Below are 144,179 nucleotides of genomic sequence, written 5' to 3' on the forward strand. Positions count from 1 at the left end.
TTAAGTATAATTTCAGTAAATGAGTTGAACTGTTATACAGCTATTAAAAGAATATGTTTAAAGAATATTTAATGACATGGTAAAATGTCCAAAATATAAATCATGGCAAAAAGAATACAACATAGAACTGTACACAATACACATGATAATTTCAAGTTTATAAATATCTGAATATACATAAATCTAAGATAGATACCTATATAGATATAGATAAATTAAAATTGATTAGAATGTTAACCACAATTATCTCTAATATTGGGAATGCATATATAGGTGACAAATATTTTTGTTCTCTGATTTTTGGTATTGTCCCAATTTTCTGTAATGAACATGTGGTAGTTTTATAATCATGAAAAATATGTTATTTTAGTATTTTATAAATAAACCAAAATATTGACAAAGCTTTATTCATGTCTAGATTCTATAAAGTTAACATAGCTTTGGTAGTAAACCTGGCAAAGTTAGAACAAGAAAGCAAACCCATAGACCAATTTGTCCCCAGTTGGTATTCCACAGAACTTTGTCCCTAGATATCCCAGAAAAAAAGAGTTTCATTTCTAAATAAATATAAATAGCTTAATAAATGTATAACAGCTTAATGAAAACAGAATTTACTATAACCAAGTACATACATTCCTCCAATGTAAGAAGTTAAAATCTAGAAATCTACTGGATCACTAAGAAAGAAAACAGAAAAAGTTCAATAAGATGCTTCACCCATTCCAGATTTTATATATTTGGGTACACTAAGAAATAAAAAGATATTTCCTTAACCTGATAAATATTATATCAATTTTAAATCAATAATATCATTCTTGATAGTTTCTTTAAAAAAAAAATCAGTAGCATTCCTTCAGACTAGCAATGACCAGTCAGAAAATGTAATGAAAACACACACACACACACACACACACACACACACACTATTTTAGTTGGGAAAAAAGCAGGATATAAATAGGATTTATACCCTTGAAGCCAAACCCTCACATAATCACAGTGTTTGCATACCCAAGTTTGGGTTTGACCTCTTCAGCCCTGCTGCACCTGCCATTGGAAGTGCATCAGTCACATTGGTAGGTTGCACCATTTCTAAGGGATGTTTTTTAGTTAATCCACGTGGGTATCTAACTTAGTGAGGATGTTAATTTTTCTATCCTTAAGCAAATCAAAACATAGAGGTTTGGGGTTTTGTTTTGTTTTGTTTTGTTTTGGGCAACAGCAGAGATTGAGGGCAGAGGATACCTTCTAGATAAAGAGGGTTACTATGAACATGGATTGACCATTACTAGACCAGACATGGAGACCCTAGAGTGTGATGGGTTCGGGGAAGAACTTGCAGTTAACTTAAGGGTTGTGGGTGGGTTGAGAAAACAGGCTTCCCTTACATCCAAGGGTCTGTTTGAGTCTCCTGCCTTTCAGAACACACAAGTCTAGGTCAGCTTCCAGCCCCTCTGGGACTTGCTGACCTAGTATTCAGGCCCTGGTTTAAAGGGATGAGGGTAGAGCAGCTGGCTAGCTCAAGATGAATGGATGGGTTCGGAGGCTTCCCCTGCCCCAAGCTCTGCTGAGGCAGACCCCTAGTGTCTTCAGGATCTGGGAGCTTTCTCCAGTAATGGCCAGCCTAAACCTGACTTGCCCAGGGTCACATGCCTAAAATCCAGGCCCTGAATCTGAGGGAATGGGGGCCTGGGAAGAAGCTAGCGAGAGGAAAATGAGTGATTTGGAGGCTCCCATGCCCCCAGGCTCTGGCAGTACCATCATCAGTAACTTCTATAAGCCAAGGAGTGTCTGAGAGTGCCTCCCCAAGAGTGTCCCAGCCTGAGCCTGGACCAAAAAAAGTGTCAAGACTTTTTTTGTTGTTTTTGGATCTTGCTTTAAAATAGATTGTTTTTCTTCCCTTAGAAGGATGTTAGATTATTTTTTTTTCTTTCTTCAAAACACCTTATTTGAATTTCTAAATGGGATTTAAAGAGAGACAGACAGACAGAGAAAGAGACTGCAGATTTAGGGTAGAGAGACTATTTATTTGAGAGACTAGGAGAAAAATGACCCATAAAACTTTTTTAAGTTAATGTAAAAAGTGTGATCACTTGAGAATTCTATAAAATAAAATAGATGAAATCTTTCCAGAAACGTGTTGCTTAGCATAAATGCTTACTTCTGTTAGACGGCAGCTGTAGGAATCTCCAAGTAAAGATGGCAGAAGGAGGCCAGATCACAAAATTCCCTTCCATCAATATGTAATGAAATTAAAGAAAGGTGTAAGAGCTCAAAAGAAATATTTCTTATCATACAGCAAAGAAGGAATGGGGGCACAACGTCATTTCATAAACTTCTGAAAGTGAATATAATTTAATAATAAATGCATGGGCCTTGCTATATACCAGGCTCTCTTCTAGCCATGTCTTATATAAAAATGGGTATTTGAAGCCAGCTTCCAGATCCTGCCTCTACAAAAAATTAGGTTTTGGTTCATCCTAGAATAATGTTTAAACACTACCCTCACTCATGTTGCTAACAGCCCCAGCAGAGGCTGAGAAATTGTACTGAGGGAAGAAGGCGAGTGTATAAAATGCTAAGAATTCTCACTGCTATCATCCAGTCCTGAGACAGTGGAATGACATGGTGAGTAGCCCTGGAAAAAGTCAGAGTACAATCTTTCAGGTGTAGAAACTTCTCTCTACCTCCATCATGGTCTTGGCAGAGAACAGGGAAACCTGCAGCACTCATGGTTTCCCAGGGTTCAAAAGTATCATGCCATGAGTAGAGGACACACCCAGCCCAGTGGAGAAAACCCTGGTGCAGAACACTTAACATTATTTCAGATGTTCTTGTTGTAGAGAAACATTTACCTGAGCAATTCTTCATCTTCTTTGTTTAATTCAAGTTAGCTTAAAAGTAATACTGTCGGGCTTCCCTGGTGGCGCAGTGGTTGGGAGTCCGCCTGCCGATGCAGGGGACATGGGTTCGTGCCCCTGTCCGGGAAGATACCACATGCCGCGGAGCGGCTGGGTCCGTGAGCCATGGCCACTGAGCCTGCGTGTCCAGAGCCTGTGCTCCACAACGGGAGAAGCCACAGCAGTGAGAGGCCCGCGTACTGCAAAAAAAAAAAAAAAAAAAAAGTAATACTGTCATGGAATGAACGTGTCCCCCAGAATTCATATGTTGAAATCTTAAACGCTAATGTGATGGAGGTCATTAGCTCATGAGGTTGAAGCCCTCAAAAATGGGATTAGTGCCCTAGCAAGTGGATGAAGAAATCTGAGCTCTCTTTCTCTGCCATGTGAGAACATCAAGAAGACACCATCTATGAACCAGGAAGAGCGTTCTTGCCCGACACCAAATCTGCTGGCAACTTGATCTTGGATTTCCCAGCCTCCAGTACTGTAAGAAATAAATATTTCTTGTTTAATTCACCCAGTCTATATTTTTGTTGTAACAGCCCAAACTATCTAAGACAGATACCTTTTAAATTAAATAGTATGTACAGTATGGTCCTCTTTATGTTTTTCCTTTTCTCCCCATCTATTTATGCATTGTATTGCTTTCATAAAAATGAGGAAGTCATTATCCTAAAAAAAAAAGAGATAGCACTTAACTTTTCTTTTTAAAAAAATTCTCCAGCTTAATCAGTCTTCCTCCAGTTTCCTCCTGTCCTCCCACTGTTCCTAATTTGATTATATTTATTTCTCAGTGAAGTTCCTACTTAAGACTGAGCAAACTTGATTTCCAAACACAAAATATTCCAAGCTTGAGCTTTAAAAATTTTCTTCTTTGCGTTGGTGTTTGTAATAATTCCATTTTAAACATCTATTTTAGTCCCTATAAAAGTCCACAGGGAGGGACGTATGAGGAGATGAGGAAAGAAATGGGGAGAGAAGGAAGCAACCATAAAGACTCTCCTGTAGCAGATTCCCTTGAGGTTTTATCCCAGACTAGGGTGAAGAGTTAACAATCAGTGTACTGAAATCTCCCCCTTCCACACTGGAAGTCCGTTTGCTGTACAACATAGATCTCTAATGGGTGGTGAGGAGAAAAAAAGCACGAGGAACCACGTGGAGTAAGGCCTGTCCTGAGTTCACCCTTCGCTTCTGTGAATAAAGAGGAGCCCCTGCGAGGGGCTTGTATTCAGGAGTTAACAGGAGTGACCAGCAGCAGAGCCATGTAGAGGCTGGGAGCAGTGCGGGGGGCACGGGGGGGTGTACATAGTGCTGGTCAGCAAGTTCCAAGTGAATAACCCAGGAGAAGGTGGGGGTGTATTAGAGTTCTCCAGAGAAACAGAACCAACAGGATAGATGGATGAATAGATAGATAGACAGGGAGAGATTTATTGATGTTATCAGGAATTGGCTCCCACAGTTATGGAGGCTGGCAAGTCTCAAAATCTGCAGGGATTGTCTGCAAGCTGCAGGCCCAGGAAAGCAGATGGTGTAACTCCAGTCTGAAGGTCAACAGGCACAACACTCAGGAAGAACCCATGGTTCAGCTGGAGTTTGCAGGCAGGACAAAAGGCCACGTCCCAGTTTGAAGGCAGGAAGAATTCCCTCTTACTCAGGGGAGGGTCAGCCTTTGTGTTCATAGCACGACCTCTGCTCCCTTCTCCCATACCTCCTTTCCTCGAAACCCCGGCATGTCATGAGTCCCCTCACTTCCCTGCAAAGTCTGATCTCCCTCAGAGCTACCCTACCAGGCCTGACCTGGGATTGGAGGGCAGACAATGGGGTTCACTTCTCAGAGGTTTCCAGAAGTGAGCAACCCGGCAACCCAGGCACAGAGGGGTAGTTTCTGACTACAAAGTCCTTTGAAGGTGAAGGGAAAAGCCAATGTTTGTGCAGTTGAGTGGGGCATCCTGGGGGACCGGGTGGATGCAGGTGGGTGTCGAGGGATTGCAGACTGAGTGTTGCTAAAAGACCCGGGTTCCTTGGCCTTGAGCTCTCTCTCTCGTTCTCTCCGCCAAGACAGCTGCGTTTCTCTCTTGCCATATCCCTCCTCCTCTCAAAAACTGACAGTCAGAAGGCAAGCACATGCCTGCCCGCCCACACTCTCTTCCCAGACAGCAGTAGAGCCCACCATTTTCAGCTGGGGTTGTTTTTGCTGTGCAACTGGTCACAGAGTTCCAGAGCTAAAACATCTCCTCCAGGTTCCACCTTTATCAAAAAAGGAATACTGAAACACAGGCAGCAGAAAGGGTGAGCACAGGTGGACATGCAGCATGCCCTTGACATTCAGATGTCTAATTAGGCTCCAGTGGTTTCAGTACAAAATCCCTGAGGATCACCAGCCCAGTCCTTTAGGTCCTTTAGGCTTTGCTGGGAGAGAGAGAGAGAGAGAGAGAGAGAGAGAGAGAGAGAGAGAGAGAGAGAGAGAGAGAGAGTGTGTGTGTGTGTGTGTGTGTGTGTGTGTGTGTGTGTGTGTGTGTGTGTTGGGGGCTGGCAGGAGACAAGGCCAGCGCAGCCTGTGAACCTCCTCCAGCCTGCAAACACAAGCAAACACAAGCAGACTACGTGGACTTCAGCCAGCAAATTCCCTGCCAGTGGGGACAGCTCCTCTCCTCCCCCTGCTGCCTCCCCCCACCCCCGGACCCCTCGCCCCTCCTCCTCTGACGTCACCGACATGCTCTTTGCAGACTGGCTCTGGGCCTGGGGAGGAGAGTCTGGCCTTGGGGCGGGCCTGGAGAAGAAAGGAGGGAGAGAGGAGACCACGAAGACTGGGAACTTGCCTGACAGCCCCTGGGAGTTTAGAACGTCCTTCTCACACATGTCACATGTGTGTCAACAACTCTGAGAAGCAGCAGACTTTTCAGCAGCAGTAGAACAACGCAAGTGCTCTGGTGAGAAGATGTTCTACCCACAACACTTCCTACCTGTAAAAAACTAAATTATCTGGGGGACAAAGATGAACAATGTAAAAGGGACAAGAGGAACAGAAAGACCGAAGGAAATGAGCATAAAAAGGGCAGTAGATTTAGAACTGAGGGAGGCCTGCTGGGTCCAGGACACAAAGGAACTAACAGGTCAAACTCACCCAGAAACAAATGAAAGAGGAGAAGCAGAGAATGGGATGTGATGACAGAAACAGAGATCCAAGGGATGAGACTGTTGGCTTTGCAGATGGAGCAAGGGGCCCAAGCCAAAGAATTCGGGCAGCCTCTTGAAGCCGGAGAAGGCAAGGAAATGGATTCTCCCCTAGAGCCTCCAGAAGGAACTGGGAGCCCTGCCTACACCCTGATGTACCCCGTGAGATGCTCACTCGCTGGACTTCTGACCCACAGAGCTGCAAGACAGCAAATGTGATGTTTCAAGGCACCAAGTTCGTGGTCCTTTGTCAGGGCACCCATAGAAAGGAATGCACTCCCCAGCTGGTAAGCAGATGTGGCAGTGGCTTCAGGGTCCAGGCTTTCAACAGCTACACCTTTTTGTCTCTCCCTCATGCCCAATATCTGTCACCTATTTGTTGGTCAGCAAAAAATTTTAACACCTTCCTGTTTTATTTGGTTTATAGAACAATACATGTGATATTTTTTAAAAATTCAGTGGTTATGAAGTATCAATAGCCAACTTCTTCATTCTTAGCCCTTCGCCCTATATAAGCACCGTGAGATTGTCTTCTCTTATATAAGCATGTAACCATACCATCCATTTTAAGGCAACTTCATTCTTTTAATTCAAAATATGTCTAGGACCCATAGACTTAACTCGTCCTTGGAAATAATTGTGCATTATACTATATGAAAATATATTATTATTTTCAACCGTTCACTTGTTCATAGTCTGACAGATTTCTTTTTCGACAAATGGCCCTCCTGCACTCCCAGCACAGGGGCTGGGGTCTGCATCCTGGATTTAAGGCGGATTTAAGGCTGCATCTTCGTGCAAAAACTGACACAAAGCGGGGCCTCTGCAATTGGGGCGGCCGGCCAGGCTCCGCCCCCACCAGCGCGGCCACCAGTCAGATCCCGGAACCGCCCCCCTCTTAGCCACCCCCAAGCCCCGTCCTTTCTACGTCCCAGTCCTCAGTCAGCCGCCCGGTCCCTTTTCGCCTGAGGAACTCCTGCCCCTTGAGAACCACCGCCGCCCCCGCCTAGCTGGTGTTCTTTGCCCCCAACCCGCGCTGCAGGTAATAGCGGGGCTAAGGGTGAGTGTGGGCCCGCTATGGGTTCTGGACAGGAGAGGCCTGGCGATGACACAGGCCACGGTCCGGAGCGCGGGTGGCCGGGCGGGGAGACGGGCGACGTGGGCGATGCGGATGCCCGGGACGTGCGTTTGTGTGGGGTCCGGGAGGCGTGAGGGCTGCCGTGGGGCCTCTGCGGTACCCAAGGGGAGGCAGCAGGTGAGTGCCACAGAGGATGGCTTGCTGTTTATTTCTCGGCTCCTTGTCTGGTGTCTCCCTGCAGCTCCATCTCTGTTCCCTTCTTGCTTCGTTGTTACTCACCCTTGCTGGTCTGGAGGCGCGGGACCCCCTGTTTTCTTGTGCTTTTTTGTGCTCCGCTGGGAGCCGTCGAGATTTCAGCTGAAAGGAACCGTGGAGGCGATGTCATTTCACCTCCCAGGGACTTGCTCTTGAATTCTTTGGGGATGGCTTGCTTCTGCAGGGCGCGCAAGGTGAAAGTGCTTTCCTCCCCAAGTGCTCTACGCGCCCTCAGGCTCTGAGTGTGTCTGCGGTGGGGGAGGGAGGGGCAAGGTGCGGGAGAGTGGGTGCGGGGCGTCGGGCGGACTCTTCAGAATGCAGTGCCTTTGGCCTGAGGCAGTCAGGGTTGGATTGAACAGTTCCCAGGTAAACAGACCCGAGCTGGCCACTGACTTGGCTCAACCTGAAATGGAGGGAGAAGGCCTTATGTATAGGAGAAAAAAATTTACGAATCAGTTAATCATGGAAACTTCTTGGAGGACGTGCAGGTCTAACTAGACATAAAGGACAGAACGTATGGCTAGCTGACCATCCATCCATCCATCCATCCTTCTGTACCCCAAAATATTTATTTGTGAATTGACTTCACTGCAGTACTTTGCTTTCTTTTTTCCTTTGGTTTGATTTTTTTTTTAATTTATTAATAAAAGGTATATACACTAATAAAGTGAGTGCCTGACCATCTCCTAGGTCAAGAAGTAGGACATAGCAGTACCCTAGAAGCCCCTTTGTATCCTAGGTCCTGCTCATCCTTCTCCCTTCCCTGAGAGATAACATCTATCCTGATTTTTTGTATTAATCATGCCTTTGCTTTCCTTTATAATTTTACCATTTGTGTGTATATTCCAAAAACATATATATGTGTTGGCCTTCCCTATTTTTTACTTTAGTATTAATGGCATTGCACCATACGTATTCTTAAGTTTTTGAAGTTCACGCCAGTTGATGATTCCTTCATTTTCACTGTTTATGGCTTGAGTCTACTATAATTCATTCATTCTACATTTGTTAGTTGTTGCTCCTTTGGGGTTTATATTAGTTATCTATTGCTGTGTAACAAATTACCCCAACACTTAGCAGCTTAAAACAAAACCAACAAACAAAAAGCGTATTATCTCACAGTTTCAGTGGGTCAAGAATCCAGGAGGAGCTTTGCTGGGAGCTGACTCAGTGTCTTTCTCAGGCGCTAAGCAAGGTATTGGCTAGGGCTACAGTCATTTCAAGGCTGGGTGGAGGCAACCCCTTTCAGGCTCACTCACATGACTGTTGGCAGGCCTCTTGGCCTCACTGGCTTTGGTTGGCCTCACTTCTTTGCCACATGGGCCTCTGTATAAGATCAGCATGGCAGCTTGCTTCCACCAGAGTGAAGGCTTCCAGAGATAGAGAAAGACGAAAGCCAGAGACTTTTTGTAACTTAATCTCAAAAGTGACATCCCATCATTTTTGCCATCTTCTGTTCATTAGAAGTGAGTCACTAGTTCCAGTCCACACTCAAAGGAAGGGGGTTAAACAAGACCATGAATATCTAGAGGCAGCGATTATTGGGGGCCATTTTAAAGGCTGCCTACTACCTGGGATATTAACAAATAATGTCCTCTAACTATCTTGTACATGCCTTCTGGTTCACGTGCACCCATTCACTCTGGTTCCTTGGAGTGTACACCTAGGTGTAGAATACTGGGTTTTAAGATTTGTGTATGTTCAACTCTCTTAGGTTATTGCTAAACTGTTTCCAAAGTGTTGAGCCAGTTTGCACTCTCTCCAGCAACAGATGAGAGTTCCTGTTTTTACATATACCTGTCACAATTTGGTATTATCAAACTTCATTTTTAGCCAGTCGAGCAGGCATGAAATAGCATTCAGTTTTGATTCTGATTAACATTTCTCTGATAACTAATGAAACTGACCATATTTTCATATAACGATGAGCTATTTTCCTTTCTGTCTGAGAAATTCTGCTTCCTCTCTTTCATTCATTTTCAGGTTGTGTTGTTTGTATTTTTCGTATTGTCTATTGGAATGCTTTCTTTACATAACCTGGATGCTAGTCAATCCCTAGTTAACCACATATGCTGCAAATATCTGCTTTCACTTTGGTGCTTAGCTTTTCTTTCTCCATATGTCTGCCTATCTCTGCCAATGAATTAAGTTCTGAATTTTAATTTCACTTTTACTATACTTTCCTCTAAAAGTTTTTAAAGTTTTGTATTTGGCAATGTCTTAATCCACCTGGAAGTTTCTTGTTATACTATTTACTCCATATGAATAATCAACTGTCCTAGCACCAGTGATCTGCATGAATCAAGTTTTTCATATGTGCATGAATTTGTTTTAAGCTCCCTACTCTCTCTGAGTATCTATTTGTCTAACTCTACATCAATACAAAATTGTTTTTAACTACTATAGTTTTATAATAAGTCTTTAAATCTGGTAGGAAAGATTTTCCCACCTCTTCATTCTAATTCAAGAGTTTTTTTTAGCAATTCTTGGACCTTTGATCTTCCATATAAATATTTAAATAAACTTTTGTCAAATTCTTCAAAACAGGAAACAAACAAGCAAAGAAACAAACTTGCTGGAATTTTTATTGATACTGAATTAATTCTATGTATCAATTTTGGGAGAAATGGTCTCTTCAAGGTGAATTTTTCCATCTGTGAACTTGGTATATAATGCCATTTATTTAGCTTACCATTAATATTTTTTAATGTTTTGTAATGTTTTATAGTATCTTTCATTGTTTTCCTTTTGCTCGTTTCTGTTGACTTTATTTCTAAGTACATTATATTCTTATTGCTATTGTAAATGTTTTTTTATAAAAAATTATATTTTGTAGCTTATTGTTTGTTGCTGGTGTATAGAAATCCAATTGTCTTTTATATATTGATTATATATCAAACTTGATAAGCTCCATTAATAATTCTAAATTACCTATAGAGTCAGATTTGCTAAAAAGCCAGTTATATCATCTGAAAATAATGACAGTTTTGTTTCTTCCTTTCTAATCTTTACACTTTTAATTTCCTTTTCCTGTCTTACTGCATTGGCTAGGAACCCCAGCATAATGTTAAATAAAAGTAGGGAGGGGTGTCTTGTTTTATCCTTAAGATAATAAAGAAAAAGATTTCACTATATCAACTTTAAATATTGCATTCATGATGGTTATTTTGTAAATGCTTTGTCCCATGATAAGAAAATTCAGTTCTTCTTTTGGTAAGCACTTTTATTATGAGTAAATGTTTCATTGAATGCTTCTCCTATAGCTATTGATTTTCTCATATGATTTTTTTCTTTAAGTATGTTAATGTGGTGAAGTTTAGTTTATTCAAAGTAATATTAAATCGACTTTACATTCCTGGAATAAACTCTCTATGATAAATATCTAATAACTTTTAGATATAGATATAAGGATAAGCATTAAATATTTGTATCTATATATGTGAATTAAGATTGGCCTGTAAATATTCTTTATGGTACTAACCTTATCTGTCATTAATATCATTTCATAAAATAAGATGAGTAGTATTCTCACTGTTGCTATTCTCTGGAAGAATTTGTGCAAGATTGGAATTATCTGGTCAAATATTACTTTAAATCACCAGCACAACACTCAGGGTTTAGAGTTTAGTTTGTCAGAGGATATTAAACCTGTTGGTCCAATTATTTTAAAGATTATAGGACTATTTAGGTTTTCTTATGGAATCAGTTTTCATAAATTGCATTTTCCAAGATATTTAACCAAAATTAATGGAACAAACTTGTTCACAATATTCTCTCATTATCCGTTTAAACATTTTCTATTATTATGACCCCCTTTTCATTACTAATGTGTGTATATTTTCTTTCTCATTTTGGCTTGATTAATTTTGCCAGAACTTGGACTACTTTGTTAACTCTTTCTCACACACACACACACACAAACTGTTCGTTTTCTTCATTATTATTTATTATATTACTTCTTTCTGCTTTCTTAGAATTTTTCTGTTATTTCTTTTCTAAGCTCTTAAGGTATATGCTTAACTCATTAATTTTGAGCTATCATTCTTACATAAGCTCTTCAGGCTATAAATTTGTGTCACTGCTCTTTAGCTTTATCTCACAAGATTTGATATGAATATTTTGCTATCATACTTTAAATATTTATCATTTCTATTATGGTTTCTTGTTTGAGCCATGAAATTTTAAGAAATGTGTATTTGAATTTCCAGTCACTCCATAAAGAATATTTTATTATCTTCTAGTAAATGTTGCCTAGCTAATTTATAATTAATTCAGAGAATTATGATACCAATTCCTTTGGATTATTGAATCTAGCTTTACATCCTAGCACATTGTCAGTTTTGTGTGCTTGAAAATAATGTGTAGTCTCTAATTATATAATGTCCTGTATATACCTTTAAAACAAGTGTGTTAATTATGAAATCCAGAGCTGCCATATCTTCACCAATTTTTTTTTTTTTTTTTTTTTTTTTTTTTTGCGGTATGCGGGCCTCTCACTATTGTGGCCTCTCCCGTTGCGGAGCACAGGCTCCGGACGCGCAGGCGCAGCGGCCATGGCTCACGGGCGCAGCAGCTCCGCGGCATGTGGGATCTTCCCGGACCGGGGCACGAACCCGTGTCCCCTGCATCAGCAGGCGGACTCTCAACCACTGCGCCACCAGGGAAGCCCTTCACCAATTTTTATCAGCTTAAATTATCAATACAAAAATAGATACATTAAAATCTCTCACTATGATGGTGAATTTTGAAATTTCTCATTGTAGATCTGTTTATTTTTACTTTATATATTTTGAGGCAATGCTATTAGGGAATTGGAATAAATTGAAAATTTTATAATGTAGGGATATAAAATATTATGGCTAAAATAAAATAAAATATTAATGCTTTTGTTTTGAATTCTTAATGTATTCATATATCATCAAATCAAGAGTTTCTTGATTGGTGTTTACCTCATTTATCATTCTTTAATCCTTTCACTTTAAATCTTTCTAAATCTGTGTTTTAAATATATATGTTGAATTTTGTCAAAAGCTTTTCTGCATCTATTGAGATGATTATATGGTTTTTATTTTTCAATTAGTTAATGTGGTGTATCACACTGATTGATTTGTGGATATTGAAAAATCATTGCATCCCTGGGATAAATCCCACTTGATCATGGTGTATTATCCTTTTAATGTATTCTTGGATTTGATCTGCTAGTATTTTGTTGAGGATTTTTACATCTATGTTCATCAGTGATATTGGCCTGTAATTTTCTTTTTTTGTGGCACCTTTGTCTGGTTTTGGTATCAGGGTAATGGTGGCCTCATAGAATGAGTTTAGGAGTGTTCCTTCCTCTGCAATTTTTTGGAAGAGTTTCAGAAGCATAGGTGTTAACAATTCTTTAAATGTTTGATAGAATTTGCCAAAAGCTTTTGACAAAATTCAACACCAATTTATGATGAAAACTCTCCAGAAAGTGGGCATAGAGGGAACATACCTCAACATAATAAAGCCCATATATGACAAACCTACAGCCAACATCATACTCAGTGGTGAAAAGCTGAAAGCATTTCCTCTAAGATCAGAAACCAGGCAAGGATGTCCACTCTCACCACTTTTACTCAACATAGCTTAGGAAGTCCTAGCCACAGCAGTCAGAGAAGAAAAAGAAATAAAAAGGAATCCAAATTGGAAAAGAAGTAAAACTGTCACTGTTTGCAGATGACATGATACTATACCTAGAAAATCCTAAAGAAGTTACCAGAAAACTACGAGAGCTCATCAATGAATTTGGTAATGTTGCAGGATACAAAATTAATATACAGAAATGTGTTGCATTTCTATACACTAACAATGAAAGGCCAGAAAGAGAAATTAAAGAAACAATCCCATTTACCATCTCATCAAAAAGAATAAAATACCTAGGGATAAACCTACCTAAGGATGCAAGAGACCTGTACTCTAAAAACTATAAGACCCTGATGAAAGAAATTGAAGCTAACACAAACAGATGAAAAGATATACCATGTTCTTGGATTGGAAGAATCAATGTTGTCAAAATGACTGTACTACCCAAGGCAATCTACAGATTCAATGCAATCCCTATCAAATTACCAATGGCATTTTTTACAGAACTAGAACAAAAATATTTTAATTTGAATGGAAACACAAAAGACCCTGAATAGCCAAAGCAATCTTAAGAAAGAAAAACAGAGCTGGAAGAATCAGGCTCCCTGACTTCAGGCTACAATACAAAGCTACAGTCATCAAAACAGTGTGGTACTTTCACAAAAACAGAAATATAGCTCAATGGAACAGGATAGAAAGCCCAGAAATAAGCCCATGCATCTATGGTCAATTAATCTATGACAAAGGAAGGAAGACTATACAATGGAAAAAAGACAGTCCCTTCAATAAATGGTGCTGGGAAAACTGGACAGCTAAATGTGAAAGAATGAAATTAGAAAATTCTCTAAGACCATACACGAAAATAAACTCAAAATGGATTAAAGACCTAAATTTAAGAGCAGATACTATAAAACTCTTAGTGGAAAATGTAGGCAGAACACTCTCTGACATAAATCACAGATCTTCTTCAATCTGTCTCCTAGAGTAATGGAAATTAAAAAAAAATAAGCAAATGGGACCTAATAAAACTCGAAAGCTTTTACACAGCAAAGGAAACCATTAACAAAACGAAAAGACAGTCCACAGAATGGGAGAAGATATTTGCAAACGCTGCTACCGACAAGAGATTAATCTCCAAAATTTACAAACAGCTCACACAGCTTAATACCAAAAAACAAACAACCCAATCAAAAAATGGCAGAAGACCTAAATAGACATTTCTCCAAACAAGACATACAGATGGCCAACAGGCACATGAAGATGCTCAACATCACTGATTGTTAGAGAAATGCAAATCAAAACTACAATGAGATATCACCTCACACCAGTCAGAATGGCCATCATTAAAAAGTCTACCAACAATAAATGCTGGAGAGGGTGTGGAGAAAAGAGGACCCTTCTACGCTGTTGGTGGGAATGTAAATTGGTATAGGCACTATGGAGAACAATATGGAAATTCCTTAAAAAACTAAAACTAGAGTACCGTATGATCCAGTAATCTCACTCCTGGACATATATCCAGAGAAAACCATGGTTTGAAAGGATACATGCACCCCAGTGTTCATTGCAGCACTGTTCACAATAGCCAAGACATGGAATCAGCCTAAATGTCCATTGACAGATGAATGGATGGAGAAGATGTAGTACACATATACAATTGAATATTACTCAGCCATTAAAAAGAATGAAATAATGCCATTTGGAGCAACATGGATGGACATGGAGATTATCATACTAAGTGAAGTAGGTCAGACAGAAAGACAGATATGTTGTGATATTGCTTATATGTGAAATCTAAAAAAAAAAGATACAAATGAAAATATTTACAAAACAGAACAGACTCACAGAAAACAAATTTATGGGGAAAGGTTGTGGGGAGGGATAGATTGGGAGTTTGGGATTGACATATACAGACTACTGTATTTTAAATAGATAAGCAACGACCTACTGTATAGCACAGGGAACTCTGCTCAATATTCTGTAATAACCTAAATGGGAAAATAATTTGAAAAAGAATAGGTATATGTATATGTATAACTGAATCACTTTGCTGTACACCTGAAACTAACACAACACTGTAAATCAACTATAGTCCAATGTAAACTAAAAAATTTAAAAATAAAGAAATAAAAACCACAATGAGATACCAGTACATAAAAAAGCATATATGTCATAAACTTATGTGTATTTCTTTAAATCCTAGGTTTTTAAAATTTTTGTTAGGCAATTTATAACATCATTGAATAATTTAATCCAGTTATATTTACTGTGATTAGTAATACAATTGGATTTATTTTTAACATCTTATATTTGCTTTTAATTTTTTCTGCTTTATCTGTCTCTTTCATTCCTAACCACTCTTTCTTTTTTCTCTTTTATTCCCCATTTTACTCCTTCTCTTATTTGGAAGTTACATGTTCTAATGTTTTAGGTCAAATGTTTTAGCAGTAATTCTAGTAGTATAGCACACTTAACTCATAACATTTATTGAAGTATAATTGAGAAATAAAACTTGCATATATCTAAGGTGTACAATGTGATGTTTAGATATATGTATACATTGTGAAATGATTACCACAATCAAGCTAATTAACATATTGATCACCTTGCATAGTTTACCGTTTTTTGGTGAGAACAATTGAGATATACTATCTTAGCAAATTTCAAGTATATAATACAATATTGTTAACAACAGTCATTGTGCTATACATTAGCGCTCCAGAACTTATTCAGCCTGCATAGCTGAAACTTTGCAACCTTTGCTCAATATTTCCCCATTTCCAACCTCTCCCCAACTCCTGGTAACGACCATGCTACTCTCTGCTTCTATAAGTTCAACTTTTTTAGATTCCACATGTAAGTGAAGTTGTACAGTATTTGTCTTTCTCTTTCTGAATTATTTCAAAACTTAGCATAATGCCTTGAGGTTCATCCATGTTGTCACAAATGGCAGGATTTCCTTCTTTTTAATGGCTATATAAATTCCATTGTGTATATATGCCACAATTTCTTTATTCATTAATCCATTTGTTAGTCACTTAGGTTGTTTCCATATCTTGGCTACTGTGAATAATGCTGCAATGAACATGGCAGTGCAGATATTATTTCCAGTTACTGATTTCATGTCCTTTGAATATATACCCAGAACTAGGATTGTTAGATAATATGGTAGTTCTAATTTTAATTTTTTGATGAATCTCTAAACTGTTTTCTATAATGACTGTACCAATTACATTCACATCAACAATGTGCAAGGGTTTCCTTTTCTCCACATCCTCACCAACACTTGCTATTTTTTCTCTTTTTGATATTAGCCCTTCTAACAGGTGTGAAGTGATATCTTGTGGTTTAGATTTGCATCTCCATGATGATTAGTGGATTTGAGTACTTTCCCATATACCTGTTGGCCATTTGTATATCTTCTTTTGTGAAATGTCTATTCAGGTCCTTTGCTTATTTTTAATTGGATTATTTGTTTTCTTGCTATTGAGTTGTTTGAGTTCCTCATATATTTTGGATATTATTAACTCCTTATTGGATATATGGTTTGTAAATATTTTCTCCCATTCTGTGGGTTGTCCCTTTACTCTGTTGTTTCCTTCCCTGTGCAGAAACTTTAGTTTGATATAGCCCCACTTGTTTATTTTTGCTTTTATTGCATGTGTTTTTGGGGTCATATCCAAAAATTTATTTCCCAGCCCAGTGTTAAGCTTTTTTCCAATGTTTTCTTCTAGTAGCTTTACAGTTTCAGATCTTATGTTTAAGTATTTAATGCATTTTGAATTGCTTTTTGTATATGGTATGAGGGAAGAATTCACTTTCGTTATTCTGCATGTGGATATCCAGTTATTCCAACACCATTTATTGAAGACACTATCCTTTCCCCATTGTGTGTGCTTTGCACATTTGTCAGAGATCAGTTGAACGTATGGTTACAGGATATAAAGTCAACTTACAAAAATCAGTTGTGGGGACATCCCTGGTGGCACGGTGGTTGAGAGTCTGCCTGCCAATGCAGGGGACGAGGGTTCGGGCCCTGGTCAGGGAGGATCCCACATGCTGCGGAGCTACTGAGCCCACGTGCCACAACTACTGAAGCCCACGTGCCTAGAGCCTGTGCTGTGCAACATGAGAGGCCACCACAAGGAGAAGCCCGTGCACTGCCATGAAGACCCAACACAGCCAAAAATAAATAAATTTAAATAAATAAGTGAGTACCAGTTAGTCAGGACCTAAATTAAAAAAAAAAAATGAGTTGTGTTTCTATACACTAACAGCAATTTAGCAATTTCCTGAAAGGGAAATTTAAAACAAGAATCCCATTTACAATAGCATCAAAAACAATAAATACTTAGGAACCAATTTAACCAAGAAGGTAAAAGACCTGTACACTGAAAACTATAAAACATTGATGAAAGTAACTGAAGACACAAATTAAAAGCTATTCTGTTCATGGATTGGAAGAAGTAATAATGTTGAATTGTCTCTGCAAGTTTATATATAGAAAAGCTTAATAAAAGAAGTTAGTCATCTGCAAACAGAGATATCTGCAAACAAAGGCAATTTAACTTCTTTCTTTCCATTTTGGATGGCATTTCTTTTTTCTTGCCTCATTGCTCTGGCTAGAACTTCCAGTACTATGTTGAAAAAAAGTGAAAGGGGGACACCTTGTCTTGTCCCTGATCGTAGAGGGGAAGCTTTCAGCCTTCACTCTTGAGTGTGATGTTAACTGTAGGCTTGCCATATGTGGCCTTTATTTTGTTGAGGTACATTCCTTCTATATCCAATCTGTTGATAATTTTTTGTCATGGAAGGGAGTTGTATTTTGTCAAATGCTTTTTCTGCATCTGCTGAGATGATTTTATCCTTCATTTTGTTAATGTGGTAGCACATTTATTGATTTGCAGATGTTGAACCGTCCTTGCATCCCTGGAATAAATCCCACCTGATCATGGTGTATGATTTTTTTAATGTACTGTTGAATTCACTTTGGTAATATTTTGTTGAGGATTTTTGCATCTATATTCATCAGGGATGTTGGTCTGTAATTTCCTTTCTTATAGTCTCCTTGTCTGACTTTGGTGTCAGGGTATGGGTAAGGCTCAAACAATGCAATAAATTTAAAACCATTTATCTTCATTAACCACCATCTTGCAGCTGTGCTCTTGTTCTTGTATGTTTATTATGCTTTTATATCCCACAAGACGTATTTGTTTATTTAAATATCAATATTGATATTTGCCCAGGTATTTACTCCTTCCAGTATTCTCAATTCCTCCTATAGTTATGTACTCCCATCTGGGATCATTTTTCTTAATTTTGAAGTACTGCTTTTTATACTGTAATGCTAGCAAATTCTCTCAGCTTTTGTTTATCTAAAATTGTCTTTTTTTTGCCTTGATTTTTTGAGGGATATTTTTGTTGTGCATAGAGTTTTAGGTTGGCAGATTGTCTTCTTTTTTTTTTTTTTTAACCAATACCACTATGTTCTGGTTTCTATCATTTTCTTTTGAAAAGCCAGATGTATTATTGTTCCTCTAAATGGAAAGTATCCTTTATTTCTCGCTGACTTTCAGATTTCCTCTCTGAATTTGTTTCTTAGCATTTGACTATAATGTGCCTAGGTGTAGTTTTCTTTGTATTTATTCTGCTTAGGGAATGAGGAGGGTTTTTTTGTTTTGTTTTTCTTGGTTTTTTTTTTTTTGCGGTATGCGGGCCTCTCACTGCTGTGGCCTCTCCCGTTGCGGAGCACAGGCTCCAGACGCGCAGGCTCAGCAGCCATGGCTCACGGGCCCAGCCACTCCGCGGCATGTGGGATCTTCCTGGACCAGGGCACGAACCTGTGTCCCCTGCATAGGCAGGCAGACTCTCAATCACTGTGCCACCAGGGAAGCCCGAGGGTTTTTTTTTTTAATTTGAGTTTTGATGTTTTTCATCTCTTGAGAATTTTCAATCATTAATTATTAGCATATTGCTTCTGTTTCACTGTCTCTCCTCTTCTTCTGGGAGTCTAATTACACATATGTCAAGACTTTTTACTATGTCTCATAATTCCTATTATAGTTTTACTGTATCCTTTCATCTCCTTATGCATCCTTTCTTTCCTCTGTGTGTTATTTTTAGATACTTTCTACTGATTCTTGTTGCAGTTCATCAATTCTTTGGTCATTTGTGTCTAATATGGTATTACAACCAACTATTGAATTCCTGATTTCAATGATTATGTTTTATTTCTAAAATTTCTATTTTAATATTTTACGTTTTAATTCTATACTGGTATTCTCCAACCTGTTTCTGTTATTTTTGAACACATTAATCTCAGTTATTTTAAAATCAGTCCCTGTCTAAGAACTCAAATGTCTGAACCACTTGTCTGTTTCTATTTTTTGTTGTTTCTCTTGAGTTCTTGATAATTCATCCTTATTTTTAGCCTCCTTCTAAATTTTTGATTGGATGCAGGACATCATGAATGAAAAATCAGAAAGTTCTGGTTGATGTTATTGTTTATCAAAGAGGATTTTTCTGGCGTGGGGGACAGATAAAGTACCAGCAGATTACTTTAATAATATCAGAGATTAGCTTTAAGCTTTCTTAGAACTGGTCCCTTTCAGGTTTTTCCTTTATCCAAGAGCATAGACCTTACTTCTCAGGCATTATTTTTATTCATATGCCATGGTTTTTCTCATGTCTCAACTGAAAGCAGATAGTGTTGATAAAAATCAGTTACTTTGGTGGGACTGGACCTCCATATTTCCATAATAGTACAGCTACTGAAATGACTGCTCAATTGATTGGCATTTTAGCCATTATTTTCTGCAGGTTTTTTGGGTCTCTCCCTGTGCATGCATAGCTTAGGAGTCAGCCAGTGACTTAAGGGGAATTTGTACATAGATTTTTAGATTCACTTCTCTGAGGTTTCTTCTTGTCTGAAATTTCACTCGTTTGAGTTTTAACTGGTTTGGTAATCTTGAACCAGTAACGCTGACACTTCCTGCTTGGCCTCAGTTATCCTGCATTGTGAACTGGAAAATGCCCTAAAAGAAGAAGCCACAGTGAATGTGCAGTTCATGTCCTGAGTTTTCCTTCCCTCAGGATTGTAGCTTCTCTCATCCTGCTTATATTGTTTGCTCTTCAAAGTCTTCCCTTGTTTCCTACATTTTATCCAACTTTTATTGCTGTTTTTAGTGGAAGCATTGTTCTAAACAAGGTATTTTCTCAATGACAGAATTGGAAGTCTCTCACCATTTTGTCTTACATCTCAGATTGTTTATCTAAGATTATTTTATTTCTTCTTGAGATCTATCCTTTAGAATTTGTTAAAGCAGACATTTTGATAATAAATTCTCAATATTTGTGGGTCTGAAAGTAACAGTTAAGACTCTTATAATAGAAAGTAGGGGACTTCCCTGGCGGTCCAGTGGTTAAGACTCTGTGCTTCCAATGCAGGGGACGCAGCTTCCATCCCTGGTGGGGGAACTAAGATCCCACATGCCTCAGCGCAGCCAAAAAATAAAAAGTAGTTTAAAGAAGGTAGTGCCGGCACTAGGGATGAGAAAGCAGTGAGAGTAGCTTTTGGTTCACTTCCAGACTATTAAGGATGGTGCTGCTTTGAACATTCTAGTACATGTCTTTTGGTGATGTGTGTATGCATTTCTGTTGGATATATACTTAAGAGTGGTATTACTGAAGTCTTATTTTTTATTTCAAAATAATTTTTGTAACATTTTAAAAATACAAAATATCTAAAGAAAAAATTACTGGTCAACCCTTCCCACTTCCTGAGGTAGCCAAATATATCCTTATTTTTCCTGTTAGATAAACAGAGACATACAAAAGTAGGATCATTAATTTTTCACTAAAAATATATGTTGAGAGCATTCCTCAAGGTTTGACTTGAGCTCATCGTTTTAAAAACTGCGTAACATTTTGTAGTATGGACTGTTAATAACTTCATTCATTCCTATGTTGCTGAGTATCTACAGAACTTAATATCCCAAAAGTTATTTCAGTGCTTTCAGGATTTCATGGCAGTCTCTATTACTCGGCAGAAACTGGAAAGTAAAACAGAACCTCTAGGGTAAGTAGAAATAAGAAAGGAATCAGGGGGCTTCCCTGGTGGCGCAGTGGTTGAGGGTCCGCCTGCCGATGCAGGGGACACGGGTTCGTGCCCCGGTCCGGGAAGATCCCACATGCCGCGGAGCGGCTGGGCCCGTGATCCATGGCCGCTGAGCCTGCGCGTCTGGAGCCTGTGCTCCGCAACGGGAGAGGCCGCGACAGTGAGAGGTCCGTGTACCCCAAAAAAAAAAAAAAAAAGAAAGGATACAGGATTTATACTTGAGCTAGTAAGGTAGAGTCTGAAACAGAGAAAGAGAGGATAGAACCAGTTGAAATTTTGGGAGATACAGAAAACAAAAGGCTTAAGGGAGAAAATTAAAAGAGCACGAAGATGAGGAGAAAACTTACAATACAGAAAATTTGCAATTTGGTCAGTTTTCTATGTCACGGTCCTATTTGTTTCATAGAGGAGTGATCCTAGGATTGCTTTCCTCACCCCACAATCATCTGTCTTGTCCATTCAACCATCAGTTGGACATCACGGATCACCTGTTTACGGCCACATGAAGTGGAGAATCTGGAAAAGAATGACAGAGTTCTTGGCTTGGGCTTACTCTGGTTTGGGGAGTTGTAATGAAACCCTGAAGTAGTACAAGGTGTGGTACTCTATCCACTTTACCTTGAATCCACATTCCTGTGGAAGGTCCAGCCTGGACCCTGTTTTGTGCTAGGGGAGAAAGCTTTAAAATTGTCTCTTCCTGAGGATAGTTTGGTCTGGGGACATCTTCTCCTTAGGTACCCAGTGTATAGGGACCAGGGTGGTGAGGGGTGAGGAAACAGGGACAGTATACAGAGGCCCCACAGATCTTGTAGGCCTTTGGGGCCAGCCATAAAAAGGGGCTGTGGTTTTCACCCTGGTTTCTAATGTTGAGCTCACCAAGCTAGATGAGCAGACACCTGATTCAAGACAACACGTTGTCAGGCATAAAGCCAGATCCTGTCTCAAAAGTCAAGTGTTGCATCCCACTCTTCCTTGATTAAAATGAGTCAGGACTAGGAACGAAATTCAGGAAACCCATACACAGGGAGAAATCATTTTTATAGGAGGGTCACTACCGGCTGCTTGAGCAAGGATATTTTATCTATTTCGTTGATTAAATTTATCTATTTTTATCACAAAATAATATATATTACCGTTGAAACGTTAATGAGGTGTATGAAGAAAAAATACAAATAATCTTCTCTTTACTGTCCAATTCTTACAGTTTGATGTATGTCTTCCATAAAATTTGTGTTTATATAAGCATATAAAAATATTTTTAAATTTATTTGTACAAAATTGCAAAATCTCCGTTTTAATACCACGTTAAATGTTTATTAAAAATACAAATATAGTAAGACAGGAATAAAGACACAGACCTACTAGAGAATGGACTTGAGGATATGGGGAGGGGGAAGGGTAAGCTGTGACAAAGTGAAAGAGTGGCATGGACATATATACACTACCAAACGTAAAATAGATAGCTAGTGGGAAGCAGCCGCATAGCACAGGGATATCGGCTCGGTGCTTTGTGACCACCTAGAGGGGTGGGATAGGGACGGTGGGAGGGAGGGAGACGCAAGAGGGAAGAGATACGGGAACATATGTATATGTATAACTGATTCACTTTGTTATAAAGCAGAAACTAACACACCATTGTAGAGCAATTATACTCCAATAAAGATGTAAAAAAAAATAATTTAAAAAAACCTTTATTAGCTGTGATAAAAATAAATAAATATAGCCAAACTCCTGGCAAATATATATAGATTTAATACATCCTTGGAAATAGTTGTATTATTTTATATAAAGAACTATCACTATCCACCAACTCGTTTGCTGGTAAATAGTATCACGGATTTCTTTTTCCGCAAACTGCCCTGCAGCACTGCCAAGGCGGGGGCGGGGGTTCTCCGTCCTGCATTTGCTGGGGGCATCTGCGCGCAGAAACTGACACAAAGCGGGGCCTCTGCGGTTTGTGGGCTGCCGGCCAGGCTCCGCCCCCACCGCTGCGTCAGCCAATCAGCTCCCTGGACGGCTGCCTTCTCCCTCCCCACCCCCGCCGCTGCTCACCTCTACCCGCAGCGTCCACCACCACCTCCACCAATTTTCAAATCCCGGGCTGTGTGCCCCTTCTCCTTGTCACGTCTCTGCAGAGGAGTCCCTTCCCCCTTTGAAGTAGCGGGTGTGGATATTGCTGGGCTACGGGTGAGTCTTGTACAAAGATGGTTTCTGGGACCAGAGCAGGCCACGGAGCACCAACCGAGTTCCCTGCGGCCGGGCTTCGAGAGGGAGAGACGCGGCCAGGGTCCCAGGGGAGTGGGCCCTGCGGGACTGAGAAAGTGGTCGGGTTTTTGGTCTGAGACCAGTTGGGCCTAAGGAGGCAGATGTCTTTCAAAGAGGATTCCCTGCGGTTTCTCCTCCGGGAAGGTAACCATTAAAAGTCTAATGCCTTCTTGCCCTTTCTAAACATTTTTCATAATAAAATCTGTCAAAGCTACAGATAAGTACAGAAAATAATATAACAGATTTATCAGGTGTTGACATTTTATCACCTTTCCTTCAGCTCCCTCTTTCTCTCTCAACGTCACTCCCCCTCTCTCCCTCTGTGTGTCTCTCCTCCTTTTTAAGAAACAAAATCTGACATTTATAACCTTTTCCCCACCAAGTCTCATGCCACCATTCTGAGAGGTAAGTTAGGTTGTATCCCTCCCATGTATATTTTTGTCCTACTATTTATTTTTATGTATGCAGTATATGCATTTTTGTTTTGAAGTTTAAATTTTTCATGAAACAATGTTTCAGGTTTTACCTTGGTGCTACTAGTCTTGGCATTTCAGACCCAAAAGGGTCTTAGCAAGCAAGTCACCAGCCCTCTTTGTTTAGAAGAGGACCCTGACCCCTGGAGAAGATAAAAGACAGCCTCACCATCACTCCTTCACCGAGCAGGATCCTGAATTCAGGTCCTCTTGATTTCTGTTCCTGGCATTTCCTCTATGTAAACCCTGCCAGTGAGCTCACCTGCCCACATGCTCCTATTGAATTATTGTTCATATGATTCAATTTGGGGAAAGAGGATTGAAGGGAGATGGAGAAAGGAAATATGACTTGGATTTGGACCAAAATCCTAGTCAAGATGAAAAAGTATGCATTTTCTTGAAACATTTATTAAATCTTAGGATGACCAGAATATTTATTTTATTTAACAAGCAGTCATACAGTCTTACTGTATATGCCAGACATTGATCTAAGAACTTTGTATTCACTCACCAGGCTTAAGCCGAGGAACAGAGGAATTAAGTAACTTGTGCAAAGTCACTCAGCCCCTAAAGTATAGCACTAAGATCTGAATCCAGGTTATCTGGTGACAGTCTGAGTTCCTAACCATTATCCTACATTATACTACCGTAGCACCTGAGCTAGGTGAAGTCACCACACAAAGTAGGAACTTGGAATTCAGAGAAGGGAGGAGCAACTGTCAACTGGTCATCAGAAAGGACTTTAGGAAAGAAAGAGGATTTGAAAAGTACACAGAAGAATCAATTTTAGCCACCTGTTGTTTGCTTGAGATATAATATAATTTTTAATTTACCAAACAACACAGTAACAGTGCAAATAATGCAGCGCTATATAAAAGTTGCCCTGCACTGTTCCTCAAATTAAACAAATATTAGCAGGTAGAGATGTAGCTATCCTTTCACCCACCATAATGCAAATATATGGAGGGATGCTTTTTATTATAAAAATGAAAGCATATTCAACAATTTCTGCAATTTTTATTTTCCCCTAGCCAATATGTCAAGTACATTCCTCCAACGAAATGGAGATCTAACCTCTTCATGAGAATTGAATAATACTCTGTAGACTGTGTCTATGGTTTGTTCAGCCATTTCCTTTACTAATGACTAGTCAGAGAAGTTTTGTCTTTAATTAGACGGCCGTCCCCACTGCCAGAATGGGGGCCACCGCAATGCCGAGCCGACAGGGCCGGCGACACAAAGAAGTGCTGTCCCCTGCCAAGCGCCGCCCCTCGGGGTCGCGGTCCCGCCCAGGAGGAAGCGGGGAGGAGGAGACTAGTCCGGAACCCCACCCCCAATTCGTCTCCGCCCAGCTCGCTCGCCCAGTGCCGCTTGCTGGGACGCCCCTTCCCCGCAAAACCCTGCGTCTCCCTCTGCCCCCTGCCCTCCTTCTCCCAGCTGCCGCCTTGGAAGTTGCAGGGCGACCTGGTGAGTGGCCCTCTCCGAATGCCCCGCAGGCTGGATCAGGGGCGGGTGGCCGTGGACTGAGCTCGGGTAGGGAGAGGGCGGTGCCGGAGGCCGAGGGGGCGCGAGGGGGGCGCGGGCGGACCTGTGGGCCCCGGCGAGCGGCAGGGTTGCCGGTTCCCAGATAGGGGCACAATCCCTCGCTGTTGTGTCCGCCTTCCTGTGAGAGATTGTTCTGTGTTCTCCAGCTCTGCATCCCTCCTGCCGCATTGCTCCTCCTCTTGGGGTTCTAACATCTGATGTTTGTTTAATTGCTTTGTGTTGTCGAGTTGCGCACAAACATGGCCTAGAGAAACAGCATCTAATTCGCAGCTTTATCGGGTGAGACTACCGTAGCCCAGGGAGGTGGCAGGGCTTGCTCAGGGTCACACGGGGAGCTGGTGGTAGAGCATCACTTCTGTCCTACTGCCCTTTGATCTTTGCAGACACTCTCTGGGACTGAGATCCCTCGCCCACTTGCACTGCCCCCACCGAGACTAGGGAATGTGTGTGTGTGTGTCTAAGAGGAGCCGATGGTCTGTGTACCTCCAACCAATCCAGACCTCCATGCCAGCGGGCCTGGAGAATTCCCTGCCAACGCACACGAGCTTTTCCTCTGTCTTCCCTCCTCTCACGCCTCCTTCTGCTGCTTCCCCCCACCTCAGCCCCCTCTCCACTCCTCTGACGTCACCGACATGCTCTTTGCAGACTGGCTCTGGGCCTGGGGAGGAAAGTCTGGCCTGGTGAAGGCCTGGCGAGGAAAGGAGGGAGGAGGATCCCACACCAGAACTTAGTCCTGACAGCCCCTCGGAGTCAAGGCCGGCCCTCTCCCATATTGTCCATTTGACAGGACACCCTCTGAAGCCAGATGATCAACAGCTAGGAAGAGGCAACACCTGGATTTTTTTTTTTTAACTCAGGTCTCACTTATGCGCTCATACTCCTACATTATGCTATTTTCCTGGGATTTACCTAGTGAGAAAAGTGAGCAAATGTGAGTGAGAGAAAGACAGAGAGCCCAGGGGGAACTTAGGAATTAAGAAGGGAGCGCATCGGGCTTCCCTGGTGGCGCAGTGGTTGGGAGTCCGCCTGCCGGTGCGGGGGACGCGGGTTCGTGCCCCGGTCCGGGGGGATCCCGCGTGCCGCGGAGCAGCTGGGCCCGTGGGCCATGGCCGCTGGGCCTGCGCGTCCGGAGCCTGTGCTCCGCAACGGGAGAGGCCGCAGCGGTGAGAGGCCCGCGTACCACAAAAAAAAAAAAAAAAAGAAGGGTGCGCATTAAGATTAAACTAGAGGAATAGAAAAAGCAGAGTTCTGCATCCTGCCTGTTTTTATGGGGATGGCGGGGAACTGGTTCTGGAGGGCCACAAGAGGGCCTTCAAAGATGTTAGTAACGGCCTGTTGTTTAATCTGGGTGATTGGTGTATGGAAGTTTGTTTTAATTTTTAAATCGTTTTATTATTTTACCATCCAAATTCTTCCACGTGCATTACATATTCTTTTAAATGTATGAATTAAACCATTTTAAGTGAAAAATAAGTAAGATTGGGCTGGTATGAACCCACCCCAATTCTGGCTACTATTAACAGAAGATGGTGGACACTGGAAAAGATACTGGACATAGAAGGAAAAATAAACAAAGCGTTCGTGGAAAAAAAGGCGTGAAGACGAGAAGACCTATAGGATTGGGTGTCTGTGATATGGGTCATTTTGCAAGGCCCGAGTGGCTATATGCTGAAGAATTGATCCCAGGTTTGCCCTTACGCTCACATCCATGATTCAGTCGTCCACCCGTGGAGCACCTCTTCATTCTTGTGGGGAATCCAGATATATAAATCACGTCCCCTGACCTCAGATACTTACTTTACTCTACTTTGGGGATTTCAGATCAAGCTACAGTGCAGGATGTGGTGCCATATCCAAGGCAGGCCCACTACCCTTCTTGCCTTCTAGATACGTCTCTTAAAGGGAGACCCCGTTTAGGTGCCATGGGGCCTCTTTGTGGAAGGGGTAAGGGATCTGTAAAGCTCTCTCCTTGAGTTACAGGTCGTGCCTGAGGTGCCTTCTACTCCCGAAGTGCCTTGGGTTCCATTAGTTAGCGGGCCTGGGGAGAGAAAGCAGGATCCACAGAAGGAGAACCAAGGATGAAAAACTTCAGGGGAGAAATAAGAGATTACCCCGGGCTATGTCCATCTGCGCTCACCAAGCTAGGAGGGCAAACAGGGATTCAGGCACAAAGAAGAAGCATTTGGTTGAAAAACTGAGTGTGGGAGTCATTGATAGCTGGTTAAAGTGGGGACAGAACCAGCTACAAAGTTCAGGGAACCTCCACAGAGGAGGAATTCACATTTATTGGTGGACAAATGCACAACTTGGGAGATGAAGGAAGACATTTTAGAATGAGTGAGATAGGATCAGTTGATGAATCCAATCATTTTTATATTCAATCATTTAATGTGTTTACTTGATTGAATTTATATTACCTGTGCTATTTTTTTTAACATCTTTATTGGGGTATAATTGCTTTACAATGGTGTGTGTCTGCTTTATAACAAAGTGAATCAGTTATACATATACATATGTTCCCATATCTCTTCCCTCTTGCGTCTCCCTCCCTCCCACCCTCCCTATCCCACCCCTCCAGGCTGTCACAATGCACCGAGCCGATATCCCTGTGCCTTGCGGCTGCTTGCCACTATCTACCTGCCTTACTACGGGTGTTAGTGTGTATATGTCCATGACTCTCTCTCGCCCTGTCACAGCTCACCCTTCCCCCTCCCCATATCCTCAAGTCCGTTCTCCAGTAGGTCTGCGTCTTTATTCCTGTCTTACCCCTAGGTTCTTCATGACACCTGTGCTATTTTTAATTGTAATAGAAATACATGCAACAATTCAAAGGATTGTTGTGCAGACTTATATAAAGAGAAAGAATACTGTTCACCTCTTCCTTTCCTATGCAGTCAGTGTTAGCTCGTTGAAATGTGGCCTCCATCGTTTTCTGTTTATATAAAATCCTAGTAACAGGCTTATGTATTTCTGGTACTTAAGAACATGGACTCCAGTGCTAGATTTCCTGGGTTTGAATGAAGGATCCACTTACCACCTCTGTGACTTAAGCAAGTAACAAATTCTCTGGCCATCAGGTTTTTTGTTTTGTTTGTTTTTTGGTCTTGTGCATTTTTAAAATTGGGATAGTGATAGTACATACCTCATAGGTCTATTGTCAGGATTAAATAATGTATGTAAAGCGCTTATAATGATGCCTGCAACCTGGTAAGCACTATACTGTCGTCACTACTACTAAAATTGCTAGTACTACTATTGTTAGTAACTTCATCCATACAAAGGTGGGTTTTTGTCCTACATATTATAGCAATTTGAAATTTTCACTTCAGATATATCTAGGACATTCTTCTAGGTAGAAGAAAAATAGGTTTAACGCTGTTCTTTATGAAAGCCTCGTGGTATTCTATAATACAGATTATCATGCTTTTCTCAAGCATTCTCCTTCTCAAAGCTTGTCTTGCCACACTCAGAGCCTTGCTATCAGACTAAGGAACAAGGAAAACCAGCAGAGGGAAGGGCGCTCAGGTGGTTCCACCCAAACCCCACTCACCTCAGGCCACCCATCAAGCCCAGGAACCAGGTGGGAGACTCAGCAGGAAAAGCACCCCTCTTCTCCCTTGTCCCCTACTTTTCAAATCTCCAGGGCACCTGTCCATCCCTTTGTCACTTCTCTACAGATACTTCTCCCATGAACTAGCTCGGAGTACAACTAGTGAGGCAGAACTGCGAGTTCCCTGCTCTGGGTGTGTCTGGAGTATCAGCGCTGGGGGGAGCATGGCAGTTGTTCACAGCGTGTGTACGGGTGGCCGCCTGGGGGCTGTGCCCCAGGGTCTCAGGTTCGGTGCCATGGCCTATCCGGGGGTTACATGGAAGTTGGGTAGCCGTGACTTTGGGTTAGAGATCCTGTACCCACGGAAGTCAAAAATGGTTCTAGGGAATATTGTTTGTCATCTATCTATCTCCCTGTCTAGATTTTCACTTATCTATCTCCATTTGCAGTTTTGTTGGGCAGTGACCATCCTTGTGCGTATATCTTTAATACTGCTGTTCTTATTTTGTAAGAAAGGTTATCAGTAGGCCTGCTCATCTTAAGATGGGCACACCTTTGAAACTGAGTTGCCACTGTCAGATTGCTTTCAGATTCTCAGTCCTTCTAACAGATCGTGCTAGTGTTTCCACAGCCTTGGGGCATTGGACATTATTATCTTTACCTTCCTCTCCTCCTCTTCCTCTTTCTTTTTTGCCCCCTTCTTTCTGGACAATCTTATGGGCAACGTACATTGTATTTAAATTGCCTGATTCGTGATATTGAGCCTATTTGCATAGATTTATTAAGTTTCCTTTTCTGTGAATATTTTCTCTCAGAAAGGTAGGATTTCAGTGGCCTGAAAGATGTGGGAGAGGGAACAGGAATAAAGAGAACGGAAAGAGAATCTAAAATGAAAGCAGGGCATGTCCAGGAAGGCCAAGTATCCTGGAAGCTGCAAGAGATATGCTGGAAAGTAAGAAGCAGGCAGCCCTGGGGGCCTTAAACCCCAAGAGGAAGCTCAGATTTTCCCCTGTGGGCAAAGGCGAAGCTCTGGGGGGTTCTTTTCTGGGAAATAATACAATCAGTGGCTGTAGAAGAATAAAGGCGAGAACAGATGCTGGTGACTTAGAAGCCGGGTCCGTGCAGTCCAGGAATGAATCGCTGAGGACCCAAACTAGGTTAACGGCAGTGTGATCGGAAACCGTGAAGGACGAACGACACTGTGACCAGCTGGACATGGATCAGAAGAGAGAAGGGACACAACTGTGACTCCTTGCCATTTGCTGTCCTGGCTGTTTGTGGACCCCAGGAGGAGTCAGGGACGTGACAGATTCTTATTAACCAACTGTTTGCTGATTGTATCTTCTCAGTAGTTCTCTGGGGTGGAGGTTACCCTCTTTAACAACTAGGGACCTCGAGCTTATGTTTTTACCCAAGAGGAGCTAACTTGGAGGGAAAAGAATACATTTAAGACTTTTCAGTTTCAGAGACAGTTACAAATGGCAGAGTGTGCTTTCAATAGGGGTCTTGAGTTTATGGCTTATGTCAGGACCAGGGCCTTTGCATCTGTGGCCTGGGGAAGGCACAGAGAAGGCCTCTGCCAAGGGCCCGTAGAAATCCTTGAGAACTAAACAATCATCAGTATTAGTACTGCCTCCAAAATATGACACCTGTAAAATCAAGAGTCGATAAATGCTTAATCCAGTGTTGGTAAAATCTAACATTAGGTTAGATTTGTTTTCGCTTTACAATAATTCCCTATTTTGCACATACTTAGATAGCTTATTCATAACCAAGTAATTTTAAGCAAAGATATATATATAATAATTGAACACGTATATGTGTCTACATATCTATAGATCCATATATAATACATAATGGAAAGGCACTTAACCTATGCTATTCCTTTAATCTTCAGAACAGTCCTATGTGGTAGATAGTATTATCCCTACTTAATGAACGAGGAAGCTAAGTTCAGCCTAACTCCAGAGCCTGAGCTCGTAATTGCTTTGCCGTAGTACCTTGAGTGAGCATATTCTTTCACAGGGAAAAAAGCAGTAAGGGCCAGAGATAAACACCTAAAGAATATCTGCATGTTCAGAAGAGGGAAGAGAAGGATAGGAATGAAGCGGTTTGAGAGGTTACACATGATGAGGTTGGCTCAGGCCCTAAGGTTGGAGGTGGTAATAGCCTCAAGGACCAGGAGAGCAGCACTGTCCAGACCCACCGAGTGGTCAGTGAGGCCTGGATGTCCTGACTATTCAACACGTCTGTCCTTGAGGGAAGTGCTTCAGTGAAGTGCATATGGAGGAGTTCAGACTGCAGAGAGACCTTGAGCGGGGAGCTTGTGGTGAAGAAGCAGAGGGGTTTTGTGAGTACGCATCCACAGACATACACACCTTTCTCTGCTATGTCCAGGTGCAAGTAAGAATCTGCCGTAAGTTCATAAATTGCTTCTGATTGTCTGGGACCTGGACTCAAGCCAGAGGACTTCTGCTTTCCTCTTACCCAGCCTATGACTGTGACCAGAGAACCCTCTATGAGGACCCAGACTTTTCAGACTGAAATTCTGGCCCCAAACTGAGATTAATACGATCAGTGTGGAAGCCAAATGGGGAGGAGTTGGGGTGGGGAGATAGCATGCTACACCACTGCGTTGGTTTCCACTGGTTACCGCAGCAAAGTACCACAAACTGAGTAGCTTACAACAACAGAAATGTATTCTCTAACACAACGGTCCCCAGCCTTTTTGGCACCAGGGACCAGTTTCGTGGAAGACAATTTTTCCACGGACGGGTGGCGGTGGCCGGGGGGGCGGGGGGGCAGGGATGGTTCAGGCGGTAATGCAAGAGATGGGGAGCGATGGGGAGCGGCAGATGCAGCTTCACCCGTCGCTCACCTCTGCTGTGCGGCTCAGTTCCTTACAGGCTGCAGACCAGTAGCGATCCGCGGCCCAGGGGTTGGGGACCCCTGCTCTAACAGTTCTGGAGGCTTAGAAGTTTGAAATCCAAGTGTTGACAGGTTTGGTTCCTTCTGGAAGTTCTGAAGGAGAGTCTGTTCCATGCCTCTCTCCTACCTTCTGGTGTGTACCAGCAATCTTTGGCATTCCTTGGCTCACAGAGACATCACCCCAGTCTCTGCCCACATGTTCTCGTAGCCTGTGTGTCTCTCCCCTGTGTACCTGTGTCTGTGTCCAAATATCCTCTTCTTATAAGGACACTAGTCATTAGATTAGAGCCCACTCAAATCCAGTATGACCACACCTTAACCTGATTACATCTGCAAAGACCCTACTTCCAAATAAGATCACACTCACAGGCACTGGGAATTAGTACTTAAATATATGTCTTTGGAGACTCAATTCTGCCCGAATTCTTCACTTCTGTTTGCTTCCTTATGTGATGCAAAATGTCGAGCTTGTTTAGAATGTTAGCTGACAGCGCACAACAGGGTCTCCTGGATTGGAGACACTGAGGGCCCTGATGAGTGCTCGAGTCAGTTCACAGTGTCGGTCTCATCTGCTTAATGGGAAGAATTGCCCCAGCTAGTGGCTTCTTTGTTTGTTTATCCATTCTTCACCAGGCTGAGTCTTTGCTTTCCTCTCTGCAGAAGCCGATCCAGCCATGGCGACTCCGTCTGCTGCCTTTGAGGCCCTTATGAATGGAGTGACAAGCTGGGATGTCCCCGAAGATGCCATCCCATGTGAACTGCTTCTAATTGGAGAGGCCTCCTTCCCGGTGATGGTGAATGACATGGGCCAGGTCCTCATTGCTGCCTCTTCCTATGGCCGAGGCCGCCTGGTGGTGGTGTCCCACGAGGACTACTTGGTGGAGGCCCAGCTCACTCCTTTCCTCCTCAATGCAGTGGGCTGGCTTTGCTCTTCCCCTGGGGCTCCTGTTGGTGTACACCCATCCCTGGCACCTCTGGCCAAAATCCTTGAGGGCTCTGGTGTAGAGGCCAAGGTTGAACCAGAAGTGAAAGACTCCCTGGGGGTTTACTGTATTGATGCCTACAACGAAATCATGACTGAAAAGTTGGTCAAGTTCATGAAACGTGGAGGGGGCTTGCTAGTCGGAGGCCAAGCCTGGGACTGGGCCAACCAGGGCGACGATGAAAGGGTTCTGTTCACGTTCCCTGGGAACCTTGTGACCAGCGTGGCCGGCGTGTACTTCACCGACAATAAAGGGGACACGAGTTTCTTTAAAGTCTCTAAGAAGATGCCCAAGATCCCAGTCTTAGTTAGGTGAGTGCATCACCCCAGTGGGGAGCTGGTCCCAGGTTAAAAAGCAGAAGGTGGTTCTTGTCTTCAGGCTACTCCCAGGCTAACAGAAGAGAATTTGGCACTCAACGTGGACTCGCCATAAATCAACCAGAGTATTAAAATACCCTGAGGGGCAGGAGGGGCAGGATCCCTGTTGCCTCCTCAGACCAGATCACTTAGCTCTTTGAGGGGAGAAACATCTTAGTGACCATTATGTCCCCCGGCATCTTGTTTAGTAAAATATATTGCTGAATCCCAGGGTTCACATGACTAATCCAGGAAGGTGACAGGTGAAGGTTGCCTGCAACTGAAGTGTAAGGCAAAGGAAGACGGACACGAGGGGTCCAGTAAGACAAAGTCTAGAGAGCTGTGCGAAAGGTTTTGCAATGTCCAGCCAGATAGGGTTAGGATGGAAGTAAAAACTAGAGGATTTAGAAGTTGAGATACCAGAAAGATGGCATAAGTTCTATGTGCTAGGTCTTAAATCTAGGAGTCAGAGATGATTTTTATCTCTGGAAGCAAAAGACCTGCTGATGAAGGATGAAGGAGGCAGCTGATGGGTTCCAAGACAGGCTACACAGAAAGTTCTTTGAGGGCCTTGCCCAGCCTGTTCCCTTCACATTGTGCTCCAGCACCTCATATGGTGCTGAACACGGAGCAGGTTAGTAGGTGCTCAGTAAACATGTGTTGGATGGATGAAGAGAGAGATGAGAAGCTGGAGTAGTCCCAGAAGTAGAAAAATCACACGAGGCCACACCTTATATTGTGCATGAAAACTCTCAGCATCCCTGGAGCAAAGAGCATTGGTATTTCTGTCCGGTGGGAGCAGAACGAGGTAGACTGAGTGAGGACGGTACACCAGGGTCGTACAGAGACTTAGGGAACGAGCTGTGGCCTCTCCTTGGCATGGAACTCCTGGAACACCCCACAGCTCCATTCTCATATGTGCAGCGAGGAGAGAGTTGTTCAGAGGCACAGGGATTGATCAAATTGCTCAAACTTCAGCTTACTAGTGATCTTCATTCTAAGGGACAGGAAGGTAAAACTTGGGCGTAATTCTATTTCTTAACAACGTAATCCCCTTTAGTTGCCTTAAAAGATGTTTTTCTCTATCAAAATCATACCTCTTTTTTCTTTGGCTATGCCTATATCATCTCTCATCATCACTGAATCTGAATGTTTTGCCTTTTGGTTAAATCGTGTGTGTGTGTGTATGTGCATGCGTGCACGTGGGAAATCAACTTGAAGGCTAACGCAGGAGGAAAAATCAGACTTAATAAGGGACGTGCATAGAATCTCCTGTGGAGATTATGGGTTATTAGCGTCGGTTATTCACTAGGTAAGACGTCACTGCAACTCTTGACTCTGTGCTTGTGCAGGTAGGTATATCATAGAATTACTTATATGTTATGAGGGTCATTTTTTGACTTGTGGATGGATTCAAGATGGCAGCAATGATTTCCTAAGTTAATTGGCTGAGATGAAATGAAGAGAAGGAAAAGGTACAAGAGATTATATGTCTGTGTGTGTGTGTCACATATATACATTTCTTAACTTATCTACATTAAGAAATACCTATGGGGCTTCCCTGGTGGCGCAGTGGTTGAGAGTCCGCCTGCCGATGCAGGGGACGTGGGTTCGTGCCCCGGTCCGGGAAGATCCCACATGCCGCGGAGCGGCTGGGCCCGTGAGCCATGGCCGCTGAGCCTGCGCGTCCGGAGCCTGTGCTCCGCAACGGGAGAGGCCACAACAGTGAGAGGCCCGCGTACCGCAAAAAAAAAAAAAAAAAAAAAAAAAGGAAATAGGTTGAGATGAGTAGGGAAAAACAGAAAAGAAAAACCTCTCCTCCTCACCCCAGTTTCCTTAATATTAGCTCTCAAGCACCCAGTATGTGTGTTCCATCCAACCCTCCTTCCCTCCCTCCTTCCCTCTCCCTTGCTCATCCCTTATTTCCTTCCTTCTACAAAGTAATATATTCACAGAGTTCAAAAAATCAAAACAATGCTGAAAGGTCAGCATCAACCTATCTTTCTCCCACCTCCTGTTGTGGTCGTTACCAAACTATACATTTATCCAAATTCATTAATTATAAACCTAAATTGTGTGAATTTTACTTTATGTAAATTAAATCTCAACCTTTGAAAATATATTTGTTAAAATAGGACTTTAAAAAATAAATAATCTGAGATATAATCAGATTCATGTATAAGGATTGCAATTCAGCATTATTTGTTATTGGGAAGAGTAGAAATTATAGAACACTATACAATGGATTATTAACTAACCATTAAACATATTATGTTTCCAAGAATATTTAAGGACAAGGGAAAGCTCTTTGGGGATACTATTAAGTGAAACAAAATAGGATACTAATGGTGGTTCAATATGTTCCCAGTTTTGTTAAAAAAAAATATAGCTATATGTAGAAAATATTACATAAGAAGAAAGCCCCAAATGTCAGTAACAGGTAGATCTCTTGATTGTGGGATACTGAGAGATGATTTTCAGGTATAAACTCTAATTTTCAAACTTCCTATCAAATTTTTTAAGAAGGCATATATTTCATTACCTTGCTTCACATGCAATTCAGAAATCACATGTAAAATCTTCCACATCTTTATGACACACAAATGCTTTTTTATTTAATAAGCAGAAAATATTTTAAAAATTCTAAGTCGTTAATAGATCACTTTTTTTCCACTTTCTTTTCTAATATTTCTGAAACATGCACACACACATGCATGTGCAGTGTTGCCAATACCGTTGACCCTTGAACAACTTGAGGGTTTGGGTCATCCCTCTACACAGTTGAAAATCTACGTATAACTTACAGTCAGCCCCCTGTATCTTCGGTTCCGTATCCTTAGATTCAACCAACTACGAAACGTGCAGTACTGTGGTATTTAGTATTAAAAAAAAACCTGTGTAGAAGTGGACCTGCACAGTTCAAACCTATGTTGTTCAAGGGTCAACTGTACTTTTGAATTATGATTCTTCTTCATTGGATACTCTTTTAGATTACTTTTTCAACATTGCTGGATCTCTTGTTTTTTTATTTTCATTTTAAAATTATTAAATCATAAACCCACAATACAATTCTCTTTTCACCTTTGCACATTATTTTCCCCACTCATTCATAATTTTGCTCCCTTGTCATCTTAGTATACATGCTATCTTGAATTCTGCTCATAAACTTTTTCATTCTATGTAATCTTTAAAATTATACTTGATTCATTTTATGCAAATGCCAGTGTATATACCTCATTTATTTAATCATTTGCCTACTGTTGAAGATTTGGATCTTTCTTTAGTGTTCTTGTAATTATGTAATACTGTATAACATTATCATCAACGCATTTTCAGCAATACTAGACACCAACATGCTTCTATTAGAATTCAAGAAGGAAGATTATTTCCATCACAGGCTGTCAGGTTCACATTGAAAGTCCCTGTGGGTTTAGTTACTCTGCCCAAATATCTTATTTATTTTTAAACCCATATTTGAACATGCGAGAGTGAATTAAGATAGCTTTAACCTTGCTACTTGTGCATTTCTTACTAAATTAAATTCTAAAGAAGATATTAGGATGAACCTTCCAAGAATAAACTGTCCACAGGTCTTATCAAGATGAATCAAATTTTTATCAGAAGAAGTTACTAATTTTATGATGGAAAAATAAAACCCTGAATAATAAAACCAGATGATCTACTTAGCCTGGTGAGAATACCTGCAGATATCAGGACACAAGTCTCATAGTCACTGCCCTCACTTGCTGCCTGGAAAGCACCATGATCTGCACTTAGAGCACTGGCCACCATGTTGTCTCTATGGCCACACTGCCTGTACTCTGTTCCCTGAACAATTTCTAATCTTCCATCCGCTTATCCTCGGAGGTCTCCACTGTATCTCCAGATCTGAGGGCAATGGCTATTGTACTTTAAATGCAGAACCAGTCCCACCTTCTTTCTATTAAGTATTTCATTTGAACAAACACTGGATCCATTGTCATAAACACAGCCTCATTTCAAGACTCAGGATTCTAGTAAGAGAATTCATATCTACTGGGAAAAGCACAGATTTTAGTGGAGGCCAAATTTAGTAAGTTCCCAAGCTCTGTCTGGTGCTTGCTCTAAAACCTTGAGCCATAAGTAAGCCTCATCTCTAAAGTAGGATTAATAATGACTACCTTTAAGGGTGGTTGTGAGGATTAAATGAATTAAGAAACATGTTCAAAGTACCTAAAACACTTTCATTATTTTGACATCAGCCTTCAGGCTGTGGTAATGTAAGCGTATGAGGTCATGAATATCATTTCCAAACATTGAAAATTACTTGGCAGCCATCATTATGCTGCTTTGCCCCAAGTCATGTACGTTTCTCCAGTTGTACAAGCTACTGATTTTTTTTTTTTTTTTTTTTTTTGGCTGTATGCGGGCCTCTCACTGTTGTGGCCTCTCCTGTTGCGGAGCACAGGCTCCCGACGCACAGGATCAGCGGCCATGGCTCACGGGCCCAGCCGCTCCGCAGCACGTGGGATCTTCCCGGACCGGGGCACGAACCCGTGTCCCCCGCATCGGCAGGCGGACTCTCGACCACTGCGCCACCAGGGAAGCCCAGCTATTGATATTTTAACTGGTATTTTTCCTACTTCATCCACCAAACTGAGGCAGCAGCATCATGATGGATTGCCATGTTTTACCCTCTTTCTACATTTAACAAAACAGGGACTAGACACTGAATTGGCTTTACCGATAAAAGGACTTGATGCTGATTAAACATATCATTAGATAACCGATCTGAGGGAGGTTTGGGGAGAATCAACCACAATAGTTTAATCTGTTTTACGGCTAAGAAGGCCCTTGTCTCATTTTAACACAAATCTCAGGCTTCTGTTAGAGTTCTAGTTCTATGTGTGTTCATTCATCCATTCATTTAGCCAGCAATTTATTCGGTATATGCTATGTCTCAGGCTTTATTTCTTATTTCAAAAAAATGATTTCCAAAGGTCTGAGAATTAGAAGAGCAGAAACGTCTCCAATAACCAGGCCTGGAGGAAGTCACAAAAACCAAGTAACTGTTGTAGGAAGAGGGCTTGTGATATCAATGTTCGGTAGAACCTGGAAACCTGGGCTCGCTGCCAGCAACTGCACGCCATGACCTTAGCGTGTGCTTTCAACTCTCTTTCTCCCTCTAAATGGGAAGTGCTGGAGTAGAAGGTCCTTGCCCTCATTTCAGCCATTACTCCATTGAGACTGGTTTTCAGTCTTCGGTAATCCCTGTATATTCACGGTCATCAGAGATGCAGAGAAAGCACGTCGAACAGTGGTCATGCTCTGAAATGTCCACGTGCTCCAAATTCCTTGGCTTGAAAACACCCCTGTGAAACCTGAATTGGCAAACGTTATCTAAATTGATGCCGTATGTATATATACACACACACATATATATATGTATATAGACATCTCTACTGCATTTTGAAAGATGGCCAAGGGATATTATATAGAAAAGTCTTTGAATTTCAGATTATGAAGATTTCAGGATTTTGAAAATTGACTACTTCAAATGAGCCGAAATGCAACAAGAGAACTGCCAAATTCCTGAAGATAATCAACGTGTATGTGACTCCCCAAGTTTGGAAAACAAAAATACCTGAACAGATGTTAATAAGCTTATTTGTAACAAGGATCCACAAGTCTTTGGAGGTCATTGCTAGGATAGATAGAATGCTAACTGCAGGTGTTGGTCAGGGTCATGGCCCTGCAAGATGGGGTGAGCATACCTACCTAACTCTGAGCGTCTTACTACAGTCCTAGCCATGTATAGTAGAATTGTATTAACTGGTTCTCACAAAATAAATTAGAAGTTTTTAGAGAGTGAATTCAAGTGGGAAGATATGCCACTTTAGCAGAGAAATTGCTAAGTCACAATTCAGTTTTCTTTTCCTTTTTATGCACATTTTCCTTTTTTCAATTTCAAAATAATATGCTTACAGGAAAAAAGAGAAATAGTCCCAAAGTGTAAAAAGTGAAAGATCTTCGTCCTCCACCTCTGCCTCTTACTACTTCTTCCCAGAGGTAATCACTGCTTACAGTTTGGACTGTATCTTTTTTGATGCTAACGCTACATGAACTCTTTCAGAAAATAAGAGGAGAGGAAAGTTTCTGTAACTTATTAAAACATTATTTCTCTGATGCTAAAACCAGAAAAAGACATTGCAAGACAAGAAAACTACAGAACAATGTCCCTCATGAACATAGATACAAAAATTCTTAATAAAATATTGTAAGTAGACTGCAATATATAAAAAGGACACTACATCATGACCAAGTAAAGCTTATTCTAGGAATGCGTGGCTGGTTTAACATTCAAATATCAAATTAATTATTCTGTTAATACAGAATAAATGAGAAAAACCATACATATTCAACAGATGTACACAGACCAAAAAAAACCTTTGACAAAATTCAGTGTCAAATCATGACAAAATTTCAGCTAACTAGAAATAAAAGAGAACTTTTTCAGTGTGATGAGTCCTCTTTGAAAAACCTACAGCTAAGAACATGCTTAATGGTGAAATACCCTGAGATTGAGAACAAGGCAAGGAAGGATAGCTGTTTTCACAAATGATGATTAATCCCTGTTCGTTTTCTTGATCTTCTCTTTCACACATGTGCAGTTACAGACTCTTCTGTTCTCTTGGGTTTCTGATCAGTCTGATTTCATTTGATTTATATTTCCTATAAATTCCTCCTGTCCCAGCTTGCTGATTGCACCCTTCTTGAAATATAGTGAATCTAGTGCTATCATGATTTTATTGTCTTTTTTTAATAACTTTTGTTTCATTTCAGAACAGAGAGGGAAAAGTAAAAATCCAATTCAAGTTTTTTTATGAAACATTTATCTCCCCCTGCATATAAGCCATGGCTGTCAGAAATAACAGACACGTCTCTGACGATGCTTCCAACTCAGCAGGGAGCATCTAGGGTCCTGCTAGTGACGCAGTGTCTGGGTCTCAACTTTGCACATTCAGTATTGCTCATCTTGTCGTAACAGGCTAATGTACAAACCTTAATACCAATGTAAATCACCTCTTCACTGACTACACTTGTAAAACAATTAATTGCATGAAATTTATGAACAGAACTCGTGATAAGAACTAAAACACAAAGCACCGAGCTAATCTCCCCGTGCTATGCTGCTGCTTCCCGCCAGCCAACTATTTTACATTCAGTAGTATATATATGTCGATGCTACTCTCATTTCACCCCAGCTTCCCCGTCCCACTCCAAGCCCTCAAATCCATTCTCTACATCTGTGTCATTATTCCTGTCCTGCCCCTAGGTTTTTCATAACCTTTTTTTATAGATTCCATATATATGCGTTAGCATACGGTATTTGTTTTTCTCTTTCTGACTTACTTCAGTCTGTATGACAGACTCTAGGTCCATCCACCTCACTACAAATAACTCAGTTTCGTTTCTTTTTATGGCTGAGTAATATTACATTGTATATATGTGCCACACCTTCAATAAAGATTAAAAAAAAGATCTAAAACATTTTCTATTTAATTTTGTATGCATAAAGTACTTAAATTTAAAAACGAATGTTTTTTGCTTTAGAATCAGAAAATTAAAGATATACTAAGATGTTGCTAGAGAACTATGTCACAAAAAAATAGAAGATTTTGGTTTTCCTGGCCAGTGACTTCTTTCTTTAGGCAGATGATCCTGGGAAGTACTATTATTATCACAAGGTTGTTTGGTAAATTTGGAATCAGGGCACGAACAGCTAGTTGAATGATTTTAATGGCTAGTGCTTCAAGGAGGTGGAGAGTCATCTTGTAGGGTGATACCTTTATCTTCAGGAAAGGTATGTACCTGCTAAGAGGACTATAGTTTCCCCATCAGTTAATTACAGCTCTGCCAACCACAGAGAGTACAACACAAATACTGTAAATTTTTCAGTGTTTCCTTACAACTGCCTCTGACCATACGGCTGCCAGAGATTTACCTAACGAGAGTGACTTAACCAGCTCTGGGACCTCAAGCTTAGAGATCACTCTACCTCTTACCCCCTCATAATCCCATTACCTGGGGCTGCTTCCCCCATTTTGGGGGTTATAGGTGTCCTGAAAGTCTTATAGGAGTTTGTTACCCTTAGATAGGAACAGGTGATAGCACAGATGTGTATCACCCCTGTTGGGCCGGCAATGAATGTGTGGGATTCTGGGTGTAGGCAGTCAATCCTCTTGGGTTCACGTAACAGGAGAGTCCCACTAGAGTTGAGGCTGGTCAGCTCCCTGCCCCACCTTTTGAGATAATAGTGATTCTTCACTAACGCCACTGACTGACTCAGCGCTCTGTTGACTTTATTTGTAGAAAATTCAATGCGTGAAATTATAAACAAGCCTCCTTATAAGAATGAAATCATGATTTTCCATTCAGTTCTTTGTATAGTGTTTAAAAGGCTGAAACAAACACTTAAACCCAGTATATTTAAGATACGGTATTGGGTACACCCAGCAGGACTTCTTTCGAGATTTCCTTTGGAGGGTTTGCACACAGAGAAAGAGCGGAATTAATGCTGAGTGCCTCTGTCTTCCCTCCAACAAGTCTCCATACCCAGTGAGGCCGGGTCTGCCCACTTTGTTCTCCCAGTTCCCTTGTAAGAGCTAAAAATGGCATTAGTAAGTCTGACACTTGCTGTGTGCTGTTCTGAGCGCTTTGTAATAGAGAACACGTGTGTCTTTTGCAGTTGTGAAGACGATCTCTCCGAGGACAGAGATGAACTCCTGCACGGGATTTCTGAGCTGGACATCAGCAACTCGGACTGTTTCCCGTCCCAGCTGCTAGTGCACGGGGCTTTAGCCTTTCCCCTGGGGCTAGATTCCTACCATGGCTGTGTCATAGCGGCTGCCCGCTACGGCCGGGGCCGGGTGGTCGTGACTGGCCACAAGGTCCTTTTCACCGTTGGTAAACTGGGCCCCTTTCTGCTCAATGCTGTGCGCTGGCTGGACGCGGGCCGCAGAGGCAAGGTCGTGGTGCAGACAGAACTGAGGACTCTGAGTGGGCTGCTTGCAGTGGGGGGCATAGACAGCAGCATTGAGCCCAATCTGACCAGCGATGCCAGTGTCTATTGCTTTGAGCCCGTGAGCGATGTGGGAGTCAAGGAGCTGCAGGAGTTTGTAGCAGAGGGCGGGGGCCTGTTTGTTGGAGCCCAAGCCTGGTGGTGGGCCTTCAAGAACCCAGGAGTGTCCCCTTTGGCTCGGTTCCCAGGAAACCTCCTCCTCAACCCCTTTGGCATTAGCATCACCAGCCAAAGCCTCAACCCTGGGCCCTTTCGTACTCCTAAGGCAGGGATAAGGACCTATCACTTCCGTTCCACCCTGGCCGAGTTCCAGGTTATAATGGGCAGGAAGAGAGGGAATGTGGAGAAGGGCTGGTTGGCAAAGCTGGGACCGGATGGCGCAGCCTTCCTGCAGATCCCCGCAGAGGAGATCCCTGCCTACATGTCGGTGCATCGGCTCCTAAGGAAGCTGCTGAGTCGCTATCGGCTCCCAGTAGCGACCCGAGAGAACCCTGTCATCAACGACTGCTGCAGGGGTGCTATGCTTTCCCTGGCCACTGGGCTGGCCCACTCTGGAAGCGACCTCTCTCTGTTAGTCCCAGAAATTGAGGATATGTACAGCAGCCCCTACCTGCGCCCCTCGGAATCTCCTATCACTGTTGAGGTCAACTGCAACAATCCAGGTAAGGAATGAGGGGTGGGAGCCTGGCGGGTGGGAACTGGAGGGCAATGGGTCGTGATGACTTCAGCAGCTCAGCTCCAGATCTGATCACCCCCAGGGGGCCATCTCCGTCCTCTGCCGTGCACTCTCAAGGAGATGGGGATTGAGGTTTTAGGTGATGTTTGGAAGAGTAGAGCCAGAGCGGCACGGAGGCAGGAAGATGTGCAGAGCTCGTGAAGGGACTCTGGAAGCTGGGTGGCGATGGAATCACGGAGGAAGGGTAACGTCTACTCTTCCTTTGCTTTTGGCAGGCACCAGGTATTGCTGGATGAGCACCGGGCTCTACATACCCGGGAGGCAAATTATAGAGGTCTCGCTGCCTGAAGCCGCTGCCTCTGCTGACCTGAAGGTAAGGCATGCCCCATCTCACCACGTAACGTGGAACCCAAATACGGAAGCCGGATGCTCTTGCTTTCATAGTGGGCATCTTACCTGACCTTCCTACAAAACCAGCTGGCACTAAGGGCATGTACTTCTACCCCCTTAGCTGCTTAGGATGGAGCAGCCAAGGTGTAGAACAGCTAACTGATTGATTGAAATGTATGGATTTGATACATTTCAGCGCCCAGGACTCAAACCTAACCAGCTTCTGGCTCAAGTTTTGTGCTTTTAACTTATGTCATAGAGTGGGGAATAAGAAAGGTACCAGATGGCTGGTGCCATAGCACACAGTCCAATAAATCTTAGCCCACGTTCCACCCCGTGTACATTTCACATCAAAGCATGAGGTCCTTCTGACTCCAGCTTCTTCCCTGTGACACCATACACTGTTCCTAGCTTGCCCGGTCCGCGTCAGCTCTGTCACTTTCACATGCACACACCGTATTCACAACGTTAAGCTGCCGTCCTGCTCTACCCCCCTTGTGGGTCATCGTGATGGTTAGCGTCTGTTTTGTGCCTGTGTCTGTCCCGGAACTTGTTTAGCATAAACCCGGGAGAGCAGTCCCAGGATGCCTCTGAGGACAGGGGTGACTCCACTGGCGCAGGAATAGGGGCCTGGGAGAACAGGTGGAACTGAATCAATCTTCCACATCAGCCGGTCACGTTTTCTCCCACTGGGCCTCTCAGGTCAAAAGGCAGGATCCCCTCTGCCCCTTCCCAAAGCCAGAATCACCACGGGGGAATAGGCAGCCTAGGATTCTGGCTGTTACAGAGACAGCAAACGACTCTGTGTGGGAGTCGCCCACCTCAGAATTAGCATCTGGGCCACACCCGGTGCCCCTACAGCAGCGTCTCAGCGTGACCCTTTGTGGAGCTGTTTGACACGCCCCGAGAGTGAATTTTCACGATCTGGTCCATACGACCTTGAGGGATGATACAATTTCATGGGTTTAGCGCACAGGGCTTATAAATGGTGGGACGCCTGGACTTGCCTAGGGTCATGGCCCCGTGACCCTTTCTGTCCCCATGTCCTGGGCGCTCTCCCCTTTGGCTCGTGCATGCCCCAGGGTCACTAGGTGGGGGATCTCTCTGCTCCAGGTGCAGATTGGCTGCCACACCGATGACCTGACCAGGGCCAGCAAGCTGTTCCGAGGTCCCCTTGTGATTAACCGCTGCTGCCTGGACAAGCCCACGAAGTCGATAACCTGCCTCTGGGGGGGCCTCCTGTACATCATTGTGCCTCAGGGCAGCAAGCTGGGCTCCGTGCCTGTCACGGTTAAGGGGGCTGTGCATGCTCCCTACTACAGGCTAGGTGAGTGGACGCCCTGGAGCGAGCCCGAGGGACAGGGAGAGCTGGGGGTGAGGAGGTCATCTGGGGCTGCCTGGTATGGGAAGAGGGAGATTCGGATTGGTGGAGGGAAGGGAGGGAAGCTTCCTTACAGTCAGCTTTGAGGCTGAGGGGATAAAGACCAAACCGTATCCCATCCATGGGACCTTTGCAGACGAAGGATAGAGCAGGTATGTGGCTGTTCATGGCATTGGTGTTCTCCTGCTGGGGTGCAAGTTGAACGTGTTAATGTCAGGGATTTGGGAAAACAAGTTTCAAGCGCTCTGGCCTGTCTTCCAGGGGAGACATCCCAGGAGGAATGGAAGAGGCGTATCCAGGAGAATCCAGGTCCCTGGGGAGAGCTGGCTACAGACAACATCATCTTGACGGTGCCAACCGCAAACCTTCGCACTCTGGAGAACCCTGAGCCGCTGCTACGCCTCTGGGACGAGGTGATGCAGGCCGTGGCCCGGCTAGGGGCTGAGCCTTTCCCCCTGCGTCTGCCTCAGAGGATCGTTGCCGACGTGCAGATCTCAGTTGGTGGGTGCCTGGGGCGAACCTCTGTGCATGCTGCCCCCCCTTAGGGCCTTCCTTCTTGCAACAGCCATGCAGTGGGCAGCCAGGAGGGTAGAAATGTTCTTATGGCAAGGCATATAAAATGTAATCCTTGCTATTTAAATGGAAAGGGAAAAAATGCGTCAAAAAAAAAAAAAAGACTCACTGTGTCCCCCAACAAAACACTGGAAACTACCTAAGTGCCCAACAGTTATGGAATGGTTCAGTAATGTATTGTGTATACCTTCAGTGGACATTAAGGAAGACATTTAAAGTGATATTTTGATGGCATAAGGAAGTATGATGAGGTTATGTGACACATAAAAAGCAGGCTGTAGAACTATATGTACACAGTATGTTAAAATATGTAACAGTTTTAGTCAAGAGATGTTATCAAACAGTGGGAATGGTGCAGAAAATACATGCTGGGTTTTCACAGACTTCCATCAGGGGACTTCAAGGAGTGGATAAAACCGACCGAGGGCCTCTTCCTAGGTCACAGGTGTTGGGAGAAAGCACTGAATAAAGAGATCTTTGCCAGCAGGTCAAGAGGCCTGAAAAATGAAGGATGTATAGAAATTAAAGAACCAAGGAAATCTCTCTGGACCTTAGTTTTCTTGGCTTATGTAGATGATCACTATAAGGTAGTGTCGACGTGGGCAATCCCATGTCTAAAGAATGAGAACCACAAGTTCTTAATTTTGAGAAAAGAATATAATGATGGGTTCACACAGACAGAGCACTCTCAGAGAAACAGAAAAATTGAATAGTAACATGAACGGCGATCTGTAACCTGCCTCAGCTCCCATAGCCAGTCAGAGCGGCGATGAAAGCATTATTACAAAATGAGAGGGTAAGGAGGAAGGCCCGGGAGGCTCTGGGTTTTGCCTTTCTGAGCATTACAGGGTTCTGGAAGTCATGGGGTCAGCGGGGACTGGGTGTTTTGGGAGATACAATAGAGAGAATAATTTTGTTAGATGGGTGGGGAGCGCTCTAACCTTCTTTTCCCCCTCCTGCATTTCCCAGGCTGGATGCACGCAGGCTACCCCATCATGTGTCACCTGGAGTCGGTGCAGGAGCTCATCAGTGAGAAACTCATCAGAACCAAGGGGCTGTGGGGCCCTGTGCACGAGCTGGGCCGCAACCAGCAGCGGCAGGAGTGGGAGTTCCCCCCGCACACCACCGAGGCCACCTGCAACCTGTGGTGTGTCTATGTGCACGAGACGGTCCTGGGCATCCCTCGAGGACGAGCCAATATCGCTCTGTGGCCCCCAGTTCGGGAGAAGAGAGTCAGAATCTACCTGGGCAAGGGTCCCAATGTGAAAAACTGGAACGCGTGGACGGCCCTGGAAACGTACTTACAGGTGCTGGGCCAGTGTGGGCGGTGGTGGGAGCCCCGCAGTGGGGACCCTGAGCAGATGGTAGCGTGGTGCCTGGGGGACCTCCCGCTGAGCCGCCTCCCACACCAGGTTGGGGAGGTCCTGACAGCGCCCAGGTGTGAAGGTGCTGGTTGAGGATGCTTCTCAGGGCATCACTTTGCATGGCCCTAAGGTGGACTTAATTGCCTCAGCCCCGCCCTTCACCCCAGGACTCTGAAGAGATTTTTAAGAGTAGACAGAAAGCACTGAGAAAGGTTAAAAATTGGTAGAGGCAAATGTGATGCTACAAATATAGTTGCTGTCACTGGCTTTAAACCTAGACATACCTGAGACTGAAGCCAAACTGCGCTGTTTAAATAGCTCCCTAAAGCTGAACACACCCTGACGCGCGCACGCGCGCACACACGCACAGAGACAGAGACACACACACACACACACACACACACACACACACACACACGTGGGAAAAGAGCTGTTTTTTCCCTAGGTGAGTAAACCGTCTTATTATGACCTGGCTGTGCCTCGGTTTCCACCTTATAAGCAAGCCAGGTCTCCTCACTGAACTGGACATGGGGGTGGCCTTTGCCTTTTAGTTATCACACAACACCCCAGTTCCAGCCCCCCGGTCCCTGGATCAGTTCCCAGCTCACTGTGGAGAGTTTCATCACCTTGGATTCTGGAACTCAGTCTCAGGCCAGCCACACTCTATTCTGGCCCTTCCACCTGCTGGAGTTCTCACTGCAGATCCCCTCCGCCACAAGAATGACGATGACACTGCTAGGAGACTGCTTTAACCTTGTCATCGGGACAGAAGTTCCTCCTCTGTGAAATCAAGTTGAGGTTGGAACTGCTTCTCTGGTGGCGCAGTGGTTAAAAATCCACGTGCCAATGCAGGGGACACGGGTTCGAGCCCTGGTCCGGGAAGATCCCACATGCCACAGAGCAACTAAGCCCGTGCACCGCAACTACGGAGCCCGCGCTCCACAACAAGAGAAGCCACCGCAATGAGAAGCCCTCACACCACAGCAAAGAGTAGCCCCCGCTTGCCGCAACTAGAGAAAGCCTGTGCACAGCAACAGAGACCCCGCACAGCCAAAAATAAACAAATTAACATGGGCTGTTTCCAACAGCCTCGGGACGGCTGCCTTTTCCCAAAATTATGCCTTACTCTTCATTCTAGCTATCTAGACTATACATTGTCTTCTGCTTCTACTGGACTCACCTTTTTTCCCAAAGGCCATTTTTGGTCGCCTTGCAAATTGACATAGACCTACAGTTAGTGTGGATTATGTCAGGATACGGCTGGGAGTTCCCTAATTGTTGGGGTTTAACTTTGCAAGTATGAAAAACAGTGGATTTTTTCACTTCAACCAATTTTAAATCCTCGTGTAATAGCCTGTGACTACTTTCATGGTCTAGTGAGATAGGTGAATAATGATATTGGTAGTAAATCCTACAGTTTTCACCACAGCTGTCTTGAGTGTCTGCTTTGTGTTGAGCCCTGTGCCGGCTCAGAGGCCCTTCTCGTCGTCAGAACATGAGAGTAGCACGTGAGGCTGGCAGGTGAAACAGCAGAGGGTCAGTGATAGACATGAAACTGGTGTTTAAGGGGTGAAACGCGTTAACTCATTTAGAGTGTTTGTTGGGTCTCTTGTAGATCAGATGTCTCATCCTCCTCCTTCCTTCTCTTTCCAGCTCCAGGAGGCCTTTGGGTGGGAGCCGTTCATCCGTCTCTTCACTGAGTACAGGAACCAGACCAACTTGCCCACAGACAATGTCGACAAAATGAATCTGTGGGTGAAGATGTTCTCCCACCAAGTGCAGAAGAACCTGGCTCCGTTCTTTGAGGCCTGGGCCTGGCCGATCCAGAAGGAAGTGGCAACCAGCCTGGCCTATCTGCCTGAGTGGAAGGAAAATATTATGAAATTGTACCTCCTCACACAGATGTAAGGAGTGCCCAGCGAGGTGGCAGGTAGAGAGGTTTGGGGAGTTAGGCAGAGATGGGGATTCACTCCTCGACCTCTGTCTCTTAGGTTCTGGCCTTGCCCTCCCAAGCTCACTGCCCCTAGATCTTAGTCGTATCTCTGGGGAGTGGGTTCAGAACACAGAAAAAAGTGGAATCATGATTCCTCAGGAGCAAAGCCTTCTGTTTATGAGCTCATTCCTCTGCTCTCAGCCATCAGATGCCCTCCTGACCCTGTGCTGGGCCAGTGCTGAGAGCTTTGGCCCCTGCTCCTATGCCAGCCCTTGGTTCACCATCGTGGGCCATAGCCCATAGAGGGTGGCTCTCACCCTGAGGACTCCTGGGCTTTTATTTTGATCATTTCCCCAAAAACCTGACCATAGAACCCAACCGAAATACTAATTTACCATGATATTCAGACAGCTCCCTGATGAGTCATATTTTTATGTCTTGGATAGTTTTTCAAAAGCTGTCTGGTGTATTACGAAGAGCCCATAACTAGGGTTAGCTCTTGGGAAAGTCATTTTATCTCTGAACTCCCATTTCTTTGTGTGTAAGGTGAGGGTAAAGATCCCTGCCTCACAGGGTTGTGGGTGAAGACAGACCGGTTATTCTGAGGAGTGTGGATACTGGGCATGCACTCTAAGGGGTGGTTTTATTTCATGATGGTCCACAGAGTAGTGAGTTTCCTACTCCCCATTCTCCTCCCACAGCCCAGGGGTTAAGGTCATCATCTCTCACAGTTGACTTACCACATCCAAGTTCTGGTTCTTTCACCAGTTAGTTATATGACTCTGGGCAAGCTCCTGGACTTCTCTGTGACTCAATTTCCTCATCTATAAAATGGGATCTATTTCATAGGACTATTGTGAGGATTAAATTTTAGTACCTCTAAAAGTGACAGTACCTGGCATTTAGTAGGTACTGAGAAATTGTCAGCTGCCACTGTTACTGTCAAATTAACTCAGTATCATTTTAGATCAGGACTGCACTTTCAGATGGCATTTACAGATGCAGTGAATTAACCCTATCCCATCCTACACTTTTATACACCTACTCTGAAAGGGTTCTGGTATATTGCCCTGTGATCTAAAGGAAGGTCTCTATATTTATCGTGGGGTTTTAAAAGCTGCTTGGGGTTTGGTCTCCTTCTTCAATTCCATCTTTCAGGTAAAATCCCTTCTTTGATTAAGAGTGGAAGTCGCTTGAAAACCAGAACAATTCCATGAGGATGTTCATCCTTAGCAAACAAGGAGCATCCGGCTGAATGATGGTGTTTATATTTCCGCAGTGACACAGATTCCTGTCGCTGTTTGGCAGATACAGTCCATGCACAAATAGAACCTTTACACTGGAACAAGATAACTGGATGCAACTGACCCAAATTTCATTTAATTACAGTACATTCAGAGATTTTTAACTTTTCTTCCAATCTTATTCAGAACCTCCCAATTCTTCGTAGTTTCAGCTAGAGCTGGGGCTCCAGGATTAATGCTGTGTACATCCAGCCAGTTTTCCTTTAGCTCACGTCTTTTGATTTAGTTGCTTTAATGCACTGTTTTATTTGCTTAATTGGGAATTGGATGGATGCACAGACAATAAGATTTGACCTAGACAATGTTTTTCTTTCGATTCTTTTATTGTGTCATTTCTTAATACTAGAATTATTTTCCCTTATTTCATGAGTATCTATCATCCAGGTACTTCAAACGTAAATGTTAAATATTCATTCAGCATTGAAAATAACTGCTATCAATTAGTGGGTTGTTGAGTATGTGCCAAGTATATAGACTGTTTCATTTAATCTTCACAGTAACCTTATGGAATGGAAACTGAACAGCTCCCATTTTTCAAATGAGTGAACTGAATTTTATGGAGATTGGGTAAATTGCCTAAACCTTTATTGGTAATAAGTGATAGATCTGGGATCTGAACCCAGGCATTCTGAATACAAATGAGTTGTAGTAACTACAGTGCTTTGAACAAGCAAATAAATGAGGAAATGAAGAAATGAACCAGCAAACAGAAGGAACTTTATGTCCCTCCTCACCAGCACTTTGGCTGTTTTTACTTAGCTCTCATCTAATTTTATCAGAACAGAAAGTCCTTTTGTTTACCCCAAATGCCAGTTCAAAGGGAGACTTTGAGGTAGGCTCCTGAGGTGCTCCCAATGGACAGTGCTGGGATGGTCCCTTTAGTACGGTCCCAGTCATCTGGGTTCCGGGATCTTCGGGTTTCAGTCCTTATCTCCAGGGCACCATGAAAGCATTCTACTAGCTCATTGGATTTTGAACGATGGGCTATTTTGGTAAAGTGTCTGACTCCCAAAAGTCTCAGACACTGTATGTTTTCAGAAAGGAAATTAGATTCTCAGTCATTTAGAACAATTTTTATACCCATTCTTGCCCTCCTTAGTCCATTTTCAGCAGTACAGCCCCGGGGACCTTTTAAAAATATCGAGTTATCCATGTCACTCCCCTGTCTAAAAGCTTCCAATGGGACTTTGAATTTAAGATGATGAACTGAACATGTAAGTTTACTTCCCTCCCTCCCCAGGCCCCACTGAAACCGAAGTCAAGAAATGTAAAAGAGAATTGACACATCTCAGCAAAGAAAACTGAAGGAATTTGGTTATAAGTGAAGAAGATCTCAACACATTTCTGGAAGAGAGAAAGTGGAAGAAGTGATAACGAAAGAGTGCAGCTCCTTTCAGACGGAATATAAGCTGATCTGAACATGTAACCCCAAAGAGATGTGGGCACCTGAAAAGTCTGTCTGCTGAAGAATTGTGTCAGTTGTGAAATTGAACCCCATCTCATTCTACCCCAACCTTTGCACAGAATACAGGCAACCTACCACTGGTTTCTGTTAAGTCTGTTGTTGTTGTTGTTCATTGTTGTTGTTTGTGTAAAGGAATCGAATAAACTGCTTGAGGAAAGGTAGGAGTTGGTGCTCCAAAATGAATTTCTCTTTTGGGGAAAAAAGTGAGCCCCTAGCAGTTAGTTCTCTACAGATGGCTGAGATCCCTACTCAAGTAACCAAGTGATTTTAGTCACAGAAAGGCTTACTGGAGAAGCAGACAGACCACACAATGGCAGAGGGAACCCACAGCAACTCCTATAAAAACAGTTATACTGATTCTTCAGTGCAAATGGTCAGCTGGGAATTCCCAGACATTGAGCCTTAGGGGTAGGGGTTGGGGGAGGGACCAGGGGAGCAGCATGTGAGAAAAATAAACAATCAGGAGATTTGAAAAATATAACAGACTCTAGGGGCAACAGTTAACATGGAAGAAAATGACTTAAATATCTTCGGAGACATCTAAGGTGCATTTGTAAGATAAAAACAGGATGCTACAAAGAAAGGGAAAACGCTGAAAATAAGAGGAGCCCTTAAATTGAAATAGGACTGCCAAAAATATTTAGTAGACAGGCTGTAAAATAAGGTTGAGGGAATCTCCCTAGATATAGAGCAAAAAGAAATAGAAAATATAAAGAGAGGAAAGAGACACAGACAATATCTAACTGTTATGAGTTTCTGGAAGAGAGAACACAGGAAATGTGAAGAAAAAAAAATTGAACAGAAAAAAGTCTCCAAATTGAGAGGACCCTATACAACCTACATCTAGACATAATCTTGTGAAATTTTGGATATTAAGGATAGAGCGAAGATACTGAAAGTGCCAAGAGAAAAAAATAAAATTAGGTCATCATAATTAGCTCAACTAAAAAGGGATGAGAACTAGACTGGGAGCCGATTTTTCATCATCAACACAATGCTAGAAGCCAATAGAGAAGTGTCTTCACACGTGGAAAATCTTTGTACCCAGAATTCCATAGCAAGCCAAACTGTCAAGAGTCAAGTCGAAAGGAATTTTCCGACATGCGAGTTTTCAGAAAGTCTACCCTCTTAGCACCTGGAAAGGAAGTTCTCTCTCACCTACTGAGGAAGTTCTCCAGCAAAATGAGAATGAAAATCGGGAAAGAGAAAGAAATGGAATCCAGAAAACAGTGGACCTCACCCAGGATGGCTCACTCCAGAGTGACAGTTATCCAACAGGAAGGCTCACTTCAGAGTGACAGTTATCCAATAGGATGGCTCACTCCAGAGTGACCATTATCCAATAGGATAGCTCACTCCAGAGTGACAGTTATCCAATAGGATGGCTCACTCCAGAGTGACCGTTATCCAACAGGAAGGCTCACTCCAGAGTGACAGTTATCCAACAGGAAGGCTCACTCCAGAGTGACAGTTATCCAACAGGATGGCTCACTCCAGAGTGACCATTATCCAACAGGAAGGCTCACTCCGGAGTGACAGTTATCCAATAGGATGGCTCACTCCAGAGTGACAGTTATCCAATAGGATGGCTCACTCTAGAGTGACAGTTATCCAATAGGATGGCTCACTCTAGAGTGACAGTTATCCAACAGGAAGGCTCACTTCAGAGTGACAGTTATCCAATAGGATGGCTCACTCTAGAGTGACAGTTATCCAAGAGACCCATTTCAGATGAGAGTACACAATCTCAGGCTCTCTGTGCCATAGATGTCCTTGAGAGGCTGGAATGTTTGAGAATATGGAGGAGATACATTCTTTAGTAAACAAGAGAACAAAACAGAAATGTCAAATTCAGGTTCAATTATGAGACAATAATAAAAAAAATCATGGAATGTAAGAAGAGACTCATTTTGATATTGGCAGTAGGTACATTTCATTTCAAGTGACACAGGAAACATGACATTGGATATGTTTGGAAGAAAATATCTTAGCTTCTACTTAGCTCCCAGTAAACAATATTTACAAAGCCAAAATAATGTAGATACTATCGATTGGTATTCAGTGTTCTGATCAGCCTATAGGTAAAACATGAAAGGCTTAATCTTTTATTCAGAAATAAAAGGGAAAGTAATCCTGAAAAGGAAAAAGAAAGCAGAAAGAGGTTGAGAATTAGTTGGGGGAAGAGAGGTGGAGGGAAGGGTAGAATTACTTACCTATTCCAAATGGGGATGAAAAGATAAAGTCTACAGTTAATGGAACAAGGACTAAAGAATTGTTACTGTTCAAAACTATAAACCAATAGAAGTATTAAAAATGACATCTATCAAAAATTTGGAAAAGGATAGGCAAATGAAAGGTGGGAATAGTGTAAGTTAAATCCTTATCTTTTGTAATGGGGGATTATTAAAGATTGTCTAAAGTTAATAAGTCAAGAAATTATTGTTCAAACATTATTTAATGTTAGGAAGTTAGTTAACAGAATATCTAAAAATAGAAATTGTTAAATGCATTGCCTCTAGGGTATGGGACTAGGGTTAAAAGGGTGGTGGGAAACTGTGTTTTTCATTTTAAGTCCTTCTGTACTATTTAATTTTTTACCTTGTGCATGTATTACTTTGAAAATTTTTTAATAAACTTAAATAAAAACCCTTCAATGGCTTCATATTAACTAAGATACAGTCCAATCAAAACACTTAAAATGGCTTATAAGGCCCTCAAGTATTTGGATCCACCCGGTGTGTCCAAGGCTCATCACATCTCCCCATCACTCTCTAGTTCTAACCGCACTAAATACCCTCCAGCTATTCAGACACACTTCCCCTTCTCTTGTCTCTACAGGTGTTCCACAGAAAACAAATCCTGTCCCCATCTCACCATGTGTCTGCTGATTCAGCTTACTGTCTAGCAGGTTTTCAATATCTGTTGAGTGAATGAATGTGCAACAGGGTGTTCATGAAAATCACCAACTAGTGTTCTTTCCCAAGAAGGCACATGATGTTTGTCTCTATTCCAGGAGCATTTCAAGACCATGATGTACGCTTTCCTGAACTATTCATTTCACAGTTTTGATAAGTTTTAGTCATATACGAGACCAGGTGATGTCAGAGGATTTCTATCCATCTGTTAGTCTCTTTGGTATGTTCTTTGCCAAACTGCCTCAATAGCATAATCGATTTTCCGCTATTTTTCCCCTGTAGTTGGGAGAAACAGCCAGCTGTCTAGTGGACATCTTCAGGCTCCCAAGTTCCATGTGTCCTGCTACGCCTAGCTTCTTGGTGGCTCTTCCTTCTTCATTAATTTACTCTCTTCTGTTGTCTACCTTCCCAGGCCAACTGGAGCTCTCTAATGAGTATTGACTGACCTTCCTGCCAATCTTCAACAACTGCATTTATTGGAATCTTTCCTATTTCCTCTTAAGATCACTCTCTGATTTACCTAGTCCCTAAACCAATGTCCCCACCCAATGTCACAACCTCACCTAATATATGTACTTAACAGGCCAGTAAGTAATCAAATACTGCCCTAGATATTGACTATTCTTGCTGACAAAAGTAACACACCCTTCTTTCAAGACTAATTCACGCCTACGTTCTTTACGCCTTCAAAGATTTTGGACCCCTACTTGGCTTCCATTTTGAAACAGATTTCTTTCATTGACCCACATAATTGGAGTCAGTCTTCCAAGTGTGGTAGAGAAGGGGTGGAGGTTATCCTTAACTTTTCAGACATCTAGCTACAGATACACAAAAACAATTCCACATCTAATTCGAGAGTTACAGAAATGTTACTTATTTGGATTCTTGTGATTTAAATGCTGTAAAGAGAAGCGTTTCTTTGATAGGAAAGCTTGAGCAGTTTATTTCCAATGTTCTAGTGTCATGTTAGGTGGTTGGTTTCATAGGTGCTCATTATATTAGAAATAAATAGAATAAATAAATGAGTAAATTAAAAACAAGGTATGCGTTGACCAGTGATGACAGTGTCAGAAGCCAAGGATTATGTTAATACAAATATGTGCACCTGAGGGCCATCAGAGAGTTAATCCTGTTCATCTGCACTATATAGGGACTCATATAATTAGTTAAGAAATATGTACGTGGAGGTACTAAAAATTTCTTTGCATGAGCTGCCTAAATTTGGACATCATAGGCACTTTCACAGATTGCCAAAATTATTTAGTATAATTTGAGAACTGAGATAGTGCTGAAAGGGTAGGAGGGAGGGCAAAATGATCAAATGTACAGTATAAAAACAAGTCAAGTGGTTGGGAAGAGGCCCAGAGACATAGAGAGAAGACCCCGCTCCGCTTCTCAACAATACAGCAGCCTCTGCCTATGCCCAGTCCTCTCATCTGGGAAGTGTCTGATGTAAACAGGAGCCAAGAACCTGGAAAGATGATAAGCTCATTCCTCACCCTTTGTCAAGGTTAACAGAGACAGGAGAGGAAACTCCAACTTTTTTTTTTAATAGTTTCTCCTTTTCTTGCTATCTGTGTAGCCTTGGAACCAAACTGTTACAAAGCAAACAATAACAAGCCTTAGTTAAGGCTTTTGACATTTAATCACAGGATGATTGGCACTATAAGCTTATTTATTGATGACAAACTTAATCAAAACTTAGAGCAGACTTAAATCTCAGGTCCTTATAGGGAAACTTTCAGATAAACGATACAAGGGCAAAGATCTGACTTATCAGAAGTGTTTGAGTGACCTTTGGATAAAACCCAGTGGATCTCTGGTACTGGATAAAGAAGGGCCTTTGGGGCTTCCCTGGTGGCGCAGTGGTTGAGAGTCCGCCTGCCGATGCAGGGGACACGGGTTCGTGCCCCGGTCCCGGAAGATCCCACATGCCGCGGAGCGGCTGGGCCCGTGAGCCATGGCCGCTGAGCCTGCGCGTCCGGAGCCTGTGCTCCGCAACGGGAAAGGCCACAACAGTGAGAGGCCCGTGTACCGCAAAAAAAAAAAAAAAAAAAAAAAAAAGGGCCTTTGATGGGGTGGGGAGGAGAGAATATGCTCAGGTATAGCCGGTGATGGTGTTAATGCCCTCCAGCCAAAGACCATCAGAAACACACCTGTAGTTGAACAAGTTGGATGTATTACTTATCGCAGCTGGGGGAAATGCACAGCACAGGGAACTGTGGGAGTCTCAGTAAAAGAGTGTTAGAAAGAACCTGTTATAGGATTTGGGCTTGGGTAGGTAGTTTAAGGGAGGGTCTAAGGAAGCAAGGCTTTGTTCTGGATTGGATGCTCTCAAGAAGCAGTGGCACTTCTGGGTGAGTTTCTCAATAAATCTCATCTCTAAGGAGGGCTGACTAAAGTGAGCTTAAAGCTGGAATTGGCTTTTTTAAAAAAAGCAGCAGTTACTCACTTTAGACAAGAGAGAGATGTGTCTGGTATTTTGTGGTTGCCCAGAGATCTTGTTTCCATCTAACTTTATTTATCATAGTCTCAGAGTGACCTTGTCTGAGGTCAATGTTCTGTGAAATTTTTATGTCCGACAGGGCAAACATGGCCATGTTCTAGCTGTGAGTGTCAGACAACTTCCTGGGTGTCAGGGGCTGCTTTTTCTTTTCTTTCCTAACGCAAAAGAATAGAGAAAGAGCCTTTGTTTCTCTTACAGAAAATTCAAAACTGTACTTCTCTTGACTGAGCATAAGGGATAAGTTAGAAAAAAATTAATATCACAATTAATATCACAAGAGATATCCTGGGAAAGGATGGTTCCCTAATGATCCCCTAGACTTGGTGGAAGTCTTCGTTGTAAACCAAAATGAAGTTGGGACCGTGCTCAATACTCAAGGGGCACTCACTTATTGTCTGAAACATGCCCACTCCTTAAATGTAGGTTCTGGGCCATGCCTAGGAGGAATAGGAAGCAGTCATGAGAGTAGCAGTTTGCTTTTACATAGGAGGGATAACAACAAACCTTTACAATTCATGTAATTTCATTTGCTAACTGCTATAATTGGTGCACACAGAAGGAATTGAAATTTAAAACGGAAACTGGAAGATGCATTTCCCCAGTGCTCAGACTTCCCTTGCTAAACTTAGAATCTCTGTTGGGATAGGAGATTAAGGTAGTAAAGGTCCATGGCCTCACCCAGATTTTCAACATTTTTTTAGCACTAAACTACATGAAGCCACTAGAGAAACACTTCTCCAAGTTAAATTAAAAACCTTTTTTTTTTTTTTTTTTTTTTTGCGGTACGCGGGCCTCTCACTGTTGTGGCCTCTCCCGTTTGCGGAGCACAGCCTGCGGAGCACGCGCAGGCTCAGCGGCCACGGCTCATGGGCCCAGCTGCTCCGCGGCATGTGGGATCTTCCCGGACCGGGGCACGAACCCGTGTCCCCTGCATCGGCAGGCGGACTCTCAGCCACTGCACCACCAGGGAAGCCCAACCTTCTTGTTTTATCTGCCCTCTTTTAAGAAACATTCATAACATGTTTCTTAAACATTCATAAAACCAGTATAAAATTTTGGTTTCTGAAAGATACATTTCCCACATTTGGGCATCCTCTTCTAGTCTAGCCATCAAGTCACCTAAAAATTCATTAAATAAACATGTATTGAACACAGACTGCAATGCTAATTACTGTTACAGGGTCTGGAAATACAAGGTAAACATAATAAAGCTCCTTCCCGTGTTCCAGTTAAAACATAAAAATGAACAAATAAACATATATCAGGTATGTTAAGTCCTGTGAAGTATTACAAAACAAAGGATGGGGAAGAGAGTGTTCTGGGATAGAGGAGTAGACAATGGGTAGTGAGGTCCAGGAAAGCCTCTCTGATAAGGTGACATTTGAGCAAATTCTTAAAGGAAATGATGGAGCAAAGCCTGCAGATAATTCACGGCAAAGAGAGGTAAAATTATATTTGGCATATTGAGAGCAGCAAGACAGACATGAGCTTCATCCCTAGAACAGTCAATAGCTACTTTCTCAGATGTAAGTCTTGACCACAGATTTCTGACCTTAACATTCTATTAGGGGCCATTAACCTAATGGACACTTGTAACTTTTGAATGTCTGTCCTCAAAGTCAAGCCACATTTCACAATAAATTTTGCAGCTGCTCCCCTCTGAAATTTCTCTGACTAAAAAGAAAGAGGGGCTCATCTCAGTAGTTGTTATGGCCTCTACCAAAGGGACTGAATGGAGACATGACTCTATACTTTTCTATACTAATTTCTGGGCCCCTGTCAATGACCCGATGGATCCAGTAAGTAGAATTTGGAACCAAATTCATACGGAGAAAATTGATCTGGAAACAATTGACAAAATTTGCATAGCAATGAAAATTTTAGTCGTATATGTTGATGCCCATCACGACAAATGTGTAGAGAGTAGTGAGAACCTTAGACTCAGTTACTCCTGGCTTGTCATTCTATATCCCCCCTTCCCCCTTTCCCCCACCTGCCCAAGAAGCTGAACGATGTCCATTCGACCTCAGTTCAAATTAAAAGACACTTTGGATCACAAGTCTCAATATATAACGGGAAGACTTAAGAAGGAAGGCCTTCATGTCACAGGAACTTCAGAATAAATTCTGAAATAACATTTGCAGGAAAAAGAATTATGTTGCTGGTCTTTATAAGAGTAGGAACTTTAACACACTCTTCCTCTGTAGGAATTTTGTTATGGAGATATTTGGCCTTCCATGATTCCCGATCCCCATACAACAGCCCCTCTGGCATCTTGATAGTTGTAACCCTTGTGGGATTGTGTATGAAGATGTATAAACCACACTGGTGTAGGTGCAATTATAGGAACTTGGATCTGTTGTGTGCCTACCCGTTGGGCCTGATATTTCAGAGCTGGAGGAAGAACATCCACGCAGCCTTGGGCTAAGTCAGCTCCACTGGTTCCCAGATGGCTGAAATCTTCGGTACAAAACCAAAGTTTATGTCTGACCTGGAAATGGGAGGAGTTTAGAAATGTAAGAAGCCTCCTCCCTCATTCATCAATGGAGGGAGAGAGTTTCAGCCTGGATATCTCTGGAGTGGCAGTGATTTTCTCCAAGACATCTTCTGTGGTTGGAACATTACTGGCTCCTACCATATATATTCCATATACTTATAACCCAAAAAACACCCCACATTAATTTCACAAATGCACCAAAGGAGAATATGAAAACTTTTATAACTCTGAATTAGGGCTGGCCACCTGTCAAGATGGCCAGCAAACTCCAGCTTATTGCTTTAAATAAACATGCAGGCAGGAACTTGCCCCTGGAAACAGACCATGCTATAATTTGAATAAAGGTTATCACACATGTACTACAGAATGAAAAATGTGGATGAGTCTTCCCTAAATACTCTCAAGTTGATGACTTTGCTCTTTACTCCCACTACAACACAATTTTAATGAATACACTTGAGCGTTATAATGTTAGGAGATATAATTATAACAGTACTTAAATTAGCCTGGGTCCTCCAAGAGGCAGAAGCCTGATGAGGTCAGGTGTACAAGAGGTTTATTAAGGGAAACACTTGTGAGAGAAGATGGAGAGAGACCCAGAGGAGGCTGGAAGAGCCATCAGACTGCGATGTAGTTTTAACCTTTGTGAGGAGAGAGTGAAAGAGGGAATGGTTTGCACTGTAGGTCTCAGAAGGTTTTGACAAGGCCTCTGGAGAGTCCGCGAGCCAAAGTCACAAACCAAAAAAGTCCCACGTCTCCTTAGTGCCCCCACCATACTTAATCACTGGCCAGCAGAAGCTCCTGGGCCACGTGGCTTTGGCGCCAAGGATTGTAGAGCACAGCAGCTGGGCCCGTCCGTCAGCCGCATACCCACTCCCTGCAGGTGGCAGATCTGAGCCGAGCATTTTCATAGCCGCAGAGACACTCCTTCTTGAAACAGCTGTAGACACCTGTTCTGGATCATCTTAGTGACTTAATTAACCTCGCCAGTGACTCATACCAGTACAGGCACATAGGTGGATTCATCCGTCTCTATTCCTAAATTAGAGTGTGGCTAATCCTTTCCAGATTCCTGAGGCCCTTTAGGGAAAGACTATATGGGACCACATGAAGTTTAACTCGTAACTAAAAATAATTGAAGGAGGCCAGTGACTATTAATGCTAGCCCACAGTTGGAAAGCATGTGTACAAAGTAAGCCCTGCATTTGGCTTAGTGAGAAACCGGAATTACTGCAGAGATGTTCCTCTATTTGACAAAAATGGACTGATGTAACACTAGTAACAATGAAACTCTGATCTGTGTACGCTAGACAATTATTACATTGTTTATAACCCAAAAGGAGCCCATCGTTGCAGTGCAAAGGGCGTGGATTAGCACGCTTGGCTCAAGCTAATTCGTATCTACCCTTGGAACTGGAAATGGCTTCATTGCCCCCTGAATCTTGTAAGGGAGAGGTAGATTATCTGAACAGAATTGCAATTTGGTTAGAAAGGACAAGAGAGGTGAGGTAGAAAATAGATGTTGAGGAGGTAACCTCAGTGTTTCTTACATGGCATTTCTTAAAAACCTTCCTACAAATTGGAGACTACAATCCAAGCTCCTTAGTATACCAGCCAAAGTCCCTTAAAATCTGGCCCAAATGCCTCGTAGAGCTAGCACTATATATACAAGTCCTGTTAACAAGCTCCACTCACAATGAACATTTTTTCTCAAACCAAGCTTTTCACACACACATCTTCATGCTGCAGACTATGACATAGCCTCACTTTGTAATGTCTGCCACCCTCATCTGCCCACAAAGATCATACATATTTCTCCAAGGCTAAGTTTTAGTGTTACCTCTGTAAGTTCTTCTCTGATATCTTGATTAGAAATCATTGCTTCTTCCTTTCTGTTCCCTTGCACTTAATTTGCAGCCAATTCAGCATCTACATAAATCCATCTGACACTATAGTTGTTTCCTGTCTCCTCTCCTCTCTCGACTTACTGACCACAGTATCACCGTCATCTCCCAGAGTGCCTCACAGAATATGTGCCCCGTGAGAATATGCTGACTTTCATGGACTAGTTTCTGTGTTCTCCTGGGTGGGAGGAAAGGCCTGGGGGTTCACACCTTCACATGAGCAATGATCCTTAGTCACATCCATGCTGGTCACCATCTTTCATTGCCCAATTTTTTAAATGGACCCTTATGCTGTGCCTTATGTTGCTTTGTCTCCATTCTTCAGCCAACCCTTGCTCCCAAATGGCAGGTACGTTACTGATGGTGGGTCTGCTTCTACTCTCTGACCCTGGAAAAATCACCTTTGTTTGAAATCCCTTCTTCTGTTAGATCAACACTGAAATAGGCTCAGGAGTCCTTTTAGAACAATATAGTAAAGTAAATATGGTATTTTACCATAAAGACTGAGATTGATGTAGGTAGAAACCGGTTAAAACCTAAGAGCACAAACTCTCAAAAGAGATCTTGAGCTCAGCGCTGACATGGAACTTGCTTCACCCTCCCTCAGGGCTCGTTTCCCACTTTGCTTCTCACAGGTCAGTTGTTTGCTGGTATGAGACCAAGAATTCAACTAACTTCACCTCACATTGGGCTTCCATCCTGAAGTATTCGGAAATTCTGATCTGTTGTATCCAAACTGTCCTCCTTGTATAGGTTTCGCCATGCTCCTTCTTTCTGCAACATGACTGCATTTGGTTCTCTGCCAATGAGGTTTGCACTAATCCTCCAAAGACTTATTTACTCACCAATTCAATAGACATTTCTTGAACATTCACTATATACTTATTTATTCAACATACATTTACATATTTATTAAGATACTACATTCCAGAAATGAACCAAAATCAATGGTGGGCAAAAAGGAGACAGACTCCACACTCATACCATGAGAGCCTATGAGAGAGAACAACATTAATCAGATGAGCATACAAATAACTGTAAAATTACAACCTGGGTAAGAACAGAGGTTTATCAGAAGGACGATTTAGTACAGTTCTGGAGGTCAGGACAGCCTTTCCTAAGGAAGTGATGACTGAGCTAAGATATGAAAAAAGAGTCATTTTCTAGGAGAAGGAAATTGCACTTTGGTAGGAGGGAGTTTTGTACATCGAGCAACCTTAAAGAAAATCCCTGGAGGAGAGTTTGGCCAAGAAGGTGGAGTAGGAAGACCCTGAGCTCACCTCCTCTCACGGCCACACCAAAATTACACTATTTACAAGGATAGTAGAGCAAGGACTGATGAGAAAAACCAGAATCTACCAGAAAAGATCTTCTACAACTAAAGATATAAAGAAGGAACCACAACAAAAGGGGTAGTCGGGACAGAATCATGGTACAACAAGACCCATACTCCCATGTAGGTGACCCACAAACAGGAGAATAATGAAAATTGCAGGGGTTCTCCCCAAGGAGCGAGGGGTCTGGGCCTCACATTGGGACTCCCCAGCCTTAGGGGTTCTGCACTGGGAAGACAAGCCCCAGAATGTTTGGCTTTGAAGGCTAGCACGGCTTACTTTCGCAATAGTCAAAGGGCTGTAAGAAATAGAGACGTCACTCTTACAGGGCACACACAAAATCTTAACCACTCCGGGACCCAAGGCAAAAGCAGTAATAGGAAACGAGCCAGGGTCAGACCTGCTTACTCACCTTGGAGAGCCTCCAAAAGAGGCAGACGGCAGCTGGGACTCGTTCTGGGGACACAGATGCTGGCAGCGGCCATTCTGGGGTGCTCATCCCACGGTGAAGCACCGGTGTTGGCAAGTGTGATTTGGGGATCTGTCCTCTAGCTTATTAGAACTGGGACCTGACCCCACCGAACAGCCAGCCAGGCCCAGTCCTGAGACACCCCAGACCAAGTAGCTAGCTGGGTAGAAACACAGCCCCAGCACACAGCAGGTCAGCTACCATAGGACCCCTTGAACCCCCAGTCACCCCAGGACACGCCACTGCCCACCAGAGGGGCCAGAACCCAGCCCCACCTGCCAGTAGGCCAGCACTAGCCCTGGTACCGCCAAGGCCCTGCAGCCCCACACAATGGAGTATTACTCAGCCATAGAAAAGAATAAAATCCTGTCACTTTCGACAACATGGACGGACCTAGAGGGTATTATGCTAACTGAAATAAACCAGACAAGACAAATACTTTATGATTTCACTTATATGTGGAATCTAAAAAACAAAACAAATGAACACACAAAACTAAACAGAGGGCTTCCCTGGTGGTGCAGTAGTTAAGAGTCTGCCTGCCGATGCAGGGGACATGGGTTCGTGCCCCGCTCCGGGAAGATCCCACATGACGCGGAGCGGCTGGGCCCGTGAGCCATGGCCGCTGAGCCTGCGTGTGCTCCGCAGGCTGTGCTCCGCAACAGGAGAGGCCACAACAGTGAGAGGCCCACACGCCGCAAAAAAAAACAAAAAAAACTAAACAGAAACAGAGTCATAGGCACAGAGAACGAACAGGCGGCGGTTGCCGAGGGGGTGGGGGTGGTGGTGAAGAGGTGAGGGAGATTAAGAGGTACAAACTTTTAGTTACAAACTAAATCAGTCACAGGTATGAAATGTGCAGTGTGAGGAATATAGTCAATAATTATGTAGTATCTTTGTACAGTGGTAGACAACAACTAGACTTATCAAGGGGATCATTTTTAAACGTACAGAAATATCAACTCACTGTGTTATGTAACAGAAAACTAATACAGTGTTGTAGCTCAATGGCACTTCAAAAACAAACTCCTAGGAAAAGAGATTATATTTGTGGTTACCAGAGGCTGGGTGTGGGAGGAGGGTGAATTGGAGGAAGGTAGTCAAAAGGTACAAACTTCCAGTTATAAAACAAATAAGTTCTAGAGATGTAAGGTACAACGTGATAAAGATAATTTACATGCTGTACCTAATATACAAAAGCTGTTCAGAGAGTAAATCTTAACTGTTCTCATCACAAAGAAAACTTCTTTCTATTTCTTTAACCTTGCATCTATATGAGACGATGGACGTTCACTAAACTTATTGTGATAATCGTTTCCTTATGTATGTAAGTCAGATCATTATACTGTACACCCTAAACTTATATAGTGCTGTACATCAATTATAACTCAATAAAACCAAAAGAAAAAAGAAAGAAAGAAAAAGAAAAGTTATATTTAAAAAAAGAAGGACTTCCCTGGTAGCTCAGTGGTTAAGAATCCACCTGCCATGCAGGGGACAGGGGTTTGAGCCCTGGTCCGGGAAGATCCCACATGCCACGGAGCAACTAAGCCTGTGCGCCACAACTACTGAGCCTACGCTGTAGACCCTGTGAGCCACAACTACTGAGCCCACATGCCACAACTACTGAAGCCCGTGTGCCTAGAGCCTGTGCTCTGCAGTAAGAGAAGCCAACGCAATGAGAAGCCCACACACCTCAATGAGGAGTAGCCCCTGCTCGCCACAACTAGAGAAAGCCCGCACACAGCAACAAAGACCCAACACAGCCAAAAATAAATAAATAAAATAATTAATATATATTTTAAAAAAAGAACTACAGTAGATGAAAAGTATTCTCCATTCCCAAACACCCGGGAATCACTTATCAGAGGTAACTATGGTTATCAAGTTCTTCACACACACACACAGAAGCTGTGTGTCTCTATAAAATCTTTTTCTATATTAAACAAGATAATATTACACACACTAACCAACACATTTTAAACATTAAACTTTTAAACATTTCCATACTAGTACCTGCAGAGTTACTTCATTCCTTTTAACAGTTGAAAAGTGTTCCACTGTATGATGTAGCTTAATTTAACCACTAACTTACTGTTAGAATTTACTGATTAGGTAATTTTGAGTTGTCTTTGGCTTAAAGAACAGAAATTTACTTTCTCATGTTCTGGAGACTGCAAGTTCAAGATCTAGGTGCCAGCAGGGGTCAGTTTCCCTGAGGCCTCTCTCAGTGGCTGAGGGATGTCTCCTTCTCACTGTGTCCTCATATGGCTTGTCCTCTCTGTGAGGGCATCCCTAGTGTCTCTTCCTCTTCTCACAGGGACACCAGTCTTATTAGATTAGGGCGCCACCTCACTGGCCTCATTTTAACTCAATCACAATTCAGCCCATAACAAAAAGCATTTCACAACATATTAAAATAAGTATCAGCACTTCATTCCTGATTGCCCCCACTCTCAAACAAACAAAAAAAAACTGCTTTAAAATCCTGAAAGTATATTTTCATAAAGATCCAAAGAAAAATAGAATAATAATTAGCATTATGTTAGTTTAACACCAAAGAGGGAAAATGAAGAGTCAGTCAACACTACCCAGTGTACACTTAAGGGGAGGCAGGGGTGGAGCCTGGACTTGGGAAGGGAATGAAGTGGAAGAAGCAGAAGCTGGATTGCAAGGTTTGAGCTTCATTCTTGTCAAAGGTGAGGGTGAGCTGCAGGAAATAAATGACATGTTCTACACAGATAGGCAAGAAATGGAGTTTACCAAAGTATATTTTTACCCAGGAAGAAGTCAAAAAGAGATTTAAAAAATGAAAATATATAAAAGGGAACTCGACAGCAAGATCCTGGAGGAGGTGCTACCTATTTTACAAAGAGAATGGGCTCGAGATCTGGTGAAGGCACTGGCCTTGATAAGCCCCGAGACAGAAGAGAATATGAGTGAAGTGTCCACAACATGTTAAAATCAACGAGGATGTAAGATTAACTGCTACTTTTAATTAATGCTTATAAAAAGACAGTCATGAACCTTTAAGAAAAATAGATACATCCGGTAACTTTATGAACAGTGCGATGATTTACATGTATAACCAGTGTTAGCCCCAAACGGGGGTGGGGGGATTATAAAATAGGGATCTAAAGCCCCCTTCTCCATAATCACTCTCAAGTACGCACGCGTGTCCCCACCCCTACCTGTTACTCTCTCCCCCTAAAACAAAACAAAACAAAAACTCCATAAAAGTTAAAACAGCGCATCTACTGCACAAAGCTGTGCAAAATCAGATTCGCGGCAAATTTAGAACTCTTTAACCTTGATTTTGACCTTCCCACCAGTTTTAGGTAGAAATCCAAGCAGCAGCCACTCTATAGCTTTAGCTGGAATGGACGTGTCTGGTGTTGTAACGGGCACGTTTCCTTCCCAGCAAGCACATCACCGGGCGGCATTTCTGCCTACACTCCTAGACTCAGTTCTCCTGGGGGAGCTCCGTGGACCGCCGAGAATCCCGCCCGGCACGGGGTGCAAGGCCGGTCGCTGGCCACCAGGGGGCAGCCCCTCAACTCAGGAGCCGCCCTGAGGCGGTGACACGACAGCCTGGATTCTCCGGCGCCGCACCCCCGGACCGGAGGGGAAGGGACCCAGTTCCACGCGGGGCCCAAGCAGAGCCTCGGCCGTGGGTTACGTTGCTGTTGAGGGATTCTTCGCCCCGAGTCTGCCTTATTGGAGACTTGGCGTGTGCTTTCCTCACCAACTGTGACAGCAACTTTGCGGCGCTCCCTCTCGCTCCGACGCGACCCTCGGAGAGCCCGGGGTAGTCGGTTTCGGCCCGGACAACCGAGGGCCGAGAGGCCCCACCTCCCCGGGGGGCGGGGCGGGCTGCGAACCCCGCAGGAGCCCGGCCCCGCCCCTGGCGCGGTGGGGAGGAGCCTCCCGGGCACCGCCCCCTCGCCGGCACCGCCCCCTCGCCCCGCACCGCCCCGCAGCTCCTGCCGCGCCGGGACCGCCTGCCGAACCTCGGCTCCGGCCTCCACGCTCTGGCCTGCATCGCGCACCCCGGCCGCCCCAGCGTGAGTTTGCCGATCCGAGCGGGTCCGTAGGGTGGGCCGGGGGCCGAGCACCTGGGGACATGGGTACGCCCCAAGGTGTCAGTTACAGATCCGAGAAGGTTCCCGGCAATCCGGGTGTCTGTCTTCTTAGGTTCACGTTCTTGTTTCGTTTCGCCCTTCTTTCCCTATTTGCTGTTTGTCTCAAGACACTTTTCTCTCGCCTCTTTGAATTTGTGAGTCAAGAATTTGACAAAAGATGTGTGATTGTGTGTGGGTGTGATTCTGGGTGCGCGCGCGCGGGCATGTAGTCATGGAGAGCTGTGGTCAAAGTTCTGAGAACATATTACTCATCTCCTGGGTTTTTTGGTGCTTTTCCTGTAAAACTAGGGAGGCCCGGATTCGTGAAAGACCTCCCTTGACCTGTCAGAGGTGGTTGGCTCGACCTCAGGCTTCCTGATCTCTCGCTGCCTTTTCCTACCCCAAACCCGCAAGCTGAGCTCACTCACCCACGGGCTCCATACTCCAGCTGGGAACTGGTGCTTTTTTGTGAATTCACTTTACTAGGGGCAATATTAAGAGGTGGTAGATGGCAACGGCAGTTTAAAACCAAAAAAAAAAAAAGGAGCTGGAACCTTACAAGGAATACAGGGCATGCTCAGGGAGCCAAGCGTACCAGAGATTTGGTGCAGAAAGTGAAGGGAAGAAGTCTAAAAAACTGTGGAGAGCCCGTACCCTGGAGGCTTAAAATCCAGGGGGAGCCACTCAGTTTTTACCTGGGGGAGTGGATGAACCTGAGGGATCTGATTAGGAAGACGTGTGAGTAGGATGACTTGAGGGAGATTGTTGGTGGGAATGTATCCTGGGGACAGAAACCAGATTGGTTTCGTCTAGATATGAATGTAAACTGAAGGGACTGATATTTGAGAGATACGTGAAAGAAGATGAACAAAATGAGGTGGCTGACGGTGTACGGAAGCAGGAGGGAGGAAGGACAGAGGCAGATGTAGTGGAAGGGAAGGGTTTGGTGTCTGTCAGTTTAGATTGTTCCCCAAAGCAAAACCTGACAGAAGGACCTGAGTGCAGGTGGTGTATCTGGGAAGGGAGCCCAGTACTGCACAGTGAAGACATGGGGAGGAAGAGACCAGGAAGGAGGGGAAGCCAGCAAGGAAGGGCTGTCGCCGAGCTCTTTACCGCTGTGGGCAGCTGGAACTCAGTTCCTTGGGTGGCCTCGTGAGGGGCTCCAGAATGCACCCAGGACAGCCCTGTGGCATTGGTCCGGGACGCCCTCCCCCGGGTGAAGCTTACCGTGTATCAGCTCACCGCCACTTCAGGGCACCTGCCAGGTGAGAACGGTTTCCCAGTGCCCAGGAAAGTCCTCCAGGGCAGTTGCTGGAGTCACAGGCGGTCCGGGGCCCCCAGAGCACCTACTACATGGCTCTTGTCACTTAGGAAGCTAGAAGAGACAGCAGAGGGACAGACACTAGAGTTTTCTCAGTGCTCATTGTACACCTGACACTGGACAAGGCGTTTTTATTCGCATTCTCTTCATCTTCAAAAACAATCCTCCAAGGGCTGTACTATTCTCCTTATGTAAATGGAGAGACTAAAGTGTAAGTAATTTATCGAAGAGGAGCTGCTTTGAAGGGAATAATTAACTCGGTTCTAGGCACACCAAATTTTAAAAGACCTGGTAAACCTCAGGATGCTCCCCAAGTAGAGGCGGGGAGCTCCCTACTTAGGGCAGATATGATAAATTGGGAGGCGTTTCCAATTCATTTGGTCAAAGCTACCAGAAGAAATTTAGTTTCTGAAAGGTCAACTGACCTTTTCTTCCAGAGAGGAAAATGCTAAGTCAGCTCAGGTCTCACCTCGATCTACCTGCTCCGTGGGATCCAGCCCCACCCTCACTCCATTCAGGTCCTGCTCCTCCCTGTGTGTTCCTCCAGCCACCCTGGGGCTTCTCACTGCTAAAATGCTCTCCTGCAGCATTTCAGGCCTCAACTTAAATGTCAGGTTTCAGCTTCAAGGTCACTTTTTCCTGTAGGCCTTTCCTGTCACCCAATCTAATTTTCCGGTTGCTCAATATCACATCACTATGTTTTATTTTCATCTAACACTTATTAATTGCATTTTATGTTTATCTACCTAATTATTGTCCTTCCCCTTCTCAAATATTAGATTCCTGAAAGCAGGGACCTTGTCTGTTGTGTTCCTTGCTGCACCCCCAGGCCGTGGCACACAGTGGGGGACCTGACAAGTAGTTTTCATCTGAATGCATTTAGTTGTTTTTGTTTTCACTCATTCCTTCATTTGTTCTGACCAAGCTCAGTCTTTGCTTTCTTCTCCTGCAGCTGACTGAACCATGGCGACAACTCCTGCTGCTGCCTTTGAGGCCCTCATGGATGGAGTGACAAGCTGGGATGTCCCTAAAGGCCCCATCCCCAGTGAACTCCTTCTAACTGGAGAGGCTGCCTTCCCGGTGATGGTGAATGATCAGGGCCAGGTCCTCATTGCTGCATCCTCGTATGGCCGAGGCCGCCTTGTGGTTGTGTCCCATGAGGGCTACCTGCTGGACGCCGGCTTGGCCCCATTTCTTCTCAATGCAGTGGGCTGGCTCTGTCCCTCTCCTGGGGCTCCCGTTGGAGTGCACCCATCCCTGGCATCACTAGCAAACATCCTGCAGGGCTCTGGGGTTGAGGCACAGATTCAGCCAGAACCGAGAGAACCCCTGGGGGTTTATTGCATCAATGCCTACAATGACACCATGACTGCAGAGCTGATCCAGTTTGTGAAACGTGGAGGGGGCCTGCTCATGGGGGGCCAAGCCTGGTATTGGGCCAGTCAGCATGGTCATGACAAGGTGCTGTCCAAGTTCCCAGGGAACCAGGTGACCAGTGTGGCTGGTGTGTACTTCACTGATACCTGTGGGGACAGAAGCCGGTTCAAGGTCTCTACGAAGGTGCCCAAGATCCCTCTCCAGGTCAGGTGAGTGGTGTTTCCCTATGGGGAGTCTGATGTATGTTCACAATAGATTTGATCCCCCTCTTCGGTGAGCTTCCAAATACACATGATTTTCCACTGCTTTTCAGAACCACTACAAACAGAAAATAGGACAATTAAAATGCACTGAAGCCCAAGAGCGGCTGGGTTCTCACTGCCACTCCCACCTGTGGCCAAAGCGACAGTCTAAAACTTGTCTTATTCAGCAATCTGTCTAGTGCCTGAGACTTGGAGAGTGTGTGTCAATATCTCTTAAAGGAATGGAAAAGCATTTGTTTCTTTGTGTGAGGCACATACCATGTGCCAGGCCCCATGCAGAAGACCCTTGCTGTCTTGACACTTATATTCCAGTGGAAAATTAGGCAACTAAGGAAACAAATAGATACATACTCTAGCAGGTATTGATAAGAACTACAAGGAAAGTAAAGCAGGATAAGTGATAAAGTGACAGCGAGGGGAGTGGAGAATGTTTTAGTTAGGGTCATCAGGGAAGGCTTATCAATCAGGCCTGGTCAGCATTAACTGGTGTTTCAAACAGAAGGGATTTAATATGGGTAGCTGACTAAGCAGGCGACACATAGCTGAAAGCTGCACAGGAGGCAGCGAGGTAGCCAGGAGATGAGCAGCAGCAGGACTGGCAGAGGCAGTGGTGGTCCAGCAGCCCAGGGGCTGCAGCCACCTGGTGGAGGCCTGTCCAGCAGGAGCCGGGACCCCAGATGCGGGGGCTGTCTGATGGGACCTGGAGCCTAAGAGAAGACACAGTGATGGCCAGAGACACAGCCTGAGAGAGACACAGAGCTCCACTCCTTCCTCCTTCCTGCCTTCGGGCTTGGCTGATGGACTGAATGTGGAGTGAGGGGGGGGGAAGAGGAGTCAAGCATTTTGGTGGTCGAATGCCTTAAAGGTGAGTGTTGGGGCTTCCCTGGTGGCGCAGTGGTTGAGAGTCCGCCTGCCGATGCAGGGGACGCGGGTTCGTGCCCCGGTCCGGGAAGATCCCACATGCCACAGAGCGGCTGGGCCCGTGGGCCATGGCCGCTGAGCCTGCGCGTTCAGAGCCTGTGCTCCGCAACGGGAGAGGCCACAACAGTGAGAGGCCTGCGTATCGCAAAAAAAAAGGTGAGTGTGTTGCCACGTAAGGAGCTGTGAAAGTCTATGAGAAGACAGATTAGAGGAGGTCAGGAGTTTAGTTTTGGATATCTGGGGTTCTAGGTAACTTGTTATCAGTAACTCACTGTGCTTGGCCACATGTAACAGAAGCCTTATCATAGTGGATTGACCACGTAGGAGTTTATTTTTCTCATGTAACAAAATCCGGGCAAGATAATCAGGCCTGGGGCACTGAGTCCCTCCTTCATGATGACCAGGTTCGTTCATGCAAATCCATTCTCTCCCTCTCTCGCTCCCTTCCTCCCTCACCCTCCATCTCTCTCTTGCTCTCTCCCCACCCCCGTGGCCCCCACCCCTCCCATCACAATATTTCACTTTTATCTTTATGGTTACAAGATTGGTACTACTGCTTCAGGCACTATAATTACACCTCCGCAAGAATAAGCTAGAACGAATACACCTGCTGAATATGTCTCTTCTAATGCAGAAAATAATATATTTTCTGGGAGCCCTGACCATTAGGCTTCTATTATATTTCAGTGGCCAAAATTAGCTCACCTGGCCAACTCTAGCTGCCAGAGGGTCTGAAGGGCCGAATATTTTTAAATGCGCCCTGGCATCTCTGAAGAAATCAAGACTCTGCTACAAGGAAGGGCGTACACATATTTAGTATGCATTTAGCAGTGTCCTCAGCCCCAAGTCCTGGCTCCCTTTGTCTTCCTTCCCTCTGAGAGGGTTGGGAGGTGATGAGTTACTCAGAGAGGCAGGGTGGATCTGATTCACTCCAACTTCTCTTTAATTCTAAGGGACAAACAAGGTTAAATCCCATCAACCTAACTGCTCTTAATTGTTCCAAAGGACTCCTGTTCATCAAACTAAACCTGTTTTTCTTCATCCACGCCTACATTTGTCATCTCTGCCACTGAATCTGAAGTATGTTTTATGTTTGTTTTAATTTTTAATTATGGAAAAGTTCAGAGATATGCAAAAGTAGGACAGTACAAAGAGCCCCCATGCAGCCATTACCCAAGCTCAGTAACAGCCGACTCACTCAATCTAATTTTATCTGTAGCCACACCCCCGCTTCACCCCAGATTATTTTGAAGCAAATCACAGACATCATATCATTCCATCTGTTTTTTAATATGTATCCCTAACGATGTAAATCGTTTTGAAAACATAACCACAAGGCACCATTATCATACCCGAAAAAAGTAATACTCTCTTAATGTCATTATTCGTTTCCATAACTGTCTTATTTTTTCACTGTTTGTTAGTCTTTTATTAAAACCCAAATATTTTGATTGCTTGATATGAATTTTATGTCTCATATAATGTTGAGTTTCTTTTCCAATTCTTTTTATCTCTTGCTGCTTTTTTGTTGAAGAAACTAGGTACTTTGTCCTGAAGTTTCCCCACAGTACAGAATGTGTTTCCTTCAAAACAATCGGAGTTTTGCTGATTGAATCCCTGTGGTGTCATTAAATGTATTCCTCTGTTCTCTATATTTCTTGTAAATTGGAAGTTAAATCTGGATTCTACAGCAGGGACTGGCAAACTATGGCCTGTGGGCCAGCCCCGTTTACATAAATAAAGTTTTATTGGAACACAGCGGTGTCCATTTGTGTCCATATTGTCTGTGGCTGTTTGCACAGGCTCCAGATGCGCAGGTTCAGCGGCCATGGCTCACGGGCCCAGCCGCTCCGCGGCATGTGGGATCTTCCCGGACCGGGGCACGAACCCGTGTCCCCTGCATCGGCAGGCAGACTCCCAACCACTCCGCCACCAGGGAAGCCCTGTGGTTGTTTTTGAGTTACAGTGGCAGAGTTGAGTTGTGTCAGTGGCAAACATGTGGCCCACAAGCCTAAAATAGTTATTATTGGGCTGCTCAGAAAAAGTTTCCCACCTCCTGGTTGAGAGGCTTGATCAGATGCGTGTTCGAATTTTATATAAGTCAGTGCGTGACCGCACTGGCCAATGGCTTGATCCTTGTAGAACTGGGATGGCAGGCAACATTTTTTCCTTACAGTTTGTCTTACAAAATATCAGATATTTGGAAATTCAGTTAATCGAAAAAATTACACTGGTAGCTCCGGCAAAGCTGAATGTAAGACTTGGTTTTCAAATTTCTCTTCCTATTCTGGATCTTCCTTCAGCTCCTGAAAAGCCAATTTATTTTCCTTATTCAGTTTCAGCTCAAACACCCTCCTCAGGGGAGTCTTCCTCAATGACTCTTGAAACTAAGACTAAACTTCCAGTTTCACTTTTCTCCATCTCTTGCCTAAACATCAGTGATCACGATCTGTAAATACCCAACGTGTGTGCTTGCTGGTACCTGTCTAGCCAACCAAAGACTAAAGTTCCACGGATGCACTGATCTTGCCTGTCACGTGTGCTGCGTTATTCTCAGTGCCTGATGTGTGAAACATGGTAGAGAGAAACAGGTATTTGTAGACTGTGTAAATTAATGAATAAATATATGAACGAATACACATCCTAAACCACGAGAAAGGAAAGGGTGGCCTGGGTACCAGGGTTGAGCCTACAGACAGCTTCAGGTTATAGAATGTGCTGTGTCTCAGGCTTCCAGCCTCAGCCCAAAACTGAGCTGGAGCTGACTGACCCCATCAACTCTAAAGTCTTAAAAGGCCTGTATGGTGCCCAGGCCCTCAGCTCAGATTCCTGCCGCCTTCACGCATGTCTCCTTTGAGGTTTTCAGTGAACTTTCCTGCCAACAAATCTTGGTCAGTGGCTCCTGGGCTGACCGAACAGGTTTGCTGACTTTAAATTGCTGCAGGAGGCTCTGGAGCTCCTTAAGGGAACTGCCCTGTCTGCCCAGGGGAGGAGCAGTCTCATAAAACCAACAAAAGATCCTCTCAAGGGTTCTATCCCCAAGGGCAAAAGCTGCCTGCACACCTAGTTTTACACCCCTGAGGAGGTCCTGCCTGTACTTTAACGTGCAAAGCCAGATCCAAAGGCATTTGCTGCTTTTATACCAAGACACAGGAGAGTCTGGGGAAAAATTAATCTCAGATCAGCAGCTCAGTACTCTTACACATGGCATAACCTACAAGGTCTAGAGTGTATTAGGAGCTGCTCATATAAAAGTAAATACAAACTAGTAGCTTAGGTTTATGCCTCTCTTAAAGATTATGTGTTACCTCTCTTGATCATCACCACATTCCCATAGAGTGCAAAGGTCTTTGTCTGAGGACTCTCAGCTTGTAAGCAGCACTGTTCTGTTTTCATATTCAAGACCCATAAATGTAGAGAGTTTCCAGGTAAAAGTAGTGTGAAATGAGCCTAGAGCCCAGAATTGCCCTCTCCACCAAATCTGACCAAGTGAATGAAAAGTAGTAAGCAAACAACTAAATGTGGAGGTTCTGATGCTGATCCCACGTACTGCGAAAGCACAGTCGGTGGGAGTGCCAGGTGACTGATGTGTGGCACGGTGTGCAGCATCTCCTGAGACTGTACCTACCCACGATGCACAACCACGGGAAAAAGTTGAAACAAATCCAAGAAGTATCACTGATGCCTTCTCATGCTGTAGAAGAATGAACAAATTGGGTGAGTAGACACTTAAGGGAAAAAACCCTCAAACGTAAAAGCAGCAAAGCTCCTTCAGAATTTGGTGGAGGCAGAAAGGGATGCTGGAGTTCGCCATCTTCCAAAGACAATGGTGGGCTGAACACCTCCAGTGCATTCCGTGCCTGGCTGGGTGGAGTAGGCCTTGCTTTAGGTCCCTAAAGAGGGGAGGGACATGCCCCCAGTAAGGACAGCAATAGGCCCCAGCTGATCTTTGCCCTTCAGTTAGAGATACAGACGTTAAGCAATAAGAAAGTGGAAGGAAGCATTATACAGACCCCAATGTAATTTGAGAAGGTGGTGGATGTGGTACGTGTCTACAAACAAACTGGTCTGGGGTAACTTAGAAAGAACATCAAGAGGACCTCACCCACACGATATCAGAACATGCAAAAGACCTGCTCATGCCCATGGTGAAAAAAAAACAACTGTGTAATAACTATATAAAAAGGCTGTATTAAATTTAAAAGGGAAATATTAGACAGAAATTTAGTGTGGAAAGACAACAGAATCAATCATGGCTGGAAGAAAAATATGACCCAATGAACAGAACAGAATATTTGCAGACTATATAATTAGTGAATAAATACATGAATGAGGACACATTCACTCCTTGAGAATGCTTCATGCTCTAACAGAACTTTCTAAAAATGTATGTTATATAAAACAAGAGACAGAATGAGATGAAAAGGGGGAATTTCAGAGTGAAGAAAACAAATTAAGAAGCAAACACCCCACGTGAAATAGGTCTAGTAGCCAGCACATGGGAGAGAAGAGACAAGGCCAATGCATGGTGACAATGACAGCAGCTCGCCTCACACTGAACACTCTGATCACTGCTGTCGTTACTATGACAGGTTTTAAATCTCCATCAGAAAGCCATCTCCTGTATCACCTGTTTGCTCAGGTGTGATTTGGTACCTGAGCACTGCCACCTCTCCCTTCCTTTCCTCAGTGCCCTCTCTTGCACTTCCAGCTCTGAAGGAGCACATGCTTTTCCTTTTCCATAAATGCAGTATATTCACACTTTCATGTCTACTTAAAGCCTCTTTTGCACAAAATATACCTGTTGATTGCCGCATACCCAACTGTGGTCTTCATTCAAAACTCAGTAGTTGAGAGATTACTGGTGTGTGGACAACATCATTGGCTTTAGAGACAAACCACCCTGGATTTGTTTCCTGTCCTTTCCAGTTATTAGCTAAGAAACATGGAGCAAATAGCCTAACTTTTCTGTCTCATCTATAAAGCAAGAATAATAACTTTCAGGTTTATTATAATGATTAAACGAGATGATCTGTATGTGTAAATAAATGCCTAGAACATATTAAACCTCATTAAATAATAGCTACTTTCATTATGTTATTATACAAACTTAAATACTGTAAATAGATATTATACAAGACTCAAATATTGGTAAATAGAAACATCTGTTGAGAATTCCTTGACATCCCATCTTCTATGCTTGCTTGTCCAGCCTTCCTCCCTTCCTTTCTTCCTTCTCTCCTCCCTCCCTCCCTCCCTCTCTCGCTCCTTTCTTTTCTTTTGAGAAACATTTCACCTTTTTTAAAAATTTTTTTAAAGATTTTTCTTTTTGATGTAGACCAATTTTTAAGTCTTTATTGAATTCGTTACAATATTGCTTCTGTTTTCCGTTTTGGTTTTTTGGCCGCGAGGCACGCGGGATCTTAGCTCGCTGACCAGGGATTGAACCCGTAACCCCTGCGCTGGAAGGCAAAGTCTTAACCACTGGAACGCCAGGGAAGTCCCGAAACATTTCACCGTTTTACAAAAAATATTTCAAAATGAATTCAAGCTTATAATGAAAAATACAAGGGCAGGAATACAGACGCAATGTAGAGAATGGATGTGTGGACACGGGTCGGGGGGCGGGAGGGGACGGGTGGGATGAACTGGGAGCTTAGGTTTGACATAAATAAGATACATAGATACCATGTGTAAAATAGATAGCTAGTGGGAACCTGCTGTACAGCACAGGGAGCTCAGTTCGGTGCTCTGTGATGACCTAGGTGAGTGGGATGGGGGGGGGTGAGGGAGGTCCAAGCGGGAGGGGATAGAGGTATACATAGAGCTGATTCACCTCATTGTACAGCAGAAACTAACACAACATTATAAAGCAATTATACTCAAATTAAAAAATGTATAGAGGAGAGTGGCCAAGTGTCTTTCATCCCACACCACAGTTCCCAGTCTCATGCCTCTGGACTAAGGCAGCCGCTCTTAGAGGTTTGATACGGATCCTGTCAATTGCTTGTCTATGCCTGTGTGTGTGTTCTAAAACATTATATGTTTAATGTATCACGTTTGAGGATGTCTTCATTTCTGTTATATTTACACAACGAACTGACAGAGCACAGCATTCTAGGCTCTCACTTTCTCACCCTCAGATTCCAGGCGATATTGCACCATTGTGTTCTGGTTCTAATCAAGTTTGTCAGTCATTCTGCTCAAATCATCTCTATCCTTTTTTTCTTTTTTTTTTTTAATTGATCCATTGGATGCTGAGAGATCTGTGACTATTTTCAAATGTGATTATGAATTCATCAAATTTTAATTTTCTTTGTAGCAGTTTTTGCTTTCAGCACTTTGTTTTTAGGCCCATAAAAATTAATGAAAATTATATCTTTGGAAGGCTTAACTTCTATTCATAGAAAATATTCATCTTTTGTTTAATTCTTTCCTCTTTGAAATCAATTGCATCTCATATTAATACCGGCACTTCTGCTTTCTTTTTGTTGTATCTTCCAGATATACCTTTGTTGATTTCCTCATTTCAATCTTTGTGTACCATTTATTGATAGTTTCAATTGTGTCTTTTGTAAGCAGCTTATACCTAGATGTTTTTAGCCCAGTCTGAGAGCATCTGTCTCTTCGTATACAAATTTAATCCCGTCCTAGATAGTGATAATTCAAGTGTATTTCTTACTCTTGCCTTGTTGTTTCCCGGTTTTGTTTTTATACTTTGTTTCTTTTTACATTTTTTCTTCGTTACAGTATTTGACCTAGTTTTCTCTACTCCTTAAATTCTCCCAGCATATTTGTAGATTATGCTTCTCAGTTCTATTTTTCCATCAGTTACCTTAACATTTAAAATTTAATTCTTAATTACCTGAGAAATATATTCATACCTTCTCCGTATTTGAAAAAAAAATACTGATGAGACAAGTCCCCTTTGAGCAGCTCTTTCAATACCAACCCCTTGTCTCCATCACACAATTCAGAATACTTCTTACACTCCTGTGATTTTTGTCCTGACTTTTTTGACATATATATTGACATATATTTATTTTGTTTTATTTTTGTCTTATATAAATTGTATCACCAAATTGTTAGTTTTTATTTTTAAAATTTTTACTCAAAAAACTGTTTTGGAACATCTGACCACGTTAGTTCTCAGAGGTCTCCCTGTAGTTTGTAACTGATAAATAGTAAGCTGTAGTATGATTAAATGCCAGGCTTTTATTTGCTCCTCCTTCATGGTACTCTGCACACCATCTTCCCACCCCTTCCCCAGGAACCATGTTGACAACCCAGGATGTCATCTTCCATAGTTTTCCTCAGGCCCATATAATCATTTCATATATAGTATATGTATACATACATGGGTGTGCACACATGTCTCTGTGTATATATGCATGCCTATGTGTATATATAAACACATAAAAATACATACACACACATGTACTCCTGTATAAGTGAGAGGGTGAGTCCTTTTTCAGAAGAAAGGTGAGAGGCATTGCAGCTCAGAGGCTGCTCTCAGCCCACTGCATGTTAATTTTACATGATTGCCCCCTCATTTCTGTGGCATGTCTTACTACCGCTAGGTAGTGCTTCCCACCGGACACCACACTAGGTGCTGTTGGAACTAGAGACACACAAGATATGGTCCTACCCCTGGGTAACTTTCTGATTCAGTTATCAGTGTTTTTAAAGTAAGCCCAAGGGGCTTCCCTGGTGGCGCAGTGGTTGAGAATCCACCCGCCAATGCAGGGGACACAGGTTCAAGCCCTGGTCCGGGAAGATCCCACATGCCACGGAGCAACTAAGCCGTGCACCACAACTACTGAGCCTGTGCTCTAGAGCCCGCGAGCCACAACTACTGAAGCCTGCGTGCCTAGAGCCCGTGCTCCGCAACAAGAGAAGCCACCGCAATGAGAAGCCCCGCGCACCACAACAAAGAGTAGCCCCCACTCGCTGCAACTAGAGAAAAGCCCGCGCGCAGCAACCAAGACCCCACGCAGCCAAAAGTTAATTAAAAACAAAAAAAGTTAGTCCAAGAATGTCAGGATACATCCAGACCAATTTTACAGATCACCTACCCCCAGAGTGTCCTGTGTGGATCAGGTTTCAGAATTGTGACTGTGTTAACGTCCTAGGGCTGCCATAACCAAGTACCACAGATTGGCTGGCTTAAACAGCAGAATTTTGTCACCGCACCACTGAAGGCTAAAAATCTGGGATCAAGGGGTTGGCAGGGTTGGTTCCTTCTGAGGTTGTGGGGAGAATAAGCTCCAGGCCGCTCTCCTGCTTCTGGTGGTTTCCTGGCACTCTTTAGCCTTCCCTGGCTTGCAGAAGCATCACCCTGATCTCTGCCTTCATTTTTACATGGCGTTCTCCCTATGTGTGTGTGTCTGTGGCCAAACTTCCTCTTGTTATAAGGACACCAGTCATGGTGGATTAGGCCCACCGTATCCTAACTTAGCTAATTATATCTGCAATGATCCTATTTCCAAATAAGGTCACATTCTGAGGTCCTGGGGGTTAGGACTTCAACAAATGAATTTGGAGGAGACACAACTCAACCCATAACCCTGTATACCCTTAATACTTTTAGGTATTAAGGTCCCTTTCTATCAGATATGAAGTCTTTCATTATCAGATAAATATTCTGTGTGTATTTGTGTGTTTTATATACCCACTAACATGTGTTTAAGACTTACACATGTTATCAGGTAACTACACATGTTATCAGGTACACACGTTATCAGGTACTATGTTAGCCAACTCAGGGACGTCGTCTTTATTGAATACTCCCAGACACAAGTGGTGATAAGCAAGTGGTGGCTTGGAGAGGGGATGTGAATTTCACAGGCTCTTCCAGCTACTCTGCCAAGGGAGGAAGCAGGATCATCCTGACCAGTCAGAGCCAGAGTCCACCAATGACCTGCTCAGCTGGACAGCGGCGGTTAGACATTTTTATAAGCACATGAGTGTAAACCTTCAGGTTCCCAGTCTCATTATCACATCTCTCCATAGTGAAGGTGTTTTATCAGTAGCTGGACTTCACAAGGTGCCCGTCAGAAGATTCCAGCAGAACACTTAGTGTGGAAGCTACGTCTATAAGCTAAGTGTTGTGGCTCAACGTCATTGCCCCACAAAATAAGTCTTTAAGCCTCTACAGGTGGAAAAAAGGTACAAGCTAAACTGATGCCAGAACCCTCTTGACATTTGGCCATGTTAGTTGAAAACGGAATGACAAAATTAAAACGTGTGTCTCCATTTTCATGCTAAAGAGAAATTAAGGAGAAACTGTACGGGAGGAATTTTCTTCAGTAATGTTTTGCTACTTGAGTGACTAAACCTTTTTATTAACATTTGATTTTTATTATGAGACAAAGTTTTATAAAGGTAATTAAAATCATCTAAATTCCACTAGCCAAGATGATCACTGAGGACATTTTGATAAACATACTCTGGATAATGTTTCTCTGGTCTTGTGGATTTTGTTTTTTGTTTGTTTGTTTGTTCTTGGCAGTTTGTTGTGCAAAATGTGGCTTATTTAGAGCATAGTATATTAGAATCTGACTTAAAATTTTTTCTATGAAGCATTTTCCAGTAATTATTTTAATTGCCATATGATATGCTATCTACAGTTAACCATAACTTATTTAACCAATCTCCTGTCGCTTGACAAAGTATCTACAAATGGGTTTTAAAAATTCTTGAAATACAAAACCTTTCCTCAATTCACTACATTTTGACCATTTCTCAATAAGAAGTAGTAAATATGCTCATCAGATTTAAGTGACAATATTTTAACATCTTTATTGGAGTATAATTGCTTTACATTGTTGTGTTAGTTGCTGCTATATGACAAAGTGAATCAGCTATACGTATACATATATCCCCATATCCCCTCCCTCTTGCGTCTCCCTCCCACCCTCCCTATCCCACCCCTCTAGGTGGTCACAAAACATCGAGCTGATCTCCCATGAAATGCAGCTGCTTCCCACTAGCTAGCTATTTTACATTTGGTAGTGTATGTATGTCCATGCCACTCTCTCACTTCGTTTCAGCTTTCCCTTCCCACTCCCCGTGTCCTCAAGTGCATTCTCTACATCTGCGACTTTATTCCTGTCCTACCCCTAGGTTCTTCAGAACCACTTTTTTTTTTTAAGATTCCATATATATGTGTTAGCATATGGTATTTGTTTTTCTTTTTCTGACTTACTTCACTCTGTGTAACAGACTCTAGGTCCGTCCACCTGACTACAAATAACTCAATTTCGTTTCTTTTTATGGTTGAGTAATATTCCATTGTATATGCATGCCACATCTTCTTTATCCATTCATCTGTCGATAGACACTTAGGTTGCTTCCATGTCCTGGCTATTGTAAATAGTGCTGCAATGAATATTGTGGTACATGACTCTTTTTGAATTATGCTTTTCTCAGGGTATATGCCCAGTAGTGGGACTGCTGGGTCATATGGTAGTTCTAGTTATAGTTTTTTAAGGAACCTCCGTACTGTTCTCCATAGTGGCTGTATCAATTTACATTCGCACCAACAGTGCAAGAGGGTTCCCTTTTCTCCACACCCTCTCCAGCATTTATTGTTTGTAGATTTTTTGATGATGGCCATTCTGACTGGTGTGAGGTGATACCTCATTGTAGTTTTGATTTCCATGTCTCTCATGATTAGTGATGTTGAGCATCCTTTCATGTGTTTGTTGGCAATCTGTGTATCTTCTTTGAAGAAATATCTGTTTATGTCGTCTGCCCATTTGGGGTTGGGTTGTTTGTTTTTTTGAACTGAGCTGCATGAGCTGCTTGTATATTTTGGAGATAAATCCTTTGTCAGTTGCTTCATTTGCAAATATTCTCTCCCATTCGGAGGGTTGTCTTTTCATCTTGCTTATAGTTTCCTTTGCTCTGCAAAAGCTTTTAAGTTTCATTAGGTCCCATCTGTTTTCGTTTTTATTACCATTTCTCTAGGACGTGGGTCAAAAAGGATCTTGCTGTGATTTATGTCATAGAGTGTCTGCCTATGTATTCCTCTAAGAGATTTATAGTGTATGGCCTTATATTTAAGTCTTTAATCCATCTTGAGTATATTTTTGTGTATGGTGTTAGGAAGTGTTCTAATTTCATTCTTTTACATGTAGCTGTCCAGTTTTCCCAGCACCACTTATTGAAGAGGCTGTCTTTTCTCAATTGTATATCCTTGCCTCCTTTATCAAAGATAAGGTGACTATATGTGCGTGGGTTTACCTCTGGGCTTTCTATCCTGTTCCATTGATCTATTTTTCTGTTTTTGTGCCAGTACCATACTGTCTTGATTACTGTAGCTTTGTAGTATAGTCTGAAGTCAGGGAGCCTGATTCCCTCAGCTCTGTTTTTCTTTCTCAAGATTGCTTTGGCTACCCGGGGTCGTTTGTGTTTCCATACAAACTGTGCAATTGTTTGTTCTAGTTCTGTGAAAAATGCCAGTGGTAGTTTGATAGGGATTGCACTGAATCTGTAGATTGCTTTGGGAAGTAGAGGCATTTTCACACTGCTGATTCTTCCAATCCAAGAACATGGTATATCTCTCCATCTATTTGTATCATCTTTAATTTCTTTCATCAGTGTCTTATAGTTTTCTGCATACAGGTTTTCTGCCTCCTTAGGTAGGTTTATTGCTAGATATTTTATTCTTTTTGTTGCAATGATAAATGGGGGTGCTTCCTTAATTTCTCTTTCAGATTTTTCATCATTAGTGTATAGGAATGCAAGAGATTTCTGTGCATTACCTTTGTATCCTGCTACTTTACCAAAGTCATTGATTAGATCTAGTAGTTTTCTGGTAGCATCTTTAGGATTCTTATGTACAGTATCATGTCATCTGCAAACAGTGACAGTTTTACTTCTTCTTTTCTGATTTGGATTCCTTTTATTTCTTTTTCCACTCTGATTACTGTGGATAAAACTTCCAAAACTATGCTGAATAATAGTGGTAAGAGTGGGCACCCTTGTCTTGTTCCTGATCTTAGTGGAAATGGTTTCAGTTTTTCACCATTGAGGACGATGTTGGCTGTGGGTTTGTCATATATGACCTTTATTATGTTGAGGTAAGTTCCCTCTGTGCCTACTTTCTGGAGGGTTTTTATCATAAATGGGTGTTTAATTTTGTTAAAAGCTTTTTCTGCATCTATTGAGATGATCATATGGTTTTTATCCTGCAATTTGTTAATATGGTGTATCACATTGATTGATTTGCATATATTGAAGAATCCTTGTATTCCTGGGATAAACCCCACTTGATCATGGTGTATGATCCTTTTAATGTGCTGCTGGATTCTGTTTGCTAGTATTTTGTTGAGGATTTTTGCATCTATGTTCATCAGTGATATTGGCCTGTAGTTTTCTTTTTTTTGTAACATTTTTGTCTGGTTTTGGTATTAGGGTGATGGCGGTCTCGTAGAATGCGTTTGGGAGTGTTCCTCCCTCTGCTATATTTTGGAAGGGTTTGAGAAGGATCGGTGTTAGCTCTTCTCTAAATGTTTGACAGAATTCGCCTGTGAAGACATCTGGTCCTGGGCTTTTGTTCGTTGGAAGGTTTTTAATCACAGTTTCAATTTCAGTGCTTGTGATTGGTCTGTTCATATTTTCTATTTCTTCCTGGTTCAGTCTCGGAAGGTTGTGCTTTTCTAACAAATTGTCCATTTCTTCCAGGTTGTCCATTTTATTGGCATATAGTTGCTTGTAGTAATCTCTCATGATCCTTTGTATTTCTGCAGTGTCAGTTGTTACTTCTCCTTTTTCGTTTCTAATTCTGTTGATTTGAGTCTTCTCCCTTTTTTTCTTGATGAGTCTGGCTAATGGTTTATCAATTTTGTTTATTTTCTCAAAGAACCAGCTTTTAGTTTTATTTGTCTTTGCTATCGTTTCCTTCATTTCTTTTTCATTTATTTCTGATATGATCTTTATGATTTCTTTCCTTCTGCTAACTTTGGGGTTTTTTTTTAATGTTGTTCTTCTTTGTCTAATTGCTTTAGGTTGTTTTTTTGAGATTTTTCTTGTTTCTTGAGGTAGGACTGTATTGCTATAAACTTCCCTGTTAGAACTGCTTTTGCTGCATCCCATAGGTTTTGTGCCATCGTGTTTTGTCATTTGTTTCTAGGTATTTTTAAATTTCCTCTTTGATTTCTTCAGTCATCTCTTGGTTATTTAGTAGCGTATTGTTTAGCCTCCATGTGTTTGTATTTTTAACAGTTTTTTTCCTGTAACTGATATCTAGTCTCATAGCATTGTGGTCAGAAAAGATATTTGATACAATTACAATTTTCTTAAATTTACCAAGGCTTGATTTGTGACCCAAAATATGATCTCTCCTGGGGAATGTTCCATGAGCACTTGAGAAAAATGTGTATTCTGTTGTTTTTGGATGGAATGTCCTACAAATATCAATTAAGTTCATCCTGTTTAATGTACCATTTAAACCCTGTGTTTCCTTATTTATTTTCATTTTGGTTGATCTGCCCATTGGTGAAAGTGGGGTGTTAAAGTCCCCCACTATGATTGTGTTACTGTCGATTTTCCCTTTTATGGCTGTTAGCATTTGCCTTATGTATTAAGATGCTCCTATGTTGGGTGCATAAATATTTACAATTGTTATATCTTCTTCTTGGATTGATCCCTTGATCATTATGTAGTGTCCTCCTTTGTCTCTTGTAATAGTCTTTGTTTAAAAGTCTATTTTGTCTGATGTGAGAATTGGTACTCCAGCTTTCTTTTGATTTCCATTTGCATGGAATATCTTTTTACATCCCCTCAGTTTCAGTCTGTATGTGTCCCTAGTTCTGAAGTGGGTCTCTTGTAGACAACATATATATGGGTCTTGTTTTTGTATCCATTCAGCCAGTCTAGGTCTTTTGGTTTGAGCATTTAGTCCATTTACATTTAAGGTAATTATCGATATGTATGTTCCTACTACCATTTTCTTAATTGTTTTGGGTTTGTTATTGTAGGTCTTTTCCTTGTCTTGTGTTTCCTGCCTAGAGAAGTTCCTTTAGCATTTGTTGTAAAACTGGTTTGTTGGTGCAGAATTCTCTTAGCTTTTGCTTGTCTGTAAAGGTTTTAACTTCTCCGTCAAATCTGAATGAGATCCTTGCTGGGTAGAGTAATCTTGGCTGTAGGTTTTTCTCCATCATCACTTTAAATATGTCCTACCACTCCATCCTGGCTTGCAGAGTTTCTGCTGAAAGATCAGCTGTTAAATGGAGATTCATTTGTATGTTATTTGTTGCTTTTCCCTTGCTGCTTTTAGTATTTGTTCTTTGTATTTAATTTTTGATAGTTTGATTAATATGTGTCTTGGCATGTTTCTCCTAGGATTTATCCTGTATGGGACTCTCTGTGTTTCCTGGACTTGACTATTTCCTTTCCCATGTTTGAGAAGTTTTCAACTATAATCTTTTCAAATATTTTCTTAGTCCCCTTCTTTTTGTCTTCTTTTCTGGGACCCCTGTAATTCGAATGTTGGTACATTTAATGTTGTCCCCGAGGTCTCTGAGACAATCCTCAATTCTTTTCATTCTTTTTTCTTTATTCTGCTCTGCTGTAGTTATTTCCACTATTTTATCTTCCAGGTCACTTCTCCGTTCTTCTGCCTCAGTTATTCTGCTATTGATTCCTTCTAGAGAATTTTTTATTTCATTTATTGTGTTGTTCATCATTGTTTGTTTGCTCTTTAGTTCTTCTAGGTCCTTGTTAAATATTTCTTGTATTATCTCCATTCTATTACCAAGATTTTGGATCATCTTTACTATCATTATTCTGAATTCTTTTTCAAGTCGGCTGCCTATTTCCTCTTCATTTGTTTGGTCTGGTGGGTTTTTACCCTGCTCCTTCATTTGCTGCATAGGTCTCTGTCTTCTCATTTTGCTTAACTTACTGTGTTTGGGGTCTCCTTTTCGCAGGCTGCATGTTCGTAATTCCCTTTTTTTTTTGGTGTCTGCCCCCTGTGGGTAAGGTTGGTTTAGTGGCTTGTGTAGGCTTCCTGGTGGTGGGAACTGGTGCCTGTCTTCTGGTGCATGCAGCTGGATCCTGACTTTCTGGTGGGCAGAACCGCATCCGGTGGTGTGTTTTGGGGTGTCTGTGAACTTAGTATGATTTTAGGCAGCCTCTCTGCTAATGAGTGGGGTTGTGTTCCTTTTTGCTAGGTGTTTGGCATGGGGTGTCCAGCACTGGAGCTTGCTGGTCATTGAGTGGAGCTGGGTCTTAGCACTGAGACGGAGGAGATCTCTGGGAGAGCTCTCCCAGATATTACGTGGGGCCAGAAGGTCTCTGGTGGACCAATATCCTGAATTCAGCTCTCCCACCTCAGAGGCTCAGGCCTGACACCTGGCCGGAGCACCAAGACCCTGTCAGCCACATGGCTGGAGTGCCTTCAGAGTTGGAGAAGGTGGCCTGCAGTGGCTGTCCTTCTGCGCTGCACATTAGAATCACCTCAGTGACAATTTTTAAAGAGTGAGTTTGTATAAATCTTCAAGTGTAGTATTAAATAGTTTACATGTAACATGTTCCCAGATCAGTGCTAGCACGTGGAGAGGGGGATTTGATTTTTACTGCCTTCTTTTACAGAAATGTTACTCTGAAAAATGTCTAAGTAGGACTACTTTCTCTAAGAATAACATCCATTTTTCTAACAATTCATTTATATGTTTAGTAACAGGCAGACTTCGGAGATACTGCGAGTTCAGTTCCAGACCACTGCAATAAAGCGAGTCACACGAGTGATTCAAATCTCAAATCTTAGCGAGAAGAAGAAGATTGGCATGAACTGTGTATCTCTGTACCCACACAGATTGCTCTATTCAGTGAGCTCATTTCAGTGGTTCACTCACTGACTGTAGCCCCTCTGTTCCTTTTCCTTTGTCTCTTTTCCAGGTTTGGGGAGGATCTCGGGCAGGATCAGCAGGAGCTCCTGGAAGGGATCTCAGAGCTGGACATCAAAACAGGGGGACTCCCCTCGCAGCTGCTGGTGCATGGGGCCCTGGCCTTCCCCCTGGGCTTAGACGCTTCTCTTGGCTGCTTCCTGGCAGCTGCCCGCTATGGCCGGGGCCGTGTGGTTCTGGCTGCCCACGAGGGCATGCTCTGTACGCCCAAGATGGGGCCCTTTTTGCTCAATGCTGTGCGCTGGCTGGCCAGAGGCCAGATGCGCAAAGTTGGGGTGAACACACGTCTAAAGAATCTGTGTGCCCTGCTGTCAGAACATGGCCTGGAGTGCAGTCTGGAGCCCCGTCTGACTGCTGACTTGAGTGTCTACTGCTGTGTGGCTTACAGTGACAAGGAGGCTCAGCAGCTGCAGGAGTTTGTGGCTGAGGGGGGGGGCTTGCTGATCGGGGGCCAGGCCTGGTGGTGGGCCTCCCAGAACCCCGGCCGCTCCACTTTGGCTAGTTTCCCTGGTAACGTCATACTCAACTGCTTTGGCCTCAGTATCCTAGCTCGGACTCTGGAGCCAGGCTGTTTCCCTGTCCCTAACCCTGAGAAGCAGAGCTACCACTTCCGCAAGGCACTGTCTGAATTCCAGCTTATCGTGAACCGCGGGGGTGGGAACCTGGAAAAGAGTTGGCTGGCCAAACTGGGAGCAGATGCAGCAAGCTTCCTGCAGATCCCTGCAGAGGGGGTCCCTGCTTATGCTTCCTTGCACCGGCTCCTGAGGAAGATGCTGCATGTGTCAGGCCTCCCAGCCGTGAGCAGGGAAAAGCCAGTTGCCAGTGACTCCTATGAGGCCGCACTGCTCTGCCTGGCCACGGAGCTCGCACGCTGCGGCACGGACTGCTCTCAGCTGGCACAGGGCTTGGGACCTGGTCTTGCAGCTCCAGTTCATACCCCTCAGAACACGCCATCACAGTGGAGATTGCTGGAAGCAACCCAGGTACAGAATGAGGGACCTGGGGGAAGGTGGGGCTAGCGAGATTTGCAGGACATTGCAGGTGCTGAAGCTCAGGTAGGCCAGCTCCATTCTCTAACAGGTACTTCTTCCCAGGAGACGGGGGTTGGGGTTCTGCTCAGGGATTAGGTGGGATGGATGCAAGAAGCATGGATGAGATGAGGTGCGCAGGGCAGGGCTGCACCTCTGGGAGGGGCTGTGAGGTTCCAGGTGGGGTGGAGTCAGGTGGGGGAATAACTCAGCCTTTCCTATGGCTTTTGTCAGGCAGCGGTGATTCCTGGGTGAGTACAGGGCTCTACCTCCCAAATGGACAAAATGCAGAAGTCTCCTTGTCTGAAGCTGCAGTTTTTGCTGGCCTGAAGGTAAGGCCAGAACGCCACTGCCACATCTCAGAGCCACAGAGCTTCATTCTCATCCAGCTCGCGACACTTCTTCCAGGAGTGCAGGAAGGCATTGTTCTGCCCACGTTACAGATTTCACAGACGAAACAGCTAAGTTTCACGGAGCCTAAGGGAGTGACTGAAGATGCCAGAGCTCCTAACATCAGATCCAGTCCTCAAACACAAGCCCTCAGGTTTCCACCTCCCGACAGGGCTATGAGGCGAAGGAGCGCCTGTTACATATTCGGAACCTCACTCATTTCTCCAACGCGGCCTTTCTGGGTTTCACCTCTTCACCCTGATCGCTGAAGGGTGTACTTAACCCTGTCACTCACAAAAATAGGCCGTCACGCAGAAGTAAAATTCTTCCTGCCTCGATTTTGAGGGTCACTTCCTACCACAGTAAGGGTCTCTTTTGGGTTAGTCTCCTTTCTCGAGCTCACTTACATTAAACCTAAGAAAAGCAGTCACAGGACTCCAGACAAAATGCACTCCATCTACCTGACCAGGAGGGGAGGCTGAGACAAAGGGGGAAGACAGAACCAGTTCTCCCCCGTCACCCCATATCCCACTGCCTCTGGATAGGCCTCCTGTCTGTGCACAAAGGGCAGATGAAGATTCCCTCTGCCTCATTACCAGCATCGGAATCACGTCAGGGACTTGAACCCTGGAGCGAGAGCCCAGGTTCTGCCTGGTACAGAGGCACCACGGACCCTAGTCAATATCAGCCTCGGGGTTATGCCTGGTCTGCCTGATCGTGGTCCATTGTGGAGCTGCTTAAATCCCTAGAAAAATGATTCTGCGTACCTTTCAGTCCATATGGTTTTTGGAGTGCTAAAAGCTCACAGGTCTGCATGCACTGCTCATAGAAAGGGGAAGGTAGAGTTTTTTAATACCCTCCATCCACACAGTACCACACACCCACAGCACACATGGTGGAATCGCCTCTCCAGGTACAGATTGGCTGCCACACCGATGACTTGACGAGTGCCAGCAAGCTGTCTCGAGCCCCTGTGGTAACTCACCAGTGCTGCATGGATAGGACCAAACTGTCAGTCTCCTGCCTCTGGGGCGGCCTTCTCTATGTCATCGTGCCCAAGGGCAGTAAACTGGGCCCCGTGTCCGTCACCATCAAGAGGGCTGTGCCTGCCCCATATTACAGGCTGGGTGAGTGGACTGAACGTGGAGGGGAGTGGGAGAGCCGGGGGTGCTGTGGTGTTGATGGGCTGGTTGAAGGAGGGGAGGGAAGAGGATTGGTGGACAGGAGGAGGAGGGACTGTCTGAGGTGCCAGTGGAGGTAGGAGATGAGGGACTCCCTGTGTCCATGGAGACTTCTGGGCAGAACAGAGGGAAGGGTCTGGGGGCCTGTCCTTCACTTCACAGCACATAGACCCACATGATAGTAGTTCATCATTTCACTGTCCTCCTCCTGGAGTTCCAGTTGTGTTTTTCAGCTCAAGGAAAGTTGAGGAAGTGGGTGACAGGTTCCATGCCCTTTATTCCCAGGTAAGACATCCCTGGAGGAGTGGAAGAGGCGTATCCAGGAGAGCACAGCTCCCTGGGGAGAGCTGGCAACAGACAACATCATCTTGACGGTGCCAACTGCAGACCTCCAGGCCCTGGAGGACCCTGAATCTTTACTCCACCTCTGGGATGAGATGATGCGGGCTATAGCCAGGCTGGCAGCCCAGCCCTTTCCTTTCCTCCGTCCAGAGAGGATTGTTGCTGATGTGCAGATCTCAGCCGGTGGGTGCTCCAGAGGGATGCTCCTAGTCTGTGGACACCATTTATTTATTATTTTGCCTTTTTTTGGCCCGCAGTTTTTTATTTTTTGTAGTGTCTTTGTCTGGTTCTGGTATCAGGGTGATGGCGGCTTCATAGAATGGCTTTGGGAGTGTTCTATCCTCTTCCGTCTTTTGGAAGAGTTTGAGAAGGATTGGTATAAGTTCTGCTTTGTATGTTTGGTAGAATTTCCCTGTGAAGCCGTCCAGTCCTGGACTTTTGTTTGTAGGGAGTTTTTTAAATTACAGGTTCTATTTCACTTCTAGCAATTGGTCTGTTCAAATTATCTGTTTTTTCTTGACTCAATTTGGGCAGGCTGTGTGTTTCTAGAAATTCATCCATTTCCTCTATGTTGTCCAATTTGTTGGCATATGTTCATAGTATCCTCCTGTGATTTTCTGTATCTCTGTGGTATCAGTTGTTATTTCTCCTCTTTCATTTATTATTTTGTTTATTGGAGTCCCCTCTCTTTTCTTCTTGTGAGCCTGGCCAGGGTTTGTTGATTTTGTTTATCCTTTCAAAAAACCGGCTGTCGGTTTTATTGATCTTTTCTATTTTTTTTAATCTCTATTTATTCCCTGTCTGATCTTTATTTCCTTCCTTCTGCTGACATCTATTTTGCCCTTTTTAAATGTCCAATATGTGTAAGGCATAATTTTACCAGTAAAGTAAGGGAAAAAAAGATGTTCAAGACATGGACTTTGATGGAGATGAAAAGATGTTTACATGTGAAAAGGTAAATCATGTTCATCTAAAGCGTAAGATTTCACAGGAGGGAGAACAGTCTCAGAAAAATTGGTACCAGGAGTTCAAGATGGCAGTGAGCGTTGTTTCAAGGAGAGTTTAAAACAGAAATATCTCCTTCAAACGTGTTGGCAATGAAAAGAGAGAGTAAAGAGGTTTATGTTAAGTATTCGGTGGTTTAGAGGAAAGAAGGCCATCTTTAAAAAAAAAAAAAAAACAAACACGGAAATCTGGTTCCAACATGTGCAAAATTCCTCTGGACCTGTTTTCTAATCTTCAAAAAACTACAAGATTTTCACTGTTAAAAAGTATAACTCTGGCCAACAGTAGCATACACAGGAGAAGGAACGGCACTGCCCTAGCCTCAGGGATCTCAAATTCAGACACGGGACCTAATGTTGCAGACTCACATGCAAAGAAAACTCACACAAAAGGAAGCACTGAATTATAGTGAGAATGACTATATAAAGTGTTAACATTTGGGGGGCCAGAGAGAAGGCGAGGCATAACTCCAGTGTGGAGGCCGGGAAGAAGGGTCGGGACTTTTCAGACCAAGTCAAAGAAAGCATCTGCTTTCCAATCAGCATGGAGATTCTGGAATTATGGTGGCAGCCAGGATGGCGAGAAAAAAATACACCATGGAGAGGAATGAAGGGAGATGGGTTTGGGTGGACCACGCCCACCATGCCTCACTCTTCCTTTTGCGTTCCCAGGCTGGATGCACTCAGGATACCCTATCATGTGCCACCTGCAGTCGGTGCAGGAGCTCATCAGTGAGATGGGCATGAGAAGCAGAGGTCTGTGGGGAGCCATCCACGAGCTGGGCCACAACCAGCAGCGGCACGGGTGGGAGTTCCCCCCACACACCACCGAGGCCACCTGTAACCTCTGGTCAGTCTATGTGCATGAGACGGTCCTGCACATCCCCAGGGCTCAGGCCCACCCAGCTCTGAGCCCTCCAGAACGAGAGAAAAGGATCAAAACACACCTGGGAAAGGGAGCGCCCCTGAACGACTGGAATGTGTGGACAGCTCTGGAAACATATCTAAAGGTACTGAACAGAAATTCAGGGAGATGCGGGCCACTAGACCCTCAGTCGTGTAGCATCCTGGATCCCAGGAGCTCTCCAACTCCTTCACCACCCCCATCAGCCTGGGCCCACCACCTCCCCTGGCTGCATGGCGGTGCTTCTCAGGTCATACATCTCTAAGATGGAGATAATGATGCCTGTCCCACTCACATACTGTGGTTTTGTGATGATATGTAAGAGGAAATGAAAAATACTGTGAAAAGAAAAGAAGCAGAGAATGTAGTCTCTGGGTATATAGGTCAAGAGCAGAAGCTCTGAGTCACAGCGCTCCCACTCACTCGTCCGTCCCTTGTCCCCGAGTAGGTGCCTTGGAAATGGCGATCGTTTTGCTTTGCTTCGTTTTCCCTCACCTTAGTTTTATGCGTCAAGTGAGTGTTGCATCCCTTCATAATTACAGTGATGTGTTAGGGGCAACTCCATTACAAGAAGGCCTCTTAGGAGGTAAATCTGTCAACGAGATTCTCATATTTCCATCACCCATTTGAACCCAAAATGTCTTTAGAATGAATAAGTAAATAACCAACCCAATAGAAGAACACCGAAGTCCCAAAGTGAGTCGATTTCCTATAAAATAAGCATAAATCCCTTTCCCCTCCCCCATCCTGCTTTGAATTTTTATATTTTCAAGTTGTCAAAGCCACTCCCCATATCAGATCTCCTATACTGTCTACCATGACTCTTTAGATAGTGGGTATTGCCCACTTTTTACAGGCACATACTGAGTTAGGGAGTTTAAGCATCCTGTCCAATGTCACACATTTAAATGATGGACCCAGAACCTAAAATCAGGAGCTAACGACAAGCCCAGGCTTTTGCACTTCTGAACCCTCCCTTTGATTTTTTTTTCTTTTTTCACTCATTTTCTGAAGAGTGAGTGTGAGACAACCCCAGTCAATGAGATAACTGTGTAGCATCAGCTCAGGATTCTCCTAGAGCCAGTCTGAGGGTCTACAGGGAAAGGGACCTTACATGGTAGTTGCCACTGAAGTGTAAGGCAAAGCCCTAATTCCACCCTACCTACTGACCCACTCACCATGAATATCATTTTGCAAAAGCTTTGGGGAGACCCCTCACCTTGAAGCCTGAGACTTGGTCCCAGGACAGAGAGATACCTTCTGTTTTCTTCGCCTGTGGGAGGTCTGCTCGCCATCATTCCTCCTGCTGTTGCCTTAGCATAGATCCTCAGGACCCTCTTCTGTTTTAAAAGCCTCCTCAGTTTTTCCAGCATCTTGCTTCAACCACCTATAATCCATCTTCCACACCACTTCCAAAATAATCTGAATATTCCATGTTTAAGCTCGTCAAGTGTTCTCCTTCACACACAGAATACAATGGAAGCTGCTTAGCTGGGTGCAGAAGGCCCTTTATCATCAGGCTTTGGCCAACACCTCCATCTCCATCTCCCAATTTCCCGTCTCCGTAATTATCCTGCAGTTTACCGAGCTGCTTCCCGCTATGAACACATCTTGCTGTTTTCGTTCCTATACCTCCTCACGTTTCCTTCCTGCAGCTGCAACGTGCTTGAACACCTTGTCTGTTACCTGTCAAGTCACCTGTCAAAATTCAGCTCTCTTGTCCTCTTCTCCCGACATCATCTCCTTGACAAGCCAACTTTTTTTGTAATTTGTTTACTTACACGTCTGTCTCTCCCATTGACCAGTGACCTCCAGATAAACAAGAGCCTTAATCATTTTGCCTAGTGAAATACCCGGCACATTGCAGACATTTTTTAATGTTATGTGTGTGATAAATGTTTAATTTGTTGAGTACTAATTAAGAGAGATGAGCAGGACGATTGTCAAAGGCCAAGCAGTGAGAGCAGATGAGCAGTGAGAGCACAACAGTGAGAGCAGAGGGAGGCTGATCCAAATGCCATCTGTCCTCGGGCTTTTACCCCTCAGAGTCAGAGGATTCTCCTCCACAAAAGGGGGTGGTCTCGGAAACCTCAAGATCCCGGCTAATTCTAAATCTCTATAATCTTGAAAAGAGTCTCCTGCCCATGGCTTTCAGGTGGGCTGTTCCCTATAAAGTATGAGTCACTCTCATTTTGAGCCCCTTGTGACATACCTGCTTCTTCCTTGTTTTGTCCCAAAGGCAGTGTTCCACAGAGAAAAACAGTAGCCTTGAAAATAGTCATAGCTCTGAGACGGCTGAAAAAGAGAAAAAAACAAGGGTTTTATTCTGTCTGGAAGGTTTTATTATGTCTGGAAGGTGTCGGAAGTGCCCAGATTTTGGCTCCCAAAATCCCCATCTCAGTCAGGCTCAAACCTGTCTGATGCCTGGGAAACACTTAGGAACTGGGGATATAATTTTTTAAAATAGGGATAATAATGATAACTGTCATTTATTGAGTATTTACCTCTTTTCAGCCATTAGGGTCTTCATGTAGTCCCCTACTACATTCAGGGGGTACAGAGTTTGTGGCCAAGAAGTGGAATGAGCCAATAAGATTGTGTTTATGTGCAGGGTTGAGATGGGGAGATAAGGGCAAGCAAAGAAGTGAAGCTAGTGAATGATTAAGGGGAAGAAACCACCAGAAATGAGATGCATTCATGAACACGCATGTTGCAGGTATTTTCACAAACTTGTACCTCATCCTGCCCCTTCCTTCTCTTCCAGCTCCAGGAGGCCTTTGGATGGGAGCCATTCACCCAGCTCTTTGCTGAGTACCAGACCCTCTCTGGCATCCCCAAAGACAACACTGGCAAGATGAATCTGTGGGTGAAGAAGTTCTCTGAAAAGGTGCAGAAGAATCTGGCTCCTTTCTTTGAGGCCTGGGGCTGGCCTGTCCAGAAGGAAGTGGCTGCGAGCCTGGCCTGTCTGCCTGAGTGGCAGGAAAACCCCATGCAGATGTACATCCAGACTGAGGACTAAAAGATGTGCATGAAGGGGTGTGTGTGCGGGACGGGGGGTGATCACTCACCAACTCTGCCACCCTCTTTCTTGCCTAGTGTACCCTGAGCCTGAATCCTACCTCCTACCTGTCCTCAGGAAGGCCTTTAAGGTCCTAAGACAAAATGGGACCAACTTTCTCAGGCTGCTGTGCTTCTTTTATCGTTTCTCTGCTGGTACTCTTGCTCTCATCAAGAGCCTTGCTTCACCATCCTCATCCTCCAGAAGAGGATGTTTCGTCTTGGCATCTTGAGTTTCTGCAGGCTCTTTGCTTCTATTTATGACCGGTAGTTCTAAAGACCATGGATTCCATTATAATCTGATATCACTCCCTCACCCCAGCCAGCCCTGAACAAAGCTCTTAACTTCTGCTTTGAGACGCTTTCTAACAGCAAGCGAGACAGGCTGGTATAATGGAGAGAGCCCTGAACCAGCTTTGGGTCTATGGAAAATCACTGAACTCCGTCTGCATCTGGATTCTTATCCATGACATGGGATAAAAATCTATTGTTTGATGATGGTGAACGTCTTTGAACACAACCTGCAGACGCATATAAGGGAGCTCTTCAGCTTTCACCAGGCCCCACAGTAGCCTGTCTGCCCACTTTCATGTGGACAACCTGAAAACTGAATCTCCCTTCAGAGTCAGCCTCCCTGAGGTCAGCATTCAGTCTTGTGTGAGAGTATTTAGTGAACACCAGTGCTGTTCCCAGACATGGTATCAGTGATAGCCCTCAAGATCCTAGCCCATCCTATGTGTCCTTTCTTCTGCCTCTGGAAAGATTCTTGTTTATAACCTAAGCCCAAGAATGTGGTATGAACTCAAACTGGAGGTTACAAAGCTACTGGGGTTTGGTCTTCTTGGTTAGTTTCATCTTCGAGTACATTTGCTTCGACCAAAGGAAAAAATCATTCCAGCAGCCCTACCAACTCCATAAACCCATTGGTTCTTAGTACAAAACAGGTGTCTGACTCCTCTGGTCACCTTGGAATCAAGGCACTGTCAGTTATCGACAGCTACTGTGCTGAGAGGGCCATGGCCAGGACAGGCTCCAGTGGAACAGGATTCCTGAGTGCAGCAGACCGAATTAACCCACACTCACTTATTACCCCACAAACCAGCATCCCCAAGCTTTCTCATAATCTCATTCCAACCCATCCTGGCTCTTTGGCTGGGTGGCATTCCAATTAGAGATGCATCTTCAGGATTAATGGGGTGCACATCTACCCATTTTCCTCTAGCTTGCTTTTAAACCATATTTTTGTTGTTTTCAATATCATTCCATTAGCTTTGTTGAGAATAGAGACTCCTCAGGTGGAGAACTAACCTAGGGAATGTCTTTTTCTGAATCCCATCAGCACATCCTTCTCCCAATTCTAGGATAATTTCCTTTTATTTCACTAGTGTCCTTCGTCAGGTGCTTTTCACATGAAAAGTACTCAGTAAATATTTGTTAATTGAAAGAACAGTAAACACACCTAACACATAATGAACAGTCTTTATGTCCCAGACATCGTGTGAGGTATTTCCTATGAGTTATCTTACGGATATTATTATCCCATTTCATAGACGAGAAAATGAACACTTAAGGATATTAAATAGCTTCTGAAGTCACAAAGCTAATAAGAGGAAGAGTCGGGGCTTGACTGAAGCCCACAGCAATGAAAAAACTGTAGAGCTTGTCTCCAAGAATGATTTGCAATTTAGAAACAAATTCACCGAGAAAATGGAAGTTCAACAAAGTTCTGACTTATGCCATGTTCACTATTGAATTTTTATTAAATACAAAATTTAACCTCTAAGAAAATATTGGTACCTCATTTTCTGGTTGTCTCAGCATGTGATTAGCTTCCCTATAGGTAGAGAAAGGATTTGAACGCAGGCAACTCAACTCCAGAACTGGTGTTCTTACCCGTGATGCTAGGGATGAGTAAATGAATGGATAATGCTGGGTTTAAGAGGTTGCCATAGAGACAAAGACAAAACCTGACTTTTCCCCACATTCTCTGTAGTGGAAGTTGGAGCCCTTCTCCCTCTCACAGAGAGACTGTGGCTCTGCCGCTTGTTTCTAAGTTCAGAATTAATTGCGTGTACCTGTGACACTCTCAGAGTATTCTGTATTCCAGAGCAAACTTGCTCCGAAGGATGTCTATGCAGGTCTGGTGAATGCCATTTACCAGGGAACTGTTATAAGTGCTTTTTATTTGTTTATCCTCACAACAGTCCTATGGAATAAGTACTATGACTGTCTCCATTTTTCAGAGAAAGAAGCAGAGATACAGAGGTAGCAAGTGGTGAAACCACATTTCTGTCCCTGGAAGTTGGACTCAGGACCCACACTTTAGCCAGCACACTATATACTACCGTACACTATATTACTGGGTCTGCCACAACCTGTAGCTCTACTTGCATGGAACTATGGGTATGGCTACTGCGTCACAAATGACCACATAAAAACTACTAAAAACCAAACAGGCTACTTCTAGTTACTCAAACAGGAATTATTTAACCATTAGGGTCATGCATCCAAGGCACACATCCCTCAATACCAAGACCCTGCCCTACCAAGTCTGAAAGGTTTTAAAGATCCTATGCTTCAAATAACAACTTCGTGGAGTCCTGGAGGAAGCTTGTCTTAACCTCAGGGCTTGTATCCAAGTGTCCTTTGCTCATTCTTAAGGATACCCAAACTTCCATCCTCATGTCTAAGACTGTTATTAGACAAAGGAGCCCATGCATTCTTATAGGTTACTAGATCGAATATCTGAAATACCGAAATTTCTAGCAAATTGGATAATTTTCTAAGGAAAGAAATCACCATAGGATACTTCAGGGAAGTAATAATGGCTACTTTAAAGTTTTAAAGGAAATTAAAAAGGACTATACCTCTATCTTATCTCCCCTGAGCACGAGATAGCCAGCGACTTATTAGAAGAATGGACAATTAATTTCAAAAAATTAAAGCATTAGTGGTTGGTCACACTAAATGGAACCACAACACCTCATACTTGTGGCAAATACTGTTGAAATAAAATAACAAGCACTTCTAAAGGGAATTAAAGTGATCTTCTATCTTGACTAAATCTCTGGCATTGTACATTCCCTGGTCGCCTATGTTGCTCTTTGTCTCCCCCTTATGGCCACCTAGAAAACCTTACAGCTCCTGACCATCAATTGTAACAGTGTAATTATTCCCATGGAGGCAAACTCTGTTTCTGTCTTAGTTTTAGTTTAAAAGACATATTCATGTGACTCTTCCCATGAAGAAACAGATTGGTCAATATGCTCTTCACTTTTAACATCCATAAAAAAAACCACCCAAATCAATTTGCTTCAACTGGAATGGAAACAAATTCATCTACTCTTTAGCTCATAACGTTGTTAAAATGGATTTAGATTCTTGGCATACAAAAGAGTTACTGCCGTTATCAATTACACATATGAAGTTTTAGTTAACACTTTTTACTAAATTTATGACTTTCATAAAATAAATGATTATTAGAACAAGCCCAAGAGGCTTCCCAAAATATACCTTTGGGGCCATCCAGACCACAGAGAAATATTCTCCCAAAATAAACATTACCTTTCTCTCATTTACACTAGCTCTTGTAAGAAAGAGGTACAAAGATTAGTAGCCTTATAACTAGTGGTAGCCCATTCAAGATTTGGTTAGGCTTCTCCAGCCTAATGCTTTGGGACATGTGTAAATTAGTGACCTCCCACTGGGGAAAAGAAGTAGTAAGATGTTTACAAGTTTTTCAGGTCACAGTACAGGCTGCCTTTCCATTTGTCTCATGCCACAGAGAAAAGGAAACTTGGCCGCTTGGTGCCTCTAAGGGCCAATTTTGGGGGGAAAAAAGCTACTCACAGAAGGACGTCAAGTGCTACAAACTACTTATTAAAAATTGAGTAATGGGGCTTCCCTGGTGGCGCAGTGGTTAAGAATCCACCTGCCAATGCAGGGGACACGGGTTCGAACCCTGGTCCGGGAAGATCCCACATGCCGTGGAGCAACTAAGCCTGTGCACCACAACTACTGAGCCTGTGCTCTACAGCCCGCGAGCCACAACTACTGAGCCCACGCGCCTAGAGCCCGTGCTCCACAACAAGAGAAGCCACCGCAATGAGAAGCCCACGCACTGCAACGAAGAGTAGCCCCTGCTCACTGCAACTAGAGAAAGTGAGCAGCAACAAAGACCGCGCGCAGCAACAAAGACCCAACGCAGCCAAAAATAAATAAATAAAATAAATAAATATATATTTTTAAAAATTGAGTAACGAAAATATCTCCAGCCACAGGACAATTAAGGCTAATAAGACCTCTGCCAAAAAAATGTCCAAGTACATTTGGAAATAAATTCATGAGGAGTTTCATCCATACCTTGGTCATTCATCACCTCATCAAAATAGGATCCATGACCAGGGAGTTCTAACACTACTCTTAAGAGCAGAGTTCTGACCTCATGGGTCTTTAGTTTTGATTCTCTGTTCTCAAACTTTTTGTCAAGAACTTTGTGGCCCTGCTTAAGACAGCACTGAAAGCAACATCTATGTCCTGCCCAAAGATCCTGAAAGGCTGCAGAATCAAATGTTTAGGTACAAAGAAAATTCCTGCACCACCTCTGATGATCTGGAACCTGGGATCAAGCGCTAGTGTGCGGGACAATTAGTATACTGGATCCAAACTAATATAGAACAAGTAAATCTGAAAAGCGCTGGTCAAATATACAGATTAAGTACAATTTTAGTCTCATATATTGATACCAACCAAATATACATAAAAATGTGTGTGTGTATATATATATGAAAAGATTCTAAGCAGAATTATGCAGTGGATATCTTAATCAGAACTCATGTTCTAGGGAGCTCTAGCTATTCCTCTAGTGGCAAGAAATTGTTGTATGAATGTGAACAGCTGGTTGCCTGCCCTTAGAAGGATCTGAGTCAATGTATTCCTTTAATTGTTACCAAAATCCTACACTCAAGTGGAAAAGGACAAAGAAGAACAGATAGTACTGAGGGAGATTCTACTCTATTTTTCTTTGTCTTTACTTGAAGCAAGACTCCTTGATGTACACAGTTCTCAGTTTAAGGCAATAGTGATTTAAATTAATTTGACTAGGCTATTATGATTTCCTAGCAAAAATACTCAAACCTCTTGGGAACCCTTCCAGAGATAATGAGACCTTGGAGTAGGGGTTGGGAGTTGGGATATAGTCTTAAGACATTTAAAGATCAAATTTAGAGGAAACATGGAAATTCTTTGAATCTGTGCTAGGGACAGACAATTTGAATGAAGAAGCAATAAGATACAACTGAGAAGCAAGTAGGACTTTCATCTTTACTTGCCATAATCCTGTTGTTATAATACAGACTTTAACAATGGGGGGAAAAGTATTTTTATGAACATTGTCATGATTTCCACACAAGTTGTAATGTGCTCTAATAACTAAATTTGGAGTTTTTAGAGTCACAATAAGCAACCCAACAATATTCTTATTATTATGAAATGCATCATGCTCACAAAAAAATTGTGTAAAACATATGCACAATTCAAATTAATAATTGTAGGAGGTGTGGCCAAGATGGCAAAGTAGGAAGACCCTTAGCTCACCTCCTCCCATGAGCGCACCAAAATTACACTATTTACACAGCAACTATCAATGAGAATGACCTTAAGTATGGCAGAAAAGATTTTCCACAACTAAAGCTGTAGAGAGGAACCACAGGATGGGTAGGCGGAGTGGAAATGCAGTGCAGTCAACACCCACACCCCGGGGAGAAGACCCTTGAATGAAAGAATAATCACAACTGCAGAAGCTCTCGCAAAAGAGCCAGGGGTTCAAGCGCCACATGGAGCTTCCCAGCCCAGGGGTCCTGCACTGGGAAGATAAGCCCCAAAACAGCTGGCTTTTAGGCCTGTGGGGCCTGTGTACAGGAGAGCCAGAGAGCTGTAGGAAACAGAGACTGCTTTTAAACGGCTCATGCAAAATCTCACATGTTCAGAGATCCAGCACAGAGGTCACTAATGAGGTCGAACAGTTTCCATATATTAATTAGACATTTAGATTTTTATTTTTTGGTTTTGTTTTTGAAGTGCCCATTTAAGTCTCTCATGCATTTTTCTGTTGGATTTTCTGTGTCATGATATTTTGTGTATATAACTGTGGTCAGTTCTTTGTATAGCTGATAACTTCTCCCACTCTGGGTTGCCCTTCTTCTTAGGGTATCTTTTGATAAACATTGTTTCTTAAGTTTATGTAGTCAAAGTTAGTAATCTTTTCCTTATGGTTAGTGCTGTCTGTATCTTAATTAATTTTTTTGTTTACCCATACTTCATGTAGATATTTTTTCTACAGTATCCTTCTAACGTTTTATAAATTTTCTTTCAATTTTAGATCTTTGAATGAGTTTTGTGTGTAGTGTGAAGCAGAAACACAATTTCAGTTTTTAAAAACATGGATTCCCAGTTATCATAGCACTGTTCATTAAAAAGCTCCCCCCCCCCATCTACAGGGTCAAGTGTCTGTATATGGGTGGGCCTTCCTGGATGCTCTCTCTTCCTTTCTGTTGATTAATTTTTCTATCTCTATGACAATGCTATGCTTTTGCAATATTTTTACAAAAAATCTTGATATTTGTTCTACCTTTTTTTTCCTTCAGGAACATTCAACTATTCTTGGTTCTTTGTTGCTTTCATTTAAATTTTAGAATCAGCTCATTGCGTTTCACCAAAACAAATAAGCAAACAACTACAACAATCTGCTGGGACTTGATTCTAAGTAACTTCTTTTTTTTTTTCTAAGTAACTTCTTAAAAATACAGGAGGAGCTTCAACATGGCGGAAGAGTAAGACGTGGAGATCACCTTCCTCCCCACAGATACATCAGAAATACATCTACATGTGGAACAGCTCCTACAGAACACCTACTGAATGCTGGCAGAAGACCTCAGACCTCCCAAAGGGCAAGAAGCTCCCCACGTACCTGGGTAGGGCAAAAGAAAACAGAAAAAACAGAGACAAAAGAAAAAGGACAGGACCTGCACCAGTGGGAGGGAGCCGTGAAGGAGGAAAGGTTTCCACACACTAGGAAGCCCCTTCGCAGGCGGAGACTGTGGGTGGCGGAGGGGGTGCTTCGGGACCGTGGAGGAGAGAATAGCCACAGAGGTGCGGAGGGCAAAGCTGAGAGATTCCCGCACAGAGGATCGGTGCCGACCGGCACTCACCAGCCCGAGAGGCTTGCCTGCTCACACGCCGGGGCGGGCGGGGCTGGGAGCTGAGGCTCGGGCTTCGGTCGGAGCGCAGGGAGAGGACTGGGGTTGGCGGCGTGAACACAGCCTGCAGGGGCTAGTGCGCCACGGCTGGCCGGGAGGGAGTCTGAGGAAAGGTCTGGACCTGCCAGGGAGGCAAGAGACTTTGTCTTCCCTCTTTGTTTCCTGGTGAGCAAGGAGAGGGGATTAAGAGCGCTGCTTAAAGGAGCTCCAGAGACGGGCGCGAGCCGCGGCTAACAGCGCGGACCCCAGAGACGGGCATGAGACGCTAAGGCTGCTGCTGCCGCCACCAAGAAGCCTATGTGCGAGCACAGGTCACTCTCCACACCCCCCTTCCGGGGAGCCTGTGCAGCCCGCCACTGCCAGGGTCCCGGGATCCAGGGACAACTTCCCCGGGAGAACGCACGGCGCGCCTCAGGCTGGTGCCACGTCACGCCGGCCTCTGACACCGCAGGCTCGCCCCGCATCCGTGCCCCTCCCTCCCCCCGGCCTGAGTGAGCCAGAGCCCCCGAATCAGCTGCTCCTTTAACCCCGTCCTGTCTGGGCGAAGAACAGATGCCCTCAGGCGACCTACACGCAGAGGCAGGGCCAAATCCAAAGCTGAACCCCGAGAGCTGTGCGAACAAAGAAGAGAAAGGGAAATCTCTCCCAGCAGCCTCAGGAGTAGTGGATTAAATCTCCACAATCAACCTGATGTACCCTGCATCTGTGGAATACTTGAATAGACAACGAATCATCCCAAATTGAGGAGGTGGACTTTGGGAGAAAACATGTATTTTTTTTTCCCTTTTTCTCTTTTTGTGAGTGTGTATGTGTATGCTTCTGTGTGAGATCTTGTCTGTACAGCTTTGCTTTTACCATTTGTCCTAGGGTTCTGTCCGTCCATTTTTTTGTTTGATTTTAATTTTTTTCTTAATTATTTTTTAATAACTTTATTTTATATATTTTACTTTATTTTATTTTATCTCCTTCCTTCCTTCCTTTCTTCCTTTCTTTCTCTCTTTCTTTCTTCTTTTCTGCCTTTTATTCTGACCCGTGTGGATGAAAGGCTCTTGGTGCTCCAGCCAGGCATCAGGACTGTGCCTCTGAGAGAAGAGAGCCAACTTCAGGACACTGGTGCACAAGAGACCTCCCAGCTCCACGTAATATCAACGGCGAAAATCTCTGGGAGATCTCCATCTCAACGCCAAGACCCAGCTTCACTCAACGACCAGCAAGTTACAGTGCTGGACACCCCATGCCAAACAACTAGCAAGACAGGAACACAACCCCATCCATTAGCAGGGAGGCTGCCTAAAATCATAATAATGCCACAGATACCCCAAAACACACCACTGGACATGGACCTGCCCACCAGAAAGACAAGATCCAGCCTCATCCACCAGAACACGGGCACTAGTCCCCTCCACCAGGAAGCCTACACAACCCACTGAACCAATCTTAGCCACTGCGGATAGACACCAAAAACAACAGGAACGACAAACCTGTAGCCTGCGAAAAGGAGACTCCAAACACACTAAGTTAAGCAAAATGAGAAGACAGAAAAACACACAGCAGGTGAAGGAGCAAGATAAAACCCACCAGACCTACAAATGAAGAGGAAATAGGCAGTCTACCTGAAAAAGAATAGGAATAATGACAGTAAAGAGGATCCAAAATCTTGGAAATAGAATAGACAACATGCAAGAAACGTTTAACAAGGACCTAGAAGAACTGAAGAGCAAACGAACAATGATGAACAACACAATAAATGAAACTAAAAATTCTCTACAAGGGATCAACAGCAGAATAACTGAGGCAGAAGAACGGAGAAGTGACCTGGAAGATAAAATAGTGGAAATAACTACAGCAGAGCAGAATAAAGAAAAAATAATGAAAAGAACTGAGGACAGTCTCAGAGACATCTGGGACAACATTAAATGCACCAACATTCGAATTATAGGGGTTCCAGAAGAAGAAGAGAAAAAGATAGGGACTGAGAAAATATTTGAAGAGATTATACTTGAAAACTTCCCTAATATGGGAAAGGAAATAGTTAATCAAGTGCAGGAAGCAAGAGAGTCCCATCCAGGATAAATCCAAGGAGAAACACATCAAGACACATATTAATCAAACTATCAAAAATTAAATACAAATAACAAATATTAAAAGCAGCAAGGGAAAAGCAACAAATAACATACAAATGAATCTCCATAAGGTTAACAGCTGATCTTTCAGCAGAAACTCTGCAAGCCAGGACGGAGTGGCAGGACATATTTAAAGTGATGAAGGAGAAAAACCTACAGCCAAGATTACTCTACCCAGCAAGGATCTCATTCAGATTTGATGGAGAAATTAAAACCTTTACAGACAAGCAAAAGCTAAGAGAATTCAGCATGACGAAACCAGCTTTACAACAAATGCTAAAGGAACTTCTCTAGGCAGGAAACACAAGACAAGGAAAAGACCTACAATACCAAACCCAAAACAATTAAGAAAGTGGAAATAGCAACATACATATCGATAATTACCTTAAATGTAAATGGATTAAATGCTCCAACCAAAAGACCTAGACTGGCTGATTGGATACAAAAACAAGACCCATATATATGCTGTCTACAAGAGACCCACTTCAGACCTAGGGACACATACAGACTGAAAGTAAGGGGATTGAAAAAGATATTCCATGCAAATGAAAGCTGGAGTAGCAATTCTCGTATCAGACAAAATGGACTTTAAAATCATATCTTGGGTCAAAAATCAAGCCTTGGTAAATTTAATAAAATTGAAATCGTATCAAGTATCTTTTCTGACCACAATGCTATGAGACTAGATATCAATTACAGAAAAAAATCTGTAAAAAATACAAGCATATGGAGGTTAAACAATACACTACTTAATAAGTAAGAGACCACTGAAGAAATCAAAGAGGAAATCAAAAAATACCTAAAAACAAATGACAATGAAAACACGATGACCCAAAACCTATGGGATGCAGCAAGCAGTTTTAAGAGGGAAGTTTATAGCAATACAATCCTACCTTAAGAAACAAGAAACAGGGCTTCCCTGGTGGCGCAGTGGTTAAGAGTCCGCCTGCCGATGCAGGGGATGTGGGTTCATGCCCCCGTCAGGGAAGATCCCACATGCCGCAGAGCGGCTGGGCCCGAGAGCCATATCCACTGAGTCTGCACGTCTGGAGCCTGTGCTCTGCAACGGGAGAGGCCACAACAGTGAGAGGCCCATGTACCACACCCATGTACCGCAAAAAAAAAAAAAAAAAAAAAGAAAAATTAATTTAAAAAAAAGAAACATCTCAAATAAACAACCTAACCTTACACCCAAAGCAATTAGAGAGAGAAGAACAAAAAAACTCCAAAGTTAGCAGAAGGAAAGAAATCATAAAGATCAGATAAGAAATAAATGAAAAAGAAATGAAGGAAACGATAGCAAAGATCAATAAAACTAAAAGCTGGTTCTCTGAGAAGATAAACAAAATTGATAAACCATTAGCCAGAGTCATCAAGAAAAAAGGGGAGAAGACTCAAATCAACAGAATTAGAAACAAAAAAGGAGAAGTAACAACTGACACTGCAGAAATACAAAGGATCATGAGAGATTACTACAAGCAACTATATGCCAATAAAATGGACAACCTGGAAGAAATGGACACATTCAAAAAACTACAGCCTTCCGAGACTGAACCAGGAAGAAACAGAAAATATGAACACACAAATCACAAGCACTGAAATTGAAACTGATTAAAAATCTCCCAACAAACAAAAGCCCAGGACCAGATGGCTTCACAGGTGAATTCTATCAAACATTTAGAGAAGAGCTAACACCTATCCTTCTCAAACTCTTCCAAAATATAGCAGAGGAAGGAACACTCGTAAACTCATTCTACAAGGCCACCATCACCCTGATACCAAAACCAGACAAAGATGTCACAAAAAAAGAAAACTATAGGCCAATATCACTGATGAACATAGATGCAAAAATCCTCAACAAAATACTAGCAAACAGAATCCAACAGCACATTAAATGGATCATACACCATGATCAAGTGGGGTTTATCCCAGGAATACAAGGATCCTTCAATATGCGCAAATCAATCAATGTGATACACCTTATTAAGAAATTGAAGGAGAAAAACCATATGATCATCTCAATAGATGCAGAGAAAGCTTTTGACAAAATTCAACACCCATTTATGATAAAAACCCTCCAGAAAGTAGGCATAGAGGGAACTTTCCTCAACATAATAAAGGCCATATATGACAAACCCACAGCCAACATTGTCCTCAATGGTGAAAAACTGAAAGCATTTCCACTAAGATCAGGAACAAGACAAGGTTTCCCACTCTCACCACTATTATTCAATGTAGTTTTGGAAGTTTTAACCACAGCAATCTGAGAAGAAAAAGAAATTAAAGGAATCCAAATTGGAAAAGAAGAAGTAAAGCTGTCACTGTTTGCAGATGACATGATACTATACATAGGGAATCCTAAAGACGCTACCAGTAAACTACTAGAGCTAATCAATGAATCTGGTAAAGTAGCAGGATACAAAATTAATGCACAGAAGTCTCTAGCATTACTGTACACTAATGATGAAAAATCTGAAAGTTAAATTAAGAAAACACTCCCATTTACCACTGCAACAAAAAGAATAAGATATCTAGGAATAACCTAGGTAAGGAGACAAAAGACCTATGTGCAGAAAATTATAAGACACTGATGAAAGAAATTAAAGATGATACAAATAGATGGAGAGATATACCATGTTCTTGGATTGGAAGAATCAACATTGTGAAAATGACTATACTACCCAAAGCAATCTACAGATTCACTGCAATCCCTATCAAACTACCAATGGCATTTTTCACAGAACTAGAACAAAAATTTTCACAATTTGTATGGAAACACAAAAGACCCCAAATAGCCAAAGCAATCTTGAGAAAGAAAAACAAAGGTAGAGGAATCAGGCTCCTGTACTTCAGACTATACTACAAAGCTACAGTAATCAAGACAGTGTGGTACTGGCACAAAAACAGAAATATAGAGCAATGGAACAGGATAGAAAGCCCAGAGATAAACCCACACACATATGGTCACCTTATCTTTGATAAAGGAGGCAAGACTATACAGTGGAGAAAAGACAGCCTCTTCAATAAGTGGTGCTGGGAAAACTGGACAGTTACATGTAAAAGAATGAAATTAGAACACTCCCTAACACCATACCCAAAACTAAACTCAAAATAGATTAAAGACCTAAATGTAAGGCCAGACACCGTCAAACTCTGAGGGAAAACATAGGCAGAACACTCTATGACATAAATCACAGCAAGATCCTTTTTGACCCACCTCATAGAGAAATGGAAATAAAAACAAAAATAAACAAATGAGACCTAATGAAACTTCAAAGCTTTTGCACAGCAAAGGAAACCATAAACAAGACCAAAAGACAACCGTCAGAATGGGAGAAAATATCTGCTAATGAAGCAACTGACAAAGGATTAATCTGCAAAACATACAAGCAACTCATGCAGCTCAATATCAAAAAAACAAACACCCAATCCAAAAATGGGCTGAAGACCTAAACAGACATTTCTCCAAAGAAGATATACAGATTGCCAACTAACACCTGAAAGAATGCTCAACATCATTAATCATTAGAGGAATGCAAATCAAAACTACAATGCGATATCATCTCACACCGGTCAGAATGGCCATCATCAAAAACTCTACAAACAATAAATGCTGGAGAGGGTGTGGAGAAAAGGGAACCCTCTTGCACTGTTGGTAGGAATGTAAATTGATACAGCCACTATGGAGAACAGTATGGAGGTTCCTTAAAAAACTAAAAATAGAACTTCCTTATGACTCAGCAATCCCACTACTGGGCACATACCCTGAGAAAACCATAATTCAAAAAGAGTCATGTACCAAAATGTTCATTGCAGCTCTATTTACAATAGCCAGGACATGGAAGCAACCTAAGTGTCCATCATCAGATGAATGGATAAAGAAGATGTGGCACATATATACAATGGAATATTACTCAGCCATAAAAAGGAACGGAACTGAGTTATTTGTAGTGAGGTGGATGGACCTTACAGACTGTCATACAGAGTGAAGTAAGTCAGAAAGAGAAAAACAAATACTGTATGCTAACGCATATATATGGAATCTAGAAAAGAAAAAGAAAAAAAAAATGGTCAGATGAACCTAGGGGCAAGACGGGAATAAAGATGCAGACCTACTAGAGAATGGACTTGAGGATACGGGGAGGGGGAAGGGTAAGCTGGGACAAAGTGAGAGTGGCATGGACATATATACACTACCAAACGTAAAATAAATAGCTAGTGGGAAGCAGCCGCATAGCACAGGGAGATCAGCTTGGTGCTTTGTGACCACCTAGCGGGGTGTGATAGGGAGGATTGGGAGGGTGGGAAATGCAAGAGGGAAGAGATATGGGGACATATGTATATGTATAACTGATTCACTTTGTTATAAAGCAGAAACTAACACACCATTGTAAAACTATTATACTCCAATAAAGATGTTTTAAAAAATAAACCCTGGAGTAAAGGTAGGTATTTAGAGAAAAATGAGGAAGTCTGATTGCCGTCCTCAGGCTCTCAAAATGATTCCATAAAATGGATTAAGACTAAATTAGAGAAGGGAGAAATTATAGTGTTTTCCCTCATAGTCCCAAATGCAGACACAGGACATCATGGCACTGAAACACATCACCCACATAGCAATTCACGGGAATAGTCACCCATGCAAAAATGGAAAAAAAAAAAAAAAGGAATGATGACACTAATAGTCACATTACATGTACGTATACCCCTGGGGTCAAGTAGGGATGAAAATGAAGAAGTCCAAGAAACTGGGAAGGAGACCGGCTAGATTACAAATAAACTTGGACAAGAGGGTAAAGTTGGATGCTTTTCTGATTAATCTGGGACTACTTAAAATGTTCTGGGCTTCCTGGGATGGTGGGAGAGATATAATCTACAAAGAACATCGTTCATCACCTCAGTTCTTCTTCCTCATTGCTTCCTTCAGGGTGGGTGCAGTCTGGATACCCCATCATGTGCCACGTGCAGTCAGTGCCTGTGTTCCTTGATGAGACGATCATAAGATCCAAAGGCACTGGGGTCTCTTCCACGAGATGGGCCGCAACTTGAAGCATTCTGGATGGATTATCCATCCTCATACCAGTGAGGCCCTGTGCAACCTCTGGTCAGTCTATGTGAGAGAGACAGTGCTGGACATCCCTGGGAATCAGGCCCACTCTCGTCTGAGTCCTCAAAATCGGGAGCAGAGGATCAAAATGCACATGGACAAGGGAACCCCCCTGACTGGCTCTGGAAACATATCTTCAGGTACAGAGCAGAAATGGAGGGAAACGGGGACCACACTACAAGTCCTTCAACACCGCCACCAGCCATGGGCGCACCGCCTCCCCTGGACATGGGAGACGGCTGCATGGTGGTGTCTCTCTGTGGCTCAGGTTTCACATGTCTAAAATGGATAATGATGTGTGTCCTACTCCTCCCCTCCACCTCAGAACTTTGTGGAAATAAATGAAAGTGGGTAGAATCACTGTGAAAAGTATAGCACGATAACACAGTTCTGGCCATGAAAACTGAGGTAGACTCGCAGCTTTGCCAAATACAAAATTGAGTGGTTTCTCCTGAGTTATCTTTATAGTTCAGAAGACAAGAACATCACCTCACTACAACAATGCATTACGAGGACACAGGCTGGGGAAAGTGACCTGGTACCAAGTTTCTCAAAATGGTATCTTCTTACTCAAACCCCAAGTGTGGATAAGTCCTAGTTCCATTATAAAAGAAGTAACATGTGTAGTGTTTTTCAGCTTTTCAAAGCCTTCCCTTCCATTTCCCCCATCTAATCCTTGCCAGCCTCGTGAAACACATTAAGGACGTATTATCACAATCCTCATTTGGCAAGTGCAGAAGCTGAAGGTTAAAGGGCATAAGCAGTCTGTCATCGACCTTAAAACTGAGAGAAAGGGGAAGACCTAGAACTCAGGTGTGGTGTTCTGACTCCAGACCCCCGCGCCTTTGGCACTACCGCACGCCGTCTGGATGTTCACGATTCCAAAGATTCCGAGATTACTTCAGGCCGCACAATAAATTTGGACTGTTCCATTTTCCTTAGCAATAACTAATCTGTCTGAGCACATGCATGAAAGAGTCAGTGTCCCAGAAGCTTCACCTACAAGTTCAATTCAAAGCCCTTGGGGGCAGACTCCCTTCACTGCTCTCTACCTGGACTTCCATAGCTCTGGGGCTGGATTCAGGCCAGGCGGCCACCTCGCTGACCCCTCACCTTCCATTCCCACCACATGGTCAAAATTCAAGTCCCGGGCGTCTGTCATCCAAGCTATTCCAATAGCCTCTTCACTAGTCTCCCTGCTTCTATCCATGACCCCAACTGACCTGTCTTCTAAAGGTGCTGACAAAAAAAACATACATTTCAGCTAATAAAACTTCAGTAACTCCCTGGTGCCTCCAGGTAGAATGCCACACTCTTTAATAGCTGGCTCTGCCTTCTCCTCCTGCCTCGAGATCCAGATTCTTGCCTTCTTACTCATTCGCCAGCAAATCCAAACTGTTTACAGTTTTCAGAACACATTGCCATGGTCCATGTTTCTGTACATTTGCAAATATTGCTCTTTCTCACCAAAATAGTTTTGCCTTCTTTATATACCAAGAAAACTGTCCGTTTTTCAAAATCAGACCATTGTCACCTTCTCCAAGAAGCCTTCCCTGAATATGTTCCTTTGAGATATTAGTTACTTGCTCCCCCATGTTACAATTGTGTTGAAATGACCCCAGGTTGTCAGTTATTTAATTCAATTCAATTAATTAAAATTTAATGTAACTTAATAAGTTGATTATAATTAGTATTAGACTAATGGCTCAGTCTGTGATCTCAGCTGAGCAATAATGAAAGAATGATAGTGGTGTTGGCTGAGACATTCTACTTTAACTTGTCTTCAAGGCAGTGCTTCTCCAGGGTCATAGATTCCTAAATGATGGACCAGGATTGTGTCCTTTCTAGCTCTCAAGTTCTATAATCCCAACTATCCTTTTCAGAGGGCCTTCCAGGAACTGACTCTGAGTACACATCTCTCCCTATGTCTGAGTTCATCCTAGCTCTACCCACACAAAAAAATGCATTCTTTTTACACATCTGCCTGTCTCCATAAGACAATGTGGCAGACTTACTAAGAGTCGAGTCTTCAACAAAGAACAAAAATATCTTTACATCTGGGTGGTGTCTGTGTTTTCAAGTGGAAGGATTCCACTTTTCAGCTCCACAAGATGATCCTCATCTATGTCAGATTAAAATCTTTATCTACCACTAAGCTTAGGAGAAAAATACTAAGAGTAACTACCATTTATTAGAGACCAAGTAAAGTGCAAGCACAGACTCCATCTCTGAGACTGGAGTGAGGCAGAATAAGATACGACACCAGTCACTGGAATGAGCATATGAGAGAATGGAGAAGGAGAGAGCCACTGTTGAGAATTAAATCAGTGTTAAAAGATAGCTTACAACTAAGCATTACCATGTAATTTTATGTGAGTATGTGTCGGGGGGGGCGTGGCTTTTGTAGACCAGACACCTCATTCTGCCCCTTCCTTCTCTTCCCAGCTCCAGGAGGCCTTTGGGTGGGAGGCATTTGTCCAGCTCTTTCCTGAGTACCAGACCCTCTCTGGCATCCCCAAAGACAACACTGGCAAGATGAATCTGTGGTGAAGAAGTTCTCTGAAAAGGTGCAGAAGAATCTGGCTCCTTCCTTTGAGGCCTGGGGATGGCCTGTCCAGAAGGAAGTGGCTGATAGCCTGCCCTGTCTGCCTGAGTGGCAAGAAAATCCCATGAAATCATATGCACACTACAGAAAGGAGTGAAGAATTGTAGAAATGTTCACTTTAAAACAGATCATTGGATATAACAGATCTAATCCTCACATAATCAACCCAAATTTCAGCTTTATTTTTTTTCTCAGTCTTGTTCAGAATATCCTAATTCATTTGCAACATAGAGATTAAATTAGACACTGATTTTTCAAAATTAGTAATTTGCATAACTCAACCATGTTTTCTCTAGTTTTATTTTTTAATCTTAAGAGATTTCTTTCTTGATTTGTTTAGTGCTTTACATTTGCTTTATTGGGTGACAGGAACTGCTCAGACCCAAAGACTTAACCCCAGGAATGTCTTTCCTTGGATCCCTTTAGAGCACCTTTCTCTTTATCCTAAAATTATTTCATACGTTTCACAAATATCTTTTGTCTGCATGGTTTGAACACAGTAGTTGGTCAACAGATACTTGATGAAAATGAATAATAGGGGCTTTCCCAGTGGCGCAGTGGTTGAGAGTCCACCTGCCAATGCAGGGGACATGGGTTCGAGCCCTGGTCCAAGAGGATCCCACATGCCGTGGAGCAACTAAGCCCGTGCGCCACAACTACTGAGCCTGCGCTCTAGAGCCCGTGAGCCACAACTACTGAAGCCCGCGCTCCGCAACGAGAGAGGCCACCGCAGTAAGAAGCCTGCGCACCGCAACTAGAGAAAGCCAGCGTGCAGCAGCGAAGACCCAATGCAGCCAAAAATAAGTAACTAAATTTTAAACATAAATATAAATAAATAATAAGAAGAAAAAGAAAATGAATAATAACAACTACACGATAGAGGACTCACTGTGTGCCAGCCAGCAAGTGCTTTAACTGGACCAAGTCATTTCCTGATTGCAGCGACCCTGAGTTAGGAACTATTACAGGTCCTGTTCCAAGTAGGAAAACGTGTTCCTGGAAATTAAAGCTCTAACGTTATAACAGGTTAAACTTCATGAAGATATATTTCATATGCATAGGGGAGGGGGTGCTGATTTACTACTTCACAAAATTCTTTAGAATTATTCCTGCAGCATAGAGGACCACGCACATCCATTTCACCTCTACAGATGGGAGCTGCCACACGGCCTACCAAACACCCCATGTGGTTCCTTTGGGAAATGATCAAACAATTTGCTGACAATTCAAAGCCTGTTATCTGAGAAAATTTGATGTTAGTGTCAGAAAGATTGACCAAGGCAAGCAAACGAAAGAAATACTGGCTTGATAAAAAGAAACGAAACTGAGTTATCTGTAGTGACATGGATGGACCTAGAGTCTGTCATACTGAGTGAAGTAAGTCAGAAAGAGAAAAACAAATACCGTATGCTAACACATATATATGGAATCTAAAAAAAAAAGAAAAAAAAATAGTTCTGATGAACCTAGGAGCAGGACAGGAATAAAGACGCAGATGTAGAGAATGGATTTGAGGACAGGGAGGGGGAAGGGTAAGCTGGGACTAAGTGAGAGAGTAGCGTTGACATACATACACTACCAAATGTAAAATAGAGAGCTAGTGGGAAGCAGCTGCATCGCACAGGGAGATCAGCTCGGTGCTTTGTGTCCACCTAGAGGGGTGGGATAGGGAGACGCAAGAGGGAGGAGATATGGGGATATATGTATACATAAAGCTGATTCACTTTGTCATACAGCAGAAACTAACACACCACTGTAAAGCAATTATACTCCAATAAAGATGTTAAACAAATATATATATTGGCTTGTTCCATGCATATCAATGAAACCTTTGCAAGGCACGTGGTTGCGTTTTGGTCAGTACCTTCTGTGCTGGAGGATTAATGCTGCTGCTAATCCATGCTGAACGGAGTACTGCTACGCCATGGATGCATATATAATCTTCACTGGCACACAAGGATGCTTAAATTTCAAAGTGACAAACTAACAAGTGGCAGAGCAAGGATTAACTGTAAGAACAGTTGATTTGGATTAACTGTAAGAACAGATGATCATAGCTACTCTTCCTCTAGTTACAGGAGCCAAATGTAAGCCCAAAGGAGAAGAATACATAAATGCGCCTTTCTTTAGTGGACTTAGTCACTTTTTCATCTGTTCTATGACGCTTCCTCTTGAGAGCTGCCTCTACCTTCTCCATGATTGGAACGGGGTTGTCAATCAAGGGACCACAGCATTCCCGTCATAAGAGCTGGCACGAGACCATGGACAACCAGAGTACTCCATCCTCTGGACCTAGTGACTGGATTGCGGATGTTCACATGACGTAAGTAGAACCAGGCAGTGTCCTTTTTTGATAAGTAATAAAGTCACTGGTAAGGAAGAACAATTTTTTTTCTGAGATCACAGGTTCCATGAGCCATTTAAGCCAGGAGCTGCCTTGTAATATCATCTTTGCATAAAGAGAGGCTGATGGACAATGAAACCCACACAAAGAAAAACAATGACAAAGACAAAGATCTATATCCTTAAGGACATTGTTCAAGAATCTAGATCTAGTAGTGCTGCAAGCCCCATGGCAACACCCAGACTCTTCTGTTCCTTGAATCAATAAATTGCTTCCTTTTGCTTCTACCAGTTTGAGCTGAGTTCCTGTTACCTGTCATCAGAAATGTCCAAATAAAATTTTTCCCCTTTTTAAGTCCTCTCCAGTTTGCTATTGGAGCAATGTGACTCCTGCCTTTTCTCGGGAAGGATTTACCTGGAATAGACCCTCCTGCTTTCACATCCCTCTCCTCTACTCACAGTGGGCAGCTGCAGTATAACATGAGTTGAGACAGTGGTAACACAAGCCAGTTTTCCACTGATGGTAAAGATAAGCAACAGTCCCCAAAGCCTTCGCCTCTAGAATTCCATGATTCTGAAACCATACACTCTTGTTTTTAAAGGTACCTCTGGACAGAGAGGCTAGACACAGAATTTGGGTTTTATTTTCCAGCTTTGGAAAGACAGGAATCTGGTCGGAAAGGCTGACAATGGTTCTTTGTCTTCTCTTTTGGGTCTCAATCTAAATGTCATTTTTTAGAGGAAACGCCATGCCCAGCTGTGTCCTGACCATGCATGCTGCTTACCAGCAGCCACGCCACCCATGCTTCACTCAATACTTCTTATCACATTCACATTTAATGTGTGTTTAATGTTCTCTTCCCTCACCAGACTGCACACTTCATGAAGGCAAGGCTGCCGTCTATATTTCTCAGACTTTATCCCCAATAAATAGCACAGTTCCTGACGCATCGAAAGTTTTTTATGGATAGGTATTTGTTGGCTGACAAGACTGATTAAGGACTCCCAACGCCTGTCCACAATGAGTATCTTATAGAGCCCTATGATATTTGCTGAAATTCAAAGAAATTCTTCCATTATTCTAGAAGGAAGCAGTAATATGACCTTAGCCTTTCCTCTATTTTTTTTACACCTCATACCCGGCTACAAAAATTTTGGTCATATTTGTGGTCAGACTGGATGAGTGGGAACTTTCCATTGGTCTCCTCCCAACCACTCGTATATTCAAGATTCAGTACTTATGAGAATGTTTGTTTTTAGCAAAATTTTTGTGGGGAATGAAGATGGAAACTTTCAAGGGATGTAATCATTTTTAAAATAAATTTCTTAGGTCTTGACATTTTATGGTCTCTGTCTTCACTTCTTCGCATACCTGTTTCTTTTCTCGCTTCACTTGAACTTCAGCCAACATTAATTTTGGAGAGGTTTTCCTTTTCTCTGAATCATCACTCCCCCTAGTCCCGCTATATGCTGTTAAACTGTGGATCAAGGGCATTCCTCTAAGTCAGGATGATCCCCAAATCTTTCTATATCATCAACCAAAGTAACCCAGTCCTTTCCTGTCTGTCCTCAAGATGGCACACTGAGCACAGGCTCCAGCCTCTTTCGACTCCTGGCCAGAGATTACTAGGAAGACCAGATCTTTTCTAAAATTCTAACACAGCATCCCCTAAAAGATCCAGGGAGATGGTATCACATGGTAAAAGAAAACCAAGAACCTGCTCAGTGCAAAGTGCTTTACAGAGAGGAGTAACCACAGGAATTCTCCAAATCCAGAGAAGGTAGCTTGGGGGAACAGATCCATCTCAAGAATGCAAGGATGATGCATTTATAGTATACCTAATACGTTCGCTGAATTTACAGATCGTAAGAGAAAAACTTTACAATCGTGACAAAAAATAGTTTGAAAAATTCAAGACACAGTCATGATTAAACATTTTGTAAGACAGTGAAGTAGAAACTTCCTATAACAAGTAGTGTATGCACCAGAAACCTTTAGCAAGCATTATACTCGGTAGTTAAAAAGCAGAAGCACTCACATTACACTCAAGAATGTGAAAAGAATGTTCACTCTTAGTGCTACCTTCAGCATATCCTTGGAGGTCTTTATTAATGCATTTGGACAAGAAAAACAGACTGCAAAGGAAGGGGAAAACAGTCATTATTTTCAGAAAATATGACCCTCTATATTTTGGGATTGTATATAATAGACAGCTGATGAAGTGGATGTGATGGGGACAGGTAAAGAGAGATCGACGATGACACCTAGGGTCTTGGCTTGAGCCCTCAGTGGGTTTTGTTTTGTTTTGTTTTAATTTTTTGTTGAAATATAGTTGATTTACAATATCGTGTTAGTTTCAAGTTTACTGCACACCAATTTAGAGATAGGTGATAGGTAGGTAGGTAGATAGGTAGATGATAGATTGATAGATTCTTTTTCAGGTCCTTTTCCCTTGTAGGTCATTACAAAATATTGAGTATAGTTCCCTGTGCAATAGAGTAGGTCCTTGTTGGTTATCTATTTTATATATAGTAGTGTATATATATATATTAATCCCAACCTCCTAATCTATCCCTCCCCCCAGCCCCCTTTCTGCTTTGGTAACCATAAGTTTGCTTTTTACGTCTGTTTTGGAAAGAAGTTCATTTGTATCTTTTTTTTAAGATTCCACATAGAAGTGATATCATATATTTGTCTTTCTCCATCTGGTTTACTTCACTGAGTATGGAAATCTCTAGGTCCATCCATGTTGCTGCAAATGAGCCCTCAGTGTTTTTCATACCTTTAACTGAGATGATGGGAAATGAGAGTACGGGATTAAGAGAAAACATGAAATAGTTTGATATATGAGTCTAGACGTTAGAGGTTTGGAGTACAAAATTAAGAGGAGTTATTAGATAGGCAGTTTGATAGATGAGTCTAGACTTCAGAGCAGAGGTCCAGTCTGAAGATATAAATTTAGAACTCATTAGAATATAGACGGTATTCAAAGCTTTAGGCCACACTGAATTCCTTAAGAAAAAGAACACTAGTATGCTGCAAGCCACTATTTTAGTGAAAGCAAATGAGATTGGGAAAGACTAGCTTGGTGAGATAAGAAGAAAACCCAAATTTATTACAGTGTCACAGAACTGTGGAGAAGAAAATAGTTTTTTTATAGCAAAGAAGGGGGGAGATGTCAACGGTTCATGTTGCTGAATGCTCGTGAAAAAATCACGTAAAACGAGTGTGGAGACAATTCTGGGGTCGGTCCTTGTGGGTGGTGGCTGAGTCAGAAAACAGGTCGAGGAGAACGGGAGGTGAGGGATTTGAGACAACCCATATTCGAAACACTTTTGACACATTTTTCTTGGTATGGAAGCAAAGAAAAAGGGTGATAACTAGAGGGATAAAGGACTAAGAAAAAATTTGTTTTTGAAGATAATGAAATACTAGAGAATATTTCTACAATGAAGATGTGAATAATCCAGTATGGAGCGAGAAATTTTGACATGTGCTTGAAAGGGGGGGGGGAGTAAATTAAATTTAGTTTTATAGGAAATTATGAAGTAGTTCTCAAGTAAAAGGAAAGAGATTAGATAGAACATGATCCGTAAGTCAGCCTAAGTGATTCTCTATTAATTCAATTGGATTTAAATTTTGTTATATGCTTGACGTTTAAGAGACTAATGTGTAAAAGATAGTTTTTCTTTTACAGATATCTAATTAGCTCAGAGATTATTTTCATTATAGTAAAATATCTGGGAGCTTTCCCCCTAACCATAGCACCTTACTTCCCAATATATCTTTGGGTATCTAGGATAAACCTATGTTAACAAAATATTTATTAGTTCATACCTAGAAACCTTCTATGGATGAAAACGTGGAAATCTGACTAAATTTATACAGATTGCCTATTTGGTCTCAACTCAATTATATTCAATTTTAAACAGACTTTTTAGAGTTTTGGGTTTTTTTCTTGTTTGGCTGCTCTGTATTTGGACCCTCACTTTGTTTGGGGTCTTCTCAAATAGTCCAAGTCACCGTGTAAGACAAGGTTCTTCTTCACAACACACGTGCTAAAAATGCCAGATACATATATATTTCCCCTCAACCCTGTAGCTAGTAGTTGACACACGGGGAGTGTAAAGTATGGAATTAATTCTGTTGGTGGCATCCAGTGACCAGTGACCACAGCAGCCACATGTCAACCAAACTCTTCTTGTGGCATAATTTTTGCTGCTCTTCCAAACATCTAGATTTTGGTGCCTAGGGTATTCAGGCCCAGTTCTCCATATATAACATTAGTTATGAGAAGTACCCAAATTACTTCTAGTAAATTTCCTTCCTGCAAAATTTAGCCAAGGCTTTCTTTTCTGTTGCTATCCAGCCAAGATCCCCAAGCGCTATACTAGATATACCCACAACTGTAGGACCCCCAGGCCAACTTCACAGCCTCTTCCTCCAAGAATTCCACCCAAATCTTAGAGTCTCTGGAAGCCCAAATAGTAACTACATTTTCCCCTTTGCATTAGGTCCTGCATTTGGCTCCCAATGATCAAAGTCTTGGCACCTAAAGTTGGTTTTCGAGTTAGGCAGAGGGAAGAGAGAAAGAGTGAGTACAAGAACATGTACACGCAGAGTACACATCCCTGGAAAATATAATTCATTTCCTTTTTATCTTTCCCCAATGGCTAACCAGTGCATTGCACATAAATTTTCAGTAAATGTTTGTTGAATAAGTAAATCCATTAAAAAATGAGTAAACAGTACAGAATCATGGAGAGAGAGCTGAAATAAGGGTCAGAAAACAAAGCATTCTCTTCTTTTCTCTACTACCTTGAGGTACTCTCTGGACATCATTTTCCTTATTTGTAAAATAAAGAGGCAAAATAGCTCAGATTACCTTTCAGCTCAGAAATTCTTTGATTTGGGAATAAATATACTGAAGATTGGATACTAGAACTCTGTTGTGTGCAAGTTTTTTTTAAAGAGGATTCTTTCTTTGGTGAGGAAAAAATGGGGTTATAGATCTCATTCATTTTCCCCAGCACTCAGCACTCAGAAGTGTAGGTTTCAGTAATTAGTAAAATGGTACATGCCAGTGTGTCAAGTTTGAGCACAGCAGCATGAGTTCCCACAGGAAGATGCCGAGTTCCTGCCATGAGCTATACTGGCAATGTCTATGGGAAGTGTTACCTCTGAGGGGCCAAGCAAACCCATAGTCCCACAGCATTTCCTAAGACTACCTTTTCCTTCTCAGAGTTAGACTCACTGATAAAAATTGCCCAGCTGGGTTTTAACTGAAGCTCTGCACTCACTTTCCCTCGTCTTTTTCTATATGTACACTTCTCCCTTAGTTACTGCTCTCCTTCCCCCTAAGTCCCTCCACACAGGCCCATGGTGAGGCCCCAGGAACTGGCTCAAAGCCCGCTGTAAAACTTTTAGAATTAAACCCTTGAGATTTTAAGCGTTGTGATTAGAATGCATGATTTGAAGTGAACTAACATCACCCTGCCATCCAGCTGGCATGGTCCTCTGTCCATGGGTCTGCTGGGCTCTGGTGCTAAAGCCCTGGCAGAGACAGCTGTTTCCTGCCATCCACTGTCCTGCCCTGAAAGTGGTCAAAGTCTTCCTTAAACCTTTGGGAAGTGCCCCAGATTTTCTTCTTGTTGAACAATTAGGATGTGTTTGATTTTCCACTATTAGCAGCAGTTGCTCTGATGAGTGTCTATGGGGATAAGTCTTTGTATTTGTGAAGATTTCCTCAAAATAGATTCCTATAAGTGAAATTAGAGGTGAAAAGGCCAAAATATATTTAGGACTCAATATGGATGTCAAATTCCCTTCCTTTCACTCGTTCATACAAGCAAATATGTAATAAGCATCTTTAGTGCCAGGCACTCTTCTAGGTGCTCGAATATGGCTGTGAACAGATAGACAAGGCTTCTAATCTCATGCAATACCTAATCTACGGGTTAAGGAAGACAATAAACAAGAAATTAAAAATACATAGTGTAATTATAAATAGTACCTAATGTTATAAAAATACATAAAATGGAATGATAGGGACTGGGGGTTGGCTTTTTCCCTTCTTTTGAACCCCCATACAATTTATCAGCAGGTATGGTCAGCCTTACCTACTAGATAGAAGCAGAATTCATCACTTCTCACCATCTTTGTTGTTAATCTTCCTAACGCAAGTCAGCACCCCCTTTTGCCTGGACCTTTGCAATGCCTTCCTTTGCCCCATCTTACTTCCCTGTGTTCTACTCTCCCCACAGCAGTCTGAGTCTTTTAGCATGTAAGTGTATAAGATCATGTAACTCAGCTGCAAAAGCACTTCAGTAGCTTCCCCTTTCTCTGAGTAAAATCCAGTAACTGCCAAGGCCTGTAAAGCAGTCCATGGCCTGGACTCTACGACCTCTCTGCTCCCATCTCTACCACTCTCCTCCCGCAATATTCTCCTCTCTAGCTCCTTGATCCTGCCTCAGGGCCTTTGCACTTGCTCTTTCCCCTGTTTAGAATACTCATTCCCCAGCTATTTCTCATTTCTTCATTTCTCTTTTAAGAGAAATAGTCACTAATTCTGCCAAATAAAATAGCATGGCATCCCATGTCTTTCTCATTTATCCTGCTTTACTTTTCGTCATTGCATTTATTATCACTTGACATACTTATTTATACATTCTGTTTATTAACTACTTTACCCACTAAGATAGAAATATCATAGGTAAAGGACTGCTTTATTCACTGCTGTATTCACATTACCTAAATTGATACCTGGGTTCAGTGTTTGTCAAATGGATATATAAACCACCACATGCAAAGTATCAATATATTCATTAATGGCTCTGTTTCAACCTCTCAATAGATTTCTAGGGATATGCTGTTGGACTAGATAATGTATCTTATCTTGTTTTTATATTTTTATCAATGACATGGATCAAGAAATAGTAACCAGTTTCACAAAGTGTGGTATATATGACCTGTTAACAGAATAATCTTCAGCAAAGTTTCTCAAATTGTAGATCACTAACCATTAGCGGTCAGTGAATATAGTTAGCAGGTTGTGAACAAATTTTTCTTAACAAAAGAGAATATAGCCAGGTTGGAACCGAAGGGAATTAAATTAGGGAAAAATGAAATTTATCACACGTAATACAAGAAAGTTTGTTGTAATTATATGTATGTAGGCTTTTTGTACACATATCAAGATATGATGTAAAGAGTATTTCTTATAAGTCACAATTTATTTTAAGTTTTAAACACAGTGACCTAGAGTGTTGATTCATGGAAATTGTTCCAGAATTCCCAGGAAATAATATAAATAGCAACAGATAAAAAATGGAAAAATACTGAAAGAATCAATGAACCAAAGAGCTGGTTCCATTGGAAAAAAATTAAAAATTATTAAATGACTAGCTATATCGACAAAGATAAAAAAAGAGAAAAGATATACATTACCAATTAGAGGAACAAAGGAGGGGACATCATTGCAGATCCTACAGACATTTATAACTATAAAGATGAAATGGATATGAAGAAATATATAGATTCAATAATCTGATATGTATTTTAGAAATAGAATATGTGGTTAAAAAACCTTCCAAGAAGAGCTCTTCAGGCCAGACTGCTGTACCATCAAGTTTTCTCAAACATTTCAAAAAATGATACCAATTCTACACAAATTTTTTCCAGAAAATAAAAAGGAGGGAATGCTATCCAACTCATTTTATGAGGCTGGCATTACTTGATATTAAAAACAGATATTACTAGAAAACTACAGACCAAATATCCCTCACAACAAAAGATCCAAAACTCTTCAATAAAATACTAGCAATTGCAAACCAACAACATGTAAAAAAAGACATTATGATGAAGCGAGGTTTGTCTCAGCATGCAAGGATAGCTGAACATTCCAAAGTTAACTGAATTAATTCACCACATCAGTACACAAAAGAAGGAAAAAATCATATGCTCATTCCAAGAGATGCAGAAAATCATCTGACAGAATTCAGCATCTATTCACAAAAAAAAACCTCTCAGGGAGTTAATAACAGAATGGAAATTCTTAAAACTAAGGAAGAACATCTACAAAAGACCTGTTAACATCATAGTTAATGGTGAAAGATCGAACGTTTTACCCCTAAGATCAGGAACAAGGCTAGGAGGTCCACTCTCACCACTCTCATTTGACATCATACTGGAAGTTCTACTCATTGCAATAAGTAGATATAAATAAGAGACTTGAAGACATGAAGACATACAGTTTGCAATGGAAGAAATAAAAATGTTTCTCTTCACAGATGATGTGGTTGTATACTGAGAAAATCCCAAAGAATTTACAAGGAAGCTAATAGAGCTAAAAGATAAGTTTAGCAAGGTCAATGGATATTAGGCCAATATAAGTTCAATTTACTTATAGTATAAAATCAATCATGTTTCTGTATATATTCTATATATTACCCATGGAAACTGGAAAATTGCAAACAGTAACATTGTAATAACACCAAAAAATACAAAATAATTTGGTGCACTGTAACACAAAAATTTTAGCAAAATGTGTTTATGATCTCTGTACTGAAAACTCCAAAAAAGTGGTGAAAGAAATCAAAGACCTAAACAAATAGGAGATTTACCTTGTTCGTGAGTTGAAAGTCTTGATGTTGCTATGATGTCAATTCCCCATCAACTGTTTTATAGATTCTATGCAATCCTAATGTTACAGTGGGATATTTTTTGTACAAATTGAGAAGCTGGTTCTAAAATTTACATTGAAAAAAATCAAAAGAACTGTAAGAGCTGAAACAATTTTGAAAAAGACAAATCTGGAGGACTACCTCAGATCAAGGCATACTATAAAACTGCATTAATCAAGACAGTGTAGTGTTGGTGGAAGGACAGACACATAAATCAATGTAAAAGCGTAGAATTCAGATATAGACTCACACATAAATGATCAACTTATTTTTCACAAGGATGTAAAGGGAACTTGATGAAGACTGCATAATCTTGTCATATAACATTGAGATTTGTGGTTGTTTGTTACATAGCAATAGCTGACTGAAACACAAATTGAAACACAGATGTGAGGTACTGCCATAACAAAAACCTGGAATATGTGGCATTAGCTTTAGGCTATAAGGAGACTGTTGGTGGAAGCTGGAAAAAATAGAGGCAAGACATTTGGCATAAATTGTGACTCTGATAATTTGTAAGACAGAAACTGTCATTAACAAAATTATAACACTGGGCTTCCCTGGTGGCGTAGTGGTTGAGAGTCTGCCAGCCAGTGCAGGGGGCACGGGTTTGTGCCCCTGTTCGGGAAGATCCCACATGCTGCAGAGCGGCTGGGCCCGTGAGCCATGGCCGCTGAGCCTGCGCGTCCGGAGCCTGTGCTCCGCGGTGGGAGAGGCCACAACAGTGAGAGGCCCGCGTACCGGGGGGAAAAAAAAAAATTCCTTACCAAAATTATAACATTAAGCAAAGATGTTTTGTAGAAGAATGTTGAAAGATGAGCTGAATAATGTACTAGCTACATTATTGAGGTGCTACCTAAAAGAGCTGAACTGAGGAAAGAACTGGTCAGTTTGCAAGAATTTAGAGAAAATTTAGTGAGTTGGAAACGTGCAGGGTTGGGTAATGAAGCAGCCTCTCACCAAATCAAAGTATGGCAACTTTTACACAGCCTTAGAGTAATGACAAAATCTAGTGTGAAATTACTGAAACATTATCAGAAGCTAATAAAATTGACTGGAAGCCCATAGAATCAGATTTGAAACCAACAGTAATAAAAGTCGTGTCAACTACAAATGGGCACTTGCCACCTACCTCTACAAGGATTAAATCATGTGCTGCTGCAGCTGATTTTCAACACCCCTGAAAGAAGTTCAGGGTGGAGAGCAGAAGTGAGGCGCCTCTGGGAAAAACTGGCAGAACAGGTCTTCAGATAGATATTTTCAGGGGCCCATTTTATGATCCCAATTCTTGCATCTCCTCGTATCTAGAAAAGCGCTAAAATCTTTCATGGTGATGACTGCTCCTCACGACCAGCAAACACCTTCTGCAAAAAATGTGTGCTTGACTGCGTGTACTCCCCCTTCACCAAGATCACAAATATATACTGACCTTCCCCCCACCTCTCTGGAGCAGCTGTTCAGAGCTATCTGAAATGCTGTCTCCCAGGCTATATTACTCATTTTGCCCCAAATAAAACTTAACTAGAAATTCTCACATTGTGCAGTTTTTAAAGTCAGCAGTCATTTCTGAAATCTAGAAGGCAAGAAAACCAGAAATTGTCTAATAGAAGAAGAAATCTAGTTAGGATGCCATGGATGGGATGGAGGAATGGCAAATATCTTCAGACTTGTCTTACATCTTCTGAAGATTGAAATCTTAAGGGAAAGAATCAGTCTGGCTCAGCATGGGACACATGCCCAGCCCCTAACTGGAGAGAGCAGGACCAGTGGTTATTGTTTCATCTGACTGTGAAGGAGTTAAATCCTAAAACCAAATCTGGCTGCTGTCAGGAAGGAAAATAAATGAAAAAAAACAAAAACAAAACTATCTTCCATGCTTGGTAACCACACATGCCCTGCAGAAGATGGTGAAAGTGCTTCTCAAGAAACTTCCACTTATGCATGAGATTTACCTCTTCTTCCTCTCATACCTCACTAAAATGACAATTAAGGAATTACAAAAGGTGTAAATCTTCAAGGGGATCAAGAAAACAGGAGCGGTGATGAGAGCAACACAATTTTAGTCTTTGCAAAACAAATTGATGGGTAACCAACTTAGCGGATCAAGGGAAACAGAAACCAAGCTGGAAATATAGTAGCTCTTAAAGGCTAGATTTATGCTGCAGATTACTAGAAAGTCTCTGGAATTGGGGAAGAGTCGGGATTTGAAAGCTGAAGAAATAAGGTCTGGTTAAAAAGTCTGCACAAAAGCAGTGAGATCCATACAGTCAGTGAGCTGCCCCTACTCTGCCCCAGGTGAAGATGAAGAGCTTGAACTACAGGAACTCTGTACTCAGGGACTCCACACACATCCGAGAACAGGGGTAGTTTACAGACACTGAGTGAGGCTTCTTCCCCATTTCACCCTCAAACCCCTTTCACCCGAGATGTTGGCAGCCAGACTTATACCCTACCAGCTAGAGATATGTGAATTGCTTTCTGAGTATACTGACAAGTCAGTAGAAGAAATTTATGATCGTGACATTGAGAGGTCCCCTGTCGAAGTAGCGGAGGCACCACTCAATTGCTGAAGCCTACCAATCAGCAAGAATTGTCTGTACATACTGTGCTTCTAAACAGTTCTATTGACTCATAAATATGACAGAAAGCTAGGAAGCACCAGTCATTTTAAAAACCTCTAACATTAGAGAAAATATGCACACAAAAAATTCTCAGCAGAAAGAAAATTATTACAAAATATATATAATGCATCTCCCCAGAGAAATTACAAAAGATATTCCATCTATCAAGTGAAAACAAATAGAACATCATATCACACAAGGAAAAGAAACAACAGAGAATAAAATGCTCTTTAAAATCAGAACTTTGACAGTAGAAATGAAAAATTCAATGAGAGTTTAGGAAGATATTCAAGAAAATCTCCCTTATATAAGTAAAGAGAAAGACATACAGGAAAAACTAGAGAAAAATCATACCTGAAAAAAAAGAAAGAGGAGTGGTCCAGAGGGTCCTGAACAGAAGTTCCAAAAAGAAAGAACAAAGAAAGTGAAGAATATTATCTAACACATAATAAATGAGTATTCCTAGAAGCGAAAGCCTTGAGTTTCAAGACTGAACCCACTGAAGTACTCATGATTCAATTTTAAAATGACCCACCCACAGGCACAGTGCCATGATATGTCAGGTTATTCTGGACAAACAGAGGACACAAAATGTTTTCAGAGAGAAAGATGGAAATAGGTTATATGAAAAGGGTTGAGATTCAGAATGGAATTGGACTTCTCAAAAGCAACACTGGAGGCCAGAAACAATAGAATGATCCTTCACAATTCTGAGGAATAATGATTTTCAGCACAAAATCTTATACCCATCCGAAGTATGAATCCATTGTGTGGACAGATAGACATTAACAGATGTTAAAGACAACAACAACTTTATTTTCTCATATTCCTTTTATTAAGGAAGTTTCTAGGGGGATATTTTCCAACAAATAAGGGAATAAATGAGAGAGAGAAAAATCGGGCATCCAGGAAACAGGGACCCCAGAGAAAGTGAAGGTAATCTCCAGGATGTGCATAAAGGGCCATCAATGCGAAGAAGACAGATGTACATACAGTGAGCAAAGACCAACCAGCCACGCTGGAGCAGTAGTTTTCCACTCCAGGGGGGACGTCTCCATGACAATGGTGAAACTGACATATTGCTGATATGTTTAAATGTACTCAGAGCTTTACACTATTGGCTCAGTGCTCTGGGGTGAAGTACTAATAGCTACACAGAAAGCTAAGCAAACAAACAAAAATGAGGTAATTATTAACTCCAGGGGAAATGAAAGTTTTACAAGAAAGGAAATTTAACAATTGGTGATAATAGTGTAATCTACGGCTCATCATGAATACTCTTAACATAATTACAATAATGGATACAGTGAATATTGTTCTATACCAAGATAATGATGTAATTATTCTATGGGGAAAGGAAGTATGTGTGTTTGTCTTGTGTGTGTTTGTGTTGGGGAGGAGTGTAAGAAAGCCAAATTCCCATCTTCCACAATAGAAAGTTGAGAAATACGTAAAACTAAAAAAAAAAAAGAAAAAAAAATATCAACCAATAATAGACTAAGATACTGAGGAGCAGAAGTCAGAGGCAGACAGGGGCAGAGTAGGGAAATACTGTTTTCAGTCTTACATAATTATTTTTTAACTTTGATAAAAATAAAACTCCAGCTAAAACAGAAGTGCTTTTTCCTGCCAGGAGCTGGAGGGTGAGGTAGGGTATGTGGTAAGATTCATGAAACAAGCTTACAAGGGGTCATCTAGCCAAAAGCAAGTGGAGGTAGCAGACTTGCCAGCCATCACTCCTGAAGCCACAGAGCCACGCCTTGTGAGGGCTCTTCTGGAGGGCTAAGGGCCCTGCTGCGAAGCCTTTAGAGAGCTACAAAGGGCAGGAGAGCGCTCCAGGTGAGACCACAGAAAGGAGCTGGGAAGATGTTGCCCTGCGGCCAGCAATCAAAGACAAAAATATCTCTCTGTATTCTGGAATCAGTAACAAGACTGAATTTTAGATTCAATGCTACCTACAGGCCGTCTACATTCAAGAGATACATCCCCTGAGAACACGCAGAGGTGCAGTCCTCAAGGAAAAGAATGAGGGCCGTGCACTGCTGTTGTTCTGTGGTAAAAGCATTAGGATAAACAAGGAGATGATAACATATGAGGTCTAGTGCCATGTACTGTACTCACCACTGCACAGAATGAGCACTTTGCACCCTCCCCATAACCCTACAAATTGGCATATAGAGAACACTGACTGAGCCTCAGGTATCGGGGCTAATATTCTATTAAATCCTCAGAACAGCTCTCTGGCACAGGTATGATTGCTATTACCCCAATATTATACATGGGGAAACAGAGAAACAGAAAAGTCCATCGTTTTCCCAACAGCACACAGCTAATAAGAGGCCAAGTCAGGATTCAAAGTGTGTGATTCCAAAGCCTGTACATGGACTCCTCACACACAATACTAGTCTAAAGCAACAGATGAAAAAACTGGGGCTTGGAGAATTTAAGTAACAGCCAAGGGCACACAGCCACACAGAGTGGGGTCAGCCTCAAACCCAGCCTTCTCAGAGCCCTGGGCCCACCCCGCATTGCTCTGCCTCCATAATAGAGAATCCAGTAGACTAAGAAGAGCCACCACCCTTTGTCACAGGACTAATACAGCGACTGTAAATACACTAATCAATGGCGGCGATGGAGAGTACAGAGGTGCAAAGAACAGGGATTAGCAGTAAAAAGCTCCAGACCCTGGGAATGTGGGCTGTTGAATGGATTCTCCACCCTCTAGGAAACCTCCTCTCCCTTCTAACACTAGAACTGTGGCCCAAGATAAAAGGCAGACTCTGAAGCCAGCCCGCTCCCTGCAAATCCTGACCCTGCTACTAACCAGCAGTGTGAACCTGGGCAAGTCACTTCACTGCTTTGGGCTTCAGTTTCCTCATCTGCAAAAGACTGATAAGCCTAGGGTTGTCTCTAAGGACCAAATGATTCAGTCAGTATGAGGAGAGCTTATAATAGAGCCTGGCACACAGTAAGCACTGGAGAGTTAATTATTATTGTTGTATTTTTATTATCGAAGGACCCCCATAAGTATTCTCTGCTCCAAACTCTGAGACCAATTCTGACTGTTGCCAGTCTTGCTCTTGCTAATGCTAAGCTCTTGGCATTCCAAGGGAGTGGGTGTCCTTATCTTCCACCCCAGGCCTGCTGCTTAGATTTCTTCCTTCATATAGTGCACCCAGGGGCTGGCCCCCACCTGCCCCAGATTCCCAATGCGTAGATCTCTAATAATTGCTAACAGAATTCCTTGTTACAAACTATTTGCCCACTCTTACCCTACGTTACCTCCCCCATACCAGTTCAGTTCCTCAGATCCTGGCACTTTTTTTGTGTGTGTGGCTGTGTTGGGTCTTTGTTGCTGCGCACAGGCTTTCTCTAGTTGCGGCGAGCGGGGACTACTCCTCATTGCGGTATGCGGGATTCTCATTGCGGTGGCATCTCTTGTTGCGGAGCACAGGCTCTAGGCACGCGGGCTTTAGTAGTTGTGGCGCATGGGCTTAGCTGCTCCGCAGCATGTGGGATATTCCCGGACCAGGGCTCGAACCCGTGTCCCCTGCACTGGCAGGCGGATTCTTTTTTTTTTAACATCTTTATTGGAGTATAATTGCTTTACAATGGGGTGTGTTAGTTTCTGCTTTATAACAAACTGAATCAGTTAATACATATGTTCCCATATCTCTTCCCTGTTGCGTCTCCCTCCCTCCCACCCTCCCTATCGCACCCCTCCAGGCGGTCACAAAGCACCGAGCTGATCTCCCTGTGCTATGTGGCTGCTTCCCACTAGCTATCTACCTTACGTTTGTTAGTGTGTATATGTCCATGACTCTCTCTCGCCCCGTCACAGCTCACCATTCCCCCTCCCCATATCCTCAAGTCCATTCTCCAGTAGGTCTGTGTCTTTATTCCTGTCTTACCCCTAGGTTCTTCATGACATTTTTTTCTTCTTAAATTCCATATATATGTGTTAGCATACGATATTTGTCTTTCTCTTTCTGACTTACTTCACTCTGTATGACAGACTCTAGGTCTATCCACCTCATTACAAATAGCTCAATTTCGTTTCTTTTATGGCTGAGTAATATTCCATTGTATATATGTGCCACATCTTCTTTATCCATTCATCCGATGATGGACACTTAGGTTGTTTCCCTCCGGGCTATTGTAAATAGAGCTGCAATGAACATTTTGGTACATGACTCTTCTTGAATTACGGTTTTCTCAGGGTATGTGCCCAGTAGTGGGATTGCTGGGTCATATGGTAGTTGTATTTGTAGTTTTTTAAGGAACCTCCGTACTGTTCTCCATAGTGGCTGTACCAATTCACATTCCCACCAGCAGTGCAAGAGTGTTCCCTTTTCTCCACACCCTCTCCAGCATTTATTGTTTCTAGATTTTTTGATGATGGCCATTTTGACTGGTGTGAGATGATATCTCATTGTAGTTTTGATTTGCATTTCTCTAATGATTAATGATGTTGAGCATCCTTTCATGTGTTTGTTGCCAGTCTGTATATCTTCTTTGGAGAAATGTCTATTTAGGTCTTCTGCCCATTTTTGGATTGGGTTGTTCGTTTTTTTGCTATTGAGCTGCATGAGCTGCTTGTAAATTTTGGAGATTAATCCTTTGTCGGTTGCTTTATTTGCAAATATTTTCTCCCATTCTGAGGGTTGTCTTTTGGTCTTATTTATGGTTTCCTTTGCTGTGCAAAAGCTCTGAAGTTTCATTAGGTCCCATTGGTTTATTTTTGTTTTTATTTCCATTTCTCTAGGAGGTGGGTCAAAAAGGATCTGGCTGTGATTTATGTCATAGAGTGTTCTGCCTATGTTTTCCTCTAAGAGTTTGATAGTTTCTGGCCTTACATTTAGGTCTTTAATCCATTTTGAGCTTATTTTTGTGTATGGTGTTAGTGAGTGATCTAATCTCATGCTTTTAGATGTACCTGTCCAGTTTTCCCAGCACCACTTATTGAAGAGGCTGTCCTTTCTCCACTGTATATTCCTGCCTCCTTTATCAAAGATAATGTGACCATATGTGCATGGGTTTATCTCTGGGCTCTCTATCCTGTTCCATTGATCTATATTTCTGTTTTTGTGCCAGTACCATACTGTCTTGATTACTGTAACTTTGTAGTATAGTCTGAAGTCAGGGAGTGGCAGGCAGATTCTTAACCACTGCGCCACCAGGGAAGCCCCTGGCACTTGTGTAGACATGAACTATAATGGTCTTTACTCACTGCCCACTTATTCTGGGACTGATCTCTGAATCTGGAGTTTACATTTTAGTTTGCTAACTCTAACACTCATAGCAGTAACTAATATTGGTACCGCCCTTTACAGTTTATACTGTACAAACATTATCTAAGTCAACCTTCACAACAATCCTTCGAGACAGACATTTTTATTGTATATCTATCACCTATCTATCATCCATCTATCTATCTATCTATCTATCTATCTATCGAGGTTCAGGAAAGATAAATAATTTGTCCAAAGTTGCAAAGTGCCAGAGATAGAACTAGAAACCAGATTTTCTAACTCCAGACAGAGTCTATTCTTTCTGGGGTACCACACTGCCTATAAAATCTGCATGGACTCTTACTACCAGCCTTCCGCCACTCAAAATCCAGCCACAAAAATTTCCAAGCTTCCATGTCCTGCCCTGCCCTCCCTCTCCTGAACTTTACACCCACATCAGCAGCTGTTGTGCATCATCACCTGAATGGCCACGTGCAGCTCAGTGAGTCCCGTTCTGACCTCAGCATCCTTTCCAGCTCACTAGCTCTCTCTCTGCGTATGCCTCCATTTCTGTCAACGGTCACAAATTTTGCCTACACTCAAAAACTCTGAATAACACTTGACTTATCCCTTACCCTCACCTTTCTCATTCAGTTACCTATTGAACCTGAAGGTTCTCCCGTATGTGAACTTTCTCTTTTATTCACACACCCACTGCTCAAATCCAGGCCCTCATGACTTCACCTTTCAACTATTACTATAGTGTTCTCTTTGTCTCCATTTTCTCCCTTTTCATTCCATCTTAAAACCACACCAGATTAATCCTGGTGACATGTCACTTCGTCTCCTGCAGAAAAACCTTCCATGACTCTTCATATCCTTTAAGATAAGATCAATTCCTTACCTTGGTGTTTCCCAAACCATGTGTTGAGAAACACATGCTCTTTGGATACTAGACACTTCATTTAAAATAAGGAAAGAAAGAAATGCTACCTATCGTCATCTCTTCTCCATTTACATGAACACTAGCTAACAGCCTGAATATGTGATCAAGACCGGAAACTTTTTTTAAATTTGCATTTCAAAATGCACTTGAGAAGAACACTTTTTTCAATGAAAACTTAAGAACATCTGCTTGGCACTAATGTTCCACAAAACACAGTTTATGACATCTACCTCCTCAGGTCCACATCCTTTTCTGAACTTATCTTCCACTAGTACCCTGTACAAATCCCTCCTGGCCTTTAAACTGGCTCTTGACCAAGTAAGATCAAGCCCACCTTTGAGGTCAACACTACCCTTCTCTAACTACCTTAGGCCTGTTGAGTGCTCAGCTCACTCATCCCAGATTGTCCGCATGGCCCTGGGCTTATATGATTTATTCTTCTAAACGAAGATGATTCAAACATAGCATGAAATGTGATTTTTTTGAAGGGATCTCTAAGGTAAGTAAATTCACATGTTAGGAAAAAAATCCTTTATTAAATTATATGTTCTGATTGCTGACTTATAGTTAGTTCACTATAATTATTGAGCACACCTATTTTTGTACTGCTTATTGGAGGCACTGTATGCAGTACTGTGTTGTTAATTATGCTTTATATTCCTTCATATCTCTCCTGATAGTTTGGCTCATTTATCTCTAGTACTTATTTATCTCCCAGAGTTAGCTGCTCTATAACTCAGGTTGATTATAATGATGATTCTAATGTTGCTTATCAGACTAGCTCAGAGACTTTCAAATAACAAAATCCTTTTTACCCAAAATACAAATTTCAACTTTAAAGACTGCTTAAGAAAGGAATAACCTGCTTTAATTTATGGAATAAGGTCTAGTCCTTAGTGGGGCCTCTTAAAGCCACAAAATTTAAAGGAGACAGAAGATACTAGTTCCAGAGTCCTTATTACATCCATTTGCAGAACCCACTGGGCTTTTAGGCTACTACTCCTTCTTAAGACTCATCTGGTACTCAAATATCGTAACTGAAGAGCTACATGAATAATTGTTCCAGAGCAGAAAATGCACCCGTGTGTGCAGGTGCTTAGATACAAAACAAATGAGTGCACTAAATTATCTGTGTGCGAAATAACAGGATGCTCTGGGTTTGCTTTAAAACACTGCAGCAAAAGCAAATATCCAAAGGGTGTGGGGCAAAGACAGATTAAACAGGATTGGCAAAATGTTGATAACTGCTGAACTGGATAATAAATACATGACGGCTTATTGTACTATTCTCTCTATTTTTAAGTATATATGAAACTTCCTACAATAAAAAGCTATAAAATGTGTGGATGGCTGATGTTTACTAAAGAGGAAGGATGATGATGGTCCAAGTGCCTTGCTTATTGTATCTGTACCTCTGCCAGGTTCTACTCTTTCCACTGCCAATAATCAGACCAACCCAGGTCTTCACCTTGCTCTCATGATCACCCAGTCTGCTGCTTCGTGCTATAATTACCCCCAGGCCTCTGAGCAAGGTCAAGCCAAGATTAACTTCACTAGGAGGAGGTTAAGTAAATGGTGCCAAAACTTCTTCTCTTTATCCCTTTTTTTTTGCTTTCCATCTGTTCTTCTGCCCACCAACCAACCTACTTCCCTGTCACCCTGCACACCTGCAACCAACTGCTCCCTGCACACCTTCTGCCCTTCCTTCCTTCAGCTCCATCAGTTTTTGTAAACCCTTTGACAAACTATGCCCAGACATTCATAATATTTCACCTACAACTGCAGCTATCTCAGCTCTCAATTGGTGCCAGGAATATGAACCTTCTGGCTTTCTCTACCTTCTTGTGTCCTCTTGGTTTCTCTGCAACAATGTGAATAATGACTCTGCTGCTGCCTCAACCCTGACCTTCTGTGCATGCTCCGTTTCCAACATCCCTCAGGTGGTACCCTCATATGATGCTCACCATCTGGCCTTTAAGAGGCAAGGAGAGCCAGGAAATGTGCACAGAAAGGTATGCAAGAATCAAGAATCTGTCCTGTAATACAAATGAAAGAAGAGTTTTAAGGATACGGTAGTCAAAGGGGCAAATGCACTAGAAAAATCTATGAGACTAAAAATTTAGAAGAGGATTTGGTAACTAGGAAATCATTACCAACTATGATTAGTTCAGAAATAATAGAGGTGGGTTCTAGGAACATAGAATTCAGGCAAGAAGAGGTGTTAAGATAGTGAAAACTGAAGGAGAAAGATATAATAGAATCTTATACAGAAATCAGTTCAAACTTGGGGATTTTCAAGACGAGTTAGGCAGACCTGAGCATATTTGAAGTCTGAGAAAGGAGCCAGTGGAAAGAGAGAGACTAAAGAATCTAGAGTCAGAAAACAAAAACACATGGTCTTGGGAGTGAGAGACAAGGACTGAGAATGAAATACACATTGAACCGTTGGCCCTGGAGAGGAGGAACACACCTCTTATTCTGAGATAAAAAGGGTAAGAGGAGGGCTCAAATTTTAAGGAGATCAATTTTGAACAGCCTAAAGATTTTTCTTGAACGGTTTCAGTGTTCTCAGTAAAAACGTATTAAATTAAGTGAGATAACATACGTAAAATCCTTGGCACTAGGCTTAATGTATAATAATCGTTTGACATATGGTGGCCCTAGGAGACTGAATAGCAGTAGATGGTAGGAGTGGTGGTAGTAAGAACAGCAGGACACATTTACTGAGCATTTACTGTATTCCAGGAACTTTTCTAAGCTATTATATAGTGGGGATGGTGGAATTAGACAGAGCAACAGTGGCAATAATCAATAAGAAATATGTTTCAGAATAAAGTGAGCAGAAGTAAGCTTAAGAAAAATAGAAGAAGGTTGGTGGACAGGGAAACTGTGGAGATTTCATCAGCAAATGAGCAAACTATTATTAAGCATCTGTAGGAACCCACTTGAAGTTTAGCCAGGCATTGGTATTGGGAAAGGTTGGGAGGTGTCTGGTCAGAAAGTAGGCTAGTATAATGGGTGAAATTTCAGTAAGTAGGCAGTCATACTACACAAGGGTGCAACTAGTTAAAAGGTTTAGTAGATGTTATCTTAGAGGAGTGTTGTTGATAGTAATGAAGTTTAAATCATCTCCTCACTACTAGTTAAGCAAAAAGGTGGAAATAGTCAAGGATGGGAAGTATGGTTAGTATATTACAACTTAAGTGCCGAAGTCACTGAAAATGCAGCAGAAGGTGAATGGATAGGAAAATCAGGGACAAGGTTCCACAGTACTGCTTCATTAACGAACAAATTATGTGACTGCAAGGAGGTTGAAAATATTGCCCTCATCCCCACATTTCGAAGTCGTTATTATGAGAAATCATCAAAGATGGTAAAAGTAATCTTAGAAATTTGTAAACAATGGTGACAATAATTTCTGATATGAATTGGTGATACCATAGACCTCAAATGAGAAGACTCGGTAATAAGGGAAGGATCAATCATTATTTGATATTAATTAGCTATAACAATTATATCCTTTCCCATTCCCACTCATTTCAGGGGATAAAGGGAAAAACTAAGCCTCAGGGAGTGACGCAAAATGCTAACTTGGCTATAATCACCTTCCGGCACAATTACATTATCAGTCATGCAAAGTTCTTCTTTTCTTATTCTATTCAGGTACTCACTCATGTGTTTAATTAAGATACCTGGCATTATGCTACATTTCTTTTTCTTACTGTTTTTACTCATCATTATATTTGGAGTGTTATTAATGTAGACATACTTAATTCTAGCTCATTACTTCTAACCCCTGCATGGTATTCCATTATTTGCATGTGGCACGTTTTCCTACCTATTTCTCTACTATTGGGCACTCATGTTATTTCCAGCTCTTTGCTGGTTCAAACTGTGCTGCAGTAAACTTCTGAGAATTTATCTTTCCTGTCTCTCCAGAAGAGTAAGTGTGGGATATATTCTCAGAAGTGAAACTGCACAGACACAGACTATTAACATGATGCAATTTCACTAAGTTGTTCTCCATAAAAACTGCACTAATTATACCTCCACTCACAGTGCAGGAGGGTTCCTATTTCTCCACAACCTCACCAGGACCTTATATCATCTGGCATTCTAATTTTTGCCAATTTGATGATTATAAAATGGGCTTCTCATTTATTCTTGGTTGATTTTTGTTTTTGCTTGCTTGTTTCATTTAATAGTTTGTTTAGCATCTTGTAAATGTCAGGTGTGATATTCAATGTATTAAACCATCTGAGTGAGGTTGGGGTGTAGCCTCAAACTCACATTTGGTAAACATGTTATTTCACAAACTAAGGGATAAAAATAGTTCAAAAGTTATCACATGTATTAATATTATTACTAAACTTCAAAAAAACAGGGAAAAAAACAACAAGTTATGTTTTCCACCAAGTTGCAACTAGTTACCATGAAAGGTCCTTGGCTCAGAGCCGTCTAGTAAGAATGTGGAATCAGTGAAGATAAACATGTGAGCTGCTGTCCTCATGTAAACCCAGCTTCCTTATTCTCCATGTCTAGTGTTGGTATCATACCTGCTCTGATTAGTAATTTTTATACAAATCCCTTGAGAAATAGGGCAATTTTGCTTTTGTTTCTTGACAAAAGATATCTGGATCCTGAGAAGCTAATATGAAGATATAAAATGAAGGCCAAGGAGAGGAGCTTCAAGATGGCGGAAAGTAAGACGTGGAGATCACCTTCCTCCCCACAGATACATCAGAAATACATCTACATGTGGAACAGCTCCTATAGAACACCTACTGAACGCTGGCAGAAGACCTCAGACTTCCCAAAGGGCAAGAAGCTCCCCACGTACCTGGGTAGGGCAAAAGAAAAAAGAATAAACAGAGACAAAAGAAAAGGGACAGGACCTGCACCAGTGGGAAGGAGCTGTGAAGGAGGAAAGGTTTCCACACACTAGGAAGCCCCTTCACGGGCAGAGACTGCGGGTGGCGGAGGGGAAGCTTCGGAGCCACGGAGGAGAGTGCAGCCACAGGGGTGCGGGGGGCAAAGCGGAGAGATTCCCGCACAGAGGATCGGTGCCGACCGGCACTCACCAGCCCGAGAGGCTTGTCTGCTCACTCGCCGGGGTGGGCGGGGCTGGGAGCTCAGGCTTGGGCTTCGGTTGGAGCACAGGGAGAGGACTGGGGTTGGCGGCGTGAACACAGCCTGCAGGGGGTTAGTGCACCACGGCTGGCCGGGAGGGAGTCCAGGAAAAGGTCTGGACCTGCAGAAGAGGCAAGAGACTTTGTCTTCCCTCTTTGTTTCCTGGTGCGCGAGGAGAGGGGATTAAGAGCGCCGCTTAAAGGAGCTCCAGGGACGGGCGCGAGCCGCGGCTAACGGCGCGGACCCCAGAGACGGGTATGGGACGCTAAGGCTGCTGCTGCCGCCACCAAGAAGCCTGTGTGCGAGCACAGGTCACTATCCACACCCCCCTTCCGGGAGCCTGTGCAGCCCGCCACTGCCAGGGTCCCGGGATCCAGGGACAACTTCCCCGGGAGAATGCACGGCACGCCTCAGGCTGGTGCAAAGTCATGCCGGCCTCTGCCGCCGCAGGCTCGCCCCGCATCCGTGCCCCTCCCTTCCCCAGGCCTGAGTGAGCCAGAGCCCCCGAATCAGCTGCTCCTTTAACCCCGTCCTGTCTGAGCGAAGAACAGACGCCCTCAGGCAACCTACACGCAGAGGCGGGGCCAAATCCAAAGCTGAATCCCGGGAGCGAACAAAGAAGAGAAAGGGAAATCTCTCCCAGCAGCCCCAGGAGCAGCGGATTAAATCTCCAGTTAACATGATGTATCTGATGCAGTTAACCCTGCATCTGTGGAATACCTGAATAGACTACAAACCATCCCAAATTGAGGAGGTGGACTTTGGTAGCAACGATATATATATATTTTGCCTTTTTTCTCTTTTTCTGAGTGTGTATGCGTGTGCTTCTCTGTGTGATTTTGTCTGTATAGCTTTGCTTTTACCATTTGTCCTAGGGGTCTGTCTGTCCATTTTTTTGGTTTGTTTTTGATTTTTTAGTATAGTTTTCAGTGCTTGTAATCATTGGTGGATTTCATTTTTGGTTTGGTTGTTCTCTTTCTTTCTTCTTTAATTACTTTAAAAATTTTTCCTTAATAATTATTTTTTGTTTTTTATTTAATAACTTTTATTTTATTTTATCTTTTCCTTTCTTTCTTTTTTTCTCCCTTTTATTCTGAGCCGTGTGGATGACAGGCTGTTAGTGCTCCAGCCAGGCGTCAGGGCTGTGCCTCTGACGTGGGAAAGCCAAGTTCGGGACATTGGTCCAAAACAGACCTCCAGCTCCACATAATATCAAACGGCAAAAATCTCCCAGAGATCTCCACCTCAACACCAAGACCCAGCTCCAATCAACGACCGGCAAGCTACAGTGCAGGACACCCTATGCCAAAACAACTAGCAAGACAGGAATACAACCCCACCCATTAGCAGAGAGGCTGCCTAAAATCATAATAAGGTCACAGACACACCAAAACACACCACCAGACGTGGACCTGCCCACCAGAAAGACAAGATCCAGCCTCATCCACCAGAACACAGGCACTAGTCCCCTCCACCAGGAAGCCTACACAACCCACTGAACCAAACTTAGCCACCGGCGGCAGACACAAAAAACAACGGGAAGTACGAACCTGCAGCCAGCGAAAAGGAGACCCCAAACACAGTAAGTTAAGCAAAATGAGAAGACAAAGAAACATACAGCAGACGAAGAAGCAAGGTAAAAACCCACGAGACCTAACAAATGAAGAGGAAATTGGCAGTCTACCTGGAAAAGAATTCAGAATGATAGTAAAGATGATCCAAAATCTTGGAAATAGAATGGAGAAAATACAAGAAACGTTTAACAAAGACCTACAAGAACTAAAGAGCAAACAAACAATGAACAACACAATAAATGAAATTTAAAATTCTGTAGAAGGGATCAATAGCAGAATAACTGAGGCAGAAGAACGGAGAAGTGACCTGGAAGATAAAATAGTGGAAATAACTACTGCAGAGCACAATAAAGAAATAGAATGAAAAGAACTGAGGACAGTCTCAGAGACCTCTGGGACAATATTAAATGCACCAACATTCGAATTATAGGAGTCCCAGAAGAAGAAGAGAAAAAGAACTGGACTGAGAAAATATTTGAAGAGATTATAGTTGAAAACTTCCCTAATATGGGAAAGGAAATAGTTAATCACGTCCAGGAAGCGCAGAGTCCCATACAGGATATATCCAAGGAGAAACACGCCAAGACACATATTAATCAAACTATCAAAAATTAAATACAAAAAAAAAATATTAAAAGCAGCAAGTGAAGAACAACAAATAACATACAAGGGAATCCCCATAAGGTTAACAGCTGATATTTCAGCAGAAACTCTGCAAGCCAGAAGGGAGTGGCGGGACATATTTAAAGTGATGAAAAGGAAAAATCTACAAACAAGATTACTCTACCCAGCAAGGATCTCATTCAGATTTAATGGAGAAATTAAAACCTTTACAGACAAGCAAAAGCTAAGAGAATTCAGCACAACCAAAGAAGCTTACAGCAAATGCTAAAGGAACTTCTCTAGGCAGGAAACACAAAACAAGGAAAAGACCTAAAATAACAAACCCAAAACAATTAAGAAAATGGTAATAGGAACATAAACATCGATAATTACCTTAAATGTAAATGGATTAAATGCTCCAACCAAAAGACATAGACTGGCTGAATAGATACAAAACCAGACCCATATATATGCTGTCTACAAGAGACCCACTTCAGACCTAGGGACACATACAGACTGAAAGTGAGGGGATGTAAAAGATATTCCATGCAAATGGAAATCAAAAGAAAGCTGGAGTACCAATTCTCACATCAGACAAAATAGACTTTTAAACAAAGACTATTACAAGAGACATAGAAGGACACTACATAATGATCAAAGGATCAATCCAAGAAGAAGATATAACAATTGTAAATATTTATGCACCCAACACAGGAGCACCTCAATACACAAGGCAAATATCAACAGCCATAAAAGGGGAAATCAAGAGTAACACAATCATAGTAGGGGACTTTAACACCCCACTTTCACCAATGGACAGATAAAGAAAATGAAAATAAATAAGGAAACACAAGCTTTAAATGATACATTAAACAAGATGGACTTAATTGATATTTATAGGACATTCTATCCAAAAACAACAGAATACACTTTCTTCTCAAGTGCTCATGGCACATTCTCCAGGATAGATCATATCTTGGGTCACAAATCAAGCCTTTGTAAATTTAAGAAAATTGAAATCGTATCAAGTATCTTTTCTGACCACAACGCTATGAGACGTTATATCAATTACAGGAAAAAATCTGTAAAACATACAAACACATGGAGGCTAAACAATATACTACTTAATAACCAAGATATCACTGAAGAAATCAAAGAGGAAATCAAAAAATATCTAGAAACAAATGACAACGAAAACACGACGACCTAAAACCTATGGGATGCAGCAAAAGCAGTTCTAAGAGGGAAGTTTATAGCAATACAATCGTACCTTAGAAACAAGAAACATCTCAAATAAACAACCTAACCTTACACCTAAAGCAATTAGAGAAAGAAAAACAAAAATAACCCAGTTAGCAGAAGGAAGGAAATCATAAAGATCAGATCAGAAATAAATGAAAAAGAAATGAAGGAAACGATAACAAAGATCAATAAAACTGAAAGCTGGTTCTTTGAGAAGATAAACAAAAGTGATAAACCATTAACCAGACTCATCAAGAAAAAAAGAAGACTCAAATAAATAGAATTAGAAATGAAAAAGGAGAAGTAACAACTAACACTGCAGAAATACAAAGGATCATGAGAGATTACTACAAGCAACTATATACCAATAAAATGGACAACCTGGAAGAAATGGACACACTCTTAGAAATGCACAACATTCCGAGACTCAACCAGGAAGAAACAGAAAATATGAACACGCCAATCACAAGCACTGAAATTGATATTCTGATTAAAAATCTCCCAACAAACAAAAGCCCAGGACCCGATGGCTTCACAGGCGAATTCTACCAAACATTTAGAGAAGACCTAACACCTATTCCAAAATATAGCAGAGGGAGGAACACTTCCAAACTCATTCTACGAGACCACCATCACCCTGATACCAAAACCAGACAAAGATGTCACAAAAAAAAAACTACAGACCAATATCACTGATGAACATAGATGCAAAAATCCTCAACAAAATACTAGCAAACAGAATCCAACAGCACATTAAAAGGATCATACACCGTGATCAAGTGGGGTTTATCCCAGGAATGCAAGGATTCTTCAGTACATGCAAATCAATCAATGTGATACACCATATTTAAAAACTGAAGGATAAAAACCATATGATCATCTCAATAGACGCAGAGAAAGCTTTTGACAAAATTCAACACACATTTATGATAAAAAGCCCTGCAGAATATAGGCATAGAGGGAACTTAGCTCAACATAATAAAGGCCATATATGACAAACCCACAGCCAACATCCTCCTCAATGGTGAAAAACTGAAACCATTTCCACTAAGATCAAGAACAAGACAAAGTTGCCCACTCTCACCACTATTATTCAACATAGTTTTGGAAGTTTTAGCCACAGCAATCAGAGAAGAAAAAGAAATAAAAGGAATCCAAATTGGAGAAGAAGAAGTAAAGCTGTCACTGTCTGCAGATGACATGATACTATACATAGAGAATCCTAAAGATGCTACCAGGAAACTACTAGTGCTAATCGATGAATTTAGTAAAGTAGCAGGATACAAAGTTAATGCACAGAAATCTCTTGCATTCCTATACACTAATGATGAAAAATCTGAAAGTGAAATTAAGAAAATACTCCCATTTACCATTGTAACAAAAAGAATAAAATACCTAGGAATAAACCTACCTAAGGAGACAAAAGACCTGTATGCAAAAAATTATAAGACACTGATGAAAGAAATTAAAGATGATACAAATAGATGGAGAGATATACCATGTTCTTGGATTGGAAGAATCAACATTGTGAAAATGACTCTACTACCCAAAGCAATCTACAGATTCAATGCAATCCCCATCAAACTACCACTGGCATTTTTCATAGAACTAGAACAAAATATTTCACAATTTGTATGGAAACACAAAAGACCTCGAATAGCCAAAGCAATCTTGAGAATGAAAAAAGGAACTGGAAGAATCAGGCTCCCTGACTTCAGACTATACTACAAAGCTACAGTTATCAAGATGGTATGGTACTGGCACAAAAACAGGAAGATAGATCAATGGAACAGGATAGAAAGCCCAGAGATAAACCCATGCACATATGGACACCTTATCTTTGATAAAGGTGGCAGGAATGTACAGTGGAGAAAGGACAGCCTCTTCAATAAGTGGTGCTGGGAAAACTGGACAGGTACATGTAAAAGTATGAGATTAGATCACTCCCTAACACCATACACAAAAATAAGCTCAAAATGGATTAAAGACCTAAATGTAAGGCCAGAAACTATCAAACTCTTAGAGGAAAACATAGGCAGAACACTCTATGACATAAATCACAGCAAGATCCTTTTTGACCCACCTCCTAGAGAAATGGAAATAAAAACAAAAATAAGCAAATGGGACCTAATGAAACTTCAGAGCTTTTGCACAGCAAAGGAAACCATAAACAAGACCAAAAGACAACCCTCAGAATGGGAGAAAATATTTGCAAATGAAGCAACCGACAAAGGATTAATCTCCAAAATTTACAAGCAGCTCATGCAGCTCAATAACAAAAAAACAAACAACCCAATCCAAAAATGGGCAGAAGACCTAAATAGACATTTCTCCAAAGAAGATATACAGACTGCCAACAAACACATGAAAGAATGCTCAACATCATTAATCATTAGAGAAATGCAAATCAAAACTACAATGAGATATCATCTCACACCAGTCAGAATGGCCATCATCAAAAAATCTAGAAACAATAAATGCTAGAGAGGGTGTGGAGAAAAGGGAACACTCTTGCACTGCTGGTGGGAATGTGAATTGGTTCAGCCACTATGGAGAACAGTATGGAGGTTCCTTAAAAAACTACAAATACAACTACCATATGACCCAGCAATCCCACTACTGGGCATATACCCTGAGAAAACCGAAATTCAAAAAGAGTCATGTACCAAAATGTTCATTGCAGCTCTATTTACAATAGCCCGGAGATGGAAACAACCTAAGTGCCCATCATCGGATGAATGGATAAAGAAGCTGTGGCACATATATACGATGGAATATTACTCAGCCATAAAAAGAAACGAAATTGAGCTATTTGTAATGAGGTGGATAGACCTAGAGTCTGTCATACACAGTGAAGTAAGTCAAAAAGAAAAAGACAAATACCGTATGCTAACACATATATATGGAATTTAAGAAAAAAGAAAATGTCATGAAGAACCTAGGGGTAAGACAGGAATAAAGACGCAGACCTCACAGAGAACGGACTTGAGGTTATGGGGAGGGGGAAGGGTGAGCTGTGACGGGGCGAGAGAGAGTCATGGACATATACACACTAACAAACGTAGTAAGGTAGATAGCTAGTGGGAAGCAGCCGCATGGCACAGGGATATTGGCTCGGTGCTTTGTGACAGCCTGGAGGGGTGGGATAGGGAGGGTGGGAGGGAGGGAGACGCAAGAGGGAAGAGATATGGGAACATATGTATATGTATAACTGATTCACTTTGTTATAAAGCAGAAACTAACACACCATTGTAAAGCAATTATACCCCAATAAAGATGTTAAAAAAAAAAATGGAGCTGGAGGAATCAGGCTCCTGTACTTCAGACTATACTACAAAGCTACAGTAATCAAGACAGTATGGTACTGGCACAAAAACAGAAATATAGGTCAATGGAACAGGATAGAAAGCCCAGAGATAAACCCATGCACATATGGTCACCTTATCTTTGATAAAGGAGACAAGAATACAAAATGGAGAAAAGACAGCTTCTTCAGTAAGTGGTGCTGGGAAAACTGGACAGCTATATTGAAAAGAATGAAATTAGAACACTCCCTAACACCACACACAACTCCTCAAAATTGATTAACGACCTAAATGTAATGCCAGTCACTATCAAACTCTGAGAGGAAAACATAGGCAGACCACTGGATGACATAAATCACAGCAAGATCCTTTTTGACCCACCTCCTAGAGAAATGGAAATAAAAACAAAAATAAACAAGGGGACCTAATGAAACTTCAAAGCTTTTGCACAGCAAAGGAAACCATAAACAAGACCAAAAGACAACCCTCAGAATGGGAGAAAATATTTGCAAATGAAGCAACTGACAAAGGATTAATCTCCAAAATTTACAAGCAGCTCATGCAGCTCAATATCAAAAAG

General features: G+C 42.5%; 2 protein-coding genes across 5 annotated transcripts; both read left to right on the top strand.

The window, feature by feature from the left end:
• The first annotated feature begins 7,089 nt into the window (after positions 1 to 7,089).
• On the top strand, positions 7,090 to 51,547 carry TCAF1 (TRPM8 channel associated factor 1). 4 transcript variants are annotated; one of them, XM_060156466.1, is made up of 9 exons: positions 7,090 to 7,134; positions 32,558 to 33,191; positions 41,965 to 42,959; positions 43,249 to 43,346; positions 44,477 to 44,690; positions 45,006 to 45,245; positions 46,287 to 46,624; positions 48,335 to 48,585; positions 51,159 to 51,547. In XM_060156466.1, exons 2-9 carry the CDS (start codon positions 32,572 to 32,574, stop codon positions 51,166 to 51,168), a joined length of 2,766 nt encoding a protein of 921 aa, XP_060012449.1. In that variant the 5' UTR covers positions 7,090 to 7,134; positions 32,558 to 32,571; the 3' UTR covers positions 51,169 to 51,547. The 4 variants fall into 4 exon arrangements, with proteins under 4 accessions (XP_060012449.1, XP_060012450.1, XP_060012447.1 ...); XM_060156467.1 differs by lacking the exon at positions 7,090 to 7,134 and adding an exon at positions 23,201 to 23,323 and having other exon boundaries at positions 48,335 to 48,611; XM_060156464.1 differs by lacking the exon at positions 7,090 to 7,134 and adding an exon at positions 23,201 to 23,323.
• Positions 51,548 to 66,982: 15,435 nt separating this feature from the next.
• On the top strand, positions 66,983 to 94,894 carry TCAF2 (TRPM8 channel associated factor 2). The gene is given in 9 exon segments (XM_060156469.1): positions 66,983 to 67,072; positions 69,403 to 70,036; positions 86,918 to 87,855; positions 87,858 to 87,908; positions 88,188 to 88,285; positions 89,257 to 89,470; positions 89,810 to 90,049; positions 91,543 to 91,880; positions 94,539 to 94,894. Coding segments are annotated over 8 exon segments (2,757 nt in total). The 5' UTR covers positions 66,983 to 67,072; positions 69,403 to 69,413; the 3' UTR covers positions 94,794 to 94,894.
• The last annotated feature ends 49,285 nt before the right edge of the window (positions 94,895 to 144,179 follow it).

Source organism: Lagenorhynchus albirostris, chromosome 8 (assembly GCF_949774975.1).
Source record: "Lagenorhynchus albirostris chromosome 8, mLagAlb1.1, whole genome shotgun sequence".
Lineage (NCBI taxonomy): Eukaryota > Metazoa > Chordata > Mammalia > Artiodactyla > Delphinidae > Lagenorhynchus > Lagenorhynchus albirostris.

Coding starts and splice junctions, on each gene's coding strand:
- TCAF1 (XM_060156466.1), top strand. CDS start 32,572: ATGGCGACTCCGTCTGCTGCCTTTGAGGCCCTTATGAATGGAGTGACA. Junction 33,192..41,964: donor AAGATCCCAGTCTTAGTTAG/GTGAGTGCATCA, acceptor TGTCTTTTGCAG/TTGTGAAGACGATCTCTCCG. Junction 46,625..48,334: donor CCCTGGAAACGTACTTACAG/GTGCTGGGCCAG, acceptor TTCTCTTTCCAG/CTCCAGGAGGCCTTTGGGTG.